Source organism: Trachypithecus francoisi, unplaced genomic scaffold, assembly GCF_009764315.1.
Source record: "Trachypithecus francoisi isolate TF-2019V2 unplaced genomic scaffold, Tfra_2.0 Lachesis_group4, whole genome shotgun sequence".
NCBI classification, from domain to species: Eukaryota; Metazoa; Chordata; class Mammalia; order Primates; family Cercopithecidae; genus Trachypithecus; species Trachypithecus francoisi.
The window spans coordinates 42,836,739-42,980,917 of record NW_022681469.1 but is presented as its reverse complement, the minus strand read 5'-3'; the positions used below and the strand labels follow the sequence as shown (position 1 = coordinate 42,980,917).

The 144,179-nt window shown below is 38.8% G+C and overlaps 2 protein-coding genes across 5 annotated transcripts; both read left to right on the top strand.

Annotated features, from left to right (window-relative positions):
- Nucleotides 1–61,113: 61,113 nt before the first annotated feature.
- Nucleotides 61,114–70,277, top strand: CAV2 (caveolin 2). Of its 2 annotated transcripts, XM_033194296.1 has the most exons (3): nt 61,114–61,647; nt 61,976–62,163; nt 67,689–70,277. In XM_033194296.1, the coding sequence occupies exons 1-3, from the start codon at nt 61,498–61,500 to the stop codon at nt 67,837–67,839; spliced, it is 489 nt and encodes a 162-aa protein (XP_033050187.1). In that variant the 5' UTR covers nt 61,114–61,497; the 3' UTR covers nt 67,840–70,277. The 2 variants fall into 2 exon arrangements, with proteins under 2 accessions (XP_033050187.1, XP_033050189.1); XM_033194298.1 differs by lacking the exon at nt 61,976–62,163 and having other exon boundaries at nt 61,155–61,647; nt 67,689–67,877.
- Nucleotides 70,278–86,742: 16,465 nt separating this feature from the next.
- On the top strand, nt 86,743–122,909 carry CAV1 (caveolin 1). 3 transcript variants are annotated; one of them, XM_033194294.1, is made up of 3 exons: nt 86,743–87,044; nt 88,485–88,649; nt 120,680–122,909. In XM_033194294.1, the coding sequence occupies exons 1-3, from the start codon at nt 87,015–87,017 to the stop codon at nt 121,019–121,021; spliced, it is 537 nt and encodes a 178-aa protein (XP_033050185.1). In that variant the 5' UTR covers nt 86,743–87,014; the 3' UTR covers nt 121,022–122,909. The 3 variants fall into 3 exon arrangements, with proteins under 3 accessions (XP_033050185.1, XP_033050184.1, XP_033050186.1); XM_033194293.1 differs by having other exon boundaries at nt 86,966–87,757; XM_033194295.1 differs by lacking the exon at nt 86,743–87,044 and adding an exon at nt 88,247–88,348.
- Nucleotides 122,910–144,179: the final 21,270 nt, after the last annotated feature.

Sequence of the window (144,179 nt, the reverse complement as noted above, 5' to 3'; positions counted from 1 at the left end):
CCATGACAGACAGCATAGAAGATGATGGTAGCATAAGATCATAATAGAGCTAGACAATTACTATTGCCTAGTAACATCATAGCTGTGGTAACGTCATCGTGCAAAACATTACTCACATGGATGTGGTGCTGTTGGTGTAAACAAACCTACTGTGCTGCCATTCATATAAAAGTCTAGCACATGCAATTATATAGGTAGCGATACTTGATAATGATAATAAACTACTATGTTACTGGCTTACGTATTTACTATGCTTTTTAATCATTGTTTTAGAATGTACTCCTTCTACTTATTTATATAAAAAAGTTAACTGTAAAATAGCCTCAGGCAGGTCCTTTAGGTCCTTTAGGAGATATTCCAGAAGGCATTGTTATCACAAAAAATGACAACTCCATGCATGTTATGGCCCTGAAGACCTTCCAATAGGACAAGATGTGGAGGAGGAAGACAGTCATATTGATGATCCTGACTGTGTCTGGGCCTAGCTTAATGTGTATGCTTGTGTCTTTAACAAAAAGTTTAAAAAGTAAAAATAAAATTAAAACTTTTAGAAATAGTAAAAAGCTTATAGAATAAGGATTTACAGGGAGAAAATATTTTTGTACAGCTTTATGATGTGTTTTTTAGGCTGTTATTACAAAAGAGTAAAATCAAATTTTAAAAATTTAAAAATTCATAAAGTAAAAAAGTTACAGTAAGCTAAGGTTAATTTATTATTGAAAATTTAAAAAATTAATTTTAGTGTAGCCTAATTCTACAGAGTTTATAAAGTCTACAGTAGTATAGCTCCATATAATTGTATCTTTTTTATCTTTTATACCATGTTTTTATTTTACCTTGTCTATATTTAGATATGTTTAAGGACACAAATACTTACTATTGTGTTATAGTTGCCTAAACTATTCAGCACAGTAACATGCCGTGCAGGTTTGTAGCCTAGGAGCACTAGGCTATACCACGTAGCCTAGATGTGTAGTAGGCTATAACATCTAGGTTTGTGTAAGTACACTCTATGATGTTTGCATGACAAAGTCGCCTAATGATGCATTTCTCAGAACGTGCCCCCGCTGTGAAGCAATGCATGACTGTATCCATACTCATAATTACCATCTTGCTCTCTCCTGATTATTGTTCCACATCTGCATTGTGCATGTTTTAGTCACAATCCTCCACAAAATTCTCAGAGACGCTGAAGTAAAACTATTTCTTCTAACAAATGCATTATCTATCATGAGCTCCCATTTTGCACACTATTTTAACATTCTGAATTCAGTCCATTTCCATTTTCCTCCATTCAATTCACTGATTCCTTTTAGTTAAGGCTAATTTTGCATTTATTCACATTTAAGGTACATGCACTTATGTTTTAGCCCTAACCCACACTCCTGGGATCCAGAGAATGGGAGGTAGTTAAGGAACCACCACTCTGCAGTGGTCGTAGAGCAGGTAGTCTTTCAGTCTCCCTCTCTCTCTGTCCTATGCGAACATCCTTTGTAATGGTGTGACTTGACTCGTGTGGAGCTAGATGGCATGTGTGAAGCACATGATACCCTCACAGGGCAATTGGAAGTGGCTGGGTTCTCTTTTGCCACCCACCTGGATTGTAGCAGTGCCAATCCTAACCGACTGCTGACACAGTGCACTCACTTCTCTGCTTACTACTTTCTCAGTTCAAGACCTCTTGGCCAAACTGCCACTTCTCTCAGATATGGATTCTCCCATTCCGCTGTCCCTGTGTCATATGAGGCTCCTAACTTCCAAGATTCTAGATGAGTAGCAGGACATGAGATGACTGACACATATTCCCACTTAAAGTTAGTTGTGTCATGTCCTACACACACACACACACACATCCACACACACTCCAGACTCCCAATGTGAGGGAGTGGTAGAACACGTGGTCCCTACACGTGACTTCTAACTTACTTATTTTCTGAGCTCCTCATTCCTATGAAATCATTTTATCTAATATGAAAGTCAAAAAGAGAAACTTACTGTTTCTTGGCCTTTTGCTAAAGAGCAAGTGTAGAAAGACACACCTATTCTCTTTGGCAGTGGGCCTACATCAAATCTTTATGGTCTCGTACCAAGATGTCTTTTGACTGAGGAAGCTAAGAATACAGCTCCTTGTTCTCACCAGTGGACTCTTCCTCAGCAGCAGGGGCTCCGTTCCCCAGTACCCATGAGGGAGAGGGTGGCAATTCAACAGAAAAACAATAAGCTCACATCAGTTAGCATTTTGCACAAATTAATACTCCGTATGCCATCTTGCCATACATTTCTTCTCTCTGCAATGAGGGTGAGAGAGACTGTCCCAAATGTGTCTTTATCCTGAGTCTGAGGCAGGCTGAACTTCAGTCTACATGATGTGCTGCAGCTTGCCATCATGTCAGGACAGCAAAGCCAGTCCCTTGAGTAAGCCAGTTGGTCACAGTCCAGGAGAGGCTGAGATGATCTGTGATGAAATGATGGATGAAATGGGAAGATCCCCAGCCAATCCTTAGAGACAGAGTTGCCATCTGAGGCCTCCGATTAGGGCCAATGACAGTTGGCAGTGACATATTAAAACAATGATGTCTGTTGCATTGTTTTTCATTGCCTCATTCTCCACTTTGTACTGCAAAACTACATTCCTCAGGACTTGAAAGAGAGACCACAAAATGTCACACCCTAGTTCTCTAATATTCAAAACTAAGAAACATAAAACTCAACATGAACTGGACTTCAAATTATTCACTGAAGATGCTGAAAATAAATTCTCTCTTCTTAACATCAAAATTCAGACCACCCTGCTTAGACCTGCTAATGCTTACAGCAATATTACATTATTTGTGAAATGACTATCCAGCATTAACCTAGCTTTGTGTTGTTTCAAAAATGCAATTTCTCTAAATGCATAGTATGTGTTGTCCTAATTTTATTTGGTGGAATAATCATTTGGTAAGAATAACATTTCTCTATGCTTTGATGAAATATATTCATCCTTGAGGCAAAGAACAAGTAACTAGAAAGAAGGGAAAATCAAAATGCTTCTTTGTGAGAAAGCCACTTGCAACAAAGTATTGCTTGGAAATTTAAAAAGAGGGTCCAATTCTGCTTCTAAAATTATTAATTAGAGAGAAGATGAATACCTTCCATAGCATCCAGAAATAATTGAATCAATTCTGAAATACCACCTGACAATTTTTCACTGTGGTGTTAATAATGAATTCTTTTCATGATGGAGAAATGACATAAGTTGTCCATGCTTTGTGCATATTTAAAATAAGAATGTTCATGAACAAAGGCAGCACGCCTTAATGGATTTAGAAGTAGAAGTTAGGATCCCAAAGCTTGTGCTTCAATGAACTTTTAAAACATCACTTTGTTTTATTTGTTTGTTATATTTAACCACATGAGAGGCATGAAACTACCTGGGAGAAAAGAGGGCAATGTCAAATATTTCAGTACTGGACTGCCGTCATCTTAGTTGTGATATTGGAAGGATATCAAATCACATTTGCCTTATCAAGAAATTTCTATGTACAGGAAGAAAAATAATAGCACACAATCAACTTCTGGCAATGACAGTTCTCACTTTGATATGCCATAGAAGGTCACCAAAGCCAAAATAAGCATCAAACTTTCCAAAAAATACCTGAATTATTTCAAATACAGTGAAGCCTCTATGCCATATTTTGGGGCTAAATACTAACTCAGTACCTGGCCCAGAGAAAGCACTCAGTAACTTTCTTTTTGAAACAATAAAAGAAAATGCTCAGTGGTCAATATATTGTTTCAGATTGGTGCATTGACAAATGATAACTCAGAAAGTATTCGTTGGGTACCATGTGCCTAGGCTGAGGTGTTACAAAGACAAATTGCATCTCTTTCTTCATGAGAGAGGCATGTAAAAAATTACAAGTCAATGTGTTAAGTAGAGAAATAGTCACATAAAATTTTATGGGAATATAGTAAAGATAAGTATTAATAACTTTGCCTAACAGTTTTACAGAAGTAGCCACAGAGTGAGTAATGTGTGAGCTGGTTCTTAAGGCATGAATATGATTTAGGTAGGTAGAGAAGAGTAGAAGAGGATATCCCAGAAATGAGGGCCAGAATGTACAAAGGCATGGCATTAAAACAAAAAATCTTATTTAACACACAGAGAGAAAGAGGTTCAGTATGGCAAATTCAGGAGTGTATGTGTGAAGTGTCCCGAGATGTGGCTGGGAAGTTAAGACAAGACCATCTTGTGAAAGCATTTTTAAGACATTCTAAGAATTTTGAATATTTTCCTGTAGGTATCAGGAAGTTATTAAAGTTATGTAAGCAGAAATAGCATATAATTGAATTTGAGTTTTGTAAAATTTGCTCTGCTGGCAGGAAGTAAGAAGTCTTAGTTAGGGAGGAAGAGGCAGAATTAGGAGAAAAACTCTCAGGAAAGAAATTCTATTCATGACCATGGAATGTTTTCCATTAATTTTGTCATCTCTGATTTTTTTCAATAAGGTTTTTTTTTTTTTTTTTTTTTTTTTTAACTTGGAGTCTCACTCTGTTGCCCAGGCTGCAGTGCAGTGGTACCATCTCAGCTCACTGCAACCTCCACCTCCCAAGTTCAAGCAATTCTCCTGCCTCAGCCTCCCGAGTAGATGGGATTACAGGCATGTGCCACTACATCCTGCTAATTTTTGTATTTTTCAGTAGAGATGGGGTTTCACCATGTTGGCCAGGCTGGTTTCAAACTCCTGACCTCAGGCAATCTGCCCGCCTTGGCCTCCCAAAGTGTTGGGATTACAGACGCAAGCCATCATGCCTGGACAGTAATGTTTTCTAATTCTTGTTGTGGAGATCTTTAACCTCCCTGTTAGCTGTATTTCTAGATATTTTATTCTTTTTGTGGCTATTGTGAATAGGAAGAATCAAAATCATTAAAATGCCCAAAGCAATTTATAGATTCAATGCTATTCCTATTAAACTACCAATGACATTCTTTATGGAATTAGAAGGAAACATTCTAATATTCATTTGGAACCAAAAAGGAGCCTGAATAGCCAAAGCAATCCTAAGCAAAAAGAAAAAAACTGGAGGCATCACACTACCAAACTTCAAACTATACTACAGGGATATAGTAACTAAAACAGTATGGTACTGGTTCAAAAACACATAGACCAATGGAACAGGTTAGATAACCCAGAAATAAAGCCTCACACATACAACCATCTGATCTTCAAAAAAGCGACAAAAACAAGCAATGTGGAAAGGACTCCTTAAATGTAAAACCTAAAGCTATAAAAACCCTAGAAATACCATTCTGCATATTGGCCCAGGCAAAGATTTCACAACGAAGACTTCAAAAGTAATTGCAATGAAAACAAAAATTGACTACTAGGCCCTCATTAAACTAAACAGTTTCTGCACAGCAAAAGAAATTATCAACAGAGTAAACAGATACCCTAGAAAATGAGAGAAAATATTGCATCTGACAAAGGTCTGATATCCAGAATCTATAAGGAACTCAAGTCAACAACCAAAAACCTAACAACCCCATTAACAAGTGGGCAATGAAGAACAGACACTCCTCAAAAGACATACACATGGCCAACATATAAAAAAATGCTCAATATACCAATCATTAGGGAAATGCAAATCAAAACCACAATGAGATACTATCTCACACGAGTCAGGACGGCTATTACTAAAAGGTCAAAAAATAACAGATGCTAGCAAGGTTGTGGAGAAAAGAGAATGCTTCTACACTGCTGGTGGGAATGTAAATATGTTTAGCCACTGTGGAAAGCATTTGGAGATTTCTCAGAGAACTTAAAACAGGATTACCATTCAACCCAGCAATCCCACTACTGAGTATATAGTTCTGTAGATGTCTATTAGGCTGACATCTGGAGAAAGAGGGGGCTGTGAGAATTACAGTGAATCAAGCCAGAAGCCAGCTCAACCTCTACCTAGAGTGTGATCCATTTTTGGACATTTTGGTTACATGAGCCAAAAAATTTTCTATACAGTTGAAGCCGTTTTGAAGTGGGTTTTCTGTAACTTACAATTGAAAGCATCTCCACTAGGTAGAAGTGGTTGACATAGAAAATGGCTAAAGATAACACAGAAGAACAGCTAAGATGGAGATTAAGAGAAAGGACTTTGGAATCACACAGCCTGGGTCAACTCCCAGTTCCACACTCCCTATCTGTGTGATCTTAGGGAGTCATTTAGATTTGTGCCTTGGTTTCATCATCTGTAAAATAGGGATAATAATGTTTATATCACAATACTATGACTTAGTAACAATGAATTTTTAAAAATGGATTAATAGTGTAAAGTGCCTAGAGCAGTGTCCAGCACATTGTCAATCCCCCAATAAGAGGCAGCCTTTATTAAAGTCCTTCTAGTTCTGAAGAGTCTGTCAATCAATTATTTATAATTATGTTATGTAAAGCCTATGATACAATGTTTCCACTTGCGAATTTCAGTACAAACTTCATAGCCAGATTAACTCTTAAGATCAAGAATTGACTGCCAGTAGATTTAGGACTGAACCTAGAACTTCTGAACCACTTGGTCAATTTACCAAACAGTAAATCCCTCTTAGAGAGATATTGGATGTATAGATTCATTTAATAACAACTGCAGCGAATTAGATATTATTCTAAAGCTCTTGGTTTACTGCAGTAAACAGAAGAGACCCAATCTCTACCCTCATGACATCCTCATTGGAGTGGCCATCTGAGTTCCATAACTAAGTCATGTCCCCTCCGATTAAGTTATTCACAGCCTGGCAGTACAACTGCAGTCCCATACAGGAAAAAATGTACAACTACCAGACACTGTCATGTTATCACACTGTGAAACATCCGGTAGATGGGAGCAATAAAACAAAGGGAGGTTAAAGATGTGTTCCAGGAAGATATGGAATTTGTCAGGCATGTTGGTACAAGGCAGAGGGGAATACATGGCTCTCAACGAAGAGAACAGGGACTGTGACAGGTGTAGTGGCAGAAGTGTGACCAGAATGGAACTCTGATTCAGAAAACACAAGGTGCCCCAGCACAGCCCTGCCGGTGCACGAAGTCACAGGGACTGGCAGAGCTCAGACCCTGGAAGGCCACATAAGCCATGTTAAATTCAGACCTGCTATGATAGATACTGTGGAAGAGATTTTTGTCACATAAGTGTTGGTCCCACAGGGTAGCGGAGGAAACGAGAGGCTTGGGTGTCTCCTCACAGAGAGCAATGGATAAAGGAAGCATGTATTAAAGAGCATGAAATGTATCCCAAAGTAAATTTCCATGACCAATTTTCTGTTAACTGATTCAGATCACTAGAAACATCTAATTTATTTTTTTAGACAGTTACAAAAGATAAGGAAAAGCAAAACACTGAACTGCCTAACACCAGAATCTGTTGGTGCATTTTGATCCTGAAATATGATTCCATATTAAAGTCAGCTAGCATGTTTATGTTAATTTTGTTTAAATCAAACACTACTTCTTTTGTAGCTATAGCAAATAATGCTTTCAGTCCTAGGAAACTACCTTAGCTTCATATCTAGACATTTTGGCTGGAACTAAAATATCAAGTGTTGTTTATACATGAAATCGTGTAATCTTAGAGTTGGAAGACCTTAAAGGTCATCTAGTACAATGTTCAGACCAATGCATGAGGCCACCCTCTCCACAATGTCCCGCTTCTTTTAAAAGCCTTTCTATTTATTCATCCAGTGAATATTTGCAGATTATCAGCAATGTACAGGGTGCTGGAGATACATGAAACACGGTATGTTCTCTTTCTTCATGAAACTTACTTTAAAAAAATTGATTGACGACTAGCAATTTAGACTGCTGTTTCTCTCCTATCACCACCGACCCCCTTTCCTTAACATCAAAAAATGCAAACCATTATTTGCATTTTTGCCAAATATGTCAAAATATGTCCTGGAACAATGTCCACTGGCCCTCTGGGAGTAGCATGAATTCTATTCATAGCCTAGTCCATTCCCCATGACCTCAGCCACTTCTCAATGTTCAGCCCTTATCTCTCCCTGACTCTCTCTGTTATGATTTTTTAAAACTCACTGCATCTACCAGAAATAATAATAATGATTAAAGGGCCTCTCCTCATAAATTCAAGTGCCTATTTGTTTTAATAATACTAGTTACACTTACATAGTACTTACTAGTTACACTTACATAGTACTTACCATGAACCAGGCACTTTCTACAGCATTTGATGTGTTCACGCATTGAATTTTCATAAAAACATTGTGAAGTAGGCACTCATTTTAGTCTTTATTTTACAAATGAATATACTGAGGCATGTAAAATCAAAGTCCATACTTGTCAAAGGTAAACTAGAATTGTGCTGCGACACTATTGGTTAAGGAGGAGTTAAGAGTAATGCCATGAAATCCTGTAAGAATCTTAATATCTCATAGTGTCTAAATAAATATGTAAATAACAAATGCTGTTCTGTGTAATCACAAATTGTGGTACAACACTTTTTAGATCCTCGAGACTGATTTTTGTTTTGGATAAATCTAGGTCTGCATTGCCCAGTATGGAAGCCACTAGCCATACATGACTCCACAAATCTTAATTAATTAAAAATTAATAAATTTAAAATTCAGTTCCTCTGTCAAATTAGCTACATTGTAGAATGTGCAATAGCCAATAACTACATGTGACCAGTGGTTAGACTATTGGGCAGCACAAATACCGAATGTCTCCATCATCACAGAAAGTTCTGTTGGACAACACCGATCTAAGAGTGATGAAAATGGCAAAAACGTATCTATGAGAGAGAATGATGTATTTGTATTGAAGACCGGACTGAAGCCCCTTGGGTTAGCTCCTGACCTCCTTGACTCATGAGGAAAATGGATTAGGCAAATGCTTTATTTTCTTGTTCTTCCTCCTTTTTTATCACACAATTATCAAAAATTCATCATTAGCAAAGTTGAAAATGCAAAGAAGTAAAATGAAAAACAAGTCATAAATTATCCTAAGTTAGGTGATGCTACTTTGAAGTAGAAATCCACTTCTAAACAGAGGGTAATTGTTGATTAATTTTTCCGTTTAAGGTCACTTTTTCCTCCAAGTCTTTCAATAGCTAATAATGGGCCTACTGTGAGTCTCGCAATCATCTACCTCATTTTACCTACTAATATGCTTACTTAATAAGTAATTGCCAAGAATTTCTTTAAATTAAAAAAAAGAAAACTGAGTAAACAGAAACAGGTACTCCCAGAGGGGAGAAGCGTTAACACTTAGTGTAGAGTAACTCATTTCAACTACTAGGAAACCCAGGGAATCCCACCCTTTTATAAAAATTTTTTCACACTCCCTTTAAAGAGCAGAGTGGGAAAATGTTGAGGAAATGAGGCCTTCCTGTTTCTGCCGCATGTGGATAATTATCCAGCTGCAGCTCCAAAATAAGTAAGATTGGAAAATTCTTTCAGATCTCCTTGTAGCTGAATATCAAAGGAAATTTGGGTGATTCTAAAACTATTGTACTTCTGGTTCATGTTGGAATCATTGGAGTTCTTCTGTTTTTGTCTCTAAATATAGAGTTCAGTGATTTGAACCTACAGAATCTCCCTGCAGACTTTTTCTTCTTTTATATGACGACTATATCATAAGCGAAGAGCATTTTGAAGAGGACAAGTTCACATTTTTTAGTTGAGGCCAAAGGCCACAGTAAAATCTTTGTTCTTTTACTTTTATTTCTAACCACACCTAATATTTTTTAGTATTCTCTGAAATTTTATTAAATTCTTTTTATAAATATCTTTCTGGATCTCTTAAAACTCTTTTTCTTCAACATCTAAGAAAAAGTATGTCACAATAATATTGTGATGCTTGCCTTTGCTGGGCAAAATACGTTTTTCAGATGTTAATCTGTATTACAAATATAGATCTGAAGGAGCTTTTGGCAGTCAGTTCATTCTAATCTGTTTCCAAATAGGGCTGATGAAGCCTGAGCTGGTGATGCCACAAAGGCAGATTTAATGATAGGGAGAGAGTGCAGTATTTGAAGGGTAGAAAACAGCAAGAAAGTGGTTCTGAGTGCTGTGCTTCAGGACTCTGACCACCATGTTTCCTCATGGAATAGGTCACTTCTCTTTCTTTCTTTCTTTGTTTTGTTTCTGAGGCGGAGTCTCGCTCTGCCGCCCAGGCTGGAGTGCAGTGGCGCCATCTCGGCTCACCGCAAGCTCCACCTCCCGGGTTCACGCCATTCTCCTGCCTCAGCCTTCCAAGTAGCTGGGACTACAGGCGCCCGCCACCACGCCCAGCTATTTTTTAGCAGAGACGAGGTTTCACCGTGTTAGCCAGGATGGTCTCGATCTCCTGACCTTGTGATCCGCCCGCCTCGGCCTCCGAGAGTGCTGGGATTACAGGCGTGAACTACCGCGCCCGACCCGGATGGGTCACTTCTTTAGGAAAGAAAACCTCTACTCCACTGTTAAATGTAAGAGCTCAGAAACCGTTGAAATACTTTTTATATAATGCTAAGGAGTACGAGAAAGTGTAATGGTAGAGGAACAGTCTATGCAAAAAGTAAAATCAATACATGCCAATAAAAAATGTGAAACCTTCTGAAGGAAAGAATATATACATTTGCCCAAGAAATTCTTCTATTTAGAATAAACAATTTTAAAACATGGATGTGCATATTTAGTATGAGATATTAACACGTAAATTGTCTTTAAATAAAACGTTTTTTATTATACTGTTAAAGGAGTAAAGAATGTGTGATGGGGTCCTAGGTGTGGAAAGTAATGCTGAGCCAGAATTAGGAAGACACTCTGTTATTGAGAAGCTGGGAATTTGAAAGGAAGTTTGGCATCTGAGAGAGGTGAAGGAGGGAGGAGGGCATAAACATTTTTCCACAAACACTCCTAGATCAGGAATTTGTGTGACCAAGACATGATACATAACTGAAATCTAAATAGGTGTGACTAATTCCTGTGTAATTTTTTGTGGTGCATTTCTGTTCATGAAAGTAAAACAATGGCTTTTCCAAGTTTTAGTATTTGGAAAACTTCCCATAGGGAGTATCAAAAATACATATTCTTCCACTACCCTTACTCTTCCACAATTAGTTCTGGCTTCACTCCTCACCTACTGTGGGACTGTGAATCAGTGACCTAGCTTCTCCGTGCTGCTTTTCCCATGTGTAAAATTGAGATATTAATAGCACATATGACATAAAGTTAATATAAGTTGTTATAAACGAAGTAAAGATTAAATAAAATACCAATTAAATCTAAAACATAAAGTCGTTATAAAGATTAAGTGAAATAATGCAAATAATGTGCTTCTCACAGTGCCTAGAACATAGAGAAGTCTGCAATAAGTGGAAGTCATTCAAATTATTAGGGTCTTCAAAACCCCAGGAATATTTCACAGGAACAAAGCAGTGATCTATATAGTATGTCATATGAAACAAAGAAATTTCAATATTTGTTTGCATTTTTGAAAAATATTACAGGTTGTCCAATCATTGCCTACAGAAACACTTCTTAAAATTCCATTTATCACATTCCTTTCCATATCTCCCACACCCTGCATCTATCATTTTTAAAAATTAATTAATTAACTTATTTATTATTATACTTTAAGTTCTAGGGTACATGTGCACAACGTGCAAGTTTGTTACATATGTATACATGTGTCATGTTGGTGTGCTGCACCCATTAACTCATCATTTACATTAGGTATATCTCCTAATGCTATCCCTCCCCACTCCCCCATCCCACGACAGGCCCCAGTGAGTGATGTTCCCGTTCCTGTGTCCAAGTGTTCTTATTGTTCAGTTCTCACCTATGAGTGAGAACATATGGTATTTGGTTTTTTTGTCCTTGTGATAGTTTGCTGAGAATGATAGTTTCCAGCTGCATCCATGTCCCTACAAAGGACATGAACTCATCCTTTTTAATGGCTGCATAGTATTCCATCATTTATATGTGCCACATTTTCTTAATCCAGTCTGTCATTGATGGACATTTGGGTTGGTTCCAAGTCTTTGCTATTGGGAATAGTGCCAAAATAAACATACGTGTGCATGTGTCTTTATAGAAGCATGATTTATAATCCTTTGGGTATATGCCCAGTAATGGGATGGCTGGATCAAATGGTATTTCTAGTTCTAGATTCTTGAGGAATCGCCACACTGTCTTCCACAATGGTTGAACTAGTCTGCAGTCCCACCAACAGTGTGAAAGTGTTCCTATTTCTCCACATCCTCTCCAGCACCTGTTGCTTCCTGACTTTTTAATGACTGCCATTCTAACTGGGGTGACATGGTATCTCATTGTGGTTTTGATTTGCATTTCTCTGATGGCAAGTGATGGTGAGCATTTTTTCATGTGTCTGTTGGCTGCATAAATGTCTTCTTTTGAGAAATGTCTGTTCATATCCTTTGCCCACTTTTTGATGGGGTTGTTTTTTTCTTGTAAATTTGATTGAGTTCTCAATAGGTTCTGGATATTAGCCCTTTGTCAGATGAGTAGATTGCAAAAATTTTCTCCCATTCCGTAGGTTACCTTTTCACTCTGATGGTAGTTTCTTTTGCTGTGCAGAAGCTCTTTAGTTTCATTAGATCCCATTTGTCAATTTTGGCTTTGGTTGCCGTTGCTTTTGGTGTTTTAGACATGAAGTCCTTGCACATGCCTATGTCCTGAATGGTATTACCTACGTTTTCTTCTAGGGTTTTTATGGTTTTAGGTCTAACATTTAAGTCTCTAATCCATCTTGAATTAATTTTTGCATAAGGAGTAAGGAAAGAATCCAGTTTCACCTTTCTACTTATGGCTAGCCAATTTTCCCAGCACCATTTATTAAATAGGGAATCCTTTCCCCATTTCTTGTTTCTCTCAGGTTTGTCAAAGATCAGATGGCTGTAGATGTGTAGTATTATTTCTGAGGGCTTTTTTCTGTTCCATTGGTCTGTATCTCTGTTTTGGTACCAGTACCATGCTGTTTTGGTTACTGTAGCCTTGTAGTATAGTTTGAAGTCAGGTAGCGTGATGCCTCCAGCTTTGTTCTTTTGGCTTAGGACTGTCTTGGCAATACAGACTCTTTTTTGGTTCCATATGAACTTTAAAGCAGTGTTTTCCAATTCTGTGAAGAAAATCATTGGTAGCTTAATGGGGATGGCATTGAATCTATGAATTCCCTTGGGCAGTATGGCCATTTTCACAATATTAATTCTTCCTATGCATGAGCATGGTATGTTCTTCCATTTGTTTGTGTCCTCTTTGATTTCACTGAGCAGTGGTTTGTAGTTCTCCTTGAAGAGGTCCTTTACATCCCTTGTAAGCTGGATTCCTAGGTATTTTATTCTTTGAAGCTATTGTGAATGGGAGTTCATTCCTGACTTGACTCTCTGTTTGTCTGTTACTGGTGTATAAGAATGCTTGTGATTTTTGCACATTGATTTTGTATTCTGAGACTTTGCTGAAGTTGCTTATCAGCTTAAGGAGATTTTGGGCTGAGACGGGGGGGGTTCTAAATATACAATCATGTCATCTGCAAACAGGGACAATTTGATTCTTCTTTTCCTAACTGAATATGCTAGATTTCTTTCTCTTGCCTGATTGCCCTAGCCAGAACTTCCAAGACTATGTTGAATAGGAGTGGTGAGAGAGGGCATACCTGTCTTGTGCCAGTTTTCAAAGGGAATGCTTCCAGTTTTTTCCCATTCAGTATGATATTAGCTCTGGGTTTGTCATAAATAGCTCTTATTGTTTTGAGATATGTTCCATCAATACCAAATTTATCGAGAGTTTTTAGCACAAAGGGTTGTTGAATTTTGTCAAAGGCCTTTTCTGCATCTATTGAGATAATCATGTGGTTTTTGTGTTTGGTTTTGTTCATATGCTGGATTACATTTATTGATTTGCATATGTTGAACCAGCCTTGCATCCCAGGGATGAAGCCCACTTAATCATGGTGGATAAGCTTTTTGATGTGCTGCTGGATTTGGTTTGTCAGTATTTTATTGAGGATTTTTGCATTCATGTTCATCAGGGATATTGGTCTAAAATTCTCTTTTTATGTTGTGTCTCTGCCAGGCTTTGGTATCAGATGATGCTGGCCTCATAAAATGAGTTAGGGAGGATTCCCTCTTTTTCTTTTTTTTTTTTTTTTTTTTGAGACGGAGTCTCGCTCTGTCACCCAGGCTGGAGTGCTGTGGCCGGATCTCAGCTGACTGCAAGCTCCGCTTCCCGGGTTCATGCCATTCTCCTGCCTCAGCCTTCCGGGTAGCTGGGACTACAGGCACCGCCACCTCGCCCGGCTAGTTTTTTGTAGTTTTTAGTAGAGACAGGGTTTCACCGTGTTAGCCAGGATGGTCTCGATCTCCTGACCTCGTGATCCGCCCGTCTCGGCCTCCCAAAGTGCTGGGATTACAGGCTTGAGCCACCGCGCCCGGCGGATTCCCTCTTTTTCTATTGGTTAGAATAGTTTCAGAAGGAATGGTACCAGCTCCTCCTTGTACTCTGGTAGAATTTGGCTGTGAATCTATCCGGTCCGGGACTTTTTTTGGTTGGTAGGCTATTAATTATTGCCTCAATTTCAGAGCCTGTTATTGGTCTATTCAGGGATTCAATTTCTTCCTGGTTTAGTCTTGGAAGAGTGTATGTGTCCGGGAATTTATCCATTTCTTCTAGGTTTTCTAGTTTATTTGCATAGAGGTGTTTATTGTATTCTCTGATGGTAGTTTGTATTTCTGTGGGGTCAGTGGTGATATCCCCTTTATCATTTTTTATTGCGTCTATTTGATTCTTCTCTCTTTACTTCTTTATTAGTCTTGCTAACAGTCTATCAATTTTGTTGATCTTTTCAAAAAACCAGCTCCTGGATTCATCGATTTTTTGAAGGGTTTTTTGTATCTCTGTCTCCTTCAGTTCTGCTCTGATCTTAGTTATTTCTTGCCTTCTGCTAGTTTCTGAATGTGTTTGCTCTTGTTTCTCTAGTTCTTTTAATTGTGATGTTAGGGTATCAATTTTAGATCTTTCCAGCTTTCTCTTATGGGCATTTAGTGCTATAAATTTCCCTCTACACACTGCTTTAAATGTGTCCCAGAGATTCTGGTATGTTGTATCTTTGTTCTCATTGGTTCCAAAGAACATCTTTATTTCTGCCTTCATTTCGTTATGTACCCGGTACTCATTCAGGAGCAGGTTGTTCAGTTTCCATGTAGTTGAGTGGTTTTGAGTGAGTTTCTTAATCCTCAGTTCTAGTTTGATTGCACTGTGGTCTGAGAGACAGTTTGTTATAATTTCTGTTCTTTTACATTTACTGAGGAGTGCTTTACTTCCAACTATGCAGTCAATTTTGGAATAAGTGTGATGTGGTGCTGAGAAGAATGTATATTCTGTTGATTTGGGGTGGAGAGTTCTGTAGATGTCTATTAGGTCCGCTTGGTGCAGAGTTGAGTTCAATTCCTGGATGCCCTTGTTAACTTTCTGTCTCATTGATCTGTCTAATGTTGACAGTGGGGTGTTAAAGTCTCCCATTATTATTGTATGGGAATCTAAGTCTCTTTGTAAGTCTCGAGGAGTTGCTTTATGAATCTGGGTGCTCCTCTATTGGGTGCATATATATTTAGGATAGTTAGCTCTTCTTGTTGAATTGATCCCTTTAGCATTATGTAATGGCCTTCCTTGTCTCTTTTGTTGGTTTAAAGTCTGTTTTATCAGAGACTAGGATTGCAACCCCTGCTTTTTTTGTTTTCCATTTGCTTAGTAGATCTTCCTTCATCCCTTTATTTTGAGCCTATGTGTGTCTCTGCATGTGAGATGGGTCTCCTGAATACAGCACACTGATGGGTCTCAAATCTTTATCCAATTTGCCAGTCTGTGTCTTTTAATTGGAGCATTTAGTCCATTTACGTTTAAGGTTAATATTGTTATGTGTGAATTTGATCCTGTCATTGTGATGTTAGCTGGTTATTTTGCTCATTAGCTGATGCAGTTTCTCCCTGGCATTGATGATATTTACATTTGGCGTGTTTGTGCAGTGGCTGCTACCACTTGTTCCTTTCCATGTTTAGTGCTTCCTTCAGGAGCTCTTGTAAGACAGGCCTGGTGGTGACAAAATCTCTCAGCATTTGCTTGTCTATAAAGGATTTTATTTCTCTTTCACTTATGAAACTTAGTTTGGCTGGATATGAAATTCGGGGTTGAAAATTCTTTTCTTTAAGAATGTTGAATATTGGCCCCCACTCTCTTCTGGCTTGTAGAGTTTCTGCTGAGAGATCTGCTGTTAGTCTGATGGACTTCCCTTCGTGGGTAACCTGACCTTTCTCTCTGGCTGCCCTTAACATTTTTTCCTTCATTTCAACTTTGGTGAATCTGACAATTATGTGTCTTGGAGTTGCGCTTCTCAAGGAGTATCTTTGTGGCATTCTCTGTATTTCCTGAATTTGAATGTTGTCCTGCCTTGCTAGGTTGGGGAAGTTCTCCTGGATAATACCCTGCAGAGTGTTTTCCAACTTGGTTTCATTCTTCCTGTCACTTTCAGGTACACCAATCAGACGTAGATTTGGTCTTTTCACATAGTGCCATATTTCTTGGAGGCTTTGTTCATTTCTTTTTACTCTTTTTTCTCTAAACTGCTCTTCTCACTTTATTTCATTCATTTGATCTTCAATCACTGATATCCTTTCTTTCAATTGATCAAATCGGTTACTGAAGCTTGTGCATGTGTCACATAGTTCTCATGCCATGGTTTTCAGCTCCTTCAGGTCATTTAAGGACTTCTCTACATTGATTATTCTAGTTAGCCATTCGTCTAATATTTTTTCAAGGTTTTTAGCTTATTTGCAATGGGTTCGAACTTCCTCCTTTAGCTTGAAGAAATTTGATCGTCTGAAGACTTCTTCTCTCAACTCATCAAAGTCATTCTTCGTCCAGCTTTGTTCTGTTGCTGGCGAGGAGCTGCGTCCCTTTGGAGGAGGACAGGCGCTCTAAATTTTTAGAATTTTCAGCTTTTCTGCTCTGTTTTTTCCCCATCTTTGTGGTCTTATCTACCTTTGGTCTTTGATGATGGTGATGTACAAATGGGGTTTTGGTGTGGATGTCCCTTCTGTTTGTTAGTTTTCCTTCTAACAGTCAGGACCCTCAGCTGCAGGTTTGTTGGAGTTTGCTGGAGGTCCACTCCAGACCCTGTTTGCCTGGGTATCAGCAGCAGAGGCTGCAGAAGAGTGAATATTGCTGAATAGCAAATGTTGCTGCCTGATCGTTCCTCTAGAAGCTTCATCTCAGAGGGGTACCCGGCCGTGTGAGTTGTCAGTCTGCCCCTACTGGGGGGTGCTCCCAGTTCAGCTACTCGGGGTTCAGGGACCCACTTGAGGAGGCAGTCTGTCCGTTCTCAGATCTCAAACTCCATGCTGGGAGAACCACTACTCTCTTCAAAGCTGTCAGATAGGGACATTTAAATCTGCAGAGGTTTCTGCTGCCTTTTGTTTGGCTATGCCCTGTCCCCAGAGGTGGAGTCTACAGAGGCAGGCAGGCCTCCTTGAGCTGCAGTGTGCTCCACCCAGTTCGAGCTTCCCAGCAGCTTTGTTTATCTACTCAAGCCTCAGCAATGGCAGGTGCCCCTCCCCCAGCCTCACTGCCACCTTGCAGTTAGATCTCAGACTGCTGTGCTGGCAATGAGGGAGGCTCTGTGGGCATGGGCCTCTCTGAGCCAAGTGCAGGATATAATCTCCTGGCATGCCGTTTGCTAAGGCCCTTGGAAAAGTGCAGTATTAGGGTGGAAGTGACCCGATTTTCCAGGTGCTGTGTGTCATGGTTTCCCTTGGCTAGGAAAGGGAATTCCCTTACCCCTTGCACTTCCCGGGTGAGGCAATGCCTTGCCCTGCTTCGGCTCTTGCTTGGTGGACTGCACCCACTGTCCTGCACCCACTGTCCAACACACCCCAGTGAGATGAACCCAGTACCTCAGTTGGAAATGCAGAAATCACCCGTCTTCTGTATCCTGGGAGCTGTATCCTGGAGTTGTTCCTATTCAGCCATCTTGGAATCCGATCCCTGCATCTGTCTTAAATCTCAGACTCTCCCCCTTTTCCTCTCAATTCCCACTAAATTCAGCCTCCAAACAAAATTTGTATAGTTCCTCACCTTTCTCTCCATTCTTTTGCTTCCTCCTCAAGTCTTTATTTTTCCCCCATGAATAAATCCTTCTAGTGCAAATACCCCTTCCTTGCTTCTCCTTTCCCCATTCTCTGATTTTATGGCACAGAAAGCAAGGAACCAAGATGGCATATTCAACATATTTCTTAGAAATTACAAAGATCAAGCTAACAAATTCATACTTCTTTTACAGGTGTGGTCAGAGGGAGAAGGTATGGAAGTACTTGTAACTTAAATTTTTCTTTCTAATTATTTTTCAGTCCTAAGTACATGTATTACATACTAATTTCTGAGTCCCTTTCTAATGTCATCTGACCAAGTTTCTTAAAGCATCACACACAGTTAGTCCTATACATGCAATTATTTGTTGACTATATAATGTTATAAGTAAAATTGCTTCCTGGCAAAAATATATCCTCATTTCAGGTAGCAAGTTCCCTGTTAGAATGAGGTATGTATTTCCTTTCCAAGTATTATTACACAAAAATATAAATACACTTAGAGGAATAACACATTAAACAACTATCAAACGTTTACATTCAACATATGTGTTTCTGCCCTGGCAGGTTCCTGGCATCAGACAGTGCCTGTAATGGAACTATTCCTAAAAGTGGAAGGGCTGATGGCATTGTACCATCATAGGTACAATATATGCTGTGGAGTACAGCTGGGAAGAGTGTGTTTGGGGTGGAAGCAAAAATCATAAGGTCACAAGAATGCTAGTTGAGGGGTAAGACACAAAGAATAAGCAAGATGCCCCCAAAATTCCATTTCACAGTATTGTTTGTAGTCACCTTTATCCATTCATCAAATAATTAAGGCGTGAACAATATATAATTAAATAATTTTGGCAAAAGGTGAGTTTCTGTTATTATACAAAGGCTTAACTAATAATGTGAGTCAAAGTTTCACACTATGAAACACTAGAAAACAAAACAGACATTCACACACCTTTCTCAGACAGTTTCTATCTTGGTGCCTGTATTAATATATGAAAATAATGTGCTTCCTCTTTACAGCCATGAAAATCATATTGAAAATGATGCATACTAAATGAAAAGATACTGTGTCTTTGAAGAATCAGGCCATAAACAAGACTTCTTTTGACATTCACTAGAAAAATCTCAAACTCATGAGGACCTTTTTCCAAGGCCATCGTTTAAGTAATGCAAATTTGGAAATACATGAGAGGAAATAATTTGTTAACCAGCTGTCTTTCTTAAACATCCCATTAAACAAATTAATCCATACCAAAGGGCCTACCATACAAGGTCATAAATGAAACAAGTCTTGCTTGTTTGTCACTAGGGCAAAAGACACAAAAGAGATAAAATTCTGGGAACAAACTATCCTGTTTAAATTCCCACAAACACTTCTTGATTAAAATTTAGAATAGAATGGATATCAATAGTACTCAGTCATTTCTTTACATCAACTGTATTTAGAATAAGACAAATAATGAAAGATTTTATAATGTTCATATGGAATGCACTGAGATCAGGCAGCTTGGAGAGTTTGGCTTTATGGACAAATACTCTATGATTCCACTTATATGAAGTACCTAGAGGAGTCAATTTATAGAAACAGAAAGCAGAAGGGTGGTTTCCAGAGGCTGGGAGGAAATGGGAAAGGGGAGTTGTTGAATGGGTATAGAGTTCATCTTGGAAGATGAAAGGAGTTCTGGAGATCGGTTGCACAACAATGTGAATATACTTAACACTACTGAAATGTACATTTAAAAATTATTAAGATGGCAACTGTTTTATTATGTGTATTTTACCACAATTAAATTTCTTTAAAAGAGAGAAAAAAATATCTCAGTTGTTTCCTGTAATATTCAGATAGAATTCTGGAGGAAAGATCGCCTAGGTCCTTGTTACATTAGACCCTTAAAGATCCTGTCCCTCCTTACCTCGCCCTCTGATGACGTCTCCCTTCAGCACCCACACTCTGTACCCCTAGCTGTACCAGAAAGTTCCTAGATGGCAGATTTTTTCTCAAACTCTGACTCCCAGAATATTTGCTACCTTTTCCCCCTGGAGATGATGGGGGATTTACCCTGAAACTAAGGAAGCTAAGACAACAGGGCACTTTACCACCATTCTCTTCCAAAGCTGTGACTTAATTTTTTTCATTTTATTTTAAACCACCCCCTCTCTCCCCAGACACACACAAAAATTGTATAAGCTTCAGACCTCACTAAACTTGGATCCACCTCTGCCAAGGTATCCTATATATAGGTAGGATATCCCTTCCTCCAAGATGTAAGCATCCTGTCCCCAACCCCCTCTTGGTGATGTGTGTATTGTCACATTGTTTACATATTGTCACAGACGGTGGATTGTACTTATCAGCCTTCCAAACCAAGCTGTGTGTTTTCTAAGGAAAGGGATTTTATTTGTCTCTCTACTTCAGTTCTTGAAACATAATATAGGATAAGTGTACATAAATTGATTTAAGTCAATTCACGAACTGACTTAAGAAAGTTAGCAGAAGAGTCAGGACTAAAATTGAGCCTTTAAGTGATGGGTACACAAAGGCAGACAGAGTGGTATAATGGCCATTTGAGACTCAGAAAGGGGAAGGTAGGAGGAGGGCGAGTGAAAAAAATTACATATTGATTACCAGGTTCACTGCTCAGGTGACAGGTACACTAAAATCTCAGATTTCGCCTCTATATAATTCATCTAGGTAACCAAAAATCACTTGTTCCCCAAATGCTATCAACATTTTAAAACTCTTTTTAAATAATTAATAGAATAATAATAAAATCGAGTCTTCAGTATTTCCCCTACCCCTAACTCATCTTTTCTTGTTTGCCTAGTTAAGGGCACACAAACTTCCCTCTTAGAAATATAGGGATTTGCTTGCTATGCAAAGTAAACATTAAACAGGTTTAACTTGACAGTTCAAGTTTTATGAAACTAATCTTTACGTCGAGACACTGAAGGCAACTTAATAAAAACAGGGATTTAGATATGAATAAACTATGTACAAACTTGACGTCCTACTTGAAGAAAAAGTAAAAGTTGGGCTTAGTATTTCTGTCTGCACACTGTGCAAACAATTCCTAAAACACAAATCATGCCTCTAAAGTGAAATAAGGAAAAGTTCCTCATACTGAAAAGCTCTCCTCAGAATGCATTTTAGGTCCTCAAAAACTTAAGGAGAAATTCATGTGTAGGTATTTCTGTGTGCTTACACAGGATTAATACTTTTGAATCATTAACAAGTCAAATTAGTAAGAACAAAAATAAACAATATTTTATGTGTACTTGTGTGTCCACATTTTGCTGTTTTCCCATGCATTATTTTATTTTAGCCTCCTGATGTCTCTATGAGGTAAGTATTATTATTATTATTATTATTCCCATTTCACAAGCTTTGAGAGAATAAATCAAGTGTCCCAGGTCACCCAGTCAGAAAGGTATTAAGCCAAGACTGGCATTCACTGCCTGGCCTCCAAGCCAAACCCTTTCACCATTAAGCTGCATTCTCTCTCTTTTTTTGAAGTTATCTTTTCCAAAGGCCATTTTCAGTCCAAGACAAAGCAGTGAGGCCTGCTAGGGCATCAGGGCATTCCTTGAGCTCACAAAGGGATAATGAGAATATTCAAAAAGATCACCCTGCTAGAGATGAGTAAGAAAACAATAAATTTTATGTACTTAAAAAAATGAATCATGCAGATATTGCCTGAGTTGCAAGCAACTGTTCAGGCTACATGAATTTTGTGAAACAAAATTCTTGGGACCTTAAATTGTGTATATATTATAGTTAAGTTGATCCCTGAGTCTTGATTTATGGTTATATTTTATTTAGAATTACAATTATTTTTATAATACAACAATAACAAAACTGTCACTCTGAATAAACAGGAATATATGTTGATGTTGCACAGTAACTTGTTCCAAGGAGTTATTAAAACTGTAAACCAGACTTTACAGAAGGCAGAGGCAAGAGGAAAGCATGTTACTATCTTATCCTGCAGTGCAGATTAAGATATCAAAATGGGGTATTGTCTGCCAGGTGTATTGTAAACTGTGATTGGAAAAGGAGACGTAAGGAATCAAGATATCATGCCAATGCTTTAAAAGAAAGTGCTTTTGTTTTCAATATTTTTAAAATTATCAGAGTGAAAAGACTGAATTAAAATCAATGCTCAGTTCTTATATGCTTCTTCAAATTTCCCAAACCATATGTTTGCCTTTTCTATTTGTTATCTCAGAGTTTTGAATTAGAACCACTTTCCTTCCTAAATGTAAAGCAGTAATAAAATGTTAAACTGCAGAAATGAAATGATTATATATGTATATGTATATAACATAGTTCCAGTAGTACATTACTGAAAACATGAAAGCCTAACTAGATAATTACTGGTACAATATGTTTCTTTTGTTGCACATGTACCAGGAAGAAAATCAAATTCAAAAAGAGTAGTGCAAGATGGTGGACTAAGCACATTTGTTTATCCTCTTTTCTTCTCTAGATCTTTTCAAAAGTAAAGAAATAAAGAAAACATAGAATCACAAAAATGAAAGAACTGGAGATGGACTATCAGCAAATAAGAGCTTTAAATTACAGGAGGCAAAAAGTAGAATGAGGTGGGATAACTAGTGAAATTATCCAGAAAAAAAGTCACAGCCCAGAATGTGTTCATTTTCAACTCTTGAAAGTCAACCTACGTATACATCAGAAAGGTGTTAATTATGAGTGTAGAACAGAATGCAAATGCTTTTAAACTTGACATGTATACATGAAAGTATAAGTGATGTAAATTAGGAGATGGAAACAAGGAAGAAAGTTTAAAACAAGAGTTTAAATTAGTTTAAATCACTAGTGTCCTTTTATGGACTGAGAAGCCTAGAGATATTGCCTTATTGGTAGATACACAAATAGCCAAGAAGTCATAAAGTACTGTAAGAACAGTGCTATAACAAGCTGGAGGGTGACGGTGGGGGTAGCAATGGTGTGGAGAACATAACACTGCTACATCTCCATCTATTACATCAGAAAGTCAGTAAATTACACCAAAGTGCAAAATTAAGAAATAGTGGCATAGTATACATAGCATGTAGATTTTTGAAGTTGAGGTATGAAAGAAGTTTAAGACAGAAACACTTAGAGAAAAAAAAAAACTGTTGTCTCTGGGAAACAGAATTATATGTAGGAGAAGATGGGGCAAGGAGCTAATGTTATTATAAATTGTTCCATATTTTATTTTTTTAATGGGTGTGTATTATGTTTGCAAAATTCTAAATGCATATAAGAAAAAGTAAAAGCCTTCAAACATCTCTATAGGTTCAGCAAATCAATTTACATTTGATATGCATGGTGGGGAAGTAAGGCAAATGCCTGAAAAATGCAGAACCTGCATAGAAAGAATTCAGAAGTTCCTATTTAGCACTGTGTTATGACATGGTGATGTTTGTTTCTATTCTGGCCAATAAATCCTGGCAGTTGGTCAACTGTTACCCTGTTAAAAGGTCTGGAGTGGAAGAATGGATTGTATTTTTCGTAAAAAGCTTGCTGACAAGACCAGAGAGAGTTTCTACTGGCAATTCTATTTCACAGTCCTTTCCCTTCTTTGGGCAACACAGATGATGGCAGTGGGCAACCACATGGCCTCTAAAATCTTTTCCTTCACTCCTCTAAGTACAAATCTCTACAGCATAGAAATGCCCTGGGAAGTTCTGTGCTTCTGTGATTGGTAGGATCCTTTGGACATGTTTAAGAACTATAGCAGCATAAATAGCTTGATTTTCCAGAACACGGCAACTTCATGATATAGCATCTACTAATTTAAGATAAAATGGTTTCACAGATCCAAAAAGGTAGAAAAGTTTCAGTGATTCATCGAGTTAATTGGTCAATTATTGCCAATTTGGATTAGTCAGAAATATGCACACACACACACACGACAAAACAAATCTCTGCATAGTTCAGTTTTGTTCCAAAAGGAAATAATAATCAATCCCTAAAGCAACAGAAATGTCACTAGCCTGTCAAATCCTGGGTAGCACTCGGGCCTCAGAGAGTTAAATTCACCCCATGTTAGGAAGGCATTAATTATTATTACAGAACAGAATGTAATAATATTACATTATTAATATACCAAATAATATTACAAATATTATTACAGAATATAAATTAAAATTGATATACTGAACCTATAGAGAATATTACATAATTATTATTACATAACATTCTGTTTATTAGGTAAAAATGTTAATGATATAATTTAGAAGATGCAGTTCTCCTAAATGTAGCTCTCAGATTCCCAAAGCACTGGCCAGTAAGAAGGCTGCAGCTTGCCTACAAGTGACACATCTAAATGAGACCCAAGTGACTGAGTTAACAAATTCTTGTGACTATTGGCTGTAGGTGAATTTATGGGCAAACATAGGCAGCCTAGCATCGGAGGTGTGTAGGATTATATCACTTCAATTCCAAATCCATCTTTCTATGAGAATAATTCAGGATAACCCTCCCTCACTCTACTCGTGTTCCTCTGGTGTGTATCATCTCTGCAGGTGTGATTGGTCCAGAAAGCCTGCACACTCTTCTGTGGCCGAGAGCCAGTAGATAGGCTGTATCTTCTTCCAGATATGCCTGGCCTGCTAGTTTCTTATGGGCTTTTCATTGCCAGTCTCAGTTTTTGCTAATACTAAGCTATTAAAAGCTAATCACAAATTAATAATAACACATATCTGTCTATTAATTTAGAATTCATTTCATTTGATGTTGATGCCAAATCGGAGGCACAGCTCCCATAGACATGGCACACAAGCTTCACCAGATTTACAGACTCCCATTCCCACATCTCATCTTTAATTCTGCCTTCCTGCTTGTCACTAGAGACGCACTCTCCATGCTCCCAGCTAAAGCCAATCAATTCTTCCACTTGTGCTGTAGATACATCTACTCCCTCTTGGTCAAGAATATCATTTCAGAGATAGATACCCCATTCTTCACGATGTGATTATTATTGCATGCCTGTTTCAAAATGTCTCACATACCCCATAAATATATACACCTACAATGTACCCACAAAAATGAAAACTTTTAACTTTAAAAAATTTTAAAGAACATTTTATTTCAGCAAGTTTCACCCCTCTCTCCTGCAGCATCCATTTTTCTCTCTATTTCCATTAAGCTACACATGTGCTACTATTTCTCCCATTTTAAAAAAACTTTAAAACCTTGTTCTTGGTCCTGTTTCTTTCTTTAGCAACCATTCTTGCTTTTCTCATCATTTATATCAAATGTTCTCAGAAAGAGTTGCCTAAACCTACTCTAGTTGTTTCAAATTCCTCTCTTTTCATTCTCCCCTAAATCCATGCCATCATGCTTCCAAAAATGTGGAGAACACCAATGAGCTCCCTTGGCTGATGCAATGGTCAATTCTCAGTTCTCATCTTACTGGAAATATCAGCAACATTTGTCACAGTCCTTCAGTCTCTCCTCCTTCATGCCCTTTCTTCACTTGAATTCTAGGCGCCTTGGTCTCCTGACTTTCTTCCTATCTCACCAAATGGTCCTTGCCAGTTTCCTTTACTGTTTTATTCCTTTACTGTTTTTCCTTCTTCTCCCAGACCTCCCAACATTGGAGTACCCCATGGCTCAACTGTTCTTCCACTTCTTTAATTCTGTTCAATCCCTGGTGATTTTACAATCTCTTTGACTTAAATACTATCCACATGGTCAACCTCTCTCAAATTTATATGATACAGATAGGCCTCTCACCTGGCCTGCTCATGTATCAGAGTCCATATTTCCTTCCTCCTTGCAGTTAGGTGGCACCAAATGAATAGCTTTGGCTTTGGTCAATGGGCTATGAGAGAAAGTGATTGGTGTCACTTCTGAACTGATATATTAGAAACCAATGTGTGGCTCTCCAGTTCTTTTATCTCCATGCTGTGTAACCTGCAAGCCATATGTTTCAGGCACAGTTACAATATGGTGATGTTTCCATCAGCTCTGATGCCTGAGTATATGTATGAAGCAGAGCTCCCAACACTCATGTTTGATATGTATCCTCAGTAAGAAGAAATCCTGTGCTATGTTAAGCCACTCACAGTTTGGGACTTTTAATTATAACATAATTTAGGTTTTCCTAAAAGATGTCTCAATCTTAACATGACCAATACTGAGTTTCTGATGTTCTTCTTCAAAACTTACTCCACCTGCAGGTTCCCTGTAGGAGTTGATGTCAGCTCCACCATTCTAGTTGCTCAGGTCAAATAATTGAGCCCTTCTGACTCTTCAGTTCTTCTCACATCCCTCCAGTCTATCAAGGGATGCTGTTGGCTCTGCCTTGCAAATATATCTACAATTCAAGAACTTCACTTGACTCCCAACCCTAGCACCCTAGTCTGTTCGCCAACATCATCTCTCTCAGATCACTCCAGTAGCCTCCTAACTGGTGTCCTTCCTTCCATCTTGCCCTCTATAATAAACTCTCAAGACAGTAGTCAGAGTCATCCTTTTAAAACCCAATTCAAATCATCTCCTTCCTCCTCAAACTTTTCCAAGTCTTCCCATCTCCCCCTGGAATAAAAGCAAATTTCTTATCATGGCTTACAGAACTTTACATGATTAGTCTGTACCTGAGTCCTCATTACCTCTCTGATTCCCATGGCTTTCCCCTTGACTCCATTCTAGCCATGCTGGCCTACTCACGACTCTGCTGACACCAAATAATCCCTAGGGCTTTTGCCCTGGTGACTCCCTCAGCCTGGAGTGCTCTTTGCTGGTGACTGATCCTTTACATCTCTTGAATTTTTTCTCAGATACCACCTACTCAATGGAGCCTACCCTGACAATTTTATTTTAAGCTGCAATAAGCCTACTCTCCCCACCAGAAGCTTTCTGACTTTACTCTACTGTTCTTCCCCACATCACTTATTTATTGTGATGTTCATTTATTTATGTTTATTAGTCTCTCCTTACACATTTGTACCCCTTCTGTTATGAAACATAACTGCCTAGGACAGTGTATGTCCCATAAAAGAGCTAAATAAATATTTACTGGATTTATTAAGGTGGGCGAGACAGACATGTTTTTATTTCACAGGTAAAAATACAGACTCACAGAGACAATGGGGAGACTTGCCCAAGATTGTTCAGTTAATAAGTGTTCAAAAAATAAATAAAAGTAGAATTTCCCAAATATTATAGTTTGTTTAAATCTTATTGTTTCATCCTAATACTAAATAAGAGCCTGCTTGAAACTAGATAAAAGCCTACCTGATCTGCATGTTTTTACTCTAGATTAATATGCCTGAATAACATGTTCTAGAAGTCCTATTTTACAGTCTTTAGCAAATAAATTTATCAAAGAAGATCTTGATGTAGGTAGAAAAGAGTTTCACACAAATCTGAATAGTGTTATGCCTCAAATACATTCACATATTTATTTTTTGCACAATAATATAAATTGCTTATTTTTGAGAAAGCTACAATTGTCTCATGATTTAACTTTCTATTCATCAAAGTTTCCACAAGGGATGGAAATAATAAACAACTTGGTATTACTCATTTGCGATCTGTGCTCGTAAACCATATGTGAGGATCATGCATCTGTTAAGATTCTGCTTTTATGATGCTTTTTTTATATCCAAGATTAAAGTAAAAAGCAAATGAAGATTTTAAATATGTTGGCCATATGCAAAAATGTATTTCAAATTGCTCATTAAAATTTTTCTCCACCCATATGAAAAAAACTTGATTTAATTTACTTTACACAGTTATTGCAAGACAAAATGAAAAATAAAAATAAAAAATATTTTCTTTTGTCAAAATTAAGCCAATGATAGCAAACAGTTGAAAAAAATAACATAACAAAATCAAATACTTGGGGTCTAAGATGATAGAAACACCGAAAGAGAATTGGCTTTGCTGGCAAGACATGAGCATCGCCCTCTGAAACTACAGTAAAAATGACTTAAATATAAACAAGCACTAAAGTCTAAGAAACACTCATCCAGGAAGCTGATTTTTATATTCTTGCTTTTGCATTTCTAATAATGACATGAATTTTATCCATGAGACTCTGAATTTGGAGAACAAGGAAGCACATAATCATCTTCCAGAGATTCCAAAGCTGGCATTCTGTAATGTTCATGTTTATAACAGCTCCGTGTCTATACTCTTACAGTTGTAGTCTTAGCATGAATTTGAGTCACATTTATGAAGTTCTGTCTTTGAGCTAGACTCTGCATGACACATTATGAGCAAATACCAAAACATCCTTGCCTCAAAAACTGAAACTTTTGTGAAAACAGATACAGAAAAAATTAGCTGCAAAGTAAAGCAATGTGAAATTCAAAGGGCTTTCAGAGCACAAAAGAAGAGTGGATCATTTCTGACTTGAGAACCAGGGTAAGGCAATAGTAATGAAGAGACATTTGAGCTAAAACAATTGTTTAATCCCAATCACTGGCATTTCATCAGATGCAGCCTAATTTTCTATATGAATATGATTAATACAAGTTTTCCATTAGAGGCATGGGACTTTTTGCCTCACACAAACAAAAACAGATGTAGAGCCAAAGAAATGTGAATATTTTGACAATTTTTTTTTAATCAAGTATGTAATTATTGGCCCATGCAAAAGTGGGAATAAGATGGTTCCCCTAGTTGTGCGGAAGTGTAAAAGTCTCGGTCATGCCTCAGTCGGGGAAATGTTGACTCAGGTTATTGCACAGAAGCTGTTACAGTTTTTCACTTTGCTAAGTTATGTGGAATTTGTTTTCAACGCAAACCCATTTTGGATATTTTTTAATAGGAAACAGATCTTTAAGAATTTGGGAATTGTACTAAAAAGTTCATGTTTTTTTCTAAAGGCAAAAAGGGACACTAAATCTTAAGCAGAAAAGTAAATTTGCTTTTCGGAAAAGTCAATCTAGTGGCAAAGTGAAGGGCAGGTTGAAAAGTAGAAATGCAACCAGTCAGAATATGATTTCAGAGATCCAGAAGAAAAATGTTGTGCATATGAATGCAATGACAGAGAGAAGAAAGAAGAGGAGATGGATTTGAGAGATTTTTAAGGTACAGAATTGGCAAGATCTAGTTATAGATCCAAAATAGAGAGTGACAGAAAGGGAGAACCACATTTTTCTGATTTGGGCAATAAAATGTATGGAGTTTCCAATAACAGAAAACACTGGAAAAAAAGATAATCAAATCTGAGGAAAATGAGGGAAACATTTAAGTTATTATGTAACAAAGCAAGTGAAAATGTCTTGTATCCGATATGAAAGTTATTATGTATAACACATCTTAAGAAATTCTAGCTCAAACATATAGGGAAGAGGTTGAAGTTCTTAGAATGAAAATCTTAATTCTCAATGTAAACTTTGAGCAAATACATTAATAGAGATTGTGAATTTTCTGCAACTGGTAATAAGGAAAGATAAAATCAATTTTTTGAAGAAAGCAACATCCAGCATTAAACGCTAGGGGGGGAAGCATAGAATGCACAAAAATTATAAGTTAAAACAGAAAGTAAAAATTCTTGTCTAGATTAACATATGGATTATGCAGAATAAAACAGAAGATTCTGCAGGAAATAAACTGTGAAATCTCAAAATTAACAGAATGACACCTCTGATGAATAGAGAAGCAAGAATTTTCAACAAATGTTAGCCAGTCGAATCCAGCAAAATGTAATAAAGATATTACATTATAACCAAGTGGGATTTATCTCAGGGATGTGAGACTGACTCAAAATTTTAAAATCAATCGATATAATTAATCACAGTAATAAAGAAGAAAATCATATTATTATTTCAATAGATGAAGAAAAAACACTTCATAAAAATTAAACACTATTCCCAGACTCTCAGAAAACCAGGAATAGAAGGCAATGTTCTCAATTTAATAAAGGACCTCTAAGGAAAACCCACAGCTGACATTGTAGTTAATTGTGAAATACTGAACACTTCCCCTTGGGATTAAAATAAGACAAACGCATTCACTCACATTACTCCTGTTAGCGTAGTACTGAAAGTACCATAAGGCAAGAAAAATAAATAAAATATAGACAGATTGTAAAGAAGGGAGTAGAACTGTTGCTATTTGCCAATGTTATGCTTGCATACGTAGAATACCCTAAGGAATCAACACAACGACTCTAGAGGTAAAGAGTAAATTTATCAGGTTCTCCTAATTCAAGGTCAATACAAAATAAATTGTATTTCTATATATTCAAAGCAAATAATTGGAAAATTAAAAAATTTAAGTTATCATATATAATAGCATCAAAACAATAAAACATTTAGGAACAAATTTAACAAAATATGTGCTGGATCTTTCAAGCTGAAAACCACTGCTGAAAAAAATTAAAGATCAAAATAAATGGGGAGATGTACCATGTGTCTTGGTTGGAAGACTCCATGTTATTAAGATGCCCGTTCTCTGTAAATTGATCTACAGATTAAACACAATTGCAATTAAGAATTCTATAGACCTTTTTTTAGAAGCTAACAAGCTGATTGTCTCTCCCTCTCTCTCTCTCACACACACACAAACACACATACACATCTTAGATTACATATATATTTGTGCAGAACATACATATATTTGTACATGCATGTATAAAGAATGTAAATAGTTGAAACAATTTTGAAAAAGAACAAAGTTGAAGTACTTATGTTACCAGATTTCAGGACTTAAAGTTACATTACTTGAGATAGTGAAGTAAGAATATATGTATAAATTAATGGAACAGAAAAGAGTGCCCAGAAAGAGATTCACACATAGATGTGCAATTATTTTTTTATAAAGTCACCAAGGTAGCTCAATGGGAAAGAAAATTCTTTTTAACAAATGGTGCTAAATTAACTGCCTGTGCCCATGGAAAAATATAAACCTTACACCATAAATATTAATTACCTTGAAATAGACTGTGGACTTAAATGTAAAAGCCAAAACTAAAAGAACTTTTAGAAGAAAATATGTAAGAAAATATTCAGGGCTTTGGAGTAGACAAAGACTTTTTAGCAAAAATGCAAAAAGCATACACCATCAATGAAAATTGGTAAGTTGGACAAAATTTAAAACATAAGCTCTCTGAAAGGCATTATTAAGAAAACGAAATGGCAAACCACAGACTAGAAGAAAATAGTCACAATACATATATATCAGACAAGATACATTTGTCAGAATTTTATTTAGAACTTTAAAGTTTTGATCAGAAGATAAACAACCCACTTAAAAAAAAAAAAAAAACAGGACAAGTACTAAGCAGATATTTCACACACACAAAAAGTTTATGAATCACCAATAAGGACATAAAAAGATGTTCATCATTAATCATAAGGAAAATTACATTAGTCCATTCTCACACTGCTATAAATATATTACCTGAGACTGGGTAATTTATAAAGGAAAGAAGTTTAACTGACTCACTATTCCACAAGGCTGGGGAGGCCTCAGGAAACTTGTAATCATGGCAGAAGGTGAAGGAGAAGCAGGCACCTTCCTCACAAGGTGGCAAGAGAGAGAACATGTGTGAAGGAGGAAGCGCCATTTTTTTCAACCATCAGAGCTCATGAGAACTTACTCACTATCATGAGAACAGTATGGGGGAAACCATCCCCTGATCCAGTCACATCCCACCAAGTCCCTCCCTCAATAAGTAGTGATTACAATTAGAGATGAGATTTGTGTGGGGACACAGAGCCAAACCATATCAAAAATGCAAATTAAAACCACAATAAGATACCACTACACATCCACTAGAATGGCCAAAATTAAAAATACTTACAATGCCAAATGCTGGCAAGAATGTGGAGCAACTGAAACTTTCGTGCACTGTTGCTGAAAGTGAAAAATGGTACAGATACCTGGAAAATAGTTTCGTATTTTCTTTGTTTTTTGTTTGTTTGCTTGTTTGTTTGTTTGTTTGAGACAGGATCTTGCTCTGTTGCCCAGGCTAGAGTCCAATGGCATGTCATAACTTGCTACAAACTCGACCTCCCCAGCTCAAACAATCCTTCCACCTCAGCCTCCCTTAGTAGCAGGGACTACAGGTGCATGCCACCATACCCACCCAGCTACTTTTTTATTTTTATTATTATTAATTTTTTAGTAGAGACAAGGTCTCCCTATGTTGCTCAGGCTGGTCTAAAACTCCTGAGCTGAAGTGATCCTCTTGCCTCAGCCTCCCAAAGTTCTGGGATTACAGGCATGAGCCACCATGCCCCGCCTGTTCTGCATTTTCTTATGAAGTTAAACATCTATTCATCATATAACCTAACAATTCCTTCCCCTGTTTTACACACAAAAAAGAAAACATATATCTGCAAAAGGACTTGTACATGAGGGTTCATAGGAATTATATTTATCATAACCCAAAACAGGAAATAACCCATGTTATTTCAATAAGTTATATCAATAATTAATGGATAAACAAATGATGGCATATTCATACAACAGAATAGTTCTGAGACATATTCATGTTCTATGGACGCTTCTGTAAATTCATTCTCATTTAATAAGCATAATTCCTGCTAGAGTTGGAGCTATAAAATATGCTGCCCCTTAAATGATGTTGAAGAAATTTCCATGTTAACGATTCGTAATTACTTGACATGTTCCATACTCACTCATATTGAACCCCAAAGTTATGTTTTCATGTGCTACTCTTTCTAAATCATTTGCTAAACAAATCAAGGAATCAGAGAGTATGGCATGTATGACAACACCTCATGTCATTATAGATATTTTAAGTATTTTAAATAGCTCTTGATCCTCATTAAAACTGGGAATACTGTGGAGACTTCTAGATTTATGCATTCTTTTTACTTATGTAACACAACGTTACTTCATGTCCTCTTCTTCAGTGCTTCACAAATCAACCTGACATGTTTAAAAATTTTATATTCCAAGGTACATTTAGGGAATATTTTATAAAGAGACACAGAATTGCACAGCACTTCACTCAAATGTTACTCATTAGACATATCTCTTCCCAGGCTCTTCGGACTCTCAGCAACTAGTTGCTCTCACAGACTCAAACTCCCTCCTCCTCCCCCAATCACCTGTCTTCCCTCTCTCTCCACTCATTTCTCCCACCAGCAACTCCATCTCTCTGCTGGTCTCTTTTTTTCACTCCTTTCTCTATCTCTCAGCATTTCTCATGCAGAACAATTGAACTCTCACTCCCCTTCAATTTTGAACTCAAACAATTGACCCTCTGCTTAATACTGCCTTAAGCATAATCCAAAAATGAAGATTTCATTTCAATGGTCTCAAATTACCAAAACTTATTCTTTTTGTGGATAAAAGGCATTGTAAGTAACATCTCTATTGTTTGACCCTTATTTTAGGATAGTTTCATAATGCATAATTGATGCCCTAAAAATAGTTGTAAAAATTTCCTATGAAATGCATGATTAAAATATGATTGCCTTAATGAAAAAAATCTCATGAATTTTTATTATATTTTTAAAGTTTCCCAACAAGGAAGATATGCTAAGCAAAAACATAACAATTTCTTACATGTGGAACATATTTAGGTGTAAAACAGAAAAATATCACTTTCGTGGAATAACTACTAGCTACAACCATATGACAATATTTTCTAAGGTGATATTGTAACTTTAAAAAGCCCAAAGATTTCAAATTAGCCAAAAATGTGTCAGTTGAGTTATTTATTTACGGTAAGCTTTCAGGTCTTAGGGTATCACCTATGAACCAAAAATGCTGAGTCAAAAGCCTACCAAGTGACCCATCATTTCTTATCTTCTTTTTCCACAATAAGCATCTTTAGTCATTAATTCCCTAAGTCTAGAGGCAAGGAACTGATGCAAATGACTTAAAAAAGTAGAACTTTCTTCCCAATGGATATTTGAAGAAAGACCCCCACCAGCACTCAAAATTGCCAATCTCCCTAAAATTTGAAGAAGTGTTAAAAACATACATCTGAATACAATCATTATATTCACACAGGAATATACTTCCCTCTCTGTAGGAAAAGTAGAGAAAATCATCAATATTTTATCAGAATCTAATTGTTCAGTGAGCCATCATTTCAACTGCTTGGGGAAAATGGAGAGAAGAAAGTCATGTTCAATTATTATTTGACACTAACATTACATACAAAACCAAAATAAGTTTAAGATAATAACATCTATAAGTATAAATGCTATATAAATACTAGGAAATATTTAGAGTGTGTGTGTGTGTGTATGTGTGTGTGTGTGAAAGAGAGAGAGAGAGGAGATTGCTTACTATTTGTCATAACTTTCAAAAAAACATTCCTTTGGTTGTAGGGCAAACCTACAATGGAAGGATAAGAATCATTGCACTTCACTTCCTCCTGGATCCATCTGTCATCTTTGGCTTAGAGACAGATAATTGTTTTCACTTACTTTGTGTTCCAATTCATGTTTCTCAGATCTTTAACATGATATTTTGGAAAAGGCAAAACTATGAAGATAAGAAAAAGATCAGGGGTTGCCAGGAGTTTGAGGGGAGGGAAGAATGAATAGGCAGAACACAGAAGATTTTTAGGGCAATGAAATTATTCTGTATGATATTGTAATGGTAGATATGTCTTATACATCTGTCAAAACCCACAATAAGTAAAATCTAATGTAAGCTATGGATTTTAGTTAATGATAATATATTAACATTGGCTTATCAACTGAAACAAATATACAACTAATGCAAGGTCTCAGTAACAGGGAACACTGAGAGGAGAGGGTAATGTAGGAACTCTCTTTATTTTCAACTCATTTTCTACAAACCCAAAACTGATATAAAAAGAAGTCTATTAATTAAAATTCAGGGAAAAAATTGATAATAAAATACTTTTTTAAATGGAGGATGTGTAAAAAACATAAGTTAGGCCTTATTGAAGATTTCTGTGGGTCACTGAAGTGGTGTTTGCATAACATATTACATAGGAAACTTTCCTAAAACTGTCTTTGAGTGCATGTCCCTTTTTCATATTTTTATTTCAATAGTTTTGGGGGTACAGGTAGCTTTTGGTTACATGAATAAGTTTTTTTGTGGTGACTTCTGAAATTTGGGTGCACCCATCACCCAAGCAGTGTACACTGTACGCAATATGTAGTTTTTATTCCCCACCTCCCTCCCACCCTTCTCCCCAAGTCCAAATGTCCGTTATATCATTCTTATGCCTTTATGTCCTCACAGCTTAGCTCCCACTTATAAGTGAGAACATACAATATTTGGTTTTCCATTCCTGAGTTACTCCACTTAGAATAATGGCCTCCAGTTCCATCTAAGTTGCTACAAAAGACATTATTTCATTCCTTTCTATGGCTGAGTAGTATTCCATGGTGTATATACCCACATTTTCTTTATCCACTCATTGGTTGATGGACAATTAGGTTCATTCTGTATCTTTGCAATTGCGAATTGTGCTGCTATAGACATGCATGTGCATGTATCTTTTTTACATAACGTACGTCCCTTTTAAAAAAAAAATTATTTTGTAGAGAAGAGATCTTGCTATGTTGCCCAGCTGGCCTTGAACTCCTGGCCTCAAGCAATCCTCCAGCCTTAGCCTCCCAAAGTGCTGGGATTACAGGCATGAGCCATCGTGCCCAGCCTATATGCCTCCCTTTTTCCTAGGTCTGCTCCTCTCAGCAGCAGCTTAAATCTTTCCTTCTATTTCTTTCCAACCTCACAGGCCCTTGCTAATTTTGCTCTTCACTTGTGGCACCTTTTTTTTTTTTGTCATGAAAAGAAATTTAGACTTTCAGGCTTCCTGATCCAGCCTGTTCATCTGTTATCCTGTTAACAGGATCACAACAAAAGCATGGTAGGTGAGTAAGACAAAGAGAGGGCCCTCCTCCCAAGGTAGATTATGGTTGGGTGGGAGAGAGGTGGCTGGGAAGGTTTGCAGATCTGCCTTCATCGTCACCACCTTACCACCTGTCTGAGGAGTGAGGAAAAGGAGCAGAAACGTTTCCAGAATGGCAACAGTGTGGCCGGGAGTGCCATTCACTTGAGATATAGGAGAGGAAATGAATTCCTGGGGGAAAGTGAGGGATTTGACCAGTATTCAATCCAACTGTAATTTATCCCATACTACAGGTAAAATTAAGTTGCCAGTTACACAGAGGAAAAAACTCACGATGAATAGTAATTTGAACAAGGCTATATGTAGCACTGCATTCACTAGTATAAGAATCTTGAATCTCATCTACCAGTGTTTAGAAGCGTATCGAGAGAGTATAGACAGTAGCTAGATAAGGTACTTACTAAACTTCTTTACATGACCTTTCTGTTGTTTCTTTATGAGTTTTCTGAATTAAAGCAATACACAACACATTTTGAGAGCAAAAGTAAACAGTATTTTTGGTTAAATTAACATGACTACTTTATCTAGATCTTTTGCTGACCCATGCTTCTCAATTTGGATTTTTTTTCTACTTATAAAAATGCCACACAGAAAATGTTGGAGTATAGATCTGTCATTTCCTTCCTTCCTTCCTTCCTTCCTTCTTTCCTTCCTTCCTTCCTTCCTTCCTTCTTTCCTTCCTTCCCTTTCTTCCTTCCTTCCTTCCTTCCAAAGTAACGTAACACAAAAGAAATAAAAGACGTGCTGTCTCATAGGAGATGAGAAACGTCTATATAAGTCCTAGGAATTCTAATTTAATTTGCATACCAAGGACATCTAAAGGAGAAAAATGTATTCTAATTAGGGTCTGGCTTCTAATGTATTATAAAAGCAACTTGTTAAATGAGATTTTCTGTTTTACTGGAAAATTCTTTTTCATGAAATTATTGACTGAAGATTAGTCCTTGATAAGCAAATCAATTTTGTAATTCAAACATGGTGATAGAAATTCAACGCATTTTTCTTTTTTAAAATTGTATTTTATTTTGAGAAAGTCTCACTCCATCACCCAGGCTGGAGTGCAGTGGTGTGATCTCGGCTCACTGCAACCTCCACCTCCCAGGTTCAAGTGATTCGCATGCCTCAGCCTCCCAAAAACTGAGATTACAGGCATGTGCCACCATGTCCAACTAATTTTTTCTATTTTTGGTAGAGACAGGGTTTCATTGTGTTGGCCAGACTGGTCTCAAACTCCTGGCTTCAGTGATCCGCCCACCTCAGCCTTCCAAAGTGCTGAGATTACAGGCATGAGCCACCACGCCCAGCCTCAATGCATTTCTTTTTTACAGTCATAGAGCAATGCCCATAATCATCCTTCATACATGTCAGATCAAAACAAATAATTCTATATTATAATAGGAGTGCCCTTAGACATTAAATAATAAATTCGCTAAAGGCATTATTTTATATATAATTTTTTGGCATAGTTGCCTATGAAAACCTAATTGAAAAAAATAATAAATTACAAAATAGATACTAAGGGTATAAGGAGACATTAACTATGGATTAGAAAAACCTTCTTAAAGCAGACAGATTCTCAGAAAGAGTTGAAAGAGAATGGTGGTCACAAAGGTTGAGGTAAACATGATTTAGGTGAGTATATTTCATTATGTATATTAATGTAAGTTGTTGTAAGACCTCAAGTAAGACATGTAAGAAATAAAAACACATCAGTGTACAACATGACAACTTTTCTTCACCAGCTGCATTTGCTGAGAATCCAAATGACATCTCAGATGAGGGGGTGATGAAAGTCAAGGCACACAGATGTGAACAGGAAAGATGAGCATAAGAAAGGTAGAAGCCCATCTAGGGAGACACAGGGACAGGACAGGGAAGGACAGAGTACAAGAAGCAAGGAGGAAGAATTACATTTTTAAATGCATTACCAATTTTAAAAACTTCAGTGTAAAAATAAAGGCTTTGTCTCTAACTAGTTTTGTGACTTTGGACAGCCGTTCCACTTCCTTGGCCTCAGATATTAGACAAAGTGACTTCCAGGTATTTACTGTTCTATTACTTAATCATTCCACTATAGCTATGTTTATGTTCACATGTTATTTTTTACTTCACAGAATAATTGTTTTAATTCAGGTGAGTGCAACAGACACAAGTTAAACAGATGACAAAAGACTGAAGTGTTTTCTAAGATGAGCAAGAATGATGATGCCCAGTTAACTGGAGGATGCTTTTGCTTCAAACCAGAAACAAGTGGTAATAGGATATACAAGATTAAGGATACAAGTTAGTGAATGAACAGAATTACCTTCCTGCCATAATTACATATTTTTGTATCCTGTTTCTTACAGTAAGCAAGCATCTAAAGCACCCCTGGCTAAGCCTACCATAGAACTCTTCAAAATGTTTCCATTCATCAGCCAAATAGCAGTACATTATTTTCCCTTTTGTTTTATTGATGGCATATTTTAATCAACTTTATTGAGGTGAAATTCTCACAAATAAACTACACCCACGTTAAATGTACATTTCAATGAGTTTTTGCAAATGTATATACTATATAGCCACCACTACAGTCAAGATATACTATATGCCCATCACCTCTGAAGCTCCTTGTGTCCTTTCTAAATAAGTGAGCTGTCCCCCTTCCCAGCCATGTTCCCAGGCAAACATTGACCTTCACTCTATCATTTAGATTAGCGTTGTCTTTTTCTATAGTTTCTTATAATGTAATCATACAGTATGTACTCTTCAGAATCTGGCTACTTTTACTCAGCATAATATTTTAGAGATTCACCTATGGTGTTGCATATAGCAGTACATTGTTCTGTTTCATTGATGAGTAACATTCCATGTTATAAATGTACCATTATTTGTTTATCTACCACCATCTGATGAACACCTGGGTTATTTCCATTTCTAGCAATTGTGAATAAGGTTGCTATGAACATTCATGCATCAGAGTCTGTGAACTTAACTTTTCATTTCTCTTGGATAAAAATCTAGGAGGAGAATTACTAAATCATATGTAAAGGGTATGTCAACCTTACAAGAAACTATCAAACTGTTTTCCAAAGTGATTGTACATGTATCCTGCCAAAATCAACATATGATAGTTCCAATGGTTCTACATCCTGGCCAGCACTTAGTATGGTGGTATAAATTTGGTCGTATAAATTTAGATAACCTAAAAGATGTGAAGTGGTATTTCATAATGGTTTTAATTTGCATTTCTCTGATGACTAATGATGTTGAGTATCTTTTCTTGTGCTTATTGTCCATTTGTATTTTGATTCTCCTTCCTCTCCTTTGTGTCATTGCTGTTATTTATATTTTACTTCTACATGTCTTAAAAACTACCAAAGCACATCATTATTTTTACTTTAACCAATCAAATACTTTTTAAAGATACTAAAAATTAAGGCAAAATATCCCCATATTTAAGCATATATTTAGTATTGCCAGTGCTCTTCATTTCTTTTTTTTTTTTTTTTTTTTTTTTTTTTTTTTTTTGAGATGGAGTCTTGCTCTGTCGCCCAGACTGGAGTGCAGTGGCCGGATCTCAGCTCACTGCAAGCTCCACCTCCTGGGTTTACGCCATTCTCCTGCTTCAGCCTCCCAAGTAGCTGGGACCACAAGTGCTCTTCATTTCATTGTGTTCATCCAAATTTCCAACTGATATGATTTCCTCTCTACATGAAGAACTTCCTTTAACGTTTCTTGTGACTTAGGTCTGCTGAAAACAAATGTTTTCTATTTTTTTCTGAAAGTGTCTTTAATTTGATTTTATTCTGGGGAGGAATTTTGCTGTTTATAGACTTTTACATTGATAGCCTTTTAAAAATGTATATTTCAGCACTTTATAGATGTCCTTCCATTGTCCTCTGCACACATAATTATAAATGAGAAATCTACTGTACATTTTATGTTTGCTTCTTTGTAATGTAATGTCTTTTTTCTTTAGTTGCTTTTTTAAAATATCATTTTCTAGTAGTTTTCAGAGATTTGATTATGAAGTACCTTGATGTGTTTATGTAAGCTTATCCTGTTTGGGGTACAATTTAAGCTTTTGGGATTTGCAGATTTAAGTTTTCATCAGTTTTGGAAAATTTGGAGCCATCATTTCTTCACATATATTTTAGTGCCCCTATGATCCTCTTAGTCTGGAATTCTAATTATACCTATTTAAACAGGTCTGTACGATATTGTCCTCAGAGGTCACCAAGTCTCTGTTAGTTTTCTTTCCTTTCTCTCTTTTTGTTTTCAATAGGTTCTATTACAATATATTCAAGTATGCTGATCTTTTCTGCCACACTATTCAATCTGCTATTACTCCTATCTGGAATTATTTTATATATTGTATTTTTTATTCCTATAAGTTCTATTTCATTTTTTTAACAATTTGTGTTACTTCCCTCACTATGCTCATGTTTTTGTTTAATACTAATTATAGTGGCAATTTTCACATCTTTATCTGTTAATTCTAACAACATTGTCATTTTGGTACTTTTTCCTATTTACTGATCTGTATCCAGTTATGGGTATATTTTCCTTATTCTTGGCATGTTTATTAATTTTTATTGGATGCTAGATATGGTAAATGTAGCACTCTTAAGAATCTAGATATTGTTTTCTTCCTTTACAGAATGAAACAACTTGAATATCAATTTCAGAACTTTGAGACCTATGTATTCTCTTTGCTAGAGACCATCTAATAGCAGCTTCACTCCAGTGATGGTTCACTCCTGCTTGTAAGGCAGGAGTCTCCACCAAATTTCCCAGATGATCATCAAGGACTTCATTCTGGATGATTAGAGCTCAAATGTCTTCCTGTCCTTTGTGAGCTCTGGGAATTTTTCAGTTTGCAACTCCATGGCCATCCTTAGCTCATCTTTGCAGAGTTTTATTCTACACATGGGCAGCTTAGTACTCAACAAAGATCAGAGAGGAGCCCATGCAGGTTTATGGAGCTCTCTTATTGAGTGCCCCTTTTCCAAAACTTTGCTAGCTGCCTCAGATTCTCCAACTCTGGTCTCCATTTTCACAACTCATCAATGATTACAAGATCTGTTTGGATTTTCCTCCCTATGCCAACAGTTAGAAATTGACTCTAAAAAGAAAGCCAAGACAATCATAGAGTTCATAGTCGCTATCATTCTCAGAAGGATCACAACCCTGTGCCGGTTTTCTCCAACCACTAAAGATAGTTGTTTTACTATTTTGTTTAGTTGTCTGATTGTTTACTATGGAAAGTTAGAGCTGGTCTTGGACACTTTGTTTTTAACCAAACTTTGATAAAGGATTTATTCCAAGGTGGGATTGCATAGTAAGTATGGACCCACACTAGGTGGAGTTTACACGGCAACTTCTCTTAGAAATTGCTACACATGGGCATTCAAATTGGTAATAAGGAAGTCAAACTGTTGCTGTTTGCTGATGACATGATCATATACCTAGAAAACCCAAAAGACTCATCCAAAAAGCTCCTAGAACTGGTAAATGAATTCAGCAGTTTCAGGATACAAAATTAACATACATAAATCAGTAGCTCTGCTATACACCAACAGTGACCAAGCTAAGAATCAAATCAAGAACTCAACCCCTTTCACAATAACTGCAAAAAAATAAAATAAAATACTTAGGAATATACTTAATCAAGTGGGTTAAAGATCTCTACAATGAAAACTACAAAACACTGCTGAAAGAAATCATAGATGAAACAAATGGAAAAACATCCCATGCTCATGGATGGGCAGAATCAACACTGTGAAAATGACCATAATGTCAGCTGGGCATGGTGGCTCATACCTGTAATTCCAGCACTTTGGGAGGCCCAGGCGGGTGGATCACGAGGACAGGAGATCAAGACCATCCTGGCTAGCACAGTGAAACCCCGTCTCTATTAAAAATACAAAAAAAGTTGCCACGCATGGTGGTGGGTGCCTGTAGTCTCAGCTAGTTGGGAGGCTGAGTCAGGAGAATGGCGTGAACCCAGGAGGCGGAACTTGCAGTGAGCCAAGATGGCGCCACTGCACTCTGGCCTGGACAACAAAGCGAGACTCTGTCTCAAAAAAAAAATTAAAAAATTAAAAAAAAAGGAAAAAAGAAAATGACCATACTGCCAAAAGCAATCTACAAATTCAATGCAATTCCCATGAAAATACCACCATTATTTTTCACAGAACTAGAAAACACAATTCTAAAATTCATATGGCACCAAAAAGAGAATCCACATAGCCAAAACAAGCCTAAGCAAAATGAACAAATCCAAAGGCATCACATTACCTGACTTCAGACTATACTATGAAGCCATAGTCACCAAAAAAGCATGGTACTGGTATAAAAATAGACATATAGACCAATGGAACAGAATAGAGAACCCAGAAATAAAGCAAAATACTTACAGTCAATTGATCTTTGACAAAGCAAACAAACATAAAATGGAGAAAGAACACCCTATTCAACAAATGATGCTAGGATAATTGATGAGTGTACACTGCTTGAATGAGGGGGTGCAGAAATTGCCACGAAAGAACTTATTCATGTAACCAAATACCACGTTTCCCAAAAATCTATTGAAATTTAAAATAAAGCTACCTGAAGCAATGTCTTGTAATTACAACTTCAATATTTTAACAAAGCAATGTCTTGTAATTACAACTTCAATATTTTAACAAAGACATTTATTGTTATAACTGGTTGCAGACAATCACCTCTGACTGCACTAAGCTCAAAAGTACCATATATCATAGACAAGAAATATAGCCATTTAAAGTTAATTTAATGAAATTCTTCACATGTAGAAGAATGAAATTGGATCCTCATCTCTCACCCTATTAAAAAAAAATCAACTCATAATAGATCAAAGACTTAAATCGAAGACCTGAAACCATAAAGATTCTAAAAGATAACATTGGAAAAACCTTCTAGACATTAGCTTAGGCAAAGACTTCATGACCAAGAACCCAAAAGCAAATGCAACAAAAGCAAAGATAAATCGATGGGACTTAATTAAATTGAAAAGCTCCTGCACAGCAAAAGAAATAATCAGCAGAGTAAACAGACAACCCACAGAGCAGGTTAACAATGTATACATCCAACAAAAGACTAATATCCAGAATCTATAAGGAACTCAAACAAATCAGCGAGATTTGTTCCCATCAATAAGTGGACTAAGGACACGAAAAGGCAGTTCTCAAAAGAAGTTATATAAATGGCCAACAAATATATGAAAAATTTCTCAACACCACTAATTATCAGGGAATGCAAATCAAAATTACAATGCGATACCACCTCACTCCTGCAAGAATGGCCATAATCAAAAAATTAAAAAGTAAGAGATGTTGGCGTGGCAGTGGTGAAAAGGGAACACCTTTACACTGTTGGTGGGAATGTAAACTAGTACAACCGCTGTGGAAAACAGTGTGGAGATTCCTTAAAGAACTAAAAGTAGATCTACCATTTGATCCAGCAATCCCACTACTAGGTGTCTACCCAGAGGAAAAGAAGTCATTATACGAAAAAGATAACTGCACGTGCAGTTTACAGCTGCACAATTTGCGATTGCAAAAATGTGGAACCAGCCAAAATGCCCATCAATCAATGAGTGGATAAAGAAAATGTGGTATGTATGTGTGTGTGTGTGTATACATATATATATATGAAATATGGAATACTACTCAGCCATAAAAAGGAACAAAATAAGGCATTTGCAGCAACCTGGATAAAATTGGAGACCATGATTCTAAGTGAAGTAACTCAGGAATAGAAAACCAAACGTATGTTCTCACTCATATATGAGAGCTAAGCTAGGAGGACATAAAGGCATAAGAATGATACAATGGGCTTTGGGAACTTGGGGTAAAGTGTGTGAGGGGGTGAGGGATAAAAGACTACACATTAGGTAGAGTGTACACTGCTTGGGTGAGGGGTCTATCAAAATCTCAGAAATCACCACTAAAGAACTTATTCATGTAACCAAACACCAGCTGTTCCCCAAAAACCTACTGAAATTTAAGGAAAAAGAAATTGCTATTGGAAGCAATGTCTTGTAATTACAACTTCAATATTTTAACAAAGACATTTACTGTTATGCTATAACTGGTTGTAGATAATCATCTCTGACCATACTAAGCCCAAATGTACCATATATCAGAGACAACAAATATAGCCATTTAAATTTAATTTTATTTAACTGAAAGCCATTTTATAATAATTTAATTTAGTCAAAAAATTGTAATTTTAGATTACATGTACACACTGAAATGTATTATCACAGTACAGCCACTTTGTTTTACCAGTGTGTGTATATATGTATACACATATTCAAATTGTGATGGCTTCATTAAGAATGCTAAGCCGTTTAAAGCATTCTCTGATTGTTTCTAATACTCCCAGATGGATTCCACCAATGTTTCCATTTAGCCAATCTGACATTCAGCTGTGTCACCTAGTGGCATCCAACATCCTTTCCTCATTTCATTGAACCTTACTGAAGAACCTAACACCTGCTCCACTGACGGTGATACCAACCCAAAATCTGTGCCATGCATGCTGAATCCTAAAGATCTCAAAACCATTACACTTTGGGATTCCAAAGCAGAACTGGACTCCATGAAGGGCCAAGGAGGAATGGGTCTCAAAGTATCTCCAATATGTCCATAATATTACAAAATCTTTCATGCAAACAGGTTTTCCAAACATGCTTTTCTGTTCTAACCCCAAAGGTCCAATTCCAGTCCAAAGAGCTAGAATATATTCCATGCCATCCCTTCCATCTTCCTGGTTGGCCCATTTTCTGTGATCCCTGCCTTCAACCAAATTTAGAGCTTGCTGGCAAAACAGATGCTGCATGCACACCAACAGGACATAGACTTACTGGTGTGTGAGTGCCCCTGACTTTAGTCTTCTAGCTGGGTCTGACCAAGTAGAGGCCCTGCAAAAGATCAGAGTAAAGAAGGAGAATGAATCTTAGTTTTTCCTTCAAGGGCCCACCAGTATCTGTATCTCTCTTCCGAAGGCCACACTATCAGGTGAATTTTGGGTTCAGGTCACCAGCCCTTACTCTGCCCTTCAGGCCCATGGTTGGTAACTGCCCCCGGCTGGTGCTGTTACTTCCTCTTACCTGTCCCACATCCTTGAAAATGCCTGCTCATTGCACTCCACTCAATGATATCACCCATTTCCATTCAGGACTTTGTCTGTGTACAGAGTCCCTGTCTCCTTTTTTCATATCACCCCAAATCTCCTCCTGTTAGCCTAGTTTATCACGATCCTGTGCCCCAAAGGGGGTAGGGCAAGTGCCAAGCCACAAAGAAGGGTCAAGGGCAGGAACACCCCACGCTGTCTCATGAAGGAGTGGCTTGCATGAGTAATAAATTCAAGTCACACAATAAACAGAGATCTATATATGGATGGACGTTATTAAGAGTTAAAAACTGACCATATTTGGCTTGAAAATATGAAAATCTTACCCAAGGTTAAAGCTTTGCCTCTCAGCTGCCAAAACAAACATTGCAGTATACTTACCACCTTCCAACTCTTATGTTAGAATGTAATCACTTCTCTGAAGTTTTACCTGCTATAATTTAGGCATAACTAGGTTTTTCTTTTAACTTGAAAAATATGCTTTTAAATTGCCTTTATTATATTGACGAGACAATTAAGAAATGATAAGAATCACTCTGAGGGGGAAATCAAGGGCTCTCGAAGAAGGTTCTGAAAAGCAGGCTTGGTTCAAGTCTCATCTCACTGGAATCATTGAGAAGCATCTTCTGGGATCACTTCCAGAAGCAGAATGCACTCAGAGACTAAACAGCTGCAGGTTCTATTTGCTCCCCCATTCCCCCTAACTCCAAGAGTTTTAGATAAAATTTGGTTCAAAATTAATATAATGGACAGCATAAAATGGAAAAGTAAGTAACAGAAAAGAAACCTGAGGGGTTGGAAAGTATTCTATCTTGGTCCATAGCAATGTTTTATTTTTATTTTCAATATCCACTGAGTTTGGAAAAACATGCCCCTTTGTAAATTTCTAGGTTGACATATAAAATGTCTTCTTCACCACAATTTAAATAGCTGCACAGACAGAAATTTCCAGAATATTATAAATACTAGCATTACCCTTTTACGTATAGCCAATAAAATATAAATATTACATCAATATGATGCCATCATCATCTATTTTATAAACATATGAGCAAATACATGATCAACTCTTCAAGTGTCAAAAATTTGACTTGGTCCTTTTTATCCTCAAAACAATTATTCTATGTGATTTCTCCTACAAAATCTATAATAGAATATTATTTTTAAGTAATTTTTATTGTACTTTAAGTTCTGGGATACATGTGCAGAACATGCAGGTTTGTTACATAGGTATACATGTGCCATGGTGGTTTGCTGCACCCATCAACCCATCATCTACATTAGGTATTTCTCCTAATGCTATCCCTCCCCTTGTCCCCCACTCTCTGACAGGTCCTGGTGTGTGATGTTCCCCTCTCTGTGTCCACGAATTCTGATTGTCCAACTCCCACTTACAAGTGAGAACATGTGGTGTTTGGTTTTCTGTTCTTGTGTTAATTTGCTAAGAATGATGGTTTCCAGCTTCATCCATGTCCCTGCAAAGGCACAAACTCATTATTTTTTATGGTCGCATAGTGTTCCATGGTGTATATGTGCCACATTTTCTTTATACAGTCTATATTTAATGCTAAAAGTATTTTTGATCACCTTAGCATATTTCTCTGCCACAAAAATATGTCTATAAAATGAAATTAATTTATGTTGCCTATGATAACACCACCTAAGAAATATACGTTTCCTTCTGGAGTATTGTTTTAATTATTAGTAGTACACAATAATAAATAATAGTAATTACTATTAAAACCAGTAATAGCACATTTTATTTATCAATTAAAAATAAATTTTAAACTGTAATAATAGTACATAATTGATCAAGAAATTATAAATAGCTCACAAATTTGGGTGAATAATTGCTAAACATAAAAAGAATAATGTATTGGAAATGTTTATTTTAACGAGCTGGATTAGAGGTGGTGCTCATGTACTTTGATTGAAGAAGATTTTACTGCCAGTCCTATTGTAATTTCTCCTTTCCCCACGTCTTCCTCCTGGAGGCTTTTACACTACTGAGTACAGCAGTGTGGTAAGTTCAGGATGGGTCTGCATGTCTTTATAATTCTTTATATTTCTGTATAAAATGGGAAAGGAGCAAGTTTTTTTCTTTTTTTTTTTTTAAGACAGGTTCTTTTTCTGTCTCCCAGTCTGGAGTCTGCAGCCTTGACCTCCTAGGTTTAAGCCATCCTCCATCATCCCACCTCAGCTTCCTGGGTAGCTGGAAGCACAGGTACACACAACCATGCCCAGCATTTTTGTTGTTGTTGTTGTTTGTTTTGTTTTGTATGGAGAAATGGAGTCTCACTATGTTGTCAGAGCTGGTCTCAAACTCCTGGCTTCAAGCAATCCTCCCACCTTGGCCTCTCAACACACTAAAATTATAGGCACGAGCCACTGTGTGTAGCTGAAAGGAGCAAATTTGAAAAAAAAAAAAAAAAAGGAAAACCAGACACAGATCAGTTAACTGTGATCTGTTAATTTACCAGATAAATTAATTTTGATAAAGAGCATATAGGGAAGTCAAACAAATGAAAAAATGAAAACTGATTCCCTTAAAACTACGTTTCAGTGAGCTGAGATCATATCATTGCACTCCAGCTTGGGCAACCGAGCCAGATGCTGTCTCAAAAAAAACAAATGAAAACAACAACAACAACAAAAAAAAAACTACTTTTGCTCATATGCTCCTTGGTTAACTTCCAAATATCTTCCAATGGAATCTATGTTATTGTATTTGTCCTGTTTGCAGGCAGAAAAACTCCCCACATAACGCTCTGAAACAGCAGCACACGGCCCCATGCAACACACTCCCCACCACAGGGAATTGTCCAATTCCGTTATCTTAGAGATGCTGTTTCACTTAATCAAGAGATTCTGTTAATCTATGAATTAAAAATTCATCTGGTAAAATCTCAATTACTCAAATACTGGTAAAATTTATTCTTTGGCCAGGCGTGGTGGCTCACGCCTATAATCCTAGTACTTTGGGAGGCCGAGGTGGGCGGATCACGAGGCCAGGAGATGGAGACCATCCTGGCCAACATGGTCTCTACTAAAAATACAAAAACAAAATTAGCCGGGCGAGGTGGCGGGCGCCTGTAGTTCCAGCTACCCTGGAGACTGAGGGAGGAGAATGGCGTGAACCCGGGAAGCGGAGCTTGTAGTGAGCAGAGATCACGCCACTGCACCCCAGCCTGGGCGATAGAGCAAGACTCTGTCTCAAATTTAAAAAAAGGTTTATTCTTTGTCAGTATTGCTTCAGTTATTTTCTTTTTAACTTTAAGACAATTTAAATCAGCCCAGCAAAAATGAGCAATTAACTGAACCAGTCAATAAGCCAATCTTTATTGAGTCCAAACTACATATTCAATTTTGTATTAGATCCTGATAAGGTTTCAAAATAAATGAGAGGCATAGACCTTACCTTCTACAGTTTTTCTAGAGAAAAGAGTATCATGCCACCAGAAAAGATATAACTAATAACGCAATACACTGTAAGTTCATTCCCACATGACAAATCCAGGGGAAAGAAATAACTATGGAATATTAAGTATATAAAATGAAATAAGAATTTTCATAGTGGAGAAAATGTTTTAGGTAAAAACTATTCAACTTTTAGCTTAGATATCTGATGTTGCTTTTTGAATGGCATATATGTTGGCTAACATCTTGTACAAAAATGCAATTTATAATTAGTGATTACAAAAATGTAAATCAATAAAATACCATTTCTCATCTGCTAGGATGGCTATAATCAAAAAAACACATCATAACGAGTATTGATGGGGACATGGAAAACATGCTAGTGGGAATGTAAAATGGTGCAGTCACTTTGGAAAATAGCCTGGCAGTTCCTCAAAAGATTAAACATAGGGTTAACATGATTCACTCCTAGGTATATAGTATTTAAAAATGTATATACAAATGTTCAAAGCAGCATTATTTGTAATAGCCCAAAAGTGGAAATAACCAAATGTCCATTAACTGATGAATAGATAGCATTACTAAAAAGGAATATTATTCACCAATAAACCTTGGAAACATTAGGCTAAGTGAAAAACATCAGTCACAGAGACCACATATTGTATGAATTCATTTATAGAAAACGCCCAGAATAGGCAAATCTATACAGACAGAAAGTAGCTCAGTGGTTGCCTAGGACAGGAGGAGATGGAAAGCTCGGGTGATGTTAGCTAATGAGTTTGGATTTCTTTTGGGGTAATAAAACTGTTTTAAAATTTATTTTGGTGATTGATGGTTGTACAACTCTGTGAATATACTAAAACTATATTGTACACTTTAAATTTGTAAATTATATATTAGATGAATTATAGCTCAATAAAGCTGTTATTTAAAAAAAGAAATATAAATATGTTTAAATATTTTTCTGTATTGATTCCAACTTTCACTTAGTCTATTCTCCTAAATCATTCAAACTGCATACATTTCCTTCTGTGATTTTAGTCTGGCATTTTTTGAGGTGTTTCAGAGCTATTTGGGTAGAACCTACAGCCATGTGGGTGGCTGTTTCCCTGGCTGGAGCTCCAGGGTCAGCCCACTCCCCTTGGAGAGGCATGTGCCACTCCCATGGACTTGGAACACTATCCACCTGTTTTCCCCGGCCCCCCACTTTTCTTTGTTGTTGAAGAACTAGCAAAGTCCTGACTATCCAAGTTTCTCAAATTAATTCAAACTTTCTGGTGTTATCAATCAGAAAATCAGTAGGGAAAAATTCTAAACAATAATTGGCCCACAACTAACTTTTTATTTGCCTTTGAAATAATTTATGTGCTTTAAATCACAGATTTAAATTATTAATTCCACTTCAGATACAATATGAGCACTCCCATTGCAGAATGTTCGCACTGAAGAGGGTTGAAAGAAAACTATCTGAAGCATTTCTAGTATTCAGGGGAAAGCAACAACAGAATTGAACGTTTGTTTGTGAATCACCATAAAATGTGTAATTCATATGCAGATAATAAAAGATTCATGATTTGATCTTTGAGCTTCCAGAATGATAACACCTCACTGTGTAGAAAAATAAAGTCAACCATATTATGCAAGCACACACCTTACATATTTTATTATTGAAAAATTCCTTTCAAATAAGTGTGATATCTCGCTGGATGAGTCCAGGACGATATATAAAGAAATGTGAGTTTATAGCCTAGACTTAACATTTAATAACCATGGAAACTTTGTCAAATCTGTGAACTTCCCTGAGCCTCAGTTTCTTTGTCTCTAATATGGATGTAATAGCAATAACCTAGCCTGCTCACAAGATAGTTCTTAGGAGCAATGTAAAAGTACTTGCAGAAAAGTGTAAAAGATATGTATAATATTAAGAATTATTATTCAGGTGAGCAAATTGGACCTTATTCAGTATGACGCCCCCTCCCCTCCCTTTGGTTGCCTTATTTGTAAGCATTGACCTTCTAAGTAGGCTAAAATTTATTGAGTATCTTTTCTGAAAATTACAGAGCTAAACATTGTCTCAGGCACTTTGTTTTATTCTTACGTTTCTACCATTTGCCAATGAAGAACCCAAGGATAAGAGAGATTAACTACAAACAAATTTATACCTGAGTTTTAGATCAGAAATTAAAACCTAACTCTAAACTTACACTTTTTTTCTACTACACCATACTTTTGGGGGAAATTCTCTTTTCTGTAATCTCCTGAACAACCCCCATTCCTTTAAAACACTCACATTAGAGGATCCACCATCCATAGCTCCTGAAAAGGGAAGAGGATGATCTGAAGGTGATTATCAAGCTAGGGTGGCGATAGGTCCTAATTTGCCTAGGACTGTCCTATATAGGCTGATTGCAATTATCCTGATGTAATTGTGATGTACTTATCAACAGTGCCTCCCTCTCTTTTCACTCTCATAAAAGTTTTGGTTTGAATCTGAGGTGGTAACACTGACAATTCACCATGAAGGTTAATCAGAATCAACAAGAAATTACCTATGTATTTCTCTGCTGTCATCCCTATATATCAAAGTCATAGATTTCTAAACATGCTAAAGATTTTCTTTAGCTGGGTGTGATGGTTCATGCCTGTAATTCCAGCACTTTGGAAGGCCGAAGCAGGGAGATCACTTGAGGTCAGGAGTTCAAGACCAGCCTGGCCAACATGGTGAAACCCTGTCTCTACTTAAAAAAAAAAAAAATACAAAAACTAGCCAGGCATGGTGGCACATGCCTGTAATCCCAGCTACTCAGGAGGCTGACATGATAGAATCACTTGAACCCAGGAGGCAGAGGTTGCAGTGAGCCGAGATCGTGCCACTACACTCCAGCCTGGGTGACAGAGGAGACTCCATCTCAAATAAATAAATAAATAAATGGAAAAGGAAAAAGAAAGATTTCTTTAAGTTATGTAGTTAGCTTATGTAGTAAGCTTTATGTACATGTCTGAAGAAGATAAAGGCCTGGTGAATAATCAGACTGAAGAGACAGGAAAGGAAAGAGAAACAGTACATAAATGAAGAACTGTGAGACAGCATGCGTTAACATACTCAGAGAAAAATAATCTACTGGCTGATAAGAAGATATGTTAAAAGGCAGTTTGGAAAAGCAAGATATTTCCTCCAGCATTAGATGTTGTTTCTTCCTAGGAGGCAAGCAGAGTGGGTAAGAGTGCATTTTTCATTCCCCAAAGAGACATTTTAGCAAGGTTGATTGTTTTGGCCCTTGTGCTTTCCTATGAGTGTGTGTTTGCCAGGGACCCACCTCTTGGAAAGAACATCAGTTTCAAACCAGTACTCAATTATGCTTTTCACTAACTCATAAGTTTAAAATGACAGCAGAGATCTGTCACCTTTTGCTCTAGACATTGCCAACCTCAATATTTTCTTCTACTCTTGTTGAATTATCTGTTTTTTAGATAATTTTTTTGTCTTTGCTATTCAAAATCAAAGTTTTACATACACATAGTGAAAATGTAATTGTAACTCTGATTCACTGCTGTTGGGGTGTAAATTAATATAATCACTTTATAATATGACAGTAACTAGTATTATTGAACGTGTATTTACCCTTTAATGTCATAAACCCAATAGAAATGTGTATACATCTAAGCCAAGACACATATTTAGAAATGTTCATAGTAGTGTTATTCATAGCATCCTCAAACAGGAAGTGGCCCATATTCCATCAACATCAGAATGAATAAATAAATTGTGTTTGTTCATACAATAAAACATCATGTGCAAAAACCAAGAATAAGATGAAATAAAGATGAAAGAATTACTCCTATTTACAACTTGGATGAATCTCACAGTCATGTTTACCAAAATGCACTAGACACAATAGAGAGTAATGTAGGTCTCTTTACAAAAAATTTAAAAGAGGCAAATCTAATGCATGATGTTAAAAGTTAGGACAGTAGTTACTTTGTGGGAGGAGGACATAGGTGGTGACAGAGATAGGCGTCTGAGGTCTGGTGATGTTCTATTTCTTGATCTCAGTGAAACTTACAAGGCGTGTTTTCCTTGTGATCATTGGGCTGTATACTTATGATTTATCACTTTTCTATGTGTGTGCATATATATATATATATACATATATATACACATACACACAAGAATATTCACTAAATTGTGCATCCTTTAAAGGTTCTTTGGCTACACTGTAGATAAAGTAACTTATAAGAAGGGAATGGGAATGAACACCCAAACATGGAGCCTGTTGAGGTTGCCCAGGCGAGATTTGAATTTAGTAGACCGGGGAGGAGAACTGAAAAGGGAGAGGGTGAAAGCACTGATTTTGAAGGTAGAACTAACAGACCTCATTGGAGAGGAAGTAATGAGGGAAATGGAGGAATTAAAGCTGACACATAGGGTTTGAGGTTGACTGACTGTGTGAACACAGAATGATTAGATGTGGGGATGGGAGTCCACAGGTAGGTTTTGGGGCATAGGAAATCTGAGATGTCAAAGTTGTCAGCAGGATATATCAATTTGAAGCTTGAAAACAGCTAGAACTATAAATTTAGAACTTGTCAGTATATAGATGGTATTTATAGTCATTAAATTGGAATGCCTCATAAGTCTGTTCTCAACCCTTCCTTATTCAACATTTTATCAGTGACCATGAATAGAGGTGTAAACAAACACACAAATTAACTGTGAAGTAATACACAGAAAACAGTGTAAAAGGAAACTCAAAGCATGATAAAATATAGCAGGAATAATTAGTTGCCTTAGGTTCAAATAATCAATTGTTTCATACTAGCAGTAAGACCTAACCAAAATACAAAAGACTACAAAAGACATAAAGATTTCATTTCAAATGAGATGCATTTGATTCAACAATAAGATGCAGCAGCCAAAAAAAGAAAAGAAAAGAAAAAATCAGTCTAGAGATCAATACAAAGAAGGTAATATAGTTTTCTTATTTTATCCTATGCTGTTCCAACCCCAGACCAAGTGTCACAAGATATGGGAACAGCTTCAGAGAAAAAGAAAATTACAAGAAATATTTGAAAACAGTGACACATGAAAAACAACTGAAAGAAATGGAGCTGCTTAGCTAGAAAAGAGATAAAGTGGGGAGAGGGACTGGTGTTTAAAATCTACCTTCAAGCACTTCAAGGGCTGACATTTAACACCTTTTTCTTAAAAAACTACAAAAGGCAGAATTAAGATGAGATGATAGGTGGGTGGATGGATAGATAGATAGATAGATAGATAGATAGATAATCAGAAAAATAAATCCTGACACAAAATAGCACAAAATTTTCTAACAATGATATTTGAGTTGCTTAATAAGGTAATTCTCCATTGTCAAAATATTCCAGCAGAGCCTGTATGGCCACTGTGAAGATTCATGGACGAGCGGATCATTGGTCTAGAGCCTCTAAGTTCTTCCCAACTCTGAGATGTTATGAATGGACAAGGAATTATTTTGAAAAGGAAGAAAACAAGAATGCAAGAAACAGAGAAGAAGGAGCAGGAGAAAAGGGGAAGAAAGGGAAACATTTATATCATCAAACACTTTCCCTGGCAGAAAAAGACACACTAACAAGTAAACACTGAAGAAATTTAGGGGAAAATAAGATTTGCGACAGGAGTGCAGTCTTCTAAAGCAGGTTTTAATATCCTAAAACATCTCCCTATGCCTAAAAGAAATTTTCTGGATTTTGTTCTTTTCCTAAAGAACAGCCCAACTGTGGTAAATAATCAGCATAAATATAGTTTTAAGTCATTTAAACCTATCAGTTAGTCATTCGACATCTCTCATTTCTCATGTTATACCATTTTTTAAACACGCAATACACACATGGTGAAACTGGAGAGGATTTTACAAAATGATAATATAATAACTCTATTTTTGCCCCAAACATTTAGCTATTTGTGCTCTACTCCTTCAGAAAATACTTTGCTTTCATAGTAAAAGTCTTCAGAACCAAGTAATTTGAGTAGCATGCCCTTTATAGCAACATTCTGCAAATTCTACTATTTCCAAATAAAGTAGTGTGCAGTTTTTCAGGACCACAATGTTTTACTATCTATTTCCAGCGACTTGTTTATCCAAGAGTTTCCAATGACCGCAATGCTTTTTAAAAGGTAAAAAGGCATACCTCTTAGTACTGTGTGTAATTATATGAATGTATATCGATGGACAACAACTAACAAGCAGAATTTAATGTATATTCACTATTATGAAGCAGGGGGAGTCACTCTATTTGACACATAATTGTTATCATTTCCCAAAAGTGAAATGGTAACATAAATACAGATGTTACAGAAAATAAGGCATATTTCAGTAACATGTTGTTTCTTTCAAGGTTAGCATAATGAGAATATTCCGAAGGCTTTGAAGGATTCTACTCTTCCTCCTCTTTTTTTAAAAAAATGCAAACATCTACTAAAGTTGCTTTTGAAATAAGACATTTATCCATTTAGTAATTGTTTAACGAGAGAAGAATTACTTCATTCAGACACTCAATAATGTCAACAGTCTTATTTACAATGTATTTAAAAGAGTACTTTCTTTATTAACTACCTGTAGATCCAGTCTTTAGGCTGTTCTAAACAAGAAACTGAGAACTTAATAAGCAGTTGGCAGACACCAAGAGTCTCACTGTGCTTCAGTGGCCCAGAAAGAGTAGATACTGACATCTAAATTGCCTTTTTTTACGCCTTTATGTATTGTAGAAATCTGCCTTACTGTTTTGTGTAGCCACAGAACAGAAATAGACTAACTTTTTTTTTTAGTAAACTCTCTGGAAACAAAAATCTTCCCAGATATTTATTGTTAGGAAAATATAATCTAAAAATTCTTCTGCCCAACCCCTTGGCTGCATCCCAGTCTTCCATCTGCTTTGTGCAGTTGGATTCTCTTTGCTCTTTACTCATAAATGATTCTCTCAAGCATTAAAAGTCACCTGATAGACACCAAAGCCATAATTTGCAAGATCCAGGTGGAAGGCATTCTGTACTTTTGTTCTTATTTTTGTATTGGAAATACGCAATAAGGCTAAAACTTGTTGGAAAAAAAAAAGTCTTCCCATTTTTTTTCTCTTGGCTAATGTAGTAGATTAGCTATGTTATTTTTTAAAACTTGCATTAACTCTAAATAAAAAATAGAATAACATTTGTAAAAAGAAAGATTAGGGAACACAAAGGCTTCAAACTGAGCTATAATAAATGTTTTGTCCAAAACAACCTTTAGATCCGTTGTTTTAGCAACTAATAATCTTGCTGTGCACATTTCAGTTGGTATTTGGAAAACATTTAACTCTGCAGCTTTGTAGAAATGATATTTCCACTTGAACATAGAGGAAGTTGTACTCATTGAGAGTTTAACTTAACAGTGCACAACCAAAGTTAAGTAGTGCCCATTTCATGTTCTGCAAAGATAAAATATCAACGTCCTATAGAGATGTCTTATTTGTATATACAGTATTTCATAAATCAATGGGATACTCAAAAGATTAAACAGGAACATCCTTTACTTATGGAACACAGGATAACATAAATCTAAAATTAATTGTCATACATTGTTTTTAATGAGAACAAAATGACCTATCCTACCAGCTCTAACTGCGAATACAGGTTTTTCAAGAGTGTACCTTCTTCCTCATTTATTTCTAATTGCCAAGTATTGCCAAACAAAAGTTAATTCTGGAAATTCTGGTAAATGAAGAGAGATTTTTGACCAGAGAAGGTGCTGTCTGAAACAGCCAGAAGATCAAGCTTGCAACAATTAGCAACAAGCTACTGTTTCTTAATATTAAGCTAAAAATTCCCTGCAATGCCAGACTTATTTTACACAAATTGTGAACAAAAAGGCAAGTGGTAAATCAGGGGGAAAAAAGTGAAGAAACTTTTATTAAATACCATGCAACCATCTAGCACCACTCCGCAAAGTTGATTATTGACTAACTTTAATAGCAGACATTTTTTGTCTATTCCTTTAAACTTTTTTGTGGAGGAAATGTCCTCTGTATTGGGGAAGTTGGGGGACAGTTGGAAGGGGGGCAGATAGTGGAGGGTGGAGAGTGAGTTGGAGGGTAGAAGGAGGAAATTAAAAGATGCATTGATAAAGAAGGAGTAGGGGACAGAAGTTATGCAAGGAATAGTTTATGTAAAGCCACAGAGAGAGTGGCTTACGCTGGAAACAGCAGGTCCTTCCAAATTTCTCAAGCTTTGTCCTTGCTAACAGAAAGGAAGCCTAGGAGGGGATGCTTGAAGAACCTGGTAAGCAACTGCCTGGCTCTCCCAATAGCAAGTCCATGGATTTCTCAGTTAAGGTCACTTAAAACTTGCAAACACTATTCACTTGCTGAAGATTGCCAAAAATCACTGAATTTTATAATGTTAAGATAGAATCTTACAGATCAAGAAGTCCCAAGCCTGTGTTTTTCCAGATATAATCATTTAAACAATCTTACCCTTTGTGAGGAAAGTATAGGAGGCCAGGCAAGGTAGACAGGGCTTGAGGCCTTGGCAGTTGCTTTCTGTTGATCTCTAGGGGAAAGGGGGGTTAATATGTATTCATTAATACCAACATTGTATTGAAACATTTGCAATTAGTCAATGGTAATGCGTTCTTCTGAACATTTTACATGACAAATATTCTTAAGTTTAATTTCAAAAAGACATGGAGTTTCTTTCCATATTTTTTAAGATGGGCCTTGCTCTGTGCCCTCAAACTCTATAATCTCAAACTCCTGGCTGGGCTCAAGAAATCCTCTTTTAGTAGCTAGGACTACAGGCGTCTGTCACTACACCTGGCTAGGTTTTTTACTTTTTGTAGAGACTTGGTCTCACTATGTCTGCCTCCTCAGCCACCCAGAGAGCTGGGATTATAGGTATAAGCCACTGTGCCAGGCCTAGCCCTGGAGTTTCTAATACATTGGTATACAATTCTGAGATTTCTCTTAAGCATGGATTTGTAAAAGAAGAGCTGGAGCTTAATTTTTCTAATTCACACAGCACTGTTTCAACATTGTCTTATTCAGTGGTTCTCAGCCTGAGAAAGAAAGGGAAAAGTGATTTTGCCCCCCAGGAGACATTTGGCAACATTTGGAAATATTTTGGCTGTCATGACTGGGAGTGTTATTGGTATCTAGTGGGTAGATGCCAGGGATGTTGCTAAACATCTTACAATGTACTGGACAGCCTCTCACAAGGAAAAATGATCTGGCCCAAAATGCCAATAGGGTTGAGATTGAGAAACCCTGGTCTAATCCGAATGCTTTAAATATTATTAAAACATATAGTGAGATCAAGAAGTTATTACTGCATTTTCATTAATACCAATTTTCTCAAAGGCAGTTTGAAAAACAGACCCTGACTAAAATTGTATGTGAGTTATACAGGGAAAAAAATATGACACATCTGTGATTTTTTTAAAAAAAAAAAGCTGAACAGAAAAAAAATAGATATTTTTATTCATAAGAGCATTGCCATGCAATTTTTAATGCTCCAGAAAAATAACCTTCTTCCATTGACACTGTGCTGAAAGAAGTGAGGAACAAAATGGTTATAAACTATCCTTCTCACAAATTCTATTATCAGACTATTATTTCTAAAATATATTAATACACCATCTAAAAAACAGCCCTCTTATCAGAAGCTAAGATACATAATAAGTCAGAAGATAAATGCACCAGTATGAATTTATTATAATTTTTTTAATTTCTCTGGATTACAGGACAATTAAACTCTGTAGGAAGTGCTTATTGGAGAGCAATTCTGTGGTCCAGAAGACACTAGAATGTGCTCAGCCATTTAGCACCCACCCACCTCCTTTCTTTTCCCTTTCCTGTTAAATTTTCCTATATGTTCATAAGGACAGATGCCATTACTGTGGGAATAACTCTGGTTTAAGGCCCTTGAAAAAAACAGTAGCTGACTATATTAGTCCGTTCTCACTCTGCTATAAAGAAATACCTGAGACTAGGTAATTTATAAAGAAAAGAGGTTTAGTTGGCTCACAGTTCCACTGACTGTACATTATGATGGCATCTGCTCAGCTTCTGGGGAGGCCTCAGGAAACTTACATTCATGGCAGAAGGGAAACAGGGAGTAGCACTTCACATGGTCACAGAAGGAGCCAAAGAAAGGTGAGGGGAAGGAGCCACACATTTTTGAAGGACAAGATCTAATGAGAACTCACTCACTATACAGTACCAACTGCGGGATCAAGGGCGGGGGTGGCAGTGGGGGTAGTTGCTAAACCATTCCTAAGAACTCTGCCCCCAAGATCCAATCTTCAATCACCTCCCACCAAGCCCCACCTCCAACACTGGGGATTACAGTTCCACATGAGATTCAGCAGGGACACAAATCCAAACCATATAACTAACCTTATCTAAACACTAAACAATAGGATAAGCAAAATCATTTTTGTAGCTTCTTTCAAAAAAATCTTATGTATTAAAATGCTGAAATGGATAAGAATTTCATCAAAATAAGAATCTCGCCAGATCTGACCCATGGGAGAGGAGATTGTTCAATAAAAAATTGCAAATGGATGAATAAATGAATCCTCTCCTTTCAAGTTCTATGCTGCATACAACAAATCCAGATGGGTTTCATTTAGATGGGTTTTAGGGACACCTTTTTTAAATACCTATCATTTTACGAAAGAAGCTATCGTCTAAATAGTCCTCTTGGCCACTTCCTGAAAACAAGTCAATTATTTGTGATAACTCTCAAATGTCCTAATAATCCCACAGGAAATGTAAATATAATGAGGACAAAGAATTATAAGAAGTGCTAATGTCAGATTTTTACCCACTACATAAGTCCACTCTTGTTCTATGGGAGTGACTTTCTTCTTTGGGTGAGACCTTGAAATCTGGGATTATAATTTTAAGGAAAATAAATGTTTATAAAATGGTATTCGGATGTAAATTATCTCTTTTTTTTCTGTTCCTCGCAATTGATACTATGGATTCCCATAAGGATTCATGTCTTCTATTCACTTTAATGAACAGTTGTTGGGCAACAATTCTAGAAGAGTTCCAATTCTCATCAGGAGAATGGACAAGGTGAAGAAGCACAGAAAATGCAACGAGTAGTATGTCTAAGTCATCACTTTGGAATTGATTGAACACAAATAAAAGTGGGAAAGCTACATAAAACAGAAGGGAATGCATAAGCAGGGTGATGTCTGGGAGAGGAGGGGTTCCATAGCCATGAGATTCAACTCTGTAACACTCCGTAGGGTTACAACACTGCCATTCATATACTGAGGTAGCAGCAGGGAAACTTTTTATTTGTTAGACATATTGAATTTTGCCTCCCACCCCAAAACATTTTTCTCATTCTGTTCCTGTTCTTTTTTATTTCTGTAATTTTTGCTGTTTCAAAAATGATCTTTTTTGTTTTAGAAGAAGTAATTCTTCAAATCCAGTTCACCTAAAGGGATTTGATATGTTCAACAAGCTACAAATACACTGTATCCAGCAATACCTACCACATGCCTACTTTGAGCTCTGAGCAACCTGCACCGCAAGCCTAGTTCTCATTGTTTAGCTTTTGGCAAATTTTTACTAAGTGCCCTTCCTCCCCAAACACACGTATATGTCTGTCAGACCCTAAAGCCCTTTATGAACATGCAAACTCCTCCCTTCTGCAAACCTTTGCGTGAGTAGTCAGCAGGCTAATTCATCCATTGCAATGTGGCTTTGTGCTAGGGTTCTGTTTCGGTGCTGCCTACAAGATAATCACAGATGTGACTGCATCTTAGAGGTTCCTGAATCTTTCAAGAGAGTCTGGTTCAAAGGAAAATTAAAAGGTGGAGGCCGGGCGCGGTGACTCGGGCCTGCAATCCCAGCACTTTGGGAGGTCAAGGAGGGCCAATCACCTGAGGTCAGGAGTTCGAGACCAGCCTGACCAATATGGAGAAATCCCGTCTCTACCAAAAATACAAAATTAGCCGAGCCTGGTAATCCCAGCTGCTTGTAATCCCAGCTACTTGGGAGGCTGAAGCAGGAGAATCGCTTGAACCCGGGAGGCGGAAGTTGCAATGAGCCAAGATCGCGCCATTGCACTCCAGCCTGGGCAACAAGAGCGAAACTCCGCCACACACACACACACACACACACACACACACACACGGTGTACTTTAGGAAGTAAAAAAAAGTAGATCTCCCCTCACCCTTCAGGGCTGAAGGCACAAACTCTAGGGCCAGAGCGCTCGCCTACCCAACTTCACATGCACTTACAGGTCACCTAGCACTCAGGTACTTTGTGGCTCCTTACCTCTCAGTACAGCAGCAACAACGTTGATTGGTAGTTTATCACTGTGTGTTACGAGCCACAGGCCATGTGTGTTAGAATTTTACGTGAAATTAACATTTAATTCTCACGGACACCTCTGAAGCAGGTGCCACAGCTCCCATTTTGCAAAGGAGGCAACTGAGGTTCCCAGGGACTCAGTACCAGCACCGTGGGCCGAAGCACGCAGGGCAAACACAACGGGAGGTGAGCACATACCTGCTTCTGCACCCCGCGCTCCTAACCACAAGGCTCCCTCCCTCCAGGAAGGCCTTTGTTATCCTTGGGACGACCTGCCAGCTCTGAGGCATGCCAGTACGGGCGCCTAGCAGGGTGACCAGGAGGCCCTCCTCGTCCCAGCTGCTGGTGTCGCCGACCATGGCAGGGCCGGGGCTGTGACTCGTGGGGACGGTTCCCAGCGCCCAGGCCGGGGAGGCGGGCGGGGAGGGGCGGGGCGCTGGGGCGGGGCTCGGGACCGCAGGGCTGGGGGCTGGAGCCCGCAGCGGGAAGCGGCCTCTGCCCGGGCCGCGCTGGGCGAGGCGAGGCGAGGCGGGGCGGGGCCGGGCGCTACGGGAAGGGGAGGCCGCGCGGACCCGGAGCCGCACCGCGCCAGCCCGGCTGCAGCGGCTGCGCACCAAGGCCGCGATGGGACTGGAGACGGAGAAGGCGGACGTGCAGCTCTTCATGGACGACGACTCCTACAGCCACCACAGCGGCCTCGAGTACGCCGACCCCGAGAAGTTCGCGGACTCAGGCCAGGACCGGGATCCCCACCGGCTCAACTCGCATCTCAAGGTGAAGCCCGGGGCGGGCGGGCCCAAGTCCTCGCTGAGGCCGGGAGGTGCGGGCGCCCCTCAGCCCCGCCCCACCCCGTCCCACCCTCGCCACCTGGTCGGCCCTGCAGGGTCTGAGACCCGCACCCTCTCCCGGTCCCACCCGCCACCGGGCCGCCTGCGTAGCCAGGAATTCTTAGCCAGGTTCCTGTGCGCCCACCGTGACCCTAAGAGAAGAGGGGGACGCCCTGGCACGTCCTTCCCTCCTGCTTCCCCCGCCCAGAGCGCTCCCGGTTCCCAGGGCGGCAGGTCGGCTGACGGTTCAGGGTCCCTGCGTCCTGTCTCCGCAGCTGGGCTTCGAGGATGTGATCGCAGAGCCGGTGACTACGCACTCCTTTGACAAAGTGTGGATCTGCAGCCATGCCCTCTTTGAAATCAGCAAATACGTAATGTACAAGTTCCTGACGGTGTTCCTGGCCATTCCTCTGGCCTTCATTGCGGGAATTCTCTTTGCCACCCTCAGCTGTCTGCACATCTGGTGAGACGGGGCACACCGGGTGGACCAGCTTTCTGAAACATGGGCATATTCTGCGCCACCTGCCCCCTGCTCTCCCCTTATCCCAGGCCGGCGGCAGGAGGAGGAACGCGCATCAGTTCCCAAGCAGTAGGAAGAACTGGAAGGCCTTGAAAGGCCGTGCGCTTCCTTTAGAATAACAGTTTGGGCTTGGAGTTTCAACAGGAGAAAGAATGTCGGTCTTTCTTGGGGTGTGATTTTCCTTGCATACATAAGGCTGGGCCGAGTGTGGAGGCGGGTACCTGGAAGCCATACTTCTTGCCACAGGCTGCTTTCAGGGCCCTGTTGTGACTCGTGCCTGCGATTCTAGGCAGGGCTCTTATTTCTTTCATTACCTTTTATTCAGTCACTACCTGTGCCTGGGGTGAAACAAAAGTAATCTCTGAGCAGAATGCCACTGACAGTAGAATTGGACGAGGATATCAGACCTGGTTGAGCAGTGGTGTGGAGGGGCTGCTTCAACTTTGCCCCTGGCAGATGGCAAGATGGGACCCAGAGGAAAGGGAGGTGTGTGCAGTTAAGGCGAGGGTCTCCCAGTACAAACGAATGAAAACTCCAGCTACGAGATAATGAATGAGGCCTCCAAATTACTTTTTCACTGATGAAACACAAATGGAAGTGGCATCTAGTTAAAGGGGAAAGAAATATGGAAGCCCCCTGGATATTGATAGGATGTTTTGAGTAACTCTATTCATACTCAAAATGTGTCCTAAACTGTAGAGAACATTCTTAAGCATCTTTTTTTTAATGAAAATGTCATATTTTACCAATAAATATTGTTGTGTTAGAAAATATCCACTTTAATCTGAGAGGAAGAGTATTCAGATCATCCCCAGTATCACGACAGTTGTCACACTAGTGCTTCAGGTTACTAGTGTGTCTAAGTAACCTGAGGTACTTCCATGTCTTTCTTACACTTTATACGATATTGCCATACCCTGATCTATGCTCAGTGTTCGTTGTTAGAAGTTACCAAATTATTCTTTATTCCTGTATACCACCTGAATCTTAATTTCCTTAGTCAGTTAGCTAGCTAGTTAGTTCAACAAACTAAATTGATTGAGTGCTTAGTTTGTGCTGGACACTGGGCCAAGATGAATGAGAGACAGGGTCTGCCTTCAGCTTACTCATGGCCTATCAGGGCAGCTGGCTAGGTACAGAAAGCATGCTGAGAAAACACCGTCAACTGACAAAGAGGGAAGAACAAACAAGGCTTTGAAGAGGGAAGGGAGTCAAAAAAGACTTTTAAAGGATAAATGAAAATTCACCAAATGAGTAAAGGATAGACAAAGAATGCCAATTTAATTTTATCACTGAAGGTTGTAAACAATTAAACTATGTTGAAGGTGCCAAGATTGCCAGAGAAATGAAAATGTTTGCCTTTGTACATGATCAGCTTTGTGAAGATCAAATGGATAGTTATATTCTGATATTGGCACATGAATTTTTTTTAAGAATACCTAAGTTGGCGCATAAGATTTGGGATTCCTAATTAACTAAAACTAATCATCTAACCTCTATGTCAGTTTTCTCAGTTTCAAAACTGTGAAAAACTGGGTGACCGCATAGCATATTGTGAAATGCTGGCTACGAAGCTCTTTGGAAATGTAAAGTACCATATTTATAGTCAACAAAGCTAGACTTCCCAAAGCTTTTGTGAAATAATTTTAAAAAAAAGAAGTTTCTCATTTACTAAATGGTGGAAAGATATAAGTAAAACTACAATTAACCAAGCAATGCCTCCTTCCAGCTAGCTCTTCTGAGAATGGGAGGTGTTTTTGTATAGTACTTCAATTGGTGAATCATCAATGCACCATTTTTTAGCCACATAAAAGGTATTTAACTTCAGCTTGTTTTTTTAATTATATTTATGTGAGGCATTAATATTTAACTGTCAGATGTTTGTCACCAGGCAGCTGTGATTGCAAGTAGAGGAGTCATTTCAAACAAGAATGCTTAAAAGTTAGCTTATGCCTTGATAAAATAGGTTTATCATTAATAGATTGCATTTCCATGACATGATAAGACCAGATCAAGGACAGACCTTACAGAATTGCAAACCCATTTGGGCAAACTTTTTTTTGGTTTTCTTTTTATCTATTTTTTTAAAGCAGGGGCTTGTGTATTGTTTTTACCAAAAAGTTAGTGGTGATCAAAGGTATGAAAATATGCAGTAATGGAACTTTGAACCATGTCACAATATTAAAACAGGTCGGATTTTAGATCCTTTAAATGAACAAACAACAACAATAAAACACAGAAGTCCGGTGGTGTTGGATCCTAGACCGGAAGTACAGGTCATTAGGAATCAGTGAATTCGCTGGATTGCATACTACAGTCAGACAGAGATAGCTGCTGTTTGTTAAACACAGGTTATTGATCATAAGTGAATCATAACCAAATAAATGTGGCTGGAGCACCCATATCCCTTATTTTTGCTGGGATGCAAAGCAAACAAATGTCCAACTGATGGAAATGCAGTAGTAGCAATCTCATTTCTAGAAGACAGTTTTCGTACAGTAAATTGCTATGATTGCAATCTGCATGACACTACAATTACTACAACACTAAATAAAAGTTTCTATCCTATGGCCTTATTATCCAAGGGAGGAATATATAACCTTATAGATTATAACATTTACTTAAGAAGTGTTTGGTCACATTGAGCCTCAACCAAATTTGGGGTCAATCAGAACTGCCTGGAGTTTCAGAAGCTAAACTATTTGTGATGTTGAGAACACAACTTAAGTTTGATATCAGAGGATCATTAGATTCTCTGCTCCAAAATTAGGGAACACAAGTAAACAAAAATAAAATCGAAATGAGTTAACAACGCCCTATAAACTGAACTCCTCGAATGTGGGTAACTGCTTTGCTGAAACAAGAAGATTCACTTTTGACATGTGCTAAATTCCCTTTTAGGACACAAAGATCTAAGGAGTCATGGAGATAGAAAATTTATTAGCCTAAGGAAGAATAGAAAGTACATTGTATTCTGGCCAGGAGCAGTGACTCTTGCCTGTAATCCCAGCACTTTGGGAGGCCAAGCTGGGCAGATCACTTGAGGTCAGGAGTTCAAGACCAGCCTGGCCAACATGGTGAAATTCTGTCTCTACTAAAAATACAAAAATTAGGCAAGCATAGTAGCAAGTGCCCATGATCCCAGCTACTCAGGAAGGCTGAGGCAGGAGAATCACTTGAACACAGGAGGCGAAGGTTGCGGTGAGCCGAGATCACATCACTGCACTCCAGCCTGGGCAACAGAGTGAGAGAGAGAAAGAGAGAAAGGGAGAGAGAAAGAGAGGGAGGGAGGGAGGAAGGAAGGAAGGAAAGAAGGAAGGAAGGAGGGAGGGAGGGAGGGAGGGAGGGAAGGAAGGCAGGCAGGCAGGCAGGCAGGAAGGAAGGAAGGAAGGGAGGGAAGGAAGGAAGGAGAGGAAGGGAGTATGGGAGTAAGGGAGGAGGGAAGGAAGGAAGGAAGGGGAAAGAAAGAAAGAAAAGAGGGAAAGAAAAAAAGAAAAAGAAAAGGAAGGAAGGAAGGAAGGAAAGAAAAGAAGAGAGGGAGGGAGGAAAGGAGGAGGGAAGGAAGGAAGGAAGAAAAGAAAGAAAGAAAGAGAAAGAGAGAGAGGAAAAAGGCCACTTTGAGGTTATTTTGTTATAGTTATTTTCATTATATATTCTGCCTTCAAAATAGGTCTATTTATTATACATTATAATGACAGCATCATACAGACATTTCAGGGGTACATAATACATGTCAATCCTCGTAGCCAGTTCTGTGAGATCTCCTGTTGACACTTTTATTTGTAGCAACATGCCCAAGACCACACATCAAGTGAGAAATACAATAGAATAAAAAGTCTCAAGTTGCCATCATTGAGGTGTTTATTCAGCTATTTATTTCTGAAACACCTAGTAATTAATTTTCCTATTATATAAAAATGTTTCATGTATTTAGCACTTGAAACAAAACACAAATATAATTTGTGGAGACAGTCAATGTGAATAATTCTATATTCTAAAAACATATCTATCAATCAGAAACCTGCCTAATATTTCCTTCATTTTAAGCTAAGTACAGCAGACCCTAATTTAAGTCATTTTAATAGCAAACCAAGAAAATCAGCCTACTCCCTTACGTCCACCCAGGTAATAATAAAGCTTCCATTGAGGCTATCAGCAGTGCCTGAAAATCTCACAACTACTTTTGTGCTCAGAGGACATTACTACAACAGAGAACATTATTTGGAAAATTACATATAAAATTAACCATCCTGAGGACCATAGGGATATGCAGCTCTGTAAGGAACAAGCATGCAAAAAAATAACAATTTCAGGATAGACTAGTTTTCTTGTGTAAAAGTTCTAACATCAATCGCAGGCCTTTTCAGTGTGTGTGCTTACTGTGTGCTATATCACACAGCCCTTTTCAGTGTGTGTGCTTACTGTGAAAAATTAAAAATATAAAGCATAGTTAATAACATAAGGCATAAAAGAGTGATAAATTTATATTAGCTCAAACACTTACTAAGGGTCAAGGATGTCCTCACTGTTTAAAAAACTTAAACTCTAATAGGAAAGACAGAAACACAGCATCTATTTATAATACCTTTTGATACTTGTGAAGATTAAGAAGTTTGTTTCAGTACTTTAGAAATACAATGAGGGAATATCCGATCTAGCCTGGTCCAGGAAAAGGGAAACAGACTGAGGCAACAGGAAAGGCTATCAGAAAGTAAGACCTCAGGGAAATACGAAGACTTAAGCAGGTTAATGTTAACTGGCAGAGACCAGGTAGATAAAGACACAGTTTTATTTATTTTTGTTTTACTGTTTCAGATAGCATGCCACCAATAGAAAGAATATTAGTATTTGTTATCTACATGACTATATTTTTAAGCAACATATTTGTATGCATCTTATCACTTTAGTCCATTTGCATTACTATGAAGGAATGAATACCTGAGACTGGGTTATTTATAAAGAAAAGAGGTTTATTTTTGCTCACAGTTCTGCAGGCTGTACAGGAAGCACACTGCCAGCATCTACTTTAGGCAAGGACCTCAGGAAGCTTCCACTCATAGTGGAAGGCGAAGGAGGAGCAGGCATATCACTTGGCAAGAGAGGGAGCAAGAGAGAGAATGGGGAGGTCCCAGACTCTTAATCAACCAGATCTCACGCAAACTAACTGAGAACTCACCTTATCAAGGGGGCGGCAGGCACAGGCACTAAGCCATTCATGAGGCATCTACCCTCATGACCCAATTATCCCCACTCGGCCCCACCTCCAACACTGGGGACTACATTTCCATGAGAATCAGGGGGACAAAAAACCCAAATCATTATCAGTGATCACTGTTCATTTATTTATTTCAAACGCTCAACCAAATTTAAGTAAATTGGGTCAGTATTGTATCTTTTCATATATGTACAAGAGAGACCTTATTTGTTCACAACAACAATCCTCACACATCTCTCTTCCTTCATTCCAGGATTTTAATGCCTTTTGTAAAGACCTGCCTAATGGTTCTGCCTTCAGTGCAGACAATATGGAAGAGTGTGACAGATGTTTTCATTGCTCCATTGTGTACAAGCGTAGGACGAAGCTTCTCTTCTGTCAGCCTGCAACTGAGCCAGGACTGAATACTTGGACCCCAGGTCCGGAGATTTGGATACTGTAATACTTCTTTGTTGTTACAACATAAAAGCACCACTGTTCTGTTCATTTCCTAGCTGTTCTAATTAAGAAAACGATTAAGATGAGCAACCACATTTAGAAATGTTTATTGACAGATCTTTTCAAATAATGCTTTTCTGATTAATAGCCAAAGATTTTGTATCTAACTTTGTAACCAGAATTATACAATAAGTTGACACCACTTAGATTTAAAGGCAGGCAGTTTTGCTTTAGTACAATAGTATAAATTTTATAATGATGAATTTATAATGATTAAGGGACATTTCTATCAAAATACTACAATAGTTTTATGCATAACTTCCCATTAAAAATGAGATTTCTTATTTGTTTGTTTGTTTGTTTTTACTCTGGGAGTAATACTTTTTAAATTACCTTTACATATATAGTCACTGGTATACTTAGAATATACAATGATCCTGGAAACTGCAGTAACAAAAGCACACAATGATTATAGTAACTATCAGATACAATAAAACAAATAAATGTGAAAATAGATTCATGAAAATGTATTCCTTTAAAGTATTGTTTTCCTACAGGCCTATTTAACAAGATGTTTCGTTTTACTGTATATTTTGTACTTAATATAAATGTTGCTCTAATCAGATTGCTTAAAAGCATTTATATTATATTTATGTTGTTGAACTAATATATGAAATAAGTAAATGTAGCTCCCACAAGGTAAACTTCATTGGTAAGATTGCACTGTTTTGATTGTGTAAACATTTATATATCTTCTTTGGAAATAAAATATAAAAGAGCTATATACAAAGCTTTCTTTTCTAACTTTTCCAAGCAAAATCTGAAATGTTTTCTGACCGACATTTATCTGGCTGTGATCTTAAAATAATTCACATCTAAATAGTATTTTGTCTAGAAGATGCTTTCTCTCTAGTAGTTAGAAATTAAACCTGTGTCGGCATTCCTATTAATGCTTCACTTTACTTTCAAGTAATATTGGTGCTATTTAACATTTTATAGTAAAGGTTACTTCTGATACTTTAGTACCATTTCAACTACAGTGATTCATGTAGAGAGACAGGAGAGTTGTCAACTTGTTGGGCTACTGAACTACAGGCATAAACTAAAAACTAACATCTGCAAACTTTTAAGATGTTCTCTAATATGGGTATGTAACACAGGATAAAGTTATTCTTGTCATTTTGAACTGTGGAGTCCTATTTCACTGTGATGAATCATGTTGCTTTGAAAAATCTCATTATTTCTGGGCCGGGCAAGGTGGCTCACACCTGTAATCCCATCATTTTGGGAGGCCAAGGTGGGCAGATCATGAGGTCAGGAGATCAAGACCATCCTGGCCAACATGGTGATACCTCGTCTCTACTAAAAATACAAAAAAAAATTAGTTGAGCATGGCGGTGTGCACCTGTAGTCATAGCTACTTGGGAGGCTGAGGCAGCAGAATTGCTTGAACCCAGGAGGCAGAGGTTGCAGTGTGCCACTGCACTCCAGCCTGACAACACAGCAAGAGTCTGTCTCAAAAAAAAAGAAAAAGAAAAAGAAAAAGAAAGAAAGAAAAGAGAAGATAAAAGAAAAATCTCATTATTTCAAAATAATAGACATATACCAAAAAAAAACTTTATAATGTAATTACTAAAATTTACACATCTTAAAAGTGTGTAAATGCTTGAATTACCATCAGAACCTGAATTGACATTCCTTTGGATACCCTTATAAGTGACATTATAAGATTAATAAGATTTTTCAAAATCGCCAGGACTGGTGAATATAAACGATGATTGAACTGGAATACTATTGGGGACCAAATCAAATGAATGATTAAATTATGAAGCTCATACCCTTTTGAAGGTAGTTGCAAAGAGACATTTCAAAACTGCCCTAGGCCATTGTAGCATCCTTAGATGGGACACATAGTCATTACCTTAAAGCACCACCACTCATTTTAACCATATGGATTTTATTATGTTAGTTTAAAAGGTCAATCAGTCTCATGACTTTATAGTTATGTTTTGTATTTAAACACATTTTTTAAACATTTGGATATGTTGATAAACCAAAAACATTTGATTAATAAAATATCTATTTTAATAAATTGGGAACTTCTGTCCTTTCAAATAGCTATTGGCAAGTTTTAAACCCAAAATATATACACATAATTCTGTAATAAAACTGTGTGACTTCTAAGAAGTAATATGTGACTTCCTTATTTCTGAACAGTACTGGTTACTTTCAAAATGAATTTTTATTGAGATTTTCCATTAAGTATTTTTTTCAAAGACTCAAATTTTGTACCAAGTAAATTCAGCTTTTATGTACAAACATGTTGTTTGTTTTATTTGGGGCTGGGGGAGGTATATGATGAGCAGACTTCCTCAGAATTCATAATAAATTTTCTAAAAGCCTATAAATGTGTGTATTGCTTTTATTACAGTAAATATGGAACATTTCATACCTATTTTTACCTTATTAAAAACTCAAAATAATAAATGCGTTAGTTATTGCTTATTCGGAATGTATCTTTAAAAATAATTACATTAGTACTTGAATTATTTGTTTTCCAGCACTTAAAGAGGTTCCATATAAATTTTCTGTCATATGATAAATAGTATAAAATAGCCTGTTCACACACCCACCATACTTCTTCTTTTTTATAAAGTCTTTTCTTGCTAATCCTAAATAAACTGAAATTTCTGTTTCCAATTTTTAAAATAAGAAAGTAACAATATAAATCACATGTACTTGGATACCTGTACTATGAAGCTAGACTAGAGTCCAAAATTATTTTTGGAAAGTGAGTATGTAAAGAGTAGTTGCTGATGTTGGCATACATTTTCTTGTTAGTTCATCTGGAAAAATGACCAATCTATAATAAGAAAGCAGGTGCTTGGCTTTTTAAAATGTTCTTTATAGTTTTGAGGAACTTTTAAAATTCATCTTTTTGATAGTCATCCACATCCCATTAATTTATTTTGATGCCTTTCTTGGAAAGTTGCTGGAGTGTAGTGAAAAAAGCCCTGCCCTAGAAGTCAGGCAACTGGATTCCAGTCTCAGCATTGCCATTATTGAGGTGTATCCCCTCGGGTTCTCAGTTTTCTTATCGTTAATGAAAGAATTGAAATAAATGGTCTCTCCGGAGCTTCCCATCTCATTGTTTTCTGTGACTTCATTAGGATGAAGACTTGGCTATGTATATGAAAACCAACCTAACTGTCCAGTCCAAAAACATTTTTTTTAATCAGTGAATTTTCAATCAGTTACCGGATAGGTGTGCTATAAATACAATAATTAATGCATGTACTTTTCACCCTTCCATCGATTGTGAGACTGTGTTTGGCTTCAATTCGTTAAAACAGAGATCCTAAGATTTTTATCAATTGTAAGTCTTTATTATTGTTATGAATTTCTCAAAAAAAAGTCACTTTATATCTTAATTAGAATTTGCTATTGAACCTTTAACAACATGGAGTTGAACTGTGCAGTTCACTTATACTCAGATTTTTTTTCAGTAAATACAGTTAGCCTTCCATATCCACAGGTTCCTCATCTACCACCAAACTGGATCCAAAATAGAGTATTGCAAGATGCAAAACCCTCAGACAAGGAGGGCTGACTTTTCATCTCCTTGGGTACTGCAGGGATGATGAGACTTAACTATGCAAGGACCTTTATATCTGCAGGGGAGTTCTGGAACCAATCCCCCAAGGGTACCGAGGAATGACTCTATTTCATTTGAAGATTTTCTATCAAAATCACTGCTATGCCACCATAATCACTGCCATCTTTCTCTTTTGCCCAGCTATTTGCCACAGCCTCCTAACTGACCTCACTCCCTGCCTTCAATATGATCACCAATCCATCTTTCTCTTTAAAAAAATACGATTACACCAAGACTGCCCTGTCATTTCCCTGCTTAAAACTATCAATTTTTAAGTGATTGCCCTGAGAATAATATTTCAAGTTCTTGAGCAACATATGCAAGACGTTCACTATCAACCTGTTGTCATCGTTAGCAACTCTTCTGTAACTTTACTGAACAACCCATGCTACTTCCGTGTACCCACTCTCTCCTGCCCCATGCCAGCATTACTTTTCTCCTCATGCCTGCCTCACTCTTATCTGCTTCCAAAACTCTTTCACATTAAGTGCCTCTTCTGTGTCTACATCTAAAATCTTGCACAAATTCCTATTATCCCCTGTCACGTTGTAAAAGTAACCCTGTTAACTAACACCATTAGACTGCTACTTAGGTTTTTGAGAACCAGAAACATCACTTCACCTTTGCTAGGATTCTGAAACGGTGCCCAGTACTTAATGAGTTCCATCAATATTTTCTGAATGAATGATTATGTAAATAAATAACTGGAGAAATCTTGGGATAATTACAGAACTGGGAGTGGGAATTGCACTACAACTTTGTAATTTCTTCATTTACAACAGGGATTTGAAATGTACTGATTCTAACAAAAATTTCCTTCCCACCATTTTCTCACTCATGAATCATTAAGTTGGGAAAACTAAAACGTATATAAACAATTTTATATTTTATTGATTGGGGTAATGCCTGCCTTTAGTCTCCATTCTCTTATCTAATATTTATTTTTAATTCTTCAGGGGTAGAAAGCCCTAGCATTTAGAAACTTGTTTGGAAACACACTATCATGCTTTCTAGAATGTTGCTATTTCATTTACTATTCTATTCCTCATTTTGAAATTTATAACACTGCAACATTGTTTCTTTGGGTTTTACATTTTAGAAAACACACTGTCTCATTTGAATCCCAGGACAAATTAAATAACATAATGGAGAAATCAAATAAATAATAGCTCAGTTTTTCTAGCTTGCAACCTTATCATTTTAGAATGTTTGTTTAAGATAATAAGTGCTTACAGAATTTTTACAGGGTTACACGTTGCTTTAAGAAACTTAAAAAAATAGTAAGTAGAACTGCAAAGAAAAATTACCACAACGAATGTAATTTATCACAAATCAGGACTGGGCACACTTCTTCCCTTCAAGGTGTGTATGTGTGAAGGGAGGACAGGGGAAGAAATTGACAGAAGAGGGGTAAAGGATACAGGTATACTAGATATTCAGTTTATATTTTTTAGGAATAAAAATAAGTCTGGCAACTATAATTTAACCATCCCAATTTCTTCTCCCTATTCACCCCAAAATAGCAAAATGAGCAAAATAAAGCACCCCTTGCTACATTTTTTAAGACATTTCTGTGCCCACTCTCCAGTCTCTTGCTTTGGATTGTATCTGAAATGCTGCCATTGGAACTTGACATCTTGACACTTTTTTAAGTGAAACATACCCTTGAGTGGGGTAACATTTCAATTTATTAGCAGTCATCTATTTACTTCAGGTGAACAAATGATCTGAGAAAGGAGTGTCAAAAACTACATATGGGAACCGAGCATAAGAGCTCTGAGCACAATATGAGAGTACCACACACTGATTAAAAGAGATGTCACCAAAGAGAAAGCTGCAACAGAAAAGGGAAACAAGAGGCTCCAATCACATGGCCTTCAGCCTTCCCCATTTTGCTTTTGGACAACCCAAATCACTAGCGAAAGGGGCATGGAATCCTAGCAGGAGTGGAGGAAGTTGAAGTCAGCTAAAGACTTTTCTTTTTATCCACAAAGTAAAGTTGCTTTTGTCTTACTGAATGAATAGGACCCTAGGAGCGGGCATGAGGGCTCTGCTGGAACCATGTGCCCTAAAGACAATGCTGAAGCCTGAAAATGAAAATGAAAATGAAACTGTAACTTGTGACCATCTATCTGTGTTTTCTTTCGCCTTGCCTCTCTGTGCTGTTGACTGTTGTGGCATGTCTGTGGCAAAGAAAGACCATACTGCAGTCAGAGAAATCAGAGGACACCACTTCAACAATTAACCAAAAATAGGACAGGGACACCTATCTGCCTGCGCTTGGACATGGACGTATTAGGTCATTCAGCTCAGCTGCGTGACTGGAGAAATCATTTTGCCATTATAGGAAAAGGTAGGGGTGTAGGATGATGAGAGAAAGGAAGAGACATGACTCAGAGTAGGAAACAGCACGTAGCCAAGGACAAATATTTCTTTAAGACATAAATGGATCAGGAAGAGGTGAGAGCAGCAGGTCATCTTTGGAGCATTCTTTTCTTTCCTGCCTCCCAGTCACTTGTCACCGAGCACCAACCAGTAACAAAAGGGGAGAGAAGGGCAGTATGCAGGACCTGTTTCTCTGACTGGCACATCGGTTCCAGCCAACTGCTGTCTCAGCTAACTAGGGCAGTGAAACAAGGAGTCATTTGGAAGGTTGCAGGGATGCACACAGCATATCCCAGGGATGCAAGTGGTGAGGAATAACCACCATGCTTATTTTACTGAGGAGGAAACTGGTTGAAATTCTTTATGCATTATATGACTGGGAGACCTCTGATCTCAGTACAAACAATAACAGGAGTATTTACGTTTATTGAGCACTTATAATCTTCTGGGCATTTACTTAATCAGTACAATAACCCTACGATGGGAATGTTACTGTCATTCCCATTTTTCAGATAATGAAAATGATGCTGTGAAGTTAAGGAATTTGCCCTAGACTACAGTCAGGATTTGAGCCAAGAGAGCCTGACATCCGAGTCCACGCTCTTTTTCTAATTCCTGAAAGAATGTGTCCATGGCTGTTCTTATGATTTCCAGCCAAAATCTTCTTTTTTCATTCATCATTCAATCATGTCACCTTTCCTACTCTGAGAAGCACCTTTTTTCCATTCTCCCATCAATGGAGGCAGTTTCATGTCCTCAGTTGTAAGAGCTCCCCCAAGCTAGCACCTAGGCTTCATGTACCCTCCTCACTCTGCCTCCGTCTAATCCCTGAGCCCCTCCCCCAGCCCTATACGCCACTTTTCAGGGCACACCCTTTCTTTCTCCTTAGGATCTGAGCTCTATACCTTACACTCCAGGCCGGGCGCGGTGGCTCAAGCCTGTAATCCCAGCACTTTGGGAGGCCGAGACGGGCGAATCACAAGGTCAGGAGATCGAGACCATCCTGGCTAACATGGTGAAACCCCGTCTCTACTAAAGAATACAAAAAACTAGCCGGGTGAGGTGGCGGGCGCCTGTAGTCCCAGCTACTCGGGAGGCTGAGGCAGGAGAATGGCGTAAACCCAGGAGGCGGAGCTTGCAGTGAGCTGAGATCTGGCCACTGCACTCCAGCCCAGGCGACAGAGCGAGACTCTGTCTCAAAAAAATAAATAAATAAAATAAATAAAAATATACCTTACACTCCAGCTAAAGTCAGAAAAATCGTTCCCAAATGCCATTATTCCCATTTTTGTAAATTTTATAGAATTTTATTCCTTCACACAGACTTCCCTAATATGTATCAAAAGCCCAGTGATGATTTTTCTTCTCACTGCTAAACATCCTGACATGTAAAATATTAATAATTACAGCAAAAAATTTCAGTTTGGACTAAGTGTATTGTTTTTTAGACAGAATCCTTATTTTGTATTTTTCTTCATTTTGTTGGAAATTTCTTGTCAGTTTGTACATCCTTTAATATGTTACCCAATTTTATTTTCAGTTACTTTATCTTGGAGATCCTGGGGAAAACCATATATGAATTTCTTTTCTCCTATTGAATAATTTGCTCATGATAAATTTTCTTGATTTTATTTTTTAGAGACAGGGTCTTATTCTATCACCCAGGCTGGAAGGCAGTGGTGCAATCTCCTAGGCTCAAGCGATCCTCCCTTTTCAGCCTCCCCAGTTTCTGGGACTTCAGGTGTATACCATCGCACCCAGTTCCTATATGTTTTCTCACAAAGTGACAGTGGTAAAACAATCAGTATCAAAGTCAGGAATTACATTGAAAATGGGAAATCATGACACTAGAATACATAAAAAGAAGCCTCAGATGCAACCAACCCTTTCTCTCCAGTTATCCATAGCCTTTCGGGGGCAGACATAGGAGTAGTACACATTACTCAGGGTTAGGTAACATAAACAAGATGAAAAGATCCCCATAGAATTTCTAGTCTATTCAATCAATTTCACATGTTGTATGTGCAGGGGCCATGCAGGGGATGGGACGGGGTGGAGTGAGGGGCATGATGAAAGCAATGGAAATAAAACACTGAAAAGTAATTTGTTATCATATAGAAGAAACAAGTGAGCAATCAACTGAATCATTAATATATATTTTATTTAGATGAGGAAAATCCTATGATGATTACAATTTTTAAAATTAGATTGCTAAAAAGTACCAGCATTGTTGGTATTATTTGTCCTGGAAGTGATTGAAGGGTCCTAGGGAAAAAAATACTGTGTAAAGTAATTTTTATTAAAACTATTTTTTTTCTGAGGAAGAGAAATCCTATGTAGGGTTATCCTAAGCCATAATTTTATTCTACTAGGCACACACAAACACACAAAACTGTGACCATAAGTATATTCAAACAAGGGAAAATGGCAAATAGAAGATTGTAAAATAATTTTCCTGGAAGAACTTTGGCAATAGTAAGCATTAATCTGGAGCAGATCAGATGCAGGTCAGGCTCTATGCAGTGTGATGAGCTAGGGATCTATTGATTTCCATGATTTTACGGTTCTTAGAGTTGAAGAAATATTCAGAATTGGAAAGGAAAATGCCTCACATCTGCAATGAACTCTGCAGGGCATGGGACTCTCCAAAATGCAGGGTAGGTTTGGGCTAGTTTGAAGCAGCCCTAAGAAATTGCTCTTTTTATGAAGTTAATAGATTGATGCCACCTCAACTCTTGCTGTTCACCAATATCTTTTGGGTGTGGTCAATGGGACAACTTAATATAGCTCAAGCCCTTTCATAGCAAAAATAAATTTAAAAAATAATAATCCTGGCTACTGCCCAGTTTGTAATTCTTGATTTCACATTCCAAGAAGCCTTCAGTTTATAGAAATAGAAAGAACTGCCAGTTCCCTGCAAGCAGCTTGGCCAACTTAGCCTGTAGGGTTCCCTCTTAAATGATGCTTCCTTCAATTTGCTTACAAATATTTCTTTAATAGTATTTTCATTTGTTTATTGAGTTGGGATTCCCTGTAAGTCATCCAGCCTGCAGTGCTACTGCTCTTCCCATGATGTACAGGCTCCTTTTGTATTTGTGGAATTTTGTTCTCCACTCAGGATTCCTACCTAGGAGAGTGATATTTGCTGGCATAACTTCTGCCTTCTTAAACATCTTCAGGTTTAAAGTTTTTATTTCCCCTACATTACTGCTTCTCAAAGTAAAATGAGCATAGGAATCACCAGGGGATCTTGTTAAAATGCCAATTCAGATTCAGTAAATCTGGGATTGGTCCTGGAATTCTGCATTTCTAACAAGCTCCCTGGGTGCTGAGGCTGCAAGTCCCTAAATCAAACTTTGAGTAGCAAGGATCTATCTAGCAAGCAGCTTGAGTAAGACATGGAAAGAGATGAAGATAAAGTAGCTACAGACAGACAAGAGAAGAAACTAACACAGTTCATTTGTTTGGCTCTATGAAGATATTCTACTGGCTGTCCAAAAATTAAATCCCCTACACCTGCTTTAAAACACATTCACATTCCCTCTGAAGTTCGCTGAGTTGCTTGAAGGCAAAGCCAGCAGTGCAGAAATAAACCCCATTCTCCAGTATGCACAAAAGCTGGTGTTGCAATCACAGATTTTCCCCGAAATTAGTGAAGAAACAAACTCATCACATGATTATAAGAAAGTAAAATTCTGTATGAAGAGCAGGTCACTTATGTGTATGTTACCACATGAACATACACACACACACATACATATATATAAACACACACACACACAGTCTTTAAAGACTGATCTTATTTTATGCTGTAATCCTAGACTTTGGGAGGGCGAAGTGGATGGATTGCTTGAGTCCAGGAGTTCAAAACTAGCCTGGCAAAAATCCTGTCTCTACTAAAAATATAAAAATTAACTGAGTCTGGTGGCACACACCTGTGAGGATCACCTGAGCCTGGGAGGTAGAGGCTGCAGTCAGCCGTGAAGCATGCCACTGCACTCCAGCCTGGGCAAGAGAATGAGACTCTGTCAAAAAAAAATATGAAAAATCAACTTGCATACACATATATAATGTGTGTATATATATAAGCACATATATATATTACATATATATATACTTTTAAAAGAGTAAAATACTTTACTCTTTTAAAGCATCACTGCCTCAAAAGGAGTGGTTTAGAGACAAATTTTCCCCAGGTAAAACCAACTCCTGATAAATGGTTTATTTACTAGGGAAAGGGCCAAAAGGAAAGAGAGTTTCCTTTGTTAAATAATGGAGTCCTGACTTAAAGCCAGATGGGTTACAAAACAAAGGGCTTCTGTGGAGAACTACTCCCAAATATTTACATTAACTTAAGAAAAACATGGAAGTTTAATATCTGCTTATAATTTGGGGGCAGTATTAAGGGGCTAAAGTCATTTTTATTCTTTATCATTTCATTAAAATCAAAATGGATTTTTTAATTACTTACTTATTAATAATAAAATACATGTTTCCCTAATATGCTATTTAAAAGCTCTACTAGTACGCTATAAAATGGTACATTTCTCAGATATAAGCTATATTATGTTAAATATATATTAAATCTAGGTACTAGTTACATCATATTACATTATTTTGTTGTCCTACTAAGTTTGAGATTTAGTCATGCTTTGGATAACATTTATGGGGCTTCCATACTTCTAAAAGGTGGTCATAGTTTTCTTTTGCTTAAATAGGAGAAAACGTAATCATTGTATACTTAAATATTTTACATCTCTCAACTAGATGGAGAGTAACAATTTGTTTTACCACTTGACCATAATTTTTCTGAAAATTGCTAAGGTCAAGCCTCATAGTAAATATTTTCAGTCTTTGTTAGGTAGGGCTATAATTTTTACTTTTATTATTGATATAAATCTATCCAGATAAAAATTAGCTAAGTGTTTATTTACCTCTCATTTCATGCTTACTGAATACATTATCCCTTGATTATATTAGTATTTGGCTCCCAGTTTAGACTAAGACTTCCTATCTTTAGAGAATGGTAGCCATTATTTTGGTAAGGTTATTATAATCCACTCAATTTCATGGCAGCTATTTTGATTTCTTACATCTCATCATAATGAGATGATGAATTGAAACTTGACATTTTTCATGGACTTTAAGCATAAATGAAAATAACTCAGTGAAATTTGGTTTGCTTATCACTTCACATTTTCTCAATATTTGAATTTACTTTTATACTGGTAAATCATATCGCCTTTTCGAGTTTGTTTTTAATGGAATTAAAAAGAAAATATTATCTCAAAGAACAAAATTTTGCAATAAGATAAAGTAAGATAAAGAAAGGGTGTACGTTTTGAGATAACCTACCTTTAAAGGCAAAATTTTGCTACATTTTCAAAGACAAGCACAAGTTTCATCAGATTTAGTTCTAAACCCAGAATAATAATGATGACACTTTGCCCGCTGTCGCACAAATACCAATGAGACTATTTCGGAAATTCTCTGCAACTGGAAGTTTGTTTCTGAAATCTGGTTTCAGGCAGTATCTCTCCAGATCTTCATTAAAACAGTGAAGAAGTAGGAGGAAGATGCCAGCAGTTTCAGCAGCCCTACTGAATGTTGGCCTAGGGCAAGCACCTATGCTCTGCCAACTCTGTTTTAAAAGGCAGGGAGGAGAAAAATGAATGTTTTTGTTTTTGTTTTTGAGATGGAGTTCTGCTCTTGTTGCCCAGGCTGGAGTGCAATGGCATGTGGTCTCGGCTCACTGCAACCTCCGCCTCCTGGGTTCAAGCAATTCTCCTGCCTCAGCCTCCCAAGTAGCTGGAATTAGAGGTGCCCGCCACTATGCCCAGCTAATTTTTATATTTTTAGTAGAGATGGGTTTCACCGTGTTGGCCAGACTGGTCTCTAACTCGTGACCTCAGGTGATCCGCTTGCCTTGGCCTCCCAATGTGTTGGGATTATAGGCATGAGCTACCATGCCCAGCCAAAAATTAATGTTTTAAAGAGTGATTTTTGTCAGAAATTACTGAAATACAAAAGCTGGCACTCTAAAGGCTAGTTTCAGCTACCTAAAATCAATCATTCTTTTGGGTTTCACCAGCCAAGAAATCTGAGGAAAGGTAATGGCCTAATTATTATTTCAGTAAGATAAATTATCAACTGTCTTGAAAATCACATTCTCTTTTAAGGCAAGAGAATGCATCTGTGACCATCGCAAGCCCCTCTCTCTGAGGCCCTCTGTCAGGCATTATATTTGAGAATCTTCATCTAGAAGTTCACATTTGATTTGTGATTAAGGGATTTTTGTTTTTGTTACCAATTGTTTAATGGAAAAAATTTTAGTATGCTGTAAAGCTTTCTGAGAAAGCAGTAATAAATGGCAAAAATAGTAAGTATCAAAAAGTTAGATTAAAACTTATAAAATTGAAAGCCAAAAAAAAAAAAAAACTACGTCTAATGACTATACATATGTGATATATATTTCAGTTCTTCATACATCCCTTGCCATGGCCTCATCATTGGTGGCAATTCCATCCCCATCCCTTGATGTTGGGCTAAGTCAGTTGACTTGCTTTGGCCAAGGGAACAAGGCAGAAGTGACAGTGTGCCTCTCCAAGTGTGGGCTTTTAGAAGCCTTGCACGTTTTTTCTTGTCCTCTTATGTCACTATTGCTCATGCAGCAAGAGAAGAATGTGCCCCAATCATCTTGCTAGTCCAAGGAGGAGGAGAGACGTAGCAAGTGGCGAGAGGTGGATCTGCCCCAGATACCTCACCTAGATCAGCCAGGCCCCAGCCAACCCAACCCATAGGTCTGTGATAAAAATGATGGTTGTTTAGAGCACTGAGTTTTGTAGTAGTTTACTTATACAGTATTATTGCAGCAATAATTGATTGGTACACCCTAAAATGTAGTCTTAAAATAAATATGTGTCAGATATACGACAACAAAAACATGTTGGGTCACTTCATCTTTTGCTTTCAATGAGCTGCTGTGATACCCTTTAGACAGGGCCACAAAGCCACATCTGCCCTACTGGCCTAGCAGTCACAATATGACTATTCCTCTAGCAATTTTAGCTAGGACACAAAAAAGAATTGTACTTTCAACATACAATTTGCTACTCAAAAGCTTTCTTAAGAATTAACCTTATTTCCATTGTATTAAATAACCAATCAGATTTATTTTGTATTGAATAACAAAATATTTTACAAATAAAATTGTAAAGTGACATAGGAAACGCTAAAGGCTAAACATAGTCTTTCACTATCAATATTTGGAGTTAATTAGGTTAAAAAGCCTCAATTGAGGCTACCAATGAAATGTAAATATTGGCAGAAGTTCTGCAATTACATATGTGAAATTTGAGTTTGAGGATTTGTTGTAACCCAGAAACAGCAGCTCTTAGAGATGTTACTTGCAAAAATCTTGGCAAGATTTGGTTGAAGGGAAAGGGGAAAGTTAGGGAAGATGACATTTCCCTAATCAATGTTCTTCTCTGGTTGCCCCTGGAGCTTTCCCCTACCCCATCTACCCTTGTGAAAGAATTTTTATAGCATAAAAGCAGAGATAAGGCTTTTCTTAATTCCAAAAATCCTGGTCCTGGGGGATTCATGGCATGAAAATATTGGTGGGAGATATAAGAACAAGGCTTTCTGCTCAAGGGAGAAGAAACTTGGAAAAGAAGCAAAGTAGTTTTTGACAGAGGTGTTTCCAGGATGGGCCCTGATCAGTTAAGAGGATCGAAAAGCAAAGATATCTGTGCCTTCTGTTTCAAGATAGGGCACACGGAGGCAGTGACACTCTGGAGCTTCTCTGCACCATGACAGAGCATAGGACTCATTCTGTTCTCTACATCACACTCACCATGGGAGGTTCCACCATGCTGCATCAGACCGCCCACCCAGATTCATCAGATTTGTTTGCAGAGAGCCCCAAGAAAGGAACAGAAATAGCAAGAAAGTGTCTCTGGCCCAAAGGGACACATTCAATGATCTTGAAGGACAGTGCAGCTCTTGTTCTCCCGAATGGATCAATGAACAAGGAGGGACAGAGTGCCATACTCATCATCGGATGCCAAGATGCACAGCTAAAGAAGAAACCTTCCTCCACAGCCACACCAAAGATTCCTGGTCACCTCATAAGCCCCCGGAATTTAGGACAAAATGGAAGAAACTAGAAATTGACTGAAATTAAGTTCCTGCCGCCTGAAGGAATGGGGTCTTGTAAAAGAAATTAAGTTCAGTTACAGAAAAAGAGAAAGTTACAATTCACATGGGACTTTGACAGTATCTATAATGTTTTCTGTTTAAAAAGCTCTGGAGTAAATAAGGCAAAATGATACTTGATCAAATTAGGTGGCAGGTGTCCATCATAAATGTGCCACATCTCAGATAATTGAACTATTTTACAATTAAAAATACTTTGAAGTAAAATACGTTTATTTGAATCTTAAATTTGTGGACAAAAATGTGTTCCCTCAACCCTAGCAACTATTGTGCTTTGTGCAGTATCCTCAGAGCTTCAAATACATCACCCTACTAAAGTTTACACACTCCTATTGGGTAGATATCAGTGGTAGTTTTCATTTTGTAAATAAAGTAAAGTTAATTTAAAGAAACAGTAGGAAAAGAAAACTCTTAGTCATCTTGATCAGAAAGATTTTTTAAACACAAAATCGCTGTTTGCTTGTTTGTTTGTTTTTTTAAAGAAAATAAGTAGGAAAAAATTATTTAAAATACTCAAAGTGGAAAAGCCCAATCCACGGAAGCTTCAAGTTAGAACAAGGTGAGAAAGGGGTCAGGTGATGTGGCAAGTCTATATCCAGAAAGCCATTTCTTTCCACATATGACATGGGCAACTGTAGGAAGGAGGCCTCAATGGGATTCAGCAGATGCAATGAATAGCAGAAGGCCTATGGGGTGGTGATGTTGATAAACAGAGTAAATACTGAGCTGAACTCAGAGATCATTAAAACATGACATGTTTATGTACTTACACACAGATGGTTAAAACGTTGGCATGTTTATACACTTGCATGTAAACAGTCACTGCTCTGAAATGTACGTTGCCCTTCCCCTGAGGACCGTTTACCTCCTAATGATTCAGCAACTAACCAGCAGTACTCTAATGCACAGCTCCAGTGCCACGGCTGAAGTTTGAAATGATTAGTGGGTGGCTCTTCCATACTGATTATTACATTTTTATAATATCATACCTGGTAATAACTCCTATTATAACCCAAGCTGGAATTCCTTCTCTGAACGCATTGCTAAAGGAGCATTTGGGAAGTCTTGGATTGCCGAGTGTTGGGAAATGTTGGAAAGATGCCTGCTTCTTAACACCACTGATATCATTGAAAGTGGTCAAACCTTTACATTTCAAATCTTGTAGTGGTAGTTAAAAGAACATAGCCAAGAATGTGAAAAGAACCCATAGTGGCAGGGATGGGAAGAAGGAGTTGTGCCAGAGTAAAGTGACATAGAGGAGGAGATAAGAGAACATGAAAAGCAATGAATTTCACATTTTTGCCATAAACTGACCCTGACTAGCCTACTTCAGAACCTCATGTCTCAGAAGTTGCTAAGAGGTGCTCTAGTGATTTATCAACTGCAAAATGTTTCATTATCCAACAAAACTCCTTAGGAAAAGGTATTTTTAGTGTATTTAAGCTTTGGCGTCCTCATCTCTCAGATGGTTGGTTGGGTTCACTTGCATGGCTTTTAGATCTATATTTCTAGTGCCCTCTAATCCATGGGGATGACCTCTTTTTTTTTTTTTTTTTTTGAAATGGAGTCTTGCTGTCGCCCACGCTGGAGTGCAGTGGCGCGATCTCCACTCACTGCAAGCTCCGCCTCCCAGGTTCACACCATTCTCCTGCCTCAGCCTCCCAAGTAGCTGGGACTACAGGCACCTGCCACCATGCCCGGCTAATTTTTTGTATTTTTTAGTAGAGATGGAGTTTTACCGTGTTAACCAGGATGGTCTCAATCTCCTGACCTCGTGATCCGCCCGCCTCAGCCTCCCAAAGTGCTGGAATTACAGGTGTGAGCCACCACACCCGCCTGGATGACCTTTAATGCTGCTTCTAAAAAAGAAAAAAAAAATAGAGGGAAAATGAATTGCCAACTACTCATTTTTTAAGTAAATGATATGGAGAAAGTTATTAACTTGCCTCCAAGCCTAAAGTTATCTGTGTGGGAATCAAAGAAAAACAGTTTTGCTTATATCATCTATTCATTTCAAATTTTGTACCTATGCTAACAATGTTCTTCTTCTCCTTTTATTTCTCATAAATCTAGAGCAGTTTCTCTAAGTCAGCTATTATAACCAGACTAAGATGTGTTTCTCTTTGGTGCCAGCTTCTTGTTGAGGCAGGTTAATGAAGAGTTTGTGGTTTTTCCTCTCATTAGGAATGCATTTTGGCTTTGACAACGCTTCACTGATCATTACGATTCCATGTGTTGCTGTTGATTAGACTTTTCTACACGGACTTTCCTAGCGAGATTGCTTTCCCTCGGTTGAGTACTAGTTAAGCATTCACTTAAAGGCCTCCCTGGAAAGTCCTTTTCTTGCTGGAATGCAGGACAAGCTCCCTCTGTGTTCCTGTTGACTTTTTTCACAGTTAACATTACTCATCACAGCTGAAGACTGAATAACAATAGATGGGAAGTGGTTTCCACATTTTTCCATAGAATGTAACCCCAACTGACTTGTATGAAGGAAGAATTAAATGAACTTATGGCAGTCATTAGAGATGGGCTAGGTACTATAGAACATATTAAACCTGACAGTCCTTTTCTAATATATTGTGTTTGTTAATGTTTGTTAATATAATTTGTTCAAAGAATTTAGAAATGCAATCTGGCAGAAATGAAATTAAGAAAATGCAACTTTTTGGCCAGTTGTGGTGGCTCACACCTGTAATCCCAACACATTGGGAGACTAGGGCAAGAGGATTGCTTGAGGCCAGGAGTTTGAGACCAGACACGGTAACAGAGTGAGATCCCGTCTCTACAAAAACTTTTAAAAAAAAATCAGCAGGGTGTGGTGGTGCACTCCTATAGTTTCAGCATTCTATCAGGAAACTGAGGTGGATCACTTGGGCCCAAGAGGTCCAGGCTGTAGTGACCTATGAATGCACCACTGCACTCCAGCTTGGGTGACAGAGGACACCCTGTCAGGAAAAAAAAAACAAAAAGAAAGAAAGAAAACACAAAGAAAGAAAGAAAGAGAAAAGAAAGAAAGAAAGAAAGAAAGAAAGAAAGAAGAGAAATCCCAATTATTTGTTTATTCATAAATAAGCTTATTTTAAAACATTCCAATTTTTTTAACTTTTATTTTAGGTTCAAGAGTACATGTGCAGGTTTATTAAATAGGTAAATTTGTGTTGCAGGGATTCGTTGTACAGATTATTTCATCGCCCAGCTACAAAGCCTACTCCCCAATAGTTATTTTTCTGCTCCTCTCCCTCTCTGATACTCCACCACTCAAGTGGGCCCCAGTGCCTGCTGTTTCCCTCTTTGTTTCCATGAGTTCTCATCATTTAGCTCCCACTAATGTGGTATTTGGGAAAACCCAATTTTTGAAAGAACTTTAGTCTGCTAATCATGAATGGCCAACATAATTACAGGCATGCCAACATTTGCAACACTGTGACACTTTCCCTGCCATTCTTAGTTAAAACTGATCTTTTGTTCCAAAAAATTTTGCTATCAACAATAGCCTGTCCTTTATAGATTTTATACTTTTGTGTCTTCTCTCCAACTAGATAATCAACTCTTCCAGCATTCCATCCATTTCCCTTTCTCCTCCCTCTTACTCCCAACCCACATTCCCCTCTCTATTTTAATTTTAACCTGTGCCCTTTAAGTGTACTCCACCTTTTTTTCTTTTTTTTTAAATAATTTCCAGTGATACTTTGACTTTTGACTGCATATGGAAGCATAGGTAACATGTCCTTTCCATTTTTGGATAATGAGTTTCCTGATTAATTACAGCTCAAGAGTAAAATGACTGATTACTATTTAATTCACTTTGTGCTTTTTTACAAAAAAGTAAAGAGAGAAGCCCCAAATTCAGGAACAGATAAAATGCTTTAATCGCTACCACATTTTTTAAAAGTCTAGTCAATTAGAAAAGTTAAATCTTTCCTCACAGCCAAGCACAAAAAAAAAAAAAATCTTCTCTGGTAATAAACCTGAAGCTTTAAATAATTCTACAATTATAAATATTTTGTGTGTTTTGCAAATATAGCATAACGTGTTGGCATAAAATTCCATTTTTCCAGAAAATATCGGTAATAAAATTACAGAAAAGTTAAAGATCTTCATTTCTTAATTCGAAGCGTTTGGGAGACATTTCAGAAACGGATGGGAAACGTTAAATTCTGCATGCCTGCTTAAGTTTCCATCCGCACCGACTAGATGTAAACGAGTGTCACCAAAAGTACACCACAGGCACCCACACAGATTCCTTCCACAAGGGATCCACAAAGTTTAGATGTGAAATGTACCTAAAGGTTCCTAATCATCTTTCATCCCTCCCTCTGTGAAACAGGGAGACAGATGTGTCTTAAGGCAGAGATGGAACGTGGGCGATGGGCGGGGGACGGGGGAGGTGGGAAGGGACGGCTTAGGACAGGGCAGGATTGTGGATTGTTTCTGCAGCCTTGGTTGCCCATACTGGGCATCTCTACAGGCGCGTCGGCTCCCTCCACCCCTGCTGAGATGATGCACTGCGAAAACATTCGCTCTCCCCGGGACGCCTCTCGGTGGTTCAGAGCAGGGAAAATGTTGCCTCAGGTTTAAAATAATCTGCCCAAGCACCCCAGCGCGGGAGAAACGTTCTCACTCGCTCTCTGCTCGCTGCGGGCTCTCCCCGCCCTCTGCTGCCAGAACCTTGGGGATGTGCCTAGACCCGGCGCAGCGCACGTCCGGGCCAACCGCGAGCAGAACAAACCCTTGGCGGGCGGCCAGGAGGCTCCCTCCCAGCCACCGCCCCCCGTCAGCGCCTTTTTTTCCCCCATACAATACAAGATCTTCCTTCCTCAGTTCCCTTAAATCACAGCCCAGGGAAACCTCCTCAGAGCTTTCATCCAGCCACGGGCCAGCATGTCTGGGGGCAAATACGTTGACTCGGAGGTAGGCATCGGTGGGGGCGCGCCGGCCCGGGCGCGCGGGGAGTGTCCGCTTCTGCTATCTGCCTCTCTAAATATCCCGATTGCTCCCCTGGCCCCAGCCCTCTCTCCACTTCGGAGCACTCCTCTGGCATTGGCACCGCTGAGGAATGGGCCTGGGCGGGGAGGTGAAGAGAAGCCAGGAATGTTTTATGTTTTCCTAATGGGGAGGGGGCCTAGGGAGCCCCTGAGCTAGGAGAACAAGGAAAAGGGGATTGGGGTCCTGAGACTGGGTCTGTCGGACCCAGGACGCGTTTTCTGGACAGGTCTAGGATGCTCCCTTGTCACGGGACCCCCGCAGTCCGGCCCTGCCTGCTGGGGGTTCGAAGAGGTGGAGTGCAGGGTGGTGGTGTCATTTACCCGAGTCCTGGGGACAGTCCCCGAGACTCCCCGCCAGGCGTCCAGACCGGCAGGTCCCGGAGGCGGCGCGCAGTGTGTTTGCACTTTCCAAAGTTCTTGAACCATCTCAAGAACTCCTTCTGCATCTTGGCGTCTGGCAGGGGTGTTCTGAGAGGGGTGGACCTCCCCTCCCCAAACTGCCAACATCACTTCCAACGCCCTCCACGCTCTGGAGCTCTGCCCAGGTGTGGAGACCTCGTTTTACAACACGCAGCTGCCCTTCAGCCACTCGCCCGCAGCCTGGGAGTGCCCTGGGGGTGGGTCGGGGGAGCTGCGCAGGTGAGACTGAGTTCTAGGACGTTTAGGGGGTCTGGCGCCTGGCTCCGCCAGAAATGGGGACTTTCGAGATTGTGATCATCACGACGGATTGGCAGGGAGAGCGGTGGAGGGACAAGAGAGGGCCGAGGCAGGGTGGGGGGCGCGGGCAGGTGCGAGGGGGACGCGGCCAAGAAGCAGCGATAAAGGGAACATTCAGCTGGTGGAGCGGCTGCTGTTGGATCTTAGATAAAGCTGGAAGGGATTACCGGGGCAGGAGTAATAGGGGCCGGAGACTGGAACGCGAAACAGGTGAAGCGCTCGGGCCGAGAGCTGCGCAACTTAGGGAGTCCGGGAGAAGCCTGCGGCTGCCCCGTCGCCGCTGGGGTCCTGCGGGTCCTGCGGGTCCTGCGGGTCCTGCGTGCTGAGCCGGGACGTGCGCGGGCGGGGACCTGCGGACCGCGCGGCGGGGCCTGTCCTGACCCCTGGCGGCGGGCGGGGGAGGCAGGCGCGCCCTGCAGAGTACGGAGGGGTGTGGTGTCCTCTGCCAGATCCTCTTAAAAAGCTGGCTGCGCGCAGGCGATTTCTGTGCACCGAGCCTTAGCTGTCGGAGCGGTTAGTTCGATTTCGAGCTCGAGGTTTCCCCCGCCGCCAGGCTGACTTCTGATCGCTTGTTTTTCTTTTTGCATTTTTCCTCCCACCGCCGTTGCCGCCCTCCCCCTCCTGGCCGTCCGCCCTCCGCCCTCTGCAGGGACATCTCTACACCGTTCCCATCCGGGAACAGGGCAACATCTACAAGCCCAACAACAAGGCCATGGCAGACGAGCTGAGCGAGAAGCAAGTGTACGACGCGCACACCAAGGAGATCGACCTGGTCAACCGCGACCCTAAACACCTCAACGACGACGTGGTCAAGGTAAGCCAAGGCGACCAACAGGGAAGGGCCGGGACAGCTCTCCTCTGGCAGTTAGCTTCTTTAGCATTGCCGTGCATGCGCATCCCACCCCGCCCCCTACACACACACACACACACACACACACCACACACACACACACACAGTTTTGTGGGTTTGATGTGTGGGAGCTCCCGCAGTCGGCAGAAATGTAACATCTCCCTTCCCCCATCTCCTCCAATAATTAGTTAAGCTGAAATTCAGCTAAAGTGAGTTTTGTAGAAGTTCCTATAACTACGCTTTTATCCTAGCAAATGAACCTATTGACCTCAGCAACAGACGGCCCATACTCCTTGGGACGGTGAGATGGTTCCTATCCATTCCCAGGTTGAAAGTCTAGTGACAGGTCCCCGCTGCATGTGGCATGAAGACAGTAAGATAATTGTGTCAGGTCTTGTGCTGAGGATGAGTCAGAATACAACATAGGCATGTTCCCCCAACTAAAACGATGGGAAGTGATTTTCTTAAAAATACTACAGTGGATGGAAATGCCTAGGACTAAAGACAAAGAAAATACGTACTACTCATATACATATGAAAGTTACTTTAACTATTCTAACAAGTCACTTGTGCACAACTAAGCAAATTTACAAAACCAAAACAATGTATGCCTCTTGGTTTTTTCTATCTATGGACATCTGCACTTAGATGTGGAAAGTTGCTTCTTTAGTAGACCTGGGTCAGCCTGCCCTGAGCTAATGGCACATTCAGGTTGGAGTTCCTTTTCATACTTTCAGGATGTGCTTGGTGAGATTAAAAATAAATGGACTGAGTTATTGGCCAGACTTAGATCTGACTCAGTGGTCAGTTTTAAATTATCATTGTTATTCGATTTTGACCCTTTTAGCCAATCTAGTGGGAGGAATTTATTGTCTAAACACATCTGGATTGAGATATCATGGGCTGGAGCCATCCTTGGCAGAGGGTTTTCTCTGAGAAGTGGAGGGCTAAGGAAAAATCCTGGCTCAGAGATTGGAGTGTGAAGATCTAGTCCTACATAGCCCCCAGCAATCAATGAGGTGGATGAGCAATTTCCACCCACCACGCCTGCTGTCTGGATGGGAAGAGCTATAGTTCGCAAACTGTTTACATTCATGAATAATATATTTCAAAAGGGGAAACAGTTTAATCTGTAACTGGAAGGGGAAAAAAAACTGTCAGAATTGACTATCTTGGCTTCCTGGAGTAGGAAAAAGGAAAATTGGAGCATTTGCAGCTTTTTTTGACTAGCTGGATTATGGAATATTTAAAAGCAACAGCAACAAAAGTACCTTATAAACTAGAAAATAGAATTGCTAAAAAACTATTTACTAAAAACATTACCTTAAAGGGAGAGGATATTTGTGCTTTCCTCCACCCCCACCCTTCTCATGTAGCTTTGAACAAGACGGAGAGTTGCCAGGAAAAGAGGCAGATTTCAGAGAGGGCTGGCTTCTCTGGATCCTCCCTGTTGTTCCACTGCACCGTGAGTGAGATTCCCTGGAGCAAGCGAACCTCCCGGGATGAGTCAGAGAGGCCAACAGAGTGGATGTGGGTCTCCACACATAGCATGACTAAGTTGAGAAAGAAAGGCCCCACTGGGAAAAGAGACTTCAACACAGATGGAAAAAAAACATAACAGGCTTGGAGGAAATAGCAGTTTACAAAACAGCATTTCAAAGAGCAAGTGTGGGGATCCTCAAATTAAAGAAATTAAAAGAAAAAGCGAGAGCAAGCTCCTGCTAGCCTACAAAAACTAAACCCTGACTACTTGCTCATAGAACTGTGAGCAAAACAAGACAGTCAAACCGAAAAATCCACCTAGAAAAGAATTTGGCAGTCTCACTCAGATGCTGGCCTAGAGGGGACTTCAGAGAATGCCCTACAGAGAGACACCAAAACTACACGTGCAAATTCTGCCCAGACAGTGCCTGGACGATGAACAGGGGTCTATCTACATCTTACGGAGACTCCTGTTTTATAAATATGTGTCCTCGAGTCCAAGCACAAACAAAATGACAGAAACAGGGATGATTCCCAGTTGCCATGACAGTAAATAATAAATTTCCCTAAATTTTACTTTTGACAACATAGACTTTTTAAATTTTTTATTTTTATTTTTTATTTTTTTGAGATGGAGTCTCACTCTGTCACCCAGGCTGGAGTGCAGTGGCATGATCTTGGATCATTGCAACCTCCACCTCCCAGGTTCAAGCAATTCTGTCTCAGCCTCCTGAGTAGCTGGGACTACAGGTGCACACCACCATGCCGGGTTAATATTTGTATTTTTAGTGGAGACGGGGTTTCACCATGTTGGCCAGGCTGATCTTGAACGCCTGACCTCAAGTGATCCACTGGTCTCAGCCTCCTAAAGTGCTGGGATTACAGGCGTGAACCACTGTGCCTGGCCAACAACATAGACTTCTTTAAAAAATCATGACAGTAATTTTGGGTGCTTCTTAAAAGCATCCAAAGCTTTACTGCTAATGCATGGTAGCTTAAAACTTCACATAATAAGAAAGAAACAGTGGCCAATGGAATCTACTGTTAAAGGTACCCAATCAAGTAAGGAAAAGTTAGTCCTGAAAGCAAGGAGCCCTGTAAAAGCTGCTCTGTCCAATATGGTCATCACTAGCCGTTTGTGTTTCCATTTAAATTTCAAGTAATTAATATCAAATAAAATTTAAAATTCAGTTCCTTAGTCACACTAGCCACACTGAGTATGCAACAGGTAAAGCTAGTGGCACAGACATAGAACATTTCCATCAGCACAGAAATCTCTATTGGACAGTGCCAGATTAGGGTATTCTCTATATTGTAAAAGCATCCCATTGCCACGTTAAAGAAAACAATAATAAAACTCTAGAGAAGAAATGAAACCCTAGTGTAAAAGTATGAAGAACAGGATAGTATATCTGCATAGTAACTTTCAGTAGTCCCAGAAAACAGCTGAATTTGCATTTTTTCCTCCCAGGTAGAGGAAAGAAAACTCATGTATGGCATTAATTTATATTTCAAGAAGGTGCGGCATTATCACCTATTTTACTAGTAATAATGACATACATTATAGTATACAATCCAGTTCCAATAAAATTAATTTCTCATCTTACTAAAAGCTCACTGCTCCACATTATGAGACAATTTACCCACATATAGACATTTACCCAAAAATATTAAGTAGCTTGTGAATACTTTTTACAATTTCCTTTAATTAAAGTGGTCACAAACTCAAACCCTTCATTCTCCCTCTGAGATTTCTGTGTCTCCTTCTTTTGTTTGCATTGTTATTCACGTGTTTATTATGTACTTATTTTGATTTTCTACATAAATAAAATAGCTTCAAATCTATAATTCTGATAAAATTAGCCATCAATTAATTTATTTATTAAACCCATGCAATATGCTAGATTAGATGGTTTGCTATGTAATTCCTACAATAAATCCTAGCAATCACAAAGACGATTACAGTTAGTGAGACAACATGCATAGAGGTAAAAAGTTTTTTTAAAAAAAATACATACATACAACCAAAATATAGTAAGTCACGGCTACATGGAAACTGATTGGTCCTTCCCCCCGGCCTTTTTTTTTTTTTTTTGCCTTGACTGCCAGGAAGTAGATTCAAATCTATAGCTGGATTTTAAGTTTCATTAATTCATGTTCCTTATTCTCTCCTACATATAGTTTTGTATTTTCACTTTTCCTTTTAACTGGCATACAGTCTTATGTGGTCCCTACTGTAAGCCTTCTCATCATTTTGGAAATAGACCAAATATAACACATATGATAAGAAATCAAAAGTAAATACAGTGGTGTTGAATATTGCATAACAAAAAGGATTTTAAATAGGGAATGGTATCAATATGAAGTGTTAGGGAGACCCAGTCATGGAAAGGATAACAGGGTCAGAGAAGGAGGATGTGTTGCAGATGGTTTAATGGAGAATGGTATGAAGGAGGTACGGTTTGAGTTGGGTCGTGGAGGACAGATGGATTGCAAATGGCTGGGGCAAAAGCACAGGAAGGCATTCTAAATGAGCCAGACATGGAGACAAGAATGTCTCCTATAGGGGAGTTTTAGTAGCTCAGTCAGACTGGGATTTGAGATTTCATGTGGCAGAGTGGTAGGTGATAAAGGTGAAAAGACTGATCATAGTAAAATGCAGAGTCTCTAAATCCAGCACTCATGATAAGTTTGGACATCATCATGTCAACAGTGGGCAGCCATGAATGACTGCAAGCATCGGTGTGGTGTAATGAAGGTGACCTTTTTGTAAAATGACTCTGGGAAGGTACAGAAGGTAATGAAAAGTAGCCAGTCTAGTTGAGCAGAAAAGAGTTCAGATGTAATTGCATCATGGTCCAGATGTGAAATGAGGACAATGCAAAGTGGCATTGGGGATCGAAGCATACATGCACAAAATGACAGAATTTTAGAATTAGAAGGGATCATCATGGTTACCAGACTGGCCTCCAATTCCTCTTTTGTAATATTAATAGAAATTAAGGGTTAACAAGTTTAAAATGTTATCCATCTTTTTACATAGTTACTGCCCAAAATGAATATTTTGAAATGTATTATTAAGGAAGAATAGATAAGATTATGTGATTCAGCATGGAGTATTGTCATGAGAGGAAAAATGTGTTTAGATGATTCTGTTAGCACTGAGACAAATCAGGACATCTGAAAGGAGGTCTTTGTTGAAAAACAGAAATATGCATTCATAACTTGCTTTTCTAAAATTGGAATGTAATGATTCTTAAATATGCACCGATACAAATTTTTCTTTAACAGTCAAGAAAATGCAAGCACATGATAATCAGATCAGTTCTGGTATCAATACAATGGCTTAATGCCTCCGTGATCCCTTTCAACTAGAAAGCATTCTAGAGCAATTGATGATTAATATCAGTATAACAGTCACTTATAAAATTATTGTTTATTTGATATACATCTAATCAAAACATAAGATTTAAAAGATCAGACTGTGTCAAAGCACTTAGCACCATGTTAATATCTTTTTCTGTTTGCATTAGTATTAGTTTTGCTTATATGTTTGTTTAGGAGATAGCCTCACAAGTTGGTGATTGATATTCTACCATGTATGAAGTCATGCCTGGAATTCAGAATCCTCAGCTTGTAAAATTGTATTATGATCATCTTTAGTGGGAAATTGTTCTCAGAATACTGAGCAAAGGATGATACTAAAATGGCGGCTATTATTCCTTCTTAAGCATGTGAAATGCTTTCAAGTTCAGCCCAAAATTATATACATTTTAAATGCTTACTAAAAGAGTCTTTTCCCTCCTCCATCTATTAATTGCAATCAAAAAAAACTTTGGTTTTAACTATATATGATTTCACATTATTTATTAAAATTTAAGGCAAGGTACACCAAGTACCCTTGAATTATGAAAAGCTTCATGATGTGGGACATTCTTTCAATTAACGGCAGGGTTGGCTACACTTTTAAGGGGTTGAAAGTAGGAACAGCTGCAATAGTGAGCAGCATCTGGAAAGTCCAGTAATTTGAAAAACCACCTGTTTATGTATCCTGCCCACTCAAGTCCATAAAATAACAGACACTTCATATTCCAAATGAAACTGCTTTTTAGTTTGCCCTACTTTTAAACATAATTCTCTGTGATGGAATGACCAGAAAGAGCTGGTCCCTAGGAGGACAGGGCTATGTGCACTCACCTGTGAAGTTGGACCTTCCATGACCCCTCCTGGCTGTGAGGAAAGTTCAGGGCTGCTGTCTTCATACAAAGATGGTTTATTCCAAGATAAACACACTCTTCTTCCACACCCTGGAGACCTTGCATATTTATTATCTTCTTTACCATAATCTGAGGCCCTAGAGAAAAAGATTTGCAAACTATACTTCTTTTAAAATAACTTTCTAAAAAAGACGCCCTCAGCCCCTAGAAGTTATGCCTAACACATAAGTGCTCAGAAGCAACCTGTTGTAGTGAAAGAGGATTGTGCCAAGATTAGAAAAAATATATTTGCAACTTTTGTAACTTTCTTCTCTAAAACTTGAATGTGGTGATTCTAAAGTAGAGACTGATACAAAATTCTTTTTCTTTAGCAGTAAGAGAAAAGGCATGCACGAAGTAATCAGATCAGGTGTGGTTTCAGCATAATGGCCTAATACTTTCATGATCTCTTTCAACTAGAAAGCATTCTAGCCCCACTGGACACCAAGGAGGAAGAAGGGATCGAAGATATTAGGCCCACAGATTTATCTTCCTCAGTAGTCCCCGAGATTTGAGCTTATACATAGGGAGCAAAATTGTTTGTCTAAAAGCAGTTAATGCCCCAAAAAAGGCCGGGTGCAGTGACTCACTCCTGTAATCCCAGCGCTTTGGGAGGCCAAGATGGGTGGATCATGAGGTTAGGAGATCGAGATCATCCTGGCCAACATGGTGAAACCCCTTCTCTACTGAAAATACAAAAATTAGTTGGGTGTGGTGGCACATGTTTGCAATCCCAGCTACTTGGGAGGCTGAGTCAGGAGAATGGCTTGAACCCAGGAGGCCAAGAGTGCAGTGAGCCGAGATCGTGCCACTGCACTTCAGCCTGGCGACAGAGCGAGACTCTGTCTCAAAAAATAAAATAAAATAAAATGAATGCCCCAAAAATATTTTGGGCAAACTATTTTGTGTTTCTTTGCTTTATTTATTTATTTATTTAGAGACAAAATCTTGCTCTGTTGCCCAGGCTGGAGTGCAATGGCACAATCAGGGTTCACTGTAGCCTCGACCTCCTGGGCTCAAGCAACTCCTGAATAACTGGGACCACAGGGATGTGCCACAATTCCCAGCTGATTGTTTTAGCCAGGATATAAATGCTGCCCACATAGAGTTTGTAGCTATCTCCTTGACTTTCTTTATGCAGATTCCTTCACAAACTTTTGCTGGATTCCTTTACCAAATTCTACTGTATGTTAAAATCTTATATCTTTATATCTTTGGTCAAAACAGCACCTCATTTATAAATCTTCAAATTGTTTCTGGAAAAATAAACAAGGCAAAATAGGAACATATATTTTTAGGCAATTTGCTTCTGTTTCGGTCTCATAAAAAATTGTAATTAAATTGTAGAAAATTCTTCAATTCCTCTCTAATATCCTCTCCTCACATATTGGCTCTCAACTTCTAATCCTCCTATCAAAACATTGATTGGGAGGCCAAGGTGGGTGGATCACCTGAGGTCAGGAGTTTGAGACTAGCCTGGTCAACATGGTGAAACCCTGTCTCTACTAAAAATACAAAAGATTAGCCGGGCATGGTGGCATGCACCTGTAGTCACAGCTACTTTGGTGGCTGAGGCACGAGAATTGCTTGAACCCGGGAGGCAGAAGTTACAGTGTGCCAAGATTGCGCCACTGCACTCCCACCTGGGCAATACAGTGAGACTCCATCACAAAAAAGTAAAAATAAAAATTGAAATTTGCAGCCTTTTTAAAACCCCATAGCCTCTTTATAAACCCAGAAGAACTATCAAATTTGACTAGGTGCCAAAAGAATCACATGAATGTTTACAAATACAGATTCTTGGCCCCACCTGATAAATTAGAATATCTAGAGGTGGAGCCTGAGTGTCTGTATTTTTCAGAGTTTCAAATGATCATTCTTCAAATGATTACACTGTGAACTCAGATTTAGAAATGACTGTACCCAAGGTTGGCTAAAGATATACACTCTGGTTGATTCTACCTGAAGAGAGCAAATAAGATACACAGCAAAGTTGTAGATGTTTTCCCTGCCAGTAGAATACTTGCAGGTTAGGCCATTTAAAACCCTGCCAGAGAGTTTTGAAACACCACGGAGGGCTCCCAAATCAACTTGCTCAATGGTTCTCCATCCCTTCAGGCTACTTGGGCTTAAAGCCAACTGCAAGCTTAGAGCCTCTGGGTGACCTAGGAATGGGGTGACCATATGTTCTAGGTTGTCTCATACAGACTAGCCAGCACTACTCAGCCCCAAGTAATAGCATCCAGGCATGCTCAGAAATGTCCCATTTGGAAGAAGAAAACAATATTGCCACAAATGAATTGGCAATGGCCTGTCTCTGATTCCTATACCTGGAATCTACTGGAAGTCCGTATTCACACTATTTTCTAGCAGACTAGGCAAAATTTCTACATTCCAGGCATGTCAGGCCTTTCCCTGACTCCTTTCTCTAATGTCACCCATCTGCTGCCTTTTATCACAGCCATCAAACTGCACCCTCACTTAAAAGAGGATCCCTTATGCTCCAATCTACTCAACCCTCAGACCTTTCTTTCTCTGAAACACAGGTTTAATGAAACTGACATCCTTCCATCACATATTTTCTCAGCTACTCAGTACAAGATGTAAATGTTTAAAATAGTTTAAACTATTTTTCAGTTAGTCCAGGAAACATAAAGTGGCATACTTGCACATAAACCATTGTTTAGGGTGGGGGAAGTGTTTTTAATTTTGCCTTAAAGGAAATCTGCATGATCCACAGGCTATGCAACTACCAAGGGAATTAGTTGGTAGAACAGAATTACACCTGCACAGAATACAAATTTCCTGCCTCTCATGGGAACTATGTTGGTGTTTCAGATATGAAATACACCTTGTTTTCTTTATTGAGCCTTGAGAAGATATCTCTTTTTGGTCATTATTTCATGGCAGGGGAAGTACATATTCCTAAAGACACAACCGAGTTTCCCTTTAACCATCATTAGTTGTGCTGGCCATTAAGATCCAGAAGATTTTACTTTCAAAGAGACTTAAGTTTTGATGTTGTACATGTGTGCTTAATATTCTATCTCATAGCAATTTAAAGGTGACGTTTTAAAAAACTACATTCAATTTATAAACTTCTGATCCCAGCAAGGATGTTGTGATGACTCTATGTGAAAAGGTAAGTTGTGTCTAGATATGGCAGTGGGTCATCTCATGCATGGTGCAGATGTCAAACACAACTACATTTTCTTATTTGCAATGACTAATGAAAAGAAGCTGAGCCCAAGCAGTGAGAAAGGAGGAGATTGGGAGGACAAAAAGCAAAGGAAAAGAAAGTAACATGAGCACCCTTCTCCCCGTCCTGCCACCTGCTTCATGCTGGACTGGGCTGCAATATCTCATATCCCAGCTCCACAACTCCCAACAACCATTTCTGTGCATGGTGCTTCCATGTGTGATGACCCAATCAGGCTCAGGCGTGGACTGAGTAGTTAAATTATAGCCCTTGTCCCCAAAGAGTTTAGGGCTTAGTGGGGAAGCAGACACGTAAACAAACCTGAGTGAGGTCATGTAACCAAAGGACAGGCCACAGTCAAGCACAAAGAAGAGAGTTCTCAGCTGTCTCCAAAGCCGAATGTATGTTCACCAGGAACAGGGTCCCAGCAGAGGGAGCTGCAGGAGCAACCAGAGCCTTGAGGGGTCCTGGCCTGTTCTGGGCACCAGCAGTGGATCAGTGTGGCCAGAGCCAGGGATAGTAGCAGAAGCCAGATCAGCAGGGCCTTCCTTGTCCAGCAAAGGCATTTGTCTCTTTGTAAGCCACAGTGACCCACAAAGGGCTTTTTAGGCCAGAAAAAAAGGCCATTAAAAAGGGAGTCATGTCTCTTGTTGGTCCTTATTTCATGGCAGGGGAAGTACATATTCCTAAAGACACAACCATTTCCTCTTAATCATCATTAGCTGTGCTGGCAATTAAAAAACCAAAAGTTTTTACTTTCAAGAAGACTTAAATAACTTTTGAGGGTGTATGTATGTGCTTAATATTCTGTCTCACAGCAATTTAAAAGCGAAGTTTTGAAAAGCTGCATTCTGCATTCAGCAGAACTATATCTGATGAGATAGCCCCTTTAAAGGGCTGTCGGTGCAATGGGGCAAACAAGGGGGTTTGTGCAAGTGGGAGTGAGACAGGAGATGGAGTGCTTCTTCCAGCACTTCCTATAGGCTGACTGGGTGACAAAGATCATTTTACTGACAGCTCCAATGGCCCTATGAGATGCATACTATTATTATCACCATCATATTCCTTTTGTAGGTAAGGAAACTCAGGCTTAGCAGATTGCCAGAATAACACAGGCAGGAAGTGGTAGAGTTAGGGTTTGAACCCAGGTAGTGAAACTCCAAAGCCCGGATTCTTTTTTTTTTTTTTTTGAGACGGAGTCTCGCTCTGTCGCCCAGGCTGGAGTGCAGTGGCCGGATCTCAGCTCACTGCAAGCTCCGCCTCCCGGGTTCACGCCATTCTCCTGCCTCAGCCTCCCGAGTAGCTGGGACTACAGGCGCCCGCCACCTCACCTGGCTAGTTTTTTGTATTTTTTAGTAGAGACGGGGTTTCACCCTGTTAGCCAGGATGGTCTCGATCTCCTGACCTCGTGATCCGCCCGTCTCGGCCTCCCAAAGTGCTGGGATTACAGGCTTGAGCCACCGCGCCCGGCCAAAGCCCGGATTCTTAACCACTGTCCTCCAGTGCCTCTCTGTAATAAGTCATGATCCCAGAAGCCATTGGTGTGGCCACAGTATGGAAAGAGATGACGGTGTCCTCACACTAGGTGAGCAGCTTATGGCGATTCCAGATATGATCTCTGTTGGGAGTGACAGGTCTGAGCTTCTAAGATCAGACCCTAGATCTTGGCAGGTCATTTGAGGAAGGAGAAGGACCAATGTAAAACCCCAGGCTTCAAGGAATGTGGATGCTGGGCAGGGAGGATTAAGCCCCAAAGACCAGAAATGGGTACAAAGGGCAGGCGTGGCCAGAGTAGAACTTCCAGTGACTAGAAATAGAACCAGACACATTGCAGTGGTGGCTAAGGTTGAATCACTTAAGTCTTTAAAGTGCCCCTGATCACCCAAGTTGGCCAGAGCCCCTGGGGTGGGCTGATCCTGTCTGGATATACGGGGAGGGGTAAGCACCAGGAAAGGAAGCAGGTCCTGACAGGTACTTTGCACTAAACAGCTCCTTTTAAGGTTCTCAATTTGCCCACTCAATTTCTACAGACATTTGTGGGACCACACCAATACATTGTAAAAGCAGGAAACAATTGAGAAAAACCTGAGTTTTATGTTGGTAGGAGAAATGCCTATGGAATATGGCAAATCGTTTCTCTGAGACTTCCTCCCTAGTAATTACATATTTGTTCTCAAAAACAAATGCCAGAAGGAAGAAACAGATTTAATAGTGCATTTTACAAGGCACCATTAAGTCTCTAAGGAGAACAATTAAAATGTCTCAGCCACTTTGGGAGGCGTAGACGGGCGGATCATGAGGTCAGGAGATCGAGACCATCCTGGCTAACATGGTGAAACCCCATCTCTACTAAAAAATACAAAAAAAAAAACTAGCCAAGCGAGGTGGCGGGCACCTGTAGTCCCAGCTACTAGGGAGGCTGAGGCAGGAGAATGGCATAAACCCAGGAGGCGGAGCTTGCAGTGAGCCAAGATCCGGCCACTGCACTCCAGCCTGGGCGATAGAGCGAGACTCTGTCTCAAAAAAGAAAAAAAAAAAAAAAGTCTCAGTAATCATGGTTCACTGTGTATCTTTTCTATCTTCTTAGAAGTGACAGATGGCTGGAAATGGGCATACCAAAATATGTCAAGAAAGTGGAATTGCGTTCATCAGATTTCACCACTAATTATTTTGGTTATCTTTACAGTTCTCTCTTCCTTGCTTGTTCTTGAGAATGAGGCTTTTTAGTAGGAAGAGAAATTGTCTAAAACAGTTAATAACCACAAATTCATGAAACTATTTTGGGTAAGTCCCTCTGTTTCTCTAGGTCTAAAGCTAGGAATAAGAGTCATTCTCATATAATGTACTGTCCCAGAAAGAGCATTGTATTAGTCTGTTTTCACGCTGTGGATAAAGACATACCTGGGACTGGGTAATTTATTTTAAAAAAGAGGTTTAATGGACTCACAAGTTCCACATGCCTGGGGAGGCTTCACAATCATGGTGGAAGGTAAAAGGCACATCTTACATGGTGGCAGGCAAGAGAGAATTGAGAGCCAAGCAAAAGGGGTGAAACGCCTTATAAAAGCATCAGATTTCATGGGACTTATTAACTACCACAAGAACAGTATGGGGGAAACTGCACCCATGATTCAGTCATCTCCCACAAAATGGGAAAATTATGGGAACTACAATTCAAGATGAGATTTGGGTGGGGACACAGCCAAACTGTATCAGGCATTCAACCAATATTTGGGAGGCACCAGCCCTGCACCAGGCATGGAGCATGTCATGAGTCCTGCCGCACCACAGCCTGCCTGACAGACCTCACTCATCCACTGGAGCTTGCCTCTGATATGTGGGCCTTCTCAGAATCAGCCGTCTCTTCTTCTTGCCCCCACCATCCTTTGTTTTTATCTCTGCTGTAGCATTCATCAAAGCCTTCCAACCATTCTGCTTCACTGTCCTTCAGTGTCCTCTTTCCTCTCCCTTCCTTCTCTCCCCACTTTGTGCCTGTGTTCTTCAAAGCAGAGCAATGGCACCCTCACCTCTGTGGTTGCCCAGTGCCCCCATGCAGAGTCAGACATCAGAAAATAGATGCCAAATTCAGTTGACACTCTGAAATTCTTTTTAAAGTAAGTTAATGTGTGCTTTGAATGAAAAGACACAGTGGGATTACATAATTGAGTGTCTTTCTTCCTTTGCCACTTTTGTCCCTATTGGCCGTATTTGAAAACCTTGTTGGAAAAAAAAAATTCAAGAACTGAATAAATAAATTCAAAAACATTTAGTCTGTTTACTTAGGTAAAGCGAAAATGAATTCTAATATGTGTGTATATTTAAAATATTTGTTATTTAGAATTTGTTTTAAAATCTCCAGGTTTAGGAGGACACAAATACATCTCTCCTAAACATTCCAGTAAGCAAGCTGTGGCATCCAGATGATCTCCTGCAGTCATGGAGGATAAGACTAATCTCCTAGGTGTCTGGCAGACAGGACAGGCAAATTCCCAGAATGCCAAAATATACCACCAGCTGCTGTTTGGCATTGTCCTTAAGAGTGTGTAGGCTGGGGGCCTGGGTCTCTGGCCACAGGAGAACTCCCCTGGCAAGGGAGGGGTGAAAGGATTGCCTGTTGAATCCCCCATCTATCCCCACACTACGGAAAGATTGAGAGGAATGACTAGATCAGGGAATGGCCCAAAAGAAAAATCCAAAACCTCCCATCGCTGGATGAAGCCACAGCTTTGAGAAACCCAAGCCTCTGCTTCCTTCTCTTTGGCTTTACTGCTTCTACATTCAAGTACACAGAGCTCTGAGATTTTGTGTGCTGGGAGGTGATAACTGTTAGCCCACTATTCCAATAGCACAGAAATTTCTCTTTGCCTCAGAAGTGGTTTCTCATAGATCTCAGATCTCTTTTCAGGAAAAAGAAAAAACAAAACAACAATAACAACACATTAATGACTCTGAAAGAGTCAGACACCATTAATTCCATTATTGGTGTCTGTGCCAAGTGAAATGAACATCAGCTCTTTTCCCAGATATGTTTCCTTCTTTTGTCTCCTATGATAAAAGATGATCTTACTGTAATAATATAAGACTCTTCAATTTGACCCCAGATAGCCTACCTATCAACTGGCTAAGTATAAAATACCAGGATCGTTATTCAGTTGAGAATAGATACAACTAGGAAGTAGCCATCAGAAAAGAGTGATGAAATGCGTTGTTGATTTGGGATGTAACTTGGTATCTAACATACAGCCAGAACCACAGTCATAGCACACTTAATATTTTATCAGAAACTTGCGTGAACAAGCTAAGAGGACTCTCAACTTAAAAATGACACCAATTAAAATGACCTTGTTAACATTTATGATAAAAATAATAGCAAAGTGACTTAGACAAATTACAATAGTCCATAAAAATAAGATAAAGTTCAATACAAAGTAAGATGATGTTAAAAGACTTGAAATAAAACAGATATATTAAGTAGGCAACAAATAGGTAAACATATAAAAATAAGAAGATACCAGAAAGAGTTGTCATTTTTGTGGGAGCCTGTGATGTGGAAACCAAGGTGCCTGGTGAGTATAATGGATATGGAAGCTCCCCTTGTAATAATTCCACAGCCCCAAGGGGCCAAGGTCTCCAGTTTGAGTCACTATTATAAACACACCCATAGGTGAGTCCACATGCCATAGCTCCTTGAGTAAGTGGGGACTCAAATTAAGTCTGAAAAATAAGCATATAAATAATTATAATAATAATTTAAAAGAAGCACAATGAAATATTTAAAGTCGTGTCACATACAAGATTCTCTACGTCATCTGCTTTTGGTCAGACTCATTCAGAATAGGTTCCTGCTTTGATGTTAAGAGGGAGGTAGAGATTCTGGAGTAGCCCTAGGAAAGAGCAAAAGGAATAAGGAGCCAAGAAGAAACCCCAGGTAAGGCTCGGGAGGGACTGTTTCGTGTAGGTGATTTATTGGAAGGGTTAGAAGGAAACATGGAATGACAATTATCTTTGGTTATTGTCAGGTTAGTATAAGACTTATAAGAAAAGCACTGCTCAGATGCAATCACCATTCAAGATAAGAAATAAGAGGGAAGGCTAGCACACTTAGCTTTTTATTTAGAAAAGTGTTAGGTAGGCTGAGCGTGGAGGCTCACTCCTGTAATCCCAGCACTTTGGGGGGCCAAGGCAGATAGACGGCTTGAGCCCAGAAGCTTGAAACCAGCCTGGACAACATGATGAAACCTTATCTCTACAAAAATACAAAGATTAGCCGGGCATGATGGCATGCACCTGTAGTCCCAGCTACTTGGGGGGTTGAGAGGTGGGAAGATTGCTTGAGCCCAGGAAGTCGAGGCTGCAGTGAGCCATGATTGTGCCACTGCATGCCAGCCTGGGTGACAGAGTGAGACGCTGTCTCAAAAAAAAAAAAAAGAAAGAAAGAAAGAAAAGAAAAAAAATGTTAGGTGACATGAGAGAACTTCCAAGTAATAAGAGTGGCTAATCCCAGGAATGTGTCACCAGAGGTTATTTTGTAATGGTCATGTGTTAAATTCCTTGTCTATATAACTTCTCAAACCCTTCTGCCTCTACCGTTATAGTGTGGTGCAAAACAGCCTTCACACAGCTCATAGTTAAACATAGGCATACACATGAACACTTTCCCCTATGCCAGCAAGATACCTCGTTTGTTTAGGGGCAAAGAGGAATTGATGTGGCATTGTTTCAATCAGTGGCTGAAAATGCAAGTGGTAAACATTGAAAAATAGAACACTGCAAAATGCATGCATTGTATATACCAAAAGGTCAGCATGAAGCATTATCTGTATGGCAAGCCTGCCCATCCACTCCCTCCTACACATTGCATATTCACACAGTTTTGCAGCTTGTATAAACCCCTATTGTGATAGAAACTCATGAAAGAGTGTGGCCTCTGCAAAAGCTGGCTGTTCTGTGAATTTAGGCCAGTGGTTCTTCACCCTGGCTGCAAATCATCTGGAGAACATTTAAAAGCACAGTTTTAAACACCCTAGTCCTAGAAATTCTGATTTAATTGGTCTATGGTGGGGCCCAGAATTCTGTATTCTTTTTTTAAGATTCTCAGGTGCTGCTAATGTATAGTGAGAATTGGATCTGGTTTAGACGCTCAGAATGTTTTAATAATAAAACACTCTATCATGACAAGACTTTCAGGACCTTAAGGGCCACAGTGGGGCAGTTATCATTTCACTAGGTCCTCATTTGGGGAGGTCCTTGGCATTTTTATTGGAATATAATATTTGTCACTCAAATTTCTATTACAAAAAATTCTTTCTTGCACACTGCTTTAGCAACTGCATGAGATATGCTTTGTGCATAGCACAAATCTCATATCACTTAATGTAATCCAGCTCTGTGGTTCCTTCCTTTCCTTTGCCTGTTTATTTTTAATTCTTCCTAAGAGGAAGCTTAGCCAGTTAGAACACCAGAGTATCATCCCCTTCCCCCTTTTCCCACCTGAGTTCATGGCTTAGACATACTAGGAATGAAGCTGACAACATGCGTTAGTTTTTTTCCAAATCATGCAGCAAAATTCCCAAAGTGCCAGTGACCTCAGAGATCTTCCCAGGGCCCAGGAATAGGCAGACATCATTCTTTCTCCAGCTCCTGGCACAGAAAAGAGACCTTAAGTTACTGAGAAGATACCGGTCACTCCTCAGAGCAGACAAGGAAACTGAGCCTCAGAATAAAGGACTGAATTCCAGTCCTTTCTTGAACATGGACCTCCAGGGTTATATTGGGCCTTGGAAAAGGCACTTACACTCTGGACAACAGTTTCTTCATCTATCAGATCAAGAGGTAGAAGCAGACAGTGTCTAAGTTGCCTTTATTTATAAAATTCTGCGATTCTAGTTGACCAGTATTCATACAAGAGTCAAAGCCTGTAAGAATGCAGAAAGCCCACACAAAGAGACAGTGGAAGACCTCTCATCAGTGGTATTTTTATTACCCTCTTCCTAGGTTTTACCAGTCGGCATCCTCACTGTTGATATTCAGACTGTGGTATTAATTAAATCATCTTTGAAATACTGAGCTATCAACCGATGGCATGCTGAATGCAAATGGACCACAAATAAATATTTGGTACTGAAGAAGATCAAGAGCTGGAGTTCATTTCCCGTTCTGATCTGGGCTCAGAGCTCTGTGGTCTTCCCTCTATCATCCTTGCTGCCAAATTGGCTGTATGTGTTCTAAGATGGATCAGAAAATCAGTTCCAAAGTTGGCTACAAACTTTTGGGTTTTGGTTTTTTAGGTTTTTTGGGTTGGTTTGTTGGTTTGTTTGTTTTTGCAACCAGCCAATTCATCTTAGTTCACATGACAGAGAAGTGCATAATTACTTGCAACTTTAGTTAGAGCAGTGGTCTTAAGAAGAGCTAGCTAAATAAAAAGTGCTCAGACTTGCTGAGTGCTGACAGTTGTCAGATTCATCTAGTTCACATGGCCCCATTTCTACAGTTTTGTTGTTGTTGTTCTTGTTGTTGCTGTTAACAGCCCATCTGTGAGCAATAGGATCAGATGACTAAGAGCTACAGGGCAGAAACACTATTACTTAGAGTCAAATTTTCCCATTACCCAGCTGTAAAGAGTTTGTTTCTCTCTGACCAATATAAAGGTTAGCATTTAGGCCCCTGCATGATTTTAATTCCATCACTTAACACCCCAGCCATATGATTCTGAAGGTAAACATGAAGGCGTTTGAATTCCAGACCACCTAAACATTCTTAAGGAAATCGTCATCTCCATGGGTAGAGCTATGCCATAACATGTAGGTTTTAACTCAAATTTCATGATAAGCAAAAACTGAATTAATTTGTCTTCCATTTTGTTCGCCTTTTTACCAAGATTATGCCTGGATTAGAATAAATAAATTCAATCAGTGAAAGCAATTACTAATTCTTACGCCAGATAATAACACATTCGGAATTCTCCTTTCCCTGGGAGATTTTATCAGGTTCGTGTTCTTGCAAACAGGAGAAAGAGAAAAATATAACTTAGTAAATAGCAGTATTCACTAATTCATTCATTTATTCAACAGATATCAATTTAGTACCTACTACATTCCGGGGAGCTTAGAGTCTAGTATCAGAAATAATAACCACACACACACACACATACACACACACTCCATTAAATAAGGATGTGATAGGCTAGATGAAAAAATAAAATAAAATAAAAGGTCCAGGTAAGAAAAGTAGGAGGGGGCTAGAAAGAAGTCATTGAAAAAGAAAACATTTAGGTTAAAACATTATGAAGAACTCAAAGTGAGCCAAGTGCAGAGTGCTGAAGGAGTGCTCCAGGCAAAATCAATAGCAAATGGGGAGTCCTTGATGTAGAAAAGGGTTTGGGGAATTGTTCTGGGAGATATACTCAAGATTCCAGTCTGAATTCTAGGGGTTAGTGATTTAGAGAGGCAAGTATGAAAATGACTTCCTCTATTACCTTAAAAGTAAGACAGTGCACCACAGAAGGAAATCACCCCTCCTTGGTAATGATTCCTGCGTGAGCCTGAGAAGCCAGAGGCTGTCTCTATTTTATAGGCACTGTACCCTTTTCAGTTACCCATGGCCAGCTCATTGACCTTGTCCTGGTCCTGTTTCCTCATTTCACGTACTCCATCCTCAAAACGTAGATGCTTCATAAATATTGGGTAAATGAATGAATGAACTCACAAAGTCACAGGACAGCAAGCCAAAAGTGCCTGCAATAAATAAACAAGCATTCTAGGCTAGAAATATTTCTCAACTTCAAGTTATATCTTATTACATTGTATTCTGATTTTCTAGAGCAGTAGTTCTCAATCAAGGGAAAGTTTTTCTTCCCTTCCAGGGGATATTTGGCATTGTCTGGAGATAGTTTTCGTTGTCACAATTTGGGGGATGCTTCTGGCTCTACCTGGGTAGAGAAACAGGGATGCTTATAATCATCCTACAGTGCACAGGACAGTACACCCACCCACACTCCAGTATCGAAGAATCATTGGACCCAAAATGTTAATGGTGTCAAAGTAGAAAAACCCTGTTGTAGAGGTTGGGGACTGCATCTTGACAGCCACATTATACAACGTATCGAACAATTCTGTATAATGAGCTGTGATTATCCTTGCCTAGACTTTGCAAGAACCCTAGTGTATATCTTTTTTCTCACTTGCAAAGCGATGTTCAAACCTGCAGAGATTTATTTCATTCATTTTCTGTGTGTTTGGTAAACAGACTAGAAGCACTGGAGGAAAAAATATTCCAGCAATGAGGTAAGATGAAAGCTATTAGTAACCCTAGTTTGACTTAACTGAATAGTAGGAAACAACCTCCGCCATGAGGAAGTGTATTGTAGAAACTGAAAAGATGCTAATGGTGTTTAAAAAGCTCTAGTTCAAACAAATGTGCATGCAGACCAATGGATAGCCTGAAAATGATGAAGACATTTCTGTTTCTTGTGTCTTTGATAGAAAAGAAAGAGCTTTTATTTTCTTTAGTGTAGTAATCATTCAGATTTGTCCCATGACACGCCCAGGAGGTTGAAGAATAACAAACTCCCAAGTGTAAACACAGAATTTAGCAAGGAAGCCAGGCTTCTGGATGAATCCCTATAATTGCATGTTTGGATAAAATAAGATTTTCATACATTAAACAAGGTAGGATTTTTCTATCTGGGATAGAACTTTCAACACTTCGAGGGGTTGTGGTTCTTTCTCCTCAAAGATGGCAAACACTGAGTTGTCCCTCCTCTCTGTTCAAGTTCACTAACTAATCACCCAGTATCCATGCTATCGCTGGCCCTTCTGTGGCCTATTTTTATACTGTTCGCTGTTCAATGTCACTTGTTTGGTAACACTCAACATCAACAAGTGCTACCAAATTGACACCAGAGGACAAAAAAGAATCAAGATATGTAGAGCCTGCTTTGTACTGAGCCAGCTGCCACTAGATGCTTTTTGTGATAATGAACACGTGAGGCCATGTGGACACGAGAGATGGCTCCGGGTTCCCTCAGACTGCTCACAGACAGCTGACAGCTCTGTAGTGCGGTTTTCGGTTCCCGCGTGGGAACCCCATAAAAAATAATGTGCCAGAAATCCCAAATCCTATCCCTGAGGATCGTTTTGGTGACTTCCAAGGGAATGTGTGTGCATTTTCTAGGGCTTCCCTAACAAAGCATGACAAACTGGATGGCCTAAAGCTATAGAAATTTCTTGGGGACAAATTTCATGATTCTGGAAGCTCGAGGTCCAAAATCAATGTGTCAGCAAGGCCATGCTTTTTCTGAAGACTATAAGGAAGGCCTTCCTTGTCTCTCCTAGTTTCTGGTGGTTTGCTGGCAATCTTTGACATTGTGTGGATTGCAGCTACATAACTCTACTCTGGCTCCATCGTTAATGGCCTTCTGCCTGTGTGTTTTCATATAGCCATCTTCGTATAAGGACGCCAGTCATATTTGATGAGGGGTCCACCCTACTGCAGTATGACCTCATCTTCACTAACTACATCTGCAGTGACCCTATATCCAAATAAAGTCACATCCTGAGTGTCTGGGGATTAGAACTTCAACAGAACTTGTCAAAAGGGACATAATTCAATGCATAACAGGATGTAAACTAGAAACGGGTATCTTTGTTATCAGTGTAGGAAGATTTAGCTTAAATTTTCAAAGTGTAATACAAACCCCAGGAAAACTCATACTCCCTCCTAAGAAGAGCAAAAGATGGAGAAACCCTATGGTTACCTTCAAACAAAAGGAAAGGAGGAATAAGATGAAAAGGAATTAATCCAAAGCAAAGAGGGTGGCTTATGTGCAATGTCAGGGCAACTTTCTCTGACACATCTGTGCACTCATCAGCTGGGGCATCATCTCTCTGGGGTACATTGGGTCACTGTGTGCCTTATGGTAATAAACTCCAGAAGCCTCATTGACTCGCTAGAGATGAGCTCATCCTTCTTGCTTGCTTAATGGCAGAATATATAATAAGCAGTCACTGACATGGAATGATTTCAGGAATGCCAAAAGGTTCTCCTTTCTCCTTTTCCAAAATATCTTTTCCATCTTCCCAATACTGTTACTGACGTCCCTGACACCTCTCCACTTCTGGTTGAGGCACCTGGGCCAGAGCTCCTGATGTAGCAGGCACTGCCCTAAATGTTTTGCATAAATTAACTCATGCCCAGACAACAACCCTAAGATGTATCATACCACATCTTACAGATAAGAAACTTAGGCACAAAGAGGTTTAGTAGTTTAAATGAGATAACCCTGAGGAGCAGAGATTCAAGCCCAGCCTCCATGCTATTAACCAGGACATCATATTGCCTTTCATACGTGCTCTTCAAAAGCAACACAGTAATGGATTATCACACTCACTCACATCTGAGTGTCACGTTTTTCAGATCCACTCCCCTAGCAGAGAATGAAGCCTAAGTCATCGTTGTTTCTCAAATTGTCCCCCACAGACCAGCTGCATCAAAATGAGGGGTTGAGGTCTAAATGCCTGGACCCTGCCCTCAGAGCACTGATTCATAATCTCAAGGCCCAAGAGTCTACATTTTAACAAGCATCCCCAGAAATTTCTTAAGTATACTAATGTATGGGAACCACTGACACTAAAGGAATGGAGTAAGGGGAACGTACAGTGTTATAGTAAACAGGAAAAGCCATAAAGACATGACAACACAGTGAGGATCCTGGTACCCAATGGTCAGTCAAATGCCCAGGGGCCCTGGCCAGAAGAGAGTTAGGTTGCTGAGGAGTAAGAGCAATGCTGAATGTGGAGGCTTGAGAGCAGAAGGAAGCCAGCCAGCTACATCCTCTTGCTTAGATCAAACACCCTTTCCTTGGTGGAAATGGTCACTTGCAGAGGGAAGCGAGGCATGTTTTACAGTTTGGACGGCAAATATGGATGTAGACAATAAAAAGCAACCAGAGTCCATGGGTTCAGAAATCCCCATGTGCTTCTGTTTGAATGAGAGGCTTGCATAAACAGAACAAGGAGTTTGGGGTGGGGTTAAGGAGAATGGTGTGATTGATAGAGGGAGAGTGAATGAGGAACTGACAGCAAAATCCTAGTTTAGTTCAATCACCGATTACAACCTCCCTGAGGCTCAGTCTCCTAATCTGTAAAATGGGGGAAATAATACCTGTCTTGTAGGTCCTCACACACAGGGCATGATGTGAATCCGCTGAGGCATATAGCACTGTGTAACGTGAGTTATTGCTATTCCAAGGCCCGTAAAAGGCTCTTGCCTTGGAATATATCTGCCACACCAATGCCTGCAGTCCATTAACGACACATAAAGGACACTGGAGATAATGCTGTCCCTTGTTCTATGCATCCTTCCCACCCACGCCAGAAAAGAAAACACAGTCACCTGAAGTCATTCTAAAGTACGTGTTATGTATATGCCTCTTTTCCTGTACAAACACATATACACAGACATGCACATACACAGACACGCACACACACATGGGAAAACATGAGGAAGAGTGGAGGCAAGAGGACCACCAAAGGACAAAGTCACTTTTCTCCCCTGTCCCTTCCCCAGCAGGGCTGGGCCTGGGCTGCTTCTCCTGCCTCCTCCCTGAAGCCCCCTCCTCATCATATTCCAGTGCATGTCCACCACTTTGGGGCCAGGTCTACACAACTGCAGTGATTCAGGTTATGGCAGAAAACCCAAACAAGCACAAAACATGCTTCAACCTATGTTTTCTAAATTGTTTTTCTTTAAAGGTGAAGACTTCTGAGCTTGAATTATCCCCTTGTCAGTGGGCTTTCCATGCTGTCCAAGTGACTTGAGTGATAATCAACCTCCATTTCATTTTGAGAATGGTTGTGGTATTTTAGAGCTATGGTGAATAAGAAAATCATTTAAAATAAAATGATTTTTATTTATTATTTTATTTATTTTATTTTAAATGAATTTTAAATCATTTAAAATAAAATAATGGGATAAAAGAGTATGCTAAAAATAAATATATATATATATATCAAAGTGTGCTTATAATACCAGGCAAAGAATTAATAAGAGATAATATTATGGTTGGTAAAATGTTATATATGGCTACATCCTTTCAATCGGCATTTATAGTTCCTTTAAAATATGCCTACTGGGTGGGAATTGAACAATGACATCACTTGAACACCGGAAGGGGAACATCACACACCGGGGCCTGTCGTGGGGTGGAGGGATGGGGGAGGGATAGCATTAGGAGATATACCTAATGTGAATGATGAGTTAATGGGTGCAGCATACCAATATGGCACATGTATACATATGTAACAAACCTACACGTTGTGCACATGTACCCTAGAACTTAAAGTATATTAAAAAAAATGCCTACAAAGAAATATTTATATGCTAATTAACATGTGCATAGTACCACTAGGTATTATAGAGGATACTATAGTAGATAGTATAGTAGATGTTTGTAGTAGACACAGACCTTGCCCTAAGTCCTGGTCTTGATGCAGTCACTTAGTCAAGTGACCTTCCTTCAGTGGGGAAATAAAGGACTTTACAAAAGACGTAAAAGACAATTCTTGATATAAAAGTGATCTAGATCTTCACAAACTTGTGAAGAGAAGCAGATGAGTGAAATAGGACACTATCAATGTAAAATATTATTCTGAGGCTGCTGTAATGACTGGGAAGCAACAAGAGGGAGGTCATTTCAAAGAGACAGGCTCTAGGTTCCAAGCTGGATGCTCAGGTCAGTGACTGCAGGTCCCCTCCTCACCCATCACCCCACACTCTAACCCTCTTCAGCTGCTCACAAAGGTAGATGAATACCCACCTGTTTGCCCTCTTCCATCCTGAAACCCTGGAAACCCCTGCTTCCACCTGGGGAGGTTACTTAGTATCTGTCACTCCAAGGCAACCAATGTTCAAGCCCAAGAATAAGAGTCAATACTCCTTCCAGAGGTTTACATTTTTCCTAGGGGTCTAGGTGGATATCCCTGGGAACCCCCGTCAACACAGGCATCTACAGTACAATCCAGGCCTCCTGTTTTCAGTAGGGGCCACAAGAGCACTGCAGCCTTTCCCCAGAGGTGCCAGTTTGGCCCAGTAAAGATTGCCTCTGAGGAAACACATGGGTATTAGAGCAAAGTTCCTTGTTCTGGTAACATTTAATTGTGCTATTTCTCAACCTCCTCTGCACACACACTCACACACAACATTTATTCTACCGACTTCAAAGGAAGCTCAACGTGTTAAAAATATGTGTGGGAACAAAGAAGGGAGTTCGAAATTGGTCTAAACCCTCTCTCTGTATGACTGGGTTTGACATATACATTAGGATTTTACAAGTATGTATTTAATTCTTTTTTAAAGTGTTTATGTAGGGTTTAGAATAATGACAATAAGTCAATATTTCTATTGTCCATTTGTGTGTTTTCATAGTAAATAATGGTCATTTATCTTTACCCAGTAATACATATTTATGGGTTTAAATTAGCAAAAGCCTCTCAAAAAGTAGCTCCACTCATTTATCCACTGGCGTCCAGATGCCATCCAGCACATGAGGAGCTCCCAGAAAGGAGCAGGGGACAAACTAGGGCTGTCAGGAGTGGAGGAGAAAGAATGGCATATGCAAAAAGGAGCTGTAATTAAATCCAAGGGAACATGGCACACTCCAGTCTTTTGCATGAGACAAAGGGCAATCCTGGTAAAAATACAGATCCCCAGGCCCCACCCCAGACAGTCTGATCCGATTTTGAAATGGGGCTGGAGAATCTGGATTTTAACAAGCACTTTCACCAGGTGATTCTTTTGCTGAGAACCCCTGAGAAATGAGAACCCTGTGCTAGTGCTGAATGGAGCATTATATTCCAGAGTTGAAATTTGGATTGATGGAGCTGGCTCTTGGTCTTTGGTGCATGCCTGGGTATAAATCCAAGCCACTTTAGGTATATGGGCTGATACTTCGACCCAAACACTATCTATAGCCTAAATTTTTTCTGATATTCTGTTTGGTATGAATTGTAGAAAGTTGTAAATGCTATATTTCCTTCTCACCTATTTCTGGACTTTGTCCCAGGACCAAATTCCATGGCATCTGATAGACATTCATTGCATACATTTTTCTGTAAACATGAAAACTGAATTGTCTAATAGAAAAGGGTAAGAAAGTGGAAAATAAGAAATCATCATCAAAAGTAGTTTGTTTTGGAATTATATTAATTGTCTAGCTACATAACAAATCACCCTCAAAATTGAATCACTTAGAACAACTACCATTGATCCTCCACAGTTTCTGTGTGTTAGGAATCAAAGTGATTTAATTTAATGGTTCTGCTCAGGGTCTCTCAGGGGCTGCAATCCAGGTCTCAGGCCTAGGGCCCTCTCAAGGCTGAGCTGGGGAAAGATCCATGTCTAAGCACACTCATGTGGCCAATGGTGGGATTCAGTTCCTCTTAGGCTGTCAGACTGAGAGCCTCCATGTGTCAATGGTTGTTAGCCAGATCCCTCTCTCAGTTCCTTTCCACATGGACCTCTCCACAGGGCAACTCACAACATGGCAGCTACTTTCCAGTAGAGCAAGCAAGTGAGAGAACAAGAAAGGCAAGCAAGGTGAATGTCCCAGTCTTTTGCAACCTCATCTCAGAAGTGATACACCATCACTTTTGCTGTGTTTTATTATTTAGAAGCAAATCACTAAGTCCAGCCCACACTTAGAGGGATGGCATTATGCAAGGGAATGAACACCAGCAGAGAGGGTCATTGATATCCATCTTAGATGCTGTCTATTGCAGCTAAGTGTGATTTTTCTAAATGGAAAGAATATATTAATTTGTCACAGTCTTAGTTGATGTACCATCCCATTTGTGCTTTACTAAAACTTCTATCAATGTAAAGAAAACATTTTCTGATACAGTTTAGGCAGGCAGTGTATTGTGGTAATAGAGTCCAGTAGTGTTGAAAAGATATGTTGAGGCCAGAAATTAAGCTCATGTTTCTAAAAGAAGAAATGTATGACTAACATGCAAGCCAACAGGAAAGAGTGTTTTGAGAATGCTTTCTGCTACAGGTAACTAAAAACCTAAACAGCTGTGGCTTAAAAATAAAAGTATATCTATGTCACATAAGTAAAAGTCTAGGAGTGGGCAGCTGCTGGCCTTGCTTCAGTAGCTTGATAATGGCAAAAGCAGCATCTTTTCTATTTTCTTGGCCTTCTAATCATGCATGTCACCTCACAATCACAACATAGGCAACACCTCATATTCTAAGCAGGAAGAAAAGGGCAAAGAGTCATGCCATATGCCTCTGTCTCTTTTCATAAGGAAGACAAAGCTTCCCTGGAAGTCCCCTCTAGCAGATTTCACTTAGATCTCATTGGCCAGAACTGAGTCACATGCCCGCCTTAAACCAATCACTCACCAAGAAGACTAACATTATCATGGCAAGTCTAAACCAACTGTGACTCATCTCTGAAATCAAAGGATTATTACCATTACCCGAATCTATCAGGATCCTGTTGGCAGAGAAGTGGGAATGTAAATTTTGGGCAGGCAACAAACAAGTCTTCTGTAAACATCTTATGTGTTGTTTTTTATGTGTTCTATATAACCAGTACAATCACAATTTCTAATAGCAGTCTAAAAAGGTATTTTCCAATAGAAACATAATGTGTAAGATCATTACTTATGAAATCTCAAATGTACTTAGGTTTCCTTCTTGAAAATTCCTTATTCAAAATAAAATGTCCAGATTTTGAAACCCAGAAAAGATTCTATATTTTAAAAATCCTGTGCACATGTAAACTGTTTTTCAAATATTGCCTTCAGATACATTGAACAGAATGAAATCTGAGATTTACTGCATCAGCCAAGTATTATCAAAACACAACAAGACAGATTGCTTTTCTTGACATCTGCTGCTTGATTTGTGTTAATTCATGTTTCCGAAATTGTAGTATCATAAGCCAATGCTGCACAAAGGTATTTCATGTCATTTATAAAAATCTAGAAATGTAAACTGTTAACTCCTTATAAAGTGTCTGTTGAGACACAAAAATATCACTGAAGTACATTTATGCCTTTCATCTTTAGGTCTGCATAATAATTCTCTCCAGAAGGCCAAACTTATTCCATAAATTACAGAACAGAAAGTTGGTTGTTGGAGGAGTAGCTCAGCCTCATCTGAGGCATCCCACTCTGAGAAACTAATGGCACCTACACCTCTTGAGCATTGAGGTTTTAAGCAAATTCTTAATTCTTGTTCTGCTCAAACTCTAAGTGAGCACATACAGTGCTGCTCCAAGCAAGACCAGCCCTTGTAGAAGGGCAAGTGGAGTCAGTCCCCTAGGAAACGGGACTCGAGAGTGATTGTTTCAATGAGAGATAAATCAAACTGATGTTAAATGTGAACAACGAACCCATTAGGGATTGTGAGAAAGAGACACCATCATCCACTCAACAATAAACCTGTGGGACCTCATGATAGCCTGAGGATGTTGAATTTCAGGCGCAGGTATCCAGAATGTAGCACCTAGACTGATCAAGGCTGTGTGATGATAGCAAGCAGCAGTGGAAGAGCCCAGGAGGGTTCCTAAGCCTCAACTGCAATCCAGTGCTGCCATTAAATGGGAAGGTATACTTGGTCCAGTCATCTGACGACTTTGGTCTTCAATTTCTCTGTCTCAAATGTGACTCTAATGCTTTAAGAATCCCTTTAGCTTTAAATATCTGTGAATCTGCTGAAGCAGGTGTGCTTTGATTGATGTGGAACTCCGAACTCCCTTAAATACAATGACCAATTATTTAGCTGAACTTTGTTGGATTCAGTGCATTCTGAATACGTGTCAAAATATACTTGGATTTGTAAAAAATATTCCTTTCTGTTTTTTTACCATGAATAGATGTACAAAAATGTCCGTGTTCACACTGTAGAATGGACATTTCTCGTAAACTCACACAAAGATACCTTTCAAGTCAATGCCTTAGAAAGCAATGAGAGATTTAAAGAAGACCTAGAGATATAAATGGAGTAGACAGAGAAGGTACATGGGGAGGGTGATGTCACTCCCTAGGGAAAAAGTATGAAGCACAAGGCTGGATATAGACCTGGGAATCGGGAAATTAGAGTTCTAATAGCAGCCTTTCCATTGATTCACTTGGGATCTTGAGAATGTCTGTCTCATTTTAATCGTTCTGGGCCTCGGTTTCCATATCTGTCAGTTAGCATGAGAGTCCCTGGCTGGGTGCCCAGGATTGTGAGAACATACTGTTCAGAGCCATAAAAATACAATCAGTGCCAATAATGTACTAGTACCAGTACCTAGGATGCAAAACATCCTAGGTACCAGATGTCCTAACATAAAGTGGAAACATTAACAAGAATAATTATTTTAATGATCAAAATGGGAATATTTTAGGAAGCATATCTATCTGGGTGAAAATTAAGCAAATAAGACGATTGTAAAGGAGGCTTGTGGTCTCAGGAATACAAAGGCAAAAAGAGCACAGACTTGAAATATGACAAGTTCTAGCTTTGTCACTTATCATCTCTGTGACCTTGGATAATTTCTTACCCCCCGGCAGTATTCTCATCTGTAAAGTGGGAAGAATGACATGCACTTCAGTGGGTCATGGTGAAGACTACTACAAGTGGAAATTAGCTCTTTTGAGCCACTGGTGGGGTTTAAATTCACAGTCCTTATGTGCTTTGCAGCTGATAGTTCCTCTTATTACAATTGTCTATTTAAAAACCGAGTCACAGCCTGGTGCAGTGGCTCACTTCTGTAATCTCAACACTTTGGGAGGCCAAGACAGGAGAATTGCTTGAGCTCAGGCGTTCGAGATCAGCCTAGGAAACATAGTGAGACCTTCTCATCTCTACAAAAAAAAAAATTAGCCAGTGATGCATGGCTGTAGTTCCAGCTATTCTGGGGGCTAAGGTGGGAGGATCGCTTGAGCCCAGGAGGTCAAGGCTACAGTGGGCAGTGATCGTGCCACTCACTCTAGCCTGGGTGACAGAGAAAGGAAGGAAGGAAGGAAGGAAGGAAGGAAGGAAGGAAGGAAGGAAGGAAGGAGAAAGAAAGAAGGGAGGGAGGGAGGGAGGGAAGGAAGGAAGAAAGAGAGAGAGAAAGAGAGGAAAGAAAAAGAAAGAAAGAAGAAAGAAGAAAGAAGAAAGAAGAAAGAAAGAAAGAAAGAAAGAAGAAGAAAGAAAGAAAAAAGAAGAAAGAAAAAGAAAGAAAGAAAGAAAGAAAGAAAGAAAGAAAGAAAGAAAGAAAGAAAAGAGAAGAAAGAGAGAGAAGGAAGGAAGGAAAGAAGGAAGGCTGGCCTAGTCACCAAAACCAAGAAATTTTTTTAAATGCTACTATCTATTGGGCATTTACTAATCATATTGCTATGCTCTGCACCCATACTAAGTACTTTATATAAATTATCTCATGTACTCCTCTAAAACTAATTACTGCTATGTAAATGGAGGTAAAAAGAAACTAAGCTTTATTTCTGACTCTATTGTTCCTTTAACCGGCCTTGCTTTCTATCTCAGCTGCACCTAATTGGCTGTAATTTTAGTTTTCTTTTAAACTGCCTTAAATATTCAAGACTAAGCAGCAATAACTAACTGAATATATTTATATAACATGTTATTTTTGTCATGTTGCTTTCTACCACTGGAGACCTGCTCTAAATTCACTTGGACATTTGAGGGTAAATCATGCTCACTAGCAGTTTCTGAAAATGCAGTTTCACTGAAAATACAGGCATCAGAAATTTAGTAAGCAACTTAAAAGAAAGTATAAGAATCTCCAATGTATTCATTGAAAAATAATTTGAATTTATGCTTAGAAAAATAGAATTATTATTAAGAAATCTTACACACTCATGTTTATAAATATCTTCACTAAAGACCAATTGTATATATGGCATAACACTGTCCTCAAAGAACATGCCGTGAGAAATGTTGCAGTTACCAGAGGGTTAAATTTGGCTAACTCATTTTTATTAATGTGCCTTTTAATTATGAAATAGCATACTCACCTTAGAGAAAATTTGAAAAACATTTTTGTAAAGTGGTGCAATATTGAAGAAAGTTGATAACTTTCAGGCCAGATTTAAACCCCAAAGCTACCTCTCATTTACCTGGACAACTCATTAGCATTCTGAACCTCACATTTTTTCTATAAAGTGAGAATACTATATTACAGAGTTGTTGTCAGTTAAATGAGAACAGTGTCTGATCATAATAACCAGTCAACAAATATTCACAACTCTTCCCCTCCTAGGAAAAGGATCTCAAGGCAGACCTGCTTCAGGTCTGCTCTGTAAAGAGGTAGGAATCCTCTGCTCCCAGTAAATTGCTTCCTGACCTTCTTTGGTAACAGACTATTTTTAATAAAAGTGATGGATCATTTCCCATTATACACTCAAAATGTGTGTACCCATCTCAGGGCAGTCATGGATGACCATTGCCCATCTTTTGACCCCAGATTAAGAACACCTGCTGTACTATTTTAATTCTGCCTTCAAATCCTCTTACAAAACAAAGACATCTTTAAAAAATAAAATTCTTTAGGTGTCTTGCGGTTAAATGCAGGAAAACCACAGCCTCTTATTTTTGATAGTTTTGGGAAGAATGCAGTGTCAGAACACAAACCCATAATAGACAAATAATTTGCACAGAAACTTCATAAAAGTATTGACCTGATTTGCCACCTTTTAAAACACACAAGTAAATGTTTACCCTGTGTCTAGATCCAAATGGGTGAAGAAAAAATGAGTGACAATAAATCTACTTAAGCTCACTTACATAATTGTGGCCATACCACAGTTTTTCACATTACATTATTAGAACATTGGACAATAAGTCAAGAAACAGAATGTTCTACAAAGTAAACTTTAAAAATTGGTAAGCATCATGTACTTTTTCCAGAAGACATTTTATTTTGTCGAATCAAAGGTGGCTTTTTGGCACTGAGCAAGTCCGTGGAGTCATGGCAGTCCTCATTCCCTAATCCTGAGCCTGCCTGAGTCGCTGCTGGCAGTCATCCACTTGTTTGGATTTCAAACTGCATTAAATCCCTTCCTATAGCTGTCACTGCCAAGCAGTTGCACTGGCTCTGTCCTACCTTTCTGTTGGTAATTCTGTTTTTAATCCTATGCTTCAGTGTAGTTTATATAAACCTTTACAGAGAGATAAAACTTCCTGTAATTAATTGTTTGGGTGAACGTGTACTTGGGAGAGCTATTGGCAAAGGGGCCAAATTTGCATTCTGGCTCCTTTCATCCCCACCCTTGAGCTAACCAAGTCCTGTGGATTCTTCCCTTAGCATCTCTGGAAACTTCTTTTCTTTTCTTTTTTTTATGACCACCTTTCCAGTCTTGGCCCTTCAAACTTGAGTGACAACAACAGTCTCCCTGCCTTAAGTCTCTTTCCTCCTTCTCCCGCCGTGCATACGGTTGTCAGACTCATCTTGATAAACTAGTGTATCGACTGTGGCTACACTCCCCTGCTCCCACATCTTCCATAGACCCCACTGTCTGTAAAATAATATTCAGTCTGGTCTCAACCCGTCTTTCCAGACTTGGTGACACAGGTCTACTCTGCCTGAGACACTCGTTGTGACACCGTTGCTTGTTCCTGGGGCTTTGACACATTTCCAAGGTTCTTTTTTTCTCTCTCTCCAAATCATACCCAATTGCCCAAGCCCTGCTCAAATCTCCCCCCTCATGAAGCCTTCTTGATGCCTCCCAGCTCACCGTGATCTAATTTCCTGAAGTAATTATTCTAACTGGGCATTTGAAGAATTATTAACCAATTATGAACTAACTGCCCCTTAACATTGCATGTGAAGTTGTCTTCAAAGGCTGTTAAATTATGTCATGTTCATTACATTGTACTGAGTGCCTCATATCCTTATCCATGTTTGGGGGTTTTACTTTAAGTCAAGAAATTTAATCACATCCATTTGGTTTTCTCTAGAGCTGCAGTTCTCAACCTTTTGTGTGGTGGAGACACACCTAGAGAACATGTTAAAAAAAAAATCCTAGGTTCCACCCTTGAGAGATAATAAGGCCCAAGGGGAACCCAAATATCTGTGCTTCAGGTCAGCTTAGTGGCTCATCCTATTATACCAATTCCTCGGAAGGCCAAGGTGGGTGGATTCCTTGATCTCAGGGGTTCAAGACCAGCCTGGGCAATATAGTGAGACTCCATCTCTTAAAACAAAAATTGAAAAAAAAAAAGGATTAGCCCAGTGTGGTGGCATGCACCTGTGGTCCCAGCTACTTAAGAGGCTGAGGTAGGCAGATTGCTTGAGCCTGGGAAGTTGAAGCTGCAGTGAGCCGTGATCATGCCACTGCACTCCAGCCTGGGTGACAGAGCAAGACCCTGTCTCAAAAAAATAAATATGAAAAAATCTGTGTTTCCAAGTTCCAAGTGATGCTGATGCTGCTGGTTCCCTTTAAGCATCTCACAAAGAACGACCTCATAAATGCTAATACAGTATATGTCTATGGATACTGAATAGTGGGTTTTTTCTCTTTTCTTCTATTCCGTGCTCATGTTCTGTCACTTATTCCTTTTAGATTGACTTCGAAGATGTGATTGCAGAACCAGAAGGGACACACAGTTTCGATGGCATTTGGAAGGCCAGCTTCACCACCTTCACTGTGACAAAATACTGGTTTTACCGCTTGCTGTCTGCCCTCTTTGGCATCCCGATGGCGCTCATCTGGGGCATTTACTTCGCCATTCTCTCTTTCCTGCACATCTGGGCAGTAGTACCATGCATTAAGAGCTTCCTGATTGAGATTCAGTGCATCAGCCGTGTCTATTCCATCTACGTCCACACCGTCTGTGACCCACTCTTTGAAGCTGTTGGGAAAATATTCAGCAATGTCCGCATCAACTTGCAGAAAGAAATATGAATGACATTTCAAGGATAGAAGTATACCTGATTTTTTTTCCTTTTAATTTTCCTGGTGCCAATTTCAAGTTTCAACTTGCTAATACAGCAACAGTTTATGAATGAATTATCTTGGTTGAGAACAAAAAGATCACTTTCTCAGTTTTCATAAGTATTATGTCTCTTCTGAGCTATTTCATCTATTTTTGGCAATCTGAATTTTTAAAACCCATTTAAATTTTTTTCCTTACCTTTTTATTTGCATGTGGATCAACCATCGCTTTATTGGCTGAGATATGAACATATTGTTGAAAGATAATTTGAGAGAAATATGAAGAACTGAGGAGAAAAAAAAAAAAGAACCAACAACCTCAACTGCCTACTCTAAAATGTTGGTCATTTTATGTTAAGGGAAGAATTCCAGGGTATGCCATGGAGTGTACAAGTATGTGGGCAGATTTTCAGCAAACTCTTTTCCCATCGTTTAAGGAGTTAGCGGATTACTGCCATTCCTTTCATAATCCAGTAGGATCCAGTGATCTTTACAAGTTAGAAAACATAATCTGCCTTCTCATGATCCAACTAATGCCTTACTCTTCTTGAAATTTTAACCTATGATATTTTCTGTGCCTGAATATTTGTTCTATAGATAACGAGACCTAAGTGCCTTCCTGTTTTTCACATTTTCCTTTTCAAACATGGTCTAACTCAGCAACTCGCATTAGGTCAGCAGCCTCCCTGAAGACCAAAATTAGAATATCCATGACCTAGTTTTCCATGAGTGTTTCTGACTCTGAGCTACAGAGTCTGGTGAAGCTCACGTCTGGGCTTCATCAGGCAACATCTTTATCCATAGTGAGTATGGTCAACACTAGCCCGATGAAATGAATTAAAGTGGACCAATAGGGCTGAGCCCTCTGTGGGCTGGCAGGCCTGGAAGCCAGCTTTCCCTGCCTCTCATCAGCTGAATGAGGTCAGCATGTCTATTCAGCTTCGTTTATTTTCAAGAATAATCACGCTTTCCTGAATCCAAACTAATCCATCACCGGGGTGGTTTAGTGGTTCAACATTGTGTTCCCTTTTCAGCTGATCAGTGGGCCTCCAGGGAGGGGCCCTAAAACGGAGGCCATTGTGTGAGCCTATCAGAGTTGCTGCAAACGTGACCCCTGCTCAGTAAAGCACTTGCAACCGTCTGTTATGCTGTGACACATGGCCCCTCCCGCTGCCAGGAGCTTTGGACCTAATCCAAGCGTCCCTTTGCCCAGAAAGAAGATGGGGGAGGAGGCAGTAATAAAAAGATTGAAGTAGTTTTGCTGGAATAAGTTCAAATTCTTCTGAACTCAAACTGAGGAATTTCACCTGTAAACCTGAGTCATACAGAAAGCTGCCTGGTATATCCAAAAGCTTTTTATTCCTCCTGCTCATGTTGTGATTCTGCCCTTGGGGACTTTTCTTAAACCTTCAGTTATGCTTTTTTTTTTTTTCATACACTTATTGGAACTCCGCTTGATTTTTGCCTCTTCCAGTTTTCCTGACACTTTAATTACCAAACCTGTTACCTACTTTGACTTTTTTGCATTTAAAACAGACACTGGCATGGATATAGTTTTACTTTTAAACTGTGTACATAACTGAAAATGTGCTATACTGCATACTTTTTAAATGTAAAGATATTTTTATCTTTATATGAAGAAAATCACTTAGGAAATAGCTTTGTGATTCAGTCTGTAAACTGTGTATTCCAAGACATGTCTGTTCTGCATAGATGCTTAGTCCCTCATGCAAATCAATTATTGGTCCAAAAGATTGCTGAACTTTTATATGCTTACTGATATATTTTACAATATTTTTTATCATGCATGTCCTATAAAGGTTACAAGCCTGCACAATAAAAATGTTTAACAGTTAAACAGTCAACTTTTACTGTTTTTTCCCAAAACAGGTGTTTACATGTCAGCGTCTGTGTGTGTCTATGCATTTGTAGGTAGTGAGCATGTGCATAGTGTGTGTACGTGTTTGTATGTGTTTGTGGGGTGTAATAGTCTCCCACTTTAAAATTATTGCAAAGTCACTTAGGATATTTCTGCTAAGGTCATCACCATTTATGAGTTACTTCAGATAAAAGTTATAATTAATAACAAAGTTTTTTAACGATTTGCCCAATGTTTTATATGTCATCTAATTTGAGCCCCCAGCATGCTTGTGTGATGGATATTAATACTCTCACTTGGTGAATGACACAATGTGCATTCGGGGCTAATGCCTTGAACTCTGCCATATCTTAACTGGGTTTTAAAGAGGTATTTTGCAGTCTCAATTTATGTTTGTTGCTTGGCTAAGTTTACATTCAGGACTTCTATATTAGGGTTCTCCAGAGAAACAAAACCAATAGGACATACATGGAGATGATAGATAGATAGATAGATAGATAGATATAGATAGATAGATAGATAGATAGATAGATAGATAGATAGATGATAGGATAGAGATAAAGAGAGAGATGAAGATAGAGATAGACAGAGATGGGCATGGAGATGGAGATAGAGAGAAGGAGATATATACATATATAGAGAGAGGTGAAGATAGAGATATATAGGGACAGATGGAGACAGAGATAGAAATAGAGATAGAGATAGATGGAGAATGAGCTAGAGATATATAGGGATATATACAGACAGAGATAGAAATAGATGTATATCTAGAGATGGAGCTACAGATAGAGATAGATGGAGATGATGAGAAAGAGATAGATGGAGATGATAAAGATTAGATGGAGATGATAGGGATAGAGATAGAAACAGATGGAGATGATAGAGATAGATAGAGATAGATGGAGATGATAGAGGGCAAGAGTTTTATTATAAGGAACTGGCTCACATGATTATGGAGGCTGACAAGTTCCCAAATCTGCAGGGTGAGTCAGCAAGCTGGGAACCCAGGAGAGCTGATGATGTAGTTCCAGTCCAACATCAGCAGGCTCAGGAGCCAGGAAAAGCTGCTATTTTAGACCAAATCCAAGGGCAGGAAAAAAAATTCAATGTTCCAGTTTGAAGGCATCAAGCAGAAGGAATTCTCTCTTACTTGGTGGTCAGGGTCAGGGTCAGCTTATTCTATGCAAGCCTTCAACTGATTAGATGAGGCCCACCCAGATTAGGGAGGGCAATCTGCCTTACTCTGTCTATAAATATTAATCTTATCCAAAAGCACCCTCAAAGAAACATTCAGAATAATATGTGACCAAACATATGGACACCCCATGACCCAGTCAAGTTGACACAAAAAGTCAATCATCACAGCTTCCAATCCAGTTCCATCTACAAAAATAACTATATGGTTTTGGACAATTTTACTCCATATTGGTAATAAATAGCTTCATACATCACATATTTAGCCTGTAATCCTAGCAGTTTGGAAGGCTGAGGCTGAGACTGGAGGATCAATTGAGGCCAGGAGTTCAGACCAGCCTTGACAACATAGTGAGACCATCAGAAAGAGAAAAGGAAGGAAGGAAGGAAGGAAGGAAGGAAGGAAGGAAGGAAGGAAGAAGGAAGGAAGGAAGGAAGGAAGGAAGGAAGGGAAAGGAGGGAGGGAGGGAAAGAAGTAAGGAAGGAAGGAAAAAGAGAGGAGAGGAGAAGAAAGGAAAGGAAGGAAAGAAAAAAGAGAGAGGAAGGAAGGAAGGAAGGAAGGAAGGAAGGAAGGAAGGAAGGAAGGAAGGAAGGTGGGTCTCATACCTTCCCTGATGTGGGTGCTAAGAGTCAAGCGTTCTATGTTTTAATTTATAATCCATATTTTTAACATTGGGTGGAGGGGAGAAGTAAAGAAAGACACACTTAACATAACACAGAAGGCTGAAATCATAAAATAAAAGGTCATGGCAATAAACACATAAAACATCAAACTTCTATATATCAAAAACAGTGGAAACAAATACAAAACAAATGATAAAGACTGATAACAGAAAGATTTGAATGCATAGCATTATAATATACTTAAAAATAGAGAGCTTTCATAAATTAAGAAAAAGATGAATAATAAGCAAAGATAGTTCACAAAAGAAGTACACAACAATCATACAAAAACTTATACTAACTAGGAATGAAATAGTAAGAGTTAAAGCAATGAGACATTATTTTCACCTAAGTCTGCAGAGACGGAAAACAAAAGTAATGTCTATGCTGGTGAAGATGCAGGCGAGTGGGCACACTCATTTATTGCATCTGTGAGAGTAACTGGTATAAGCCATTTGGAAGACAATTAAATGCACACATGATATATCCCACAATTCCTCTTACTAAATAAAAATAATAGAGGCATGCCAAGGTTCATCATCATAGATGTTCATTATTTGTCAGTAGCATAATACATTGGTAACAACATAAATATTCAAAACAACCGAATCGGTTAAATAAATTATGGTATATGCATTTAACAGACTTCTATTAACTTTTAAATATTGGATGGAATAGAATATTTAATGACATGGAAATATGTTCATAGCATGATGTTAACTTAAATAGTAAAACTTAAAAATTGTGTCTAGGATATACCGCTATTTTTTGTTTAAAATTTGGGGGTGAGTGGATTTAAAGAATTGTGTCATTTCTGAGCTTCTGCCAAATACTTTACAGACATTATTCTAAATTTATACAAAATTTCAAAATAGATATTGATGTCCCCATTTTACAAATAAGATTTAAAGAGTTTTAGAAAGACACCCGTTCACCATCACTAGTAAGTATTGGAGTTATTGTCTAATCCAGGGGTGTCTGTCCTCAAAGCTCTGTTCCTTCCACTCATCTATCCTCCTGCTCTTTGTGGTTTCTGAGCCCTAAGCCTTTCTCCTCTTCATGAAGCTCCCTGTTCCCACTGGCTTGCAGAATTATTTCATCCACTCTGAAATGTATAATAAGCAAGTAATGTGAGCAGAATTGGAGTAAACTTTAGCAGAAGTTAAGTAATAGTTAAAACTTGTAATCAACTTCGTATGTCAAGTGTATCCTTTATAAATGTATTAGTTTACATAATATTTGCCATAACCCTATATGGTATGTATTATCATTATCATTCCAATTTTACAGAGTAAGAAATTGAGGCACAGAAGAGTCAAGTAACTTGCTCAGAGTCACACAGCTAGTAACTAACAAAGTCAGGATTATGAACCCATGGAGTCTGGCTCCAGAAGCTAGGAGCTAAACCATGACACCAAATCATGGTGGGAACCCCATAGTGGGAATCCCGCAAAACAGAAAGCAAGTTGTGTCTCTATTGAGAGCAAGTAATGGTCAACAACATGGGTGCCAATTAAATTGCAAATTAAAACATTTTGAGTCTAAAATATAAAATTAAAACTTCTCTCACAAATTTACCAAAATCTTTGATTTAAGCATTTACATATAAGTTTTTATGACATAAAAAATGTTTCATAATAGAGTATATTCAGTCACATTATAGTTCAGTGACTTTCAAGACCATAAAATGACTAAGTGATAAGTTGATGTGCAAACTCCAAGACAGAGATTTTAATGATGGAAAGAAACACACTTTTTGAAATAAACTCTAATATTTATATTATTTGACAAATATTAAATAATCTCCATGGAATCAGATTAGGTTCTATCAAGTAAACGATAGAACCATTTTACCATTAAGATTCAAGACTATTTTTTTCTCTAGGACTCTCCATTCATTTATTTGACTTTCATCTTCATTCTCAGATCTGCCATTTGCTTTAGTAATAATGAATGTCTCAAGATGTTGTGCATTACCCAACTTACCATCAATGCAAACTCTCTCCACCTCCCCAGTGCACACCAATCCTACCGATACTTGCTCTCATCTTATTTTTCCCTTCCACTAAAATGGATGATTCCCTACTCTGAGCAAAAGCCATTCTCGTCACGTGTGCTCTGAATCTCATCCTTTCTTATGTTCACAAGATCTTTGCTCCATTTGTCATCTCGTTTAACTTTTTACTATCTATCTCTCCCTGTGTTGTGAATTGCTCTCATTAACCTCCAAACATCACATATAACTTTATCATTAAAAAAAAACACACATTCCCTCCCTTAACCTTATAACCTCCTCCAACCATCAATGCTTTTTCTCCTTTCTTTTACAACCAAAATTAACAAAAGAATTATTTATATACATTGCCTAAACACTATTAAATTATCCTACCTATAATTGTAGGTAGGGTATAATTTTAAGCCAAACAGGTTTTGGGGTTTTTGGGTTTTTTTGTTTTTGTTTTTGTTTTATCTGAGATGAGTTCTTGATAAGTTGCCCCATCTGGTCTTGAACACGGAGGCTCAAGCAATCCGCTCACCTCAGCCTCCTGAGAAGCTAGAGCTACAGGTATGCTCAACAGCGCCCAATTGAACAGGTTTTTTAAACAATTTTTTATTTCTGGTTCCCAGATGTAGGCATAGGCATGCTCAATAGTCAGTGTCATCCTTGGTTCATGTGGAGCTCTCTTCTATTTGCTTTTATTATTTAATGATCATTAATTAGCACCTATGAATTCATTACCAAATCAAAGAACTAGAATTCACAACTACATATTTGTTCGTTCTCTTTCCCATCCACCCATCCCCCTGCATCCATATGACGTAACCATCCTCCAAAATTTTGTATTTATTATCTTCTTGCCTATTAAAAAATTTTAAATACGATCTTCCAGGGTGAGAAGAAAACATTTAGTTTTAGTTCTTTTAAAAGTCTTTTTAAGGAGTATCATGCAGAATGGACTGTTCTGGCATTTGATTTTTTTTTCACTTAACATTAAGATTTGTTCATATTGTTGAAAATAGTTCTAGGTCATTCGTTTTCAGTGCTGTATATTTGTCTGTTGTGTGAACACACCCATTTTTATCCAGCTGCCTCTTGAGGAGGACATGGTATGCCAATGGTACTGCTATAATCATATTTCTATATGTCCACTGGGAGGGCTTGTGGGCATAAATTCCTCTAGGGATTATCATCAGGACTGAATTGTTCAGTCCTGAAAAATGATACACCCCCACCTTTTCTAGATATGACCAATGACTTTCCAAAGTAATAATAGCAATTTACACAGCCACCAGCATTTGGAACTGTCACACTTCTTCAATTTTGCTAATCAAGTGGGTGTGAAATAGTGTCTTATTTTAGTCTTGATTTATACCTTTCTGATTACCAATAAGGTTAAGTGTCTCTTCACTGGTTTTTGGTCATGTGGGCTTCTTCTGGGAAATGACATGTCATTCAGCAAGGGTTTTCAAAAAATGGTTTGTCTTTTATCATTGAGTCATAGGAATTCTTATAGATTCTTAATGTTTATCATTTTATTTTTACATGTGTTTCAAATACTTTTCTCAATTTCTATCCTTATTTTCACTTTCATTATTAAAATGTCTATTAGTGAACACAAGTATTTTGACTTTAGTGTTCAAATCTATCCATTTTTATTTTTAGTACTTTTTATCATGTCAAAGAGAGATTTTCCTGTGCCAAGATCAGTAAGATATTTATTGTATTTTAACTAACATTACTGTGGTCTAAGAATTTAAATATCTTAGGTTTTTCTAGCATAAAAATATTTTGCAATATGTTCAATCACATTAAAGATGTGCTTTTAACATTTAAGTCCTTAATCCAGTTACATGGAGTTGATTGTTTGTGTGGCATGATGTAGGAATCCAATTTCATTTTTTTCTGAATGAGACAACCATTTTTGCTAACTTCATTAACTGAAAACGTCCTCCTTTCTCCTTTAAACTATAATGCCACCTCTGTTATTTATTGAAGTTCCATTCACACTTGGATTGATTTCTGAACTCTCTATTCTAGCCCACTGGTCAATTTTTTTTCCTGTACTCATATAACAGTTTAAAGTGAGTCTCCAAATCTTGTAAGACAAGTTTTAATTTCCTGTTTTCTTTACTCGTTACTTTCTAAGTGCCTTGATTATTTTTTTGCCATTTAATTTTCCAGAAAAACTTAAAATTGTCTCATCCATTTCTAATAAAAACTCATTTGGAATATTAATTGGAATTGAATCTTTAGATCAAGTTGGAAAATTGGCATGTGTGTGATACCAAGGCTTCCTAGCTCTAACCATGGAAGTAGAGTTTCATTTATTTCTTTGTAAGCATTTTTGGTAAAGTTTCATAATGTTCTATGTAGAGTTTTTTCATGTTTTATGATTTATTTATTCCAGGTATGATATTTATTATACTTAGTGACTATTTTAGTACATATTTGCTAATTGTTGACTGGTTGTCTTTAGAAATGCAATTGACTTAATATTGAGGCATAATTAACATTGAAGTGAAATACATATATCCTAACTACAGTTCAATGAGTTTTGACAAATGTTATGTTTTTTAATTGCCAAATATATAAATTAGTTTTGGTTTTAATTTCTAACTATTTGGGGAACAAATATGATCTAAATATACTTGTTCTTGAAATGTATCAAGACATTTTATGGTCAGGTCCATGATACATTTTATAAATATTTAATGTATGTTTGAGAAGAATATGCACCCTCTAATTTTTAGATGCAGAATTCAATATATGCCTATTATATCAGCTTTATGTTTTGTTGTTCAGATTTCCTATATTTTAATGACTTTTTTGTCTAGTCTGTTTCTTAAATGAGAAGACTAGACTATCAGTCCCCCCAATAGATTTATAATTTTTTACTTTATATACATTTCAAGCTACTCTATTCAGTGCATACCTGTTTAGAAATACTTCATCTCACTGATAAGTTGGTTCTACATACCTTTTATGGTTAGGAAGTGAGTCTTCCCATCTTTAATTATTGTTTTGTCATAAAGTTTATTTTGCTAAAAACTTACATAGTTATACCTGCTTACTTAAGATAAGCATTTTCCTTCCTGGGTGCAGTGGCTCATGCCTGTAATCCCAGCACTTTGGAGGTCGAGGCGGGCAGATCACCTGAGGTCAGGAGTTTGAGACCAGCCTGGCCAACAGAGACAACAAAACCCTGTCTCTACTAAAACTACAAAAATTAGCCAGACGTGGTGGTGGGTGCCTGTAATTCCAACTACTATGGAAACTGAGGCAAGAGAATTGCTTGAACCTGGGAGGCAGAGGTTGCAGTGAGCCGAGATCACAAGACTCCTTCTCAAAAAAATAAAATAAAATAAAAGATAAATGTTTTCCTGATGTATTTAGGTCCAATCTTTTACTCTGAGGGCTGTCATGCACTGGCAATATCAGCAGTACACTACCCAGCTCTAGGGAATGCCATTTAGAGAGACTGTCATGTGAGTGGCATCTCCTAGACTGTGTGCCTGTAAGGTTCCCATGTTCTTATGCTTTATGTGAGTCTTTTATAAACAGGACAGAGTTGGATTTTGTTTTTTATCCAGTCTGATAGTTTATTCTTTAACTGGCCGATTGGGTCTATTTATATTCCTTGTGATTGTTGATACATTTTTCTTTTCTTCTATTTTCTTACCTTTTTTTGCAAGTATCCCATTTTTTGTTCCTTTTTAATACTTTCTCATTTAATTAATATGTATATACAGTATATTATATACATTTGTATGTGTGTGTATATCCTCTAACTAGACAAGAATTTTAGTATATGTTCATGACTTTTGGCCTTCCCCCAACGGGGGTTGCCAATCATATTGACAACATACAGAGCTTTAATTCTGTGGTATTTTGGATATAGTTCTTCTTTTTTCTTGATGTTTTTTCTTCTCTTGCTTTATATCAGCTTTATATAATATGCCTATTATATCAGCTTTATGTTTTGTTGTTCAGATTTCCTATATTTTAATGACTTTTTTAGCGCTTATGTTAAGACATCTTTTCAGTGGGAGTCCCTTTTATGGTAAAGCCTTGTATGCCTGAGAATATTTTATTGCCATCACACATTTGAATGACAAATTTATTAATTGTAAAATTCTACCTTCAAATTTATTCTCTTACATATTTTTTAAAAATTACTCCATTGCCTGTAGCATTCTGCATTTATTGAAAACTCTGATGTCATTTGTGTCATTTATAATTTTCTCTTTGCGTATGGTATTCTTAAATCTCAGTATAATGGACCTGTGTGTGAATTTTTAAAATATATATTTATTTAATATTTTTAATATATATTTCCCATGAAATGGTTCTCTAAAGACCATTTCAACCTGTTGCAGTTCTTTCTTTTGAAAATGTTCTCCACATTTCTTTAAATATTTTCCTCTTTTCATTTTTATAATTTTTCCTTCATGGATTCTAAGTATCTAAAAACTGGTACTTCTATTATCTCTGGCTATGAACTTTTAAATTTTCTATCTTTCTAGAAGCATTCTTCCATGTGGTCTTTCAACTCTATCATTCTTCAGCTGTATCTATGTCACTGTTTATCCCACCTATTAGGTTCCTTCAAATCTACATTTTTTTCTTGATATTTTACATGGCATTTTTTGTGGGGGGAATTTCTTTTCTTGTTTCATGTTGCTAATATATTTCTTTTTCTCAATTAGGATGTTTATTTAAGAAGATATAAATTATTAGTTCTTTTGTTCTAATATATCTGCTCCCAGGGGTGTTTGTCATCCAGTTTGTTATTCTGCTTTTGAGATCGTTTACTCCTCAGCTGTCCTCTATCCAACCCATAAATGAAGAAATAGCCCAAGGCTTCACCCTAAGCCCTCTTCTTGTCTCTGTGTGCGTGTTCTCTCCAGACAATCTCATCTCCCGTGGCTGTCTCATAGATATCTCTATCATACACTGTTCCAAACTGTACTACTCATGCTTCCTCCACCCTGCCAAATATTCTGCATCATATTTAATTGTTCAGTCATCCACATAGCTACCCAAGCTTGAAACCTAGGAGTCCCCATAGACCTTTCTTTTCCTCAAGACCTATAGCCAGTTCATTACCAGATTCCGTCAGTTCCATCTCCAAAATGTATCTTGCTTTTGCACCCCTGCCTCAATTCTACTGCCGCAACCTCATTGTGAGCAGCCATAATTTAAATCCTGGTCTACTTTAGGCAGTCCTACCTGTTTCCACCCTTAATCCCATCCAACTCATTTGGCCACTTTGCTCTACAGCAACACACATTTTCACAGAGGTACACACACATACACACACAGAACTTAAAATCCTCTAGTAACTTCTCACTGCATTCAGTAAATTGCATTCATAAAATCACATCTCTTTGCCAAGGCCTACAAAGTCATGTGATTCAGCTCCTGCCTATCTCTCCAATCTAATTTCATACCACAACATCCTTATGATCTGTGCTCCAGACACACTGATGTTCTTTCAGTCCCAAGAACATACTATGGCCCCTCTCAAAGTCAGAGGACTTTGCACAGCTGCTCCCTCTGACCAAGATGATCTTACACAATCCTCTCTACTTTGCTAACTCCTTCTCATTCTTCAGGTCTCAGCCTCAATGTCACCCCTCAGAGAGGTCTCCCATATCTTCCCTAAGTAAAGCAAGTCCTTTTATCTTTTTTTTTTTTTTTCTGGCAGAAGACTTTTTTTTTTTTTTTTTATACTTTAAGTTCTAGGGTACATGTGCATGACGTTTATATCATGTATAACTCCCCCATGCAATCCCTCCCTCCTCCCCCCTCCCCATGATAGGCCCCAGTGTGTGATGTTCCCCTTCCCGAGTCCAAGTGATCTCATTGTTCAGTTCCCACCTATGAGTGAGAACATGCGGTGTTTGGTTTTCTCTTCTTGTGATAGTTTGCTAAGAATGATGGTTTCCAGCTGCATCCATGTCCCTACAAAGGATGCAAACTCATCCTTTTTTATGGCTGCATAGTCTTAGCCTCTTGCCTATTTCCTTCACAGTACATATCATATTGAGTAATTATTTCATTTAACTGTTCACAATGTTTAGGTTTTTCACCCCTTTTAGGATTTAAACTCCATAAGGCAGAGATTTTACTATGACAAGCAATTAATATTTGTTGGATGAATGGTCAGACCATCCTGGAGACTATGAAGGCATGGGGTGCCAAATTTCTGCAGTGCCACTAATAATGCCATGAAGAAAATCACCTAATCCACTCTGAAATAAATTACAGCATTATTATTTATTTATTTTTATTTATTTATTTTTTTTGAGACGGAGTCTTGCTCTGCCACCCAGGCTGGAGTGCAGTGGCCGGATCTCAGCTCACTGCAAGCTCCGCCTCCCGGGTTTACGCCATTCTCTCGCCTCAGCCTCCCGAGTAGCTGGGACTACAGGCGCCCGCCTCGTCGCCCGGCTAGTTTTTTGTATTTTTAAGTAGAGACGGGGTTTCACCGTATTAGCCAGGATGGTCTTGATCTCCTGACCTCGTGATCCGCCCGTCTCGGCCTCCCAAAGTGCTGGGATTACAGGCTTGAGCCACCGCGCCCGGCCTACAGCATTATTAACAACATGCTTGCCATTTGTAGACTTTATTTCTCTATGATTTTGTTCTCCAACTAAACATCCTCGAAGGTACCCGTTTGAACTTTTTTTAATGTCAAAACATGAGTTTCTCTAAAAAATTTAGCAAGGACTACCATGGATGTTTGCTATACATATTTTTCTTACTTGAATAATAGCAACCACATGTTGATACAGCTATTAAGGAAAAAGAAGTTTTTCCAGCAGCTGTTGACTTCATCAATTCCTCTCTGCAATGAGTCACTCAAACTTCCACAGAGCTAGAAAAGAAAAAAGAAAAAAAAGAAAGTTGCAAGTAACGAAGTAGGGGTTATTTTATTGTGATGAAAGAGGAGTGGGAAGAGTTAGGCAGGGAGAAAGTGAATAAAATCAACTAGAATGAGAGATTTGATTCCATAGAAAATTGAGTAATTTGCGTGTCAAAAAGATAAAACTACACACTTGCCTAGTACTTTGACAACACAACTGAAAAGCATGTGAAAACTGGCATAAAGGGTGGGGTATTTGCAACAGGAAAAAGGCAGTCATTTTTTTAAAAAAGCAACAGCTGCCAGTTTGAGCCGCTCTTCAAATGGCCAAGAAAGAAACCTACTCCTCTCCTTCAGTTGTGTCAATATAATGCCAACCATTAATGAGATAATAACTATCCCAGGCACCAGTCAACGTCCTTTAGAGAGGATGTTTCTTAAACCCCCCATCACATTGCACAATCTCTTGGAAAAGGTGAGATTTAATTAACTGCCAACTGTGAGACAGAAAGTTCTGTTGACTGTATGACACAAGTAAGCACTCAGTAAAGTACACAGCACAGTATACACATTGATTAATATAAATTGGCTTCAGAGTGACTTTGCATTTTTACAGTGATTGTGTTTTTTGCCTCGTTGCCTTTCATATTGCCTGCTAAATAATGATAACCTTTATTTATTGAGACATACCACACATAAGGCAACATGCTAAGCATTTTGCAAATATTACTGACAACAGCCCTATGTGCTATATGTTATTATCTAGGTCAAGTAGATACTATTGCTCTGTTTTAGAGATCAAGAAATAGAAGCTTAGAGTGGTTAAATAACCAACTCCAGGTCGCCCAATGAGTTTAATACCCACGACTATTAGCTTCAAAGCTATTCTTTATAGAGAAACTCACTATGTGCTTGGGAGAAAGTGCATAAGTGTGACACCATTTGACAATATTGCAATAGCATTGTGTGTCATCAATGGGAAAAAAAGAAGAGTGAATGATTAAAAGCCATGCAAATAATGTATTCTCTAGTCCAAGTTTCTGTTAATAGTTGTTCACGTTATTCCTTCAACAGGCATTTATGGAGCAACTATTTGGTATTGCAGGGATTAAAAAGATAAGCAAGACAAAGGTCTTTGTGTTCATGGAAGCTCAGTGAAGCCCCTACAAAGGCAACTCCAAGATGAAATTAATATTTTGCTCTTTTTCTGTTGAGAAAATAACTTTTTGTAGAATAAAAATTATTGACAATCAACTTTACAGTTTAATACAGTAGCTTTAAAACTGTGCCTTATAGAATCCCGAGGTATTGACCAGCTCCCCTAAGATGACAGAGGTGGACTAGGGAAAGGGGTCAGTGAAATGGTGTCTACTACTTTCCCTCGAACACACAAGTTCTGTTTTAATTTCTTTTCATATTAATTTTCAGCATAACATTTTGTTTGACTAAGTAGTTCTATCAAAGAAAATTTGAAAACCTTTGATTGACTTGGTGAAATAAATACATACTTTATACCAACTTAGATCTTAAATGAAATGTTGGTGCTTGCTTTCGTAATTATCACTAAAATGTGTTCTAATAATAATTTTTGAAGATGCAGGCTTCACAGAGCAGATGACCAAACACAGAAAATATCTATCAGAACCGCCTTGTAAACTCTCACACTCTTGGTCCAACAGAAATGAAAAATTACTTGAGTGGGATGAGCAGGAAAAAAAGTGGTAGAGTCATTCAAATTCCAGAGGAAGAGATGAATTTAATGGTGAGGCTACTGGCATTGGGACAAATATCAGGCATGATTTCAAATATTACTCAGTCACAATACAAGTAAAATATCAGCCTTCAGTATCTTCATTGGACTAGAACAGTTTCCTTATATCTTCTTATTTCTCTTTCAAGCTTCAACCTTAAATAATAGGCCATTGTGTAGCAGAAAAGAACTTTAAACTTAGGAGTAGAAATCTATAATTAAATCCTCAGCCAACTTAAAAACCAGCTGTGTTACCTTGGATAAGTCCCATAGCTGGACTGCATTCTCTAAACCAGCAGCTGTAACGTTTCCTACCTCATTAGAGTGTGGTGTGAATGAAAATGTGAAGAATGCCTAAAACAGAGCCAGACCTTGTATGAATTAGAAAGTTTCAGGCAGTCACTCATTCCATCACCTTGTCTTACTCTTTCTAGTGGCCCAGGGTCACTTATCTGCTTTTCTTAATACACCCCAAGCCTTTCTCTTGCCTCTCTTTGTAGACCAGAATTATTCTTGCGTTCATCAATATGGATTGAGTCAAAAGTTTTCAAGATCTACCTGACCTGTTACTTCAAGGATCCATCATCTTCTGACTTCCATTTTTTGTATTTCTAGAGGCATGGATTCAAGGGGGACGTCTGACTGGCTCAGGCTAGATCCAGATTAACTCCTCCTACATTTGTTGTCCATCCTGATCCAACCAGTGGCATCTAAGGGAGCTCAGTCACCTTGTTTGAAGTTTGCCCAATCAAGGGGCCATGGAAGGAAGAGGAAGTTAATCTGAGACAGGGTTGTAACAGGCAGACCAACAAACATGTCTGTTTATAATGTTTATAATCTAAATATTCATAAAATTCCAATCCCCCAAATTCTCCCACATATGTATGCTCTTGTATTCCCCTGACATAGGAAGGGAGGCATGCTCACAACCCCATTTTACAGATGAGAAGAATAAAGTTCCAGGAATACTGGTCCCTCCATTAGGGTCACTTAACGAGCCACTGGTGGAACAAGAAATAAATCCAGATTAAGAGGTGAGACTGCCTGGTCTCCCATTAACAATTAAGGCTGCAAAACTTTCAAAGTATATCATATGTACAATAAATACTGCATCTGAATCAATTGTAGAGACAAAGACAGAGGCACAGAGAGAAGACAGATCTATCCAAGGTCACTCAAGTGAGGAAATAAACCATCTTAAAATAGACTTCTGTCTCAGCAGCATTGTGCTTTCACTCCTGGGCAACTTCCTGCCTGTACAGTAACATTGATGCCAGCAAGGAAGGAACCTGAGGGTTAAATCCTTGGCCCCAGCTCCAGATAGCAATAGAGAACCCCACCCCCATAATTCAGTCAATAAATAGATGTCCCTTTCACACAAGTTTCAGAAAACATAGTTAATATACAGCCACTACTCACAAATTAAACGAGTTATCTTACTGTAAAGGGCATAACTATTTCATTACCTTTGCAACTTAAATGAAATATGCTAAAGAAGTGATACAAAACAGCTGCTGCCAGAAGTTTCAATAAAAGATCACTGCTGGGCACCCTTATAACCATGAGGCCATTAGGAGATTTAAAGGTCTCCTTCACTTTCCCATGGTAGGGGGTGAGGCTGCACTGAGAAACATCACTGGCATGAGGTCTAATTGCCTGCCCTATGATTAATGTTGCCAAGTGAATTCAGAAGTTGTCATGGTTCTCACCCTATGGTCCAGGCTCATTTATAAAATAGAGCAAAGGGAGCCCAGTGCTTTGAGAATGTCAATGCAAAATTATAATAATTTGCATTATAATAATTACTTATTACATGATACAGTTGTTAAAGTATTTTTTGTGTTGTTCAAAAAAAAACACAAGGCATGTACATTGGTAGAGAAGACAGAAGAAATACGTATAACTGTGTTTTCCTCTTGTAACTTTCCCAGGCAGAATTACTCTTGTCCTTAAGGCCTTGAGGCACTTTTTTCTTGTCTTCATTGAACTGTAAACTACTGGGGTTCAGAGACCAATTTTTAGCTTTCATTGTATCCATAGGATTTAGCATAGTGACTGGCATAAGAAAAATCTGCTAAACTAAAACTGATACCCTGTTATAGAATTTCCATGATGTATTCTAAGTTCTGCAATAGGCATGCAATAATTGTAAGTTCTAAAAATGGAGGGACCAAGTCTAGTCCCTTTGTATCTTTATAACTCTGCAGCTCTGCTAACCAACAGAACTTTCTGCAATAAGGGAAATGCTTTATTTCTGTTGGAGGAAAAGGAAAGTTCTTAAAGAAATGTTCTTCCTTTAAGAATCTATGTATACGCTATTCAGTGAGGGCCATTGGCCACTTGCGGCAATTGAGTGCTTGAAATATGGCTAGTGAGAGTGAAAAACTGCATTTCTGATTTAATTTAATTAATTTCATTTTAAATCACCCCTTGTAGCTCACGGCTACTGTGTCAGACAGAGCAGCACTGGAGGCCAAGTGTGGTGGCTCATGCCCATAATCTCAACATTTTGGGAGGCCAAGACAGGAGGAGCACTTGAGCGCAAGATTTCAAAACCAGCCTGGGCAATGTAGAAAGACCCAGTTTCTACAAAAAAAAAATAAAAGTAAATTATCCAGGTGTGCTGGCACAGGCCTGTGGAGGATCACCTGAGTCTGGGAGGTCGAGGCTATGATGAGCCATGATTACCCCACCATACTCCAGTGTGGCAAACGGAGCGAGACTCTATTTCCAAAAAAATAAAAAAAAGAGTAGCACTGGAATCTAGGCTGATGCTTGGCATTCAGTAGTTGCTATTTGAATTTTTATGAATGAATAAATGAATGAATGACTACAGATACCTAATCTCTCCACAAACCTACTTCCTACCAAACTGCTCTCAGCTGCAGAGTGCTGCAAGCATGCGATATGTATTTGGCCAAGTTGTGGTTAAATATGTAGTCTACAGGAAAAGCGATTTGGTCATTCATTGGATATTGTGAGGAAAGTCTTTTATGTCTAATTTGAAAGATGTACTTCAAAGTAACCACTTAAGATTACGTCATCCATAAGCCATATTTTCACTCCACATCTTACTACTAAGGGCAGAGTAGTCAAGTGGAAAAGCAATGGACGTGGGTATTAGTTACACTCAACTGTCTACTAACTGACTGACTTTGAGGCTCAATTAACATGCAAAGTGGTTGACTTTTCTTAGTAGCAAAATGGGGAAATCCTATGTGCCACGCCTCCTTACCAGAATGTTGTCAAAAGCAAATGACGTAACTTGCATGAAAACATCTAATGCTAAGCAAATACAGATTATTATTAAAATATGTTACTCACTTCAAATTATTTTAAATAACTATTATAGTAATGGTGCTTGTGTTATTAACAAATAATTGAATATATGTTTCCTTGCACAGTTAAAGACATACATGTGCCCAAAGAAAGGCAAATTAGTTTCTTCCACTCTAAGAAGATTTCCATTGTTTTTCTCTGCCACTTCATATCTCAGAAGGTCACATCTCCTGCTGGGCAGTTTCAGATGACAATTCTACAACGATTCCTCTCACCTATCTCATTGAACGTGGCTGTCAGCATAAGTAGGTTACAATGTAGGGACTGTGTTTATAGCTAGTGTTGGCATGTTATTTTTCCAGCCACCACTCCAAAGAGAAGCGTTCACATTGTGTTTCTAAATCACTTCCTGAAGAGTGATTATACAGGATTCTTTCAGAAATAGAAGGAATGGAAAAAGCAAGACCACAAAGTAATTTGGAGAGCATCCAAGATCAGTAAGACACCAAAAGTGGGGGGCTCCACAGCACTAGGAGCCTGTGCCCTGATCCCTTGCAACACCCCAAGATGTGATAGGATCTCAGCAAGATACAGCCACCTAGTGTTCCTAAAGAGGCTAGACTGTGAGCGCTGGGATCCTAGACTTGGCAATGACCCTAGTGCCTCACAAAGGCAGCTCCAGCAGAGCCTCCATCCTTAAAGAATAGTACAACTTTGAACACTGAGCATGTCAGCTATAATCTTTGGGGACCAAATAACAGGCCTTTCACATGGCACCGAGAGGGGAACCATCCAGACAAAACTTGACCTTTGCACCAGTGAGGCCGATTGGAGGCTTGGAGCATATTAAATTTATTTAGAGAAAGGAAAGAAATGTAATATTACTCACATCCTGTGTTTGAAAGAAAAATCATCCTGCCCACTTAATAACTGTGCAGGGCTGCCTTCCACACCACATTTTTTACACAGACCATAGGGAAGTCTGTGTGACTTTGTGATTCACCCTTTGTCACAGACCCCACCCCCATAGAACTGTGAGGGCTGAGTAGGAGACAAGCCCATTTACACTCACTGGGCTGCGTTCAAAAACCAATGTTTCTCCTTAACTAACCCTCAAGCAATTATCTCAGATCAAGTGAATGGACCTGACTTAAGCAAATTTGGCTGTTCACGAGTTTTAGGTTACTCTGGCAGATATTGATCACCACCAGCAGCTAGGAACAGGTGAGAACTATAATCCTCCTCCCCGACAATCTCATTACTGGGTGATGAGTTATATTGAAAGCACATTTGACCAAAGATGCCCCATGTTCGAATACTCAAATCAACTAGCTAAGCTGACACAATAAGCACAGTGAAATCCCAGGCAACAGCATGCACAAAACGGCCACTCAAGGTAGATGCATCAGTATTCTGGTGAAAGGTTCAGCTAAACTTTCGATCAGAATTTGAGCCACAGGATTTTCTGTTGAGCCATTGAATGAAGCCCTGGTCCGAGAATGGCCCCGTGAAGTGGGTAGGCTGTAGAGCTCTCTCCAGATTCTTACTCCCTGTTGTTTACAGAAGGAAGGAATTGCCTACATAATATTTCCAGCGTATTCACATATCTTAATCACCACTCATTTCACCCATGAAAACTTATTTTAGCATCCCCTATGCTAACTAACAGGCTTTTTGTGTGTTCGTTGGAGATAAAGCTATAATAGGGTGGCTGATTAGGGTCGTTCAAATGCTAGCTGAGGATCCCTGAGTGTGAATTCCCTAGCTGACTATTTTGAAAGTTATCCACCACTAAGCTGTCCTCTAAAACACAAACACACACGTATCTATTAGTGTTAAAGGACATGAAATAATTTACCTGAAAATGTAATAGTACTGTTTTCTCTTCAGAAGAGTTCTCCCTCTAAATGGCTGAGTGGTTTGAATTCTTGCATTTTGTCAGATACAGGGCTTAACCTTAGAGTCCAGTGTATTCCTTCACTGTCTTTCCTCTAAGTCTGCCAAACAAGTAAGCCTCTTGTGAACCCAGAGAGCCAACTACAGATAACCACACATGTGAAATTGTAATGCACACACTGCTTACGCATAGCCTGCTCCTGGTCTTACTAGCCTGCCAAAACACACATGAGCCATTCTTAACAGCAAGTGCAAACCTAGGAGTGCTGTTTCAAACCTTCAAGATCCTCCCATCTTCTAGTTACCTCATTGCTCCATTTGACCCCACAGCGTTTCTACTCCATGGAATGGGGACACCTGGAGAAATCCACACATGGGGCCTAAACATCCTAGTACCCTCAATGTGTTGATTTTTTTCTTTCTTTTAGAAACAGAGGATGGTAATAAATTGTGTTTCTGACAACAAAGGTCACTGCATAGCTATCAGCTCTATGCGTAGATAGCCGTGAAACACAACAAATAATAGTTTTGCAAATCTCCTCTCTGAACATCCTTTCCTTAAGAATCCTGTTTTGCGGACCTGTTGTAAACTATGTGTCTCCTTCATCTGGTGTTGCTCAAACTGTGAGTGCTGACCTAGTGTCTTAGTCTGTTTGAACTACTATAACAAAAATATCACAAACTGGTTGGCTTATAAACAGCAGACCTTCATTTCTCACAGCTCTGGAGGCTGGGAAGTCCAAAATCAAGGCACCAGCAGATTTGGTGTCTGGCGATGGGCCTCTTCATAGAAGGTGGTCTTTCTGCTGTGTCCTCATGTGGTAGGAAGGGGTACAAGAGAGTTCTCTCAGGCCATTTTTGTAAGGACACTAATCCCATTCAGGAGACCTCTATCCTCATGACTAATCTCCCAAAGTCCCCACCTCCTAATATCATCACCTTGGGGGTTAGGAGTTCAACATACGAATCTGAGGGGGAGACAAACATTTTGACCATAGCTCCTATTCTAGAATTGTGAAATTGGCTTTCATTTATTAACAAAAATATAACTGAATAGAATGCAAGAGAAGAAAAGAGAGGAGAGGAGAAATAAACATAAAGATCACAGAAGGCAAGGGTAATCAGATGAGTTTAATAAGACATTTCACATTTATGAGAGTATGTATACTGAGTTGCAATGTAAAGCATATTTCTTAGTAAAAAATCATATTTAAAAAATGTATAAACCACTAACACAATTTATTTGGAGATGAATTTTCTTGGGTCTCAAATAAAGTAAAAGAAAGTTCTAATGCAAAATTTCTTTTTTTTTTTTTAACTTTTATTTTAAGTTCACAGTTACAACTGCAGGTTTGTTACATTGGTAAACTTGTGTCATGGGGGTTTGTTTTACAGGTTATTTCATCACCCAGGTATTAAGCCTAGTACCCATTAGTTATTTTTCCTGATCCTCTCCCTCCTCCCACCCCCTACCCTCCAAAAGGCCCCAGTGTGTGTTGTTCCCCTTTATGTGTCCATGTGTTCTCATCATTTAGCTCCTACATGTAAGTGAGAACATGAGGTATTTGGTTTTCTGAAAATTTCCATGTGTCTATCAAGATTAGCTTGGGAGGAAGGTTGAGAGTAAATGTTGTTATGATCCCAAAACATCTGCCTGGGGAAACATTATTTTTAAAGTATCAGAATGACTCCCTTATGCAGCCCAGGCTATTTTCTGGTAAAGTGACATCCTAGTTAGCCTTGTCACAGAAGCAGACCCTAAGGCAAGGATTTGCACACAAGTAATTTGAGAAGAAAATGGAGTATCATCAGTTGGGAACTAGGAAAGCAATACAGGGAAGGGAAGGGAGCTACAAGGTAACTATTAAATCTGCTACCATGGTCAGGTTATGTTGGTGGGAAACCCTGGGGAAACAGCACCTACTGCAGAATGATCCCACCCAAGGGGCAAGAGAACAAGTATTTATTTCCAAGTGGCAAGTTGGTCGAAGGCTGCTGCCAGGGCAGGGGGTGAAGATGGTGAGTGTTAATCCCCTGGCATTTCTGGCCTACCTGCTCCTGGGCAGAGCAAGGCAGAGAAATTTTTGCTGTTCTTCAGAGATAAAAGACTATGGGCCCCACCATACAGATACTGAAAAGAACGAAGGTAATAAACAGAGCACTCAGGGCATCTGCTCAGGTGGCCTGATCCTATAGAGACTCCTCCAAAAGTCTGGGGCATCCTCTACATCCTTGTCTACTCACACTCACCTTGGAGGGGATGCTTTCCTGGACTAAAGACCCAGATGTATCTGAGGGTGAAAAGTAGCATGAGTAATGTTGGTATTGTTTTAGTACTAGTTTTGGTAGCAAGTGAAGAGCAGATAAAATTTTCTTGGTGGTTCCAAAATGTCCACCACTTTGTAATAAGAACAAAGTCTGCACAGATCTAAAAGGAAAATTCTAATTTTTAGCAGATTAGAAGCCCCTCATGCTAGTTTCCCAGGCTCTAAGCTGTTAGCCACATAATCCAACTTGGCCTGCTTCTTGTCCCTCCCAGATTTAGCAGTGAGCCTGAAATTCTGCAGGGCCATGAGCGCCTGCACAGCTTCTGAACTTTCCCTCTTCTGGCCTCACTTTTCCTGAAGCTGAAGGGAAAAGGACAGCTGACTGCCATTCCCACAGCTTTAGACCCTTCTTCTCACTCTCTTTGCCCTGGGAAGGGAAACTGATTTGTATCAGTCCTGCTCCCTGGGCCGCTGACACCATGACAGGGAAGAAAATCTGCTAAAGATCTATGGTTACTTGGATTCACTGAGCTGAGATGGTCAAATCTAATGCATCTTGACATCCTGTGCTGGGAAATGCCCCACCTAAGGGAGATGTTACTTATAGATGCAAAGCAATTCCAGGGACCTACCAGAGGACTGGTAGAGCCACACTTCCTTAATCATAGAATTACAGATTCACCTGGGGCTCATGGCTCACAGGTTGTCAAGTTACCTCACCAAGCAAATGTGATGGAATTACCAAGACAGGTTTAGATCTGTGGTGGAATAGGCCACAAAGTTCCTGAGATCTCTCTGGCTTCTGGCTTAGGGACTCAACCACTATGTCTACTAGATTCAAGGAAAGAGAAAACAGGTGTGTGTGACTCTGCATTCCTCAACCCCAAACAGTTGAAGAAAGTGAAGACTCAGCTCCAGGTTAGCTCCACCAAGTCTGGGAGAGCACAGAGATTCCCCTCCATCAGGTGGTATGGCCTAGAATTTGATTGTACACATCACATCCAGAATATTTGTCCCTGAGCACTTATCCAGAGCCCAGCCTACAGCTTCTCTCTCAGTTAATTGTATTAGCCAAGGAATCATGACTGAGTTTCTGCCTTGGAGTTGCTAAGATCTCTCTGGCTTCTCCCAGGATCGGAACCTGTTTTAACCCAGAACATTTGGCTGTGACCTTCCTACCCTGCAACACTGCCTGGTTCTTCCAAGTAATGCCCAGAAGACTGAACCTATTCTCCATGTCTCTGCCACTGACCTCTTCAAACTAAAGAGACTCTCCTAGAAGCAGGTATAGCTCATCATCTGACTTCAAGACTCCCAGTTTCTGGAAGAT

Coding starts and splice junctions, on each gene's coding strand:
- CAV2 (XM_033194296.1), top strand. CDS start 61,498: ATGGGACTGGAGACGGAGAAGGCGGACGTGCAGCTCTTCATGGACGAC. Junction 61,648..61,975: donor GGCTCAACTCGCATCTCAAG/GTGAAGCCCGGG, acceptor CTGTCTCCGCAG/CTGGGCTTCGAGGATGTGAT. Junction 62,164..67,688: donor CTCAGCTGTCTGCACATCTG/GTGAGACGGGGC, acceptor CCTTCATTCCAG/GATTTTAATGCCTTTTGTAA.
- CAV1 (XM_033194293.1), top strand. CDS start 87,353: ATGCTCCCTTGTCACGGGACCCCCGCAGTCCGGCCCTGCCTGCTGGGG. Junction 87,758..88,484: donor GGGTCGGGGGAGCTGCGCAG/GTGAGACTGAGT, acceptor CGCCCTCTGCAG/GGACATCTCTACACCGTTCC. Junction 88,650..120,679: donor TCAACGACGACGTGGTCAAG/GTAAGCCAAGGC, acceptor TATTCCTTTTAG/ATTGACTTCGAAGATGTGAT.